Source organism: Carcharhinus amblyrhynchos, chromosome 13 (assembly GCF_965287045.1).
Source record: "Carcharhinus amblyrhynchos chromosome 13, sCarAmb.v2.hapA, whole genome shotgun sequence".
Classification (NCBI taxonomy): domain Eukaryota; kingdom Metazoa; phylum Chordata; class Chondrichthyes; order Carcharhiniformes; family Carcharhinidae; genus Carcharhinus; species Carcharhinus amblyrhynchos.
In genome coordinates, this window is record NC_137336.1 from 55,481,883 (window position 1) to 55,626,061 (window position 144,179).

At 40.5% G+C, this 144,179-nt stretch overlaps 1 protein-coding gene across 1 annotated transcript; it reads right to left on the reverse strand.

Moving 5' to 3' along the window:
* Positions 1-3,469: 3,469 nt before the first annotated feature.
* LOC145351921 (fibroblast growth factor receptor 4-like) lies at positions 3,470-62,679 on the reverse strand. Its single transcript, XM_080201711.1, has 18 exons — positions 61,934-62,679; positions 50,838-51,114; positions 34,892-35,155; positions 33,286-33,375; positions 31,191-31,360; positions 28,731-28,854; positions 27,318-27,508; positions 26,888-27,026; positions 25,862-26,055; positions 23,413-23,558; positions 22,687-22,808; positions 20,568-20,678; positions 19,486-19,676; positions 18,742-18,864; positions 17,867-17,937; positions 16,190-16,327; positions 11,045-11,150; positions 3,470-7,934 (listed from the first exon to the last, which is right to left on the reverse strand). Exons 2-18 carry the CDS (start codon positions 50,941-50,943, stop codon positions 7,776-7,778), a joined length of 2,445 nt encoding a protein of 814 aa, XP_080057837.1. The 5' UTR covers positions 50,944-51,114; positions 61,934-62,679; the 3' UTR covers positions 3,470-7,775.
* Between the last annotated feature and the right edge of the window lie 81,500 nt (positions 62,680-144,179).

Consider the following 144,179-nt stretch of genomic DNA (forward strand, 5'->3'; position numbering starts at 1 on the left):
GTATTCGTCCGATATATCCTGTCGTTTCTACTCTGACTAGCATGTGGCATTGGTAGTAACCCTGAGATCACTACCTTTGAGGTATGATTTCTTAACTTTCTTCCTAGCTCCCTATATTCTGCTTTTAGGACCTCACCCCCTTTTTTTACCTATGTCATTTGTACCGATGTGTATCATGACAACTGGCTGTTCATCCTTCCCCTCCAGAATGTCCTTTACCCGCTCTGAGTCATTTTTGGCCCCAGCACCAGGGAGGCAATATAACATGCTGGAGTCTCGTTTGTGTCTACAGAAACACCCATCGATTCCCCTCACAATTGAATCCCCTATAAGTATTACACTAGCACACTTTTTACTCCTCCCCTCTGCAGCAGAACCAATTGTGGTGCAAAGAGTTTGGCTGCTGCCACTTTCCCCAGAGAGGTGAGAACAAACCCTTTCAGTCAGACAACAGTGGAGGGGCACTGGGGAAAGATGGTGTGGGCCCAACCATGTCAAAGGTTACAAACAGGTCAAGAAGAACATGGAAGGAAAGATTGTTTGTCATAGTTACAAAGAATGTCATTTGTCTCTTCGATTGACTCTGTTTCAGTACTGACTGAAACTTGACTGGAGAGATGTAGTAATGGGAAAGATTGAAATGGACCTGGAAGGAGATAACACATTGTCATGAACAATGCTATGACGGTGTCCCAACTTGAAACACCGGATCATGGTGGTGAGTGACTTTTTTTTGAATATTCTGAGAAGTCATGTAAAACCCCAGTGAAGGATCAGTCCAGTCATTATATAAAAAAAGTTAATAATATTTATTAACTTAAAAGAAGATACACAATGAAAAGGACAGACAGTACAGTGGCACAATGGTTAGCACTGCTACCTCAAATGTCAGGGACCCAGGTTCTTGGGTGGCCAGAATTGAATTTGCACATTTTCCTGTGCCTCTTTTAGGGCAAACCAAATAAACCAACTCAAATTAACTCAGGGACAAAGTAAAAGGGGCAGCTCCCTAAAAGAAGGAGGAACAGAAGTGCAAAGGAAACTTAAAACATCAAATCATAATGTGATAATCGGGGTCTATAACGCTCCCCAGCCCCTGCAGAAGTGTGCTCTTTCGGAGCCTTGGTGCAGGCTCAGTGAGCCAAATGGCCTCCTCCTGCACTGTACGGTTTCAATAGAATACTAAGACACAGGAATAACTGAACACATATACAGTTCATGTAGAAATGTTCCAAAATATATCCACAATCCATGAATTTGCTAAGACTTCCCTTTCCTAAAAAACACCCATTCAAATAAATCTATGTCACATCCAGCTTATAGTTACCACACAATACAAAGCTGATGATCATTTCTGGGAAACATCTTTTCTTCATCCAATAAAGATATTTAAACTGCCTTAAAGAAGGTTTCCTGCAATGCCCTTGGCTTTAAAACTTAGATGAAACACTTTGACATCTCTGAAAACTAAAAAAAAGTTACAGGACCCCTTCGCTATGAAATGGGTCATAGCCTCCTGGCTGTGAGGTATGGACTAGTTTCAGTACGGACTGTCAGCTTCTGAGTGGAATAATAGTTATAATATTTCCTCTTTTGTGATTTCAAACTCAAGAGTCGGTTATCTACATTTCTCAAATTCTTTTCTTTTGTGGAATTTAGCATTTCTATAGCCCTGAATCGCCAGTTATTTAGGTAACCCGTTTCTGCTTGGGGAAACATAACATTTCTGTAACAGTCATTAACTAATCTGTTTCTATTCCCAGAGCAATTCACACCTGATCATCTTTAGATGTTCCTCATACTTTTGGAATGCCCTGATCACATTTGGAGGCTTGCCTGCCCCAGGAAATGTTGGCTGTCATTGTTGCTAGGCAGATTTCCACTTTTCAGGCCCTTTTAAATTACTTTACTGTTGCTGCGATGCAAATCCTTGACAACATTCAAGGACTTTGTATAGGAAAGTTGAAGGGACTGAATATATGGTTGCTAAATTTGCCAATAACATAAAGACAGGTGAGAAAGTAAATTGTGAAGAGGACATAGATAAGTTAAAAGAACAGGCAAAAATTTGGCACTTGGAATATAATGTGGGGAAAATGTGAACTTGATCACTTTGGCAGGTAGATAAACAGCACATTATTTAAATGGAGAGTAATTGTAGAACTTGAGGTACAAAGGGATCTTAGAGTGCTGTACATGAATTACAGAAGGTTAGTATGCAACTACAGCAATTGATTAGGAAAGCATATGGAATGTTGTTGTTGTCATCAGAGGAATGGAATGTAAAAATAAGGATTTTTGCCACAGTTGCACAGGGTGTTGGTGGGACCACATGTGGAGTACTGTGTACAGGTTTCTTCTCCTTATTTAAGAAGATTCATTCAACTGGTTGCAGGGAGGTATTATTTAACGAGGAGAGGTTGGCCAGGCTGGGCCTGCATCCATTTAACTTTAGAAGAATGAAAAATGATCTTATCGAAACATAAAAGGGGGTTTTGGGTGGATGCTAAAAGGATGTTTCCCCTTGTAGGAAACACTAGAATTAGGGGGTAACACAGTTTAAAAATAAAGGATTGCTCATTTGCGATGAAGAAACATTTTATCTCAGAAGGTTCAAAATCTTTGGAACTCTCTTCTCTAGTGACCAGTAAAGGCAAGGTCATTGAATATTTTCAAAGCAGAGATAGATATATTGTTGATTAACAAGGGAGTAAAAGGTTACTGGGGATAGACAAAATATGAAGTTGAGGCCACAATCAGATCAGCCATAATCTTATTGAATGCTGGAGCAAGCTTGAGAAGGCAAATAGCTTTATCCTGCTCCTATTTTGTATGTTGTCTGTTTCCTACCACCCTCCGTTTGAGGTTATCCAGTCGAGTTCTTTCCATGTCTCAAATACTGAAATAGTCCTAACACACGTCATGAGCATCATTCTCTTTGATAGGTGTATCTTAATCCCAATTGGCAGCCATGTTTTGTTTTTATTCCAATTCAATCCAATTAAGTCCAATTCAGAGTCTCAACAAGTTGAGACATTCCTGATCCAAGCTGACAAGACAGGGCTCTCACCTCCTGTCTTGGGCTTGATCTACATGGTCCAAGCTGATTGGAGTAGGCACAGCTCCTCCTCCAAGGCTTGATTCATTTGCATCTTAGTCAAAAGGCCAAGATACAGCTTTAAAAATTTGCTTCAAATTAAGCTAAAATGTAACTTAATGATTTCAAGCACAGCATGTCAATACTACACTTGATCTTAGCCTATTTTAAACTTCTTCCCTAAATCACTTAACCCTGCCTTCTTTGAGATTAAGCTGATAATACCACTTCCCCCAACCTTTTCTGTTCAACCTCCATTTAATTCTTATCTCACTGTGAAGTGTCTTGAGATGTGGTAATCTGGGATTGCTTCTGCATAGGAAAAGACAGACATCACGAAGCTGATATCATCTTAAAATGTCTTTATTTGGCCCTAAAACCGGACAGTTTATTATTCAATGGATACATACACAGACAGGGTCACAAGGTCAGTCTGGTTCAATCACCTCTTACATACAACAGGACAGACTCGGAAATTGTTCTGCTGATTAAATCAAAGTTGAAAAAGTTAATTGGCTCTAATTGATTTCAATTATCTATGTGACTCTGAAAATACAGCAAGTGACAGGTTGCTGCTGTGAGGCAGGCCATCAAATCTCTTCAAAAACAACTTCAGGGAAGATAAAACCTTCAAACATTTCAACAAGGATATATAATTTCTTTCATAAAAATCAATAAATTAAATGTAATTCTGTGAATTACAAAGACATTTTAATTTTACAAGTTGATTGAAGTGTTACTAATTATCTGGAATGTTTCCATCAATGAATTATCTCACTGACTTTCAGCTGAAATGTTCTAGTTGGGACAAATTCCCATTTCTGTATTTTTAATCAAATTGTGGCTGAACAATCAGCCTCCTTCACTCTGCCCCTGATGGGATATCCTCGCACAATATTCTGATATTGGCTGATTTGGATATCTCAAGGACTGTTCTGGCTTTGCAACAGGGAGATTCAAATGATAGTTAACCTGGGACTCAAGCTAAACAACACAGTTTGGGAACAACTGTTGAAACTGCTGTAATGAAGGAATAATACTGTCCCTTTTGTTGTACCTAATGTATGTGCACACATACTGCACAGAGATTGTGTTTGTAAGAGCATATGCGTATGATAAAGGAACAGTGTTGTTGTATACAAAAGTTTGTTGCCATGGATGTGTGTGTCAGAGCTTTAATATTGAATATATTGGTATTTGTGAGACAAGAAAATTGGATCCGTATGTATTTGTGACATGGGATTATATGGTATGTACAGGAAATATGTTGTTTTCTATACATAGATATCACATACATTCACAATTTGACATCAGAATTCACAATTTTAAGGCCAGTCATTCTGAATGATTCTTCACAATGTTCTGTGACAGAAGACGACCCAGACATAAAACCCTGCTGTGTGCTTTCAAAAATGTACAGATACTCAAAAAGAAATTGTTGAAGTATTTTTCTGTACAAATCACTTACAATATAATTGATTAATATTTAAACATTACTGATAAAATTAATCTAATATATGGGTTGTTATTTTAATGCAATAATCAGCCTGCAATTCTATTCAAGGTAGTACAAAAATATAGGCTCATTAATGGCATTATTTCTTTAACTGCTGATTCCTTCCTCCCAATATACCTTGCCATCATTTCCGAAATGTTGTTGGCATTTTCACAACATATTTACCCTGTACTGTCCTGAGACAAGAAAAAAATCTTAATTTAGGACAACAAAATCATGAATCTTCTATTGACTGGAAAAAAGACTCTAAACTGAATCTATCTAATCAGTAACTGAGAGCTTTAGATCATGTTCAAGTGAAGCAGAGGATCAGCCATGAACTTATTGAATGGTGGAGTAGGTTTGCGAGGCCATATGCCAATGTCCTGCTCCTATTTCTTATGTTTTATTCATTAGTTGAACCAATTTCAATGGAATGAATGGGGAGAGAAATTAGCTAGGTAAAAAAAACTAAAGATTTTACGTGGTTGAAAGATGATTTGAACAAATTGACTTCGATGAATCATGGAGAGATGTAAGCAGCCATTCTTCTTTGTGCCAATCCAGACTCTAGATCACAGCTGCCTTTTTTTTTAAGTTCAATTCTTTCACTAAGATGACATACAGCCCCACTAGTTCAGGGTGGAACATGTAAACTAGCAGTCATGCTTCCTCTGGTGAGGACTGCAGTTCTGCCAACTCAAGGGAGAAAACATGAACAGATCTGGTGTTTTACCTGTCTGATATTGTTTTATCTCAGTGCTGACTTTAAGTATTGTTCTAGCTTCTTACCATTTCACTTGAACTAATGTATCAGTCCACAGCAAGTTTAGAGGCAACAAACATCTCCAAAAGGCAGAAAAAAAAGGGAAAGAGCAGGAAAGAACCAGCATTCATTGTAACAAAGTGTTGTTGGTGCTGAAGACATCAAATGTCCATGAGGAACATGAGCAACAAAATGGACAATAGGGGAGAAGCTTTCAGTCTTATGCTTTAGCCTCTTTTGTCCATTGGTAAAACTGTGCATAATAAAATGCATAATTGTAAATCTCCTACCTTGCCAACTGTATATCTCAGAACTCTTCAGTTTATTGTTGACGAAAAGCACCTTCATTGAAGTACCATTTTATGAAAAAAATAATTTATAAAAAAGGCAACAATTTGTTTGCAATAAACATGCCAATATAAGACACTCTGTACAGCTACAGACGATTTAATCTTATTTACAAAAATGCAAATGATAGAAGGGCAGCACAATCCAGGCAGTGTGGATAACTCTGTTGGTCACATGGTGTGAGGTCCTGAGGTCATATTTTTACCCATAATGCTAAAGTCTCTTTCTTTTCTGCTTGAAGGCACTCTATTTACAAATACTGCAGCAGTTAACTTCTCATCAGCACTGAGTTTTGGCACATCAATAACTGACTTTAAAATAGCGTATGCATTTGACAAACAGCAGCAGCTTAGCATCCTAACAGTAGCATTTTTATGTGATCTCTATTTTGACAATAGCCACTGTAGTGTCAATGCTCCCTGAAGAGACAGTATACCTGATACAAGCAAGTTGTCAACATTCCTGCATCCTACTGTCTCCAAGAATGCCAAGGAAACAAAACTTTACAGCTGAAGTATATTGGTTCTTTGAACCCCGAAACAGTGGAATATGGATTCATTCCTGCAATTTCTCTCCGCCTCTGCTCCTTCCCCCAAATTACCAATCTCAGCTAAGTGTGTGTGGTGCGAAGTTTCCACAGCAGGTGAAAAATAAAATTGGAATGAAAGCTACTTTTATGCGCTTGAATCTGACTGTTCTTTTGCCTCTAGGCAACTGTGTATGGAGTAAGGAAATCGGCAAATAACGAAAAAAGGGAGTCGTACAAGAAAATAAAATAGAAAATCCAAATGTTCTTTTCCGCAGATGTCTCCAATAGCTACTGTAAATAATTCTGGACCACAAAAATATTGAAATTAATAACCAGAAAAGGAAGTATGACTGCCAATAAGTTTGGATATGCTACTTAAAGAAAAATTTCAGATACAAATATTTTTCTATTTTACAGCTTTCTTCAGGGTTTAAAGTAGTAAACTGATGATTAACTGGATAAATGGTGTGCAAACAGCTGGATCAGGCTGTTCTATTCACACAGAAAAAAAGTTAAATTTTCCACAAAGAAGAGTTGCTATGGTTATAGACCTTGCAAGACCTGTGTTTGAGGTGAAGGTGAATACAATGAAACAGTTGAATAAATGATCATTAAATTATACCACCAATCATGTCTGGAGCTTCAAATCTTAAATAAAACATTTAAAAAAAACAAGTAAATTTGAGTTGAACACACAATTCTTCTCATGGACATTTTGTGGTGAATTCTATCACTGGATCTTCAGAGCAGACTGTTCCAGGAAAAGAGCCAGCCCGGATGTAATACCGTTTCATTGGGGTTGAGTGTACTGGGCAGTACTATAATGTTATTTGAGTTGATCTTTTTTATTGGGAATGTTAGTCCAGGAATTTCGTGTGAACCCACTTTCACTTGATCTGTTCCAATCATTGAAGTTTGTGATGAATCACAAAAGTCGAAGCACGTGGTTAAATTTTGGCACAGCAAATGAACCTTTTTTCACTGGTTGATTCTTTGCAAATGGACAATCCTGGATCTTAATTGTTTTTCAAATTCTTCTTCTACTCTATGTGTATTTCCTATTCCAGGTAAAATCTCTACATGTCTCTGATGTAGCAAGGTTTATGCTTCTTCACTGAAACAGGTCACCGTGCTGTGATGCAGCAAGTCTTTTGTTGGTGTCTTGAAGCAAAGCTCAAAATCAAGATGATTACCATAAAGGGTAAAGCACAGAACTCCATTGATAGGGAATTCTACTGTTGCCCATGTATGAATACATAGAGATTCTCTTCATTCAAATGTGGCTTTCATTGTCAAAATTATCAACCTCAAGTGGCAAGAATTTTAAGTCAGAATCAATAATGATCTTAATAGTTTTACATAACCATGCTGAATGAGAGGATTTTCTTCTTCAAAAAGATATTTCATTTCTTTCAGGATGAAGCAGATCTTAAGGAAATTCTGTTTCTATCCAATTTTGAACCACCCCCATCGTACCAGTTTGGTAAATTACAGGGGAAAGTAACATTATCGAGTCACAAGTTACAGAATAACATATTTCTCAAGTCCTGATTCTAGTGTTACAGTCATGGTAGTTAAGTAAGCAAGGGTCATCAGACAAAGGCTCATGAGCAAAGACAGAGTCATTGGAAGAGCATGTACTGTTGCTGTCTTCACACAGGGGAGAATACTGCTCAAATGGAGTGGAGAGGTCCAAATACTGTTGAGTGAGAAAATTCAGACACTTACTTCACATCACAATAATTTACAAAGTACAGAACATGTGAACAAAGTTATCATTGGACTTTTACATAACTAACTAATGACTTTTTTGTCTGTGATAGGGAATTGGAACATGCAGTTGGTTATTACATTGACTTTTACATTTCAGACTCCATCAGGTTCAATCCAGTTTTGAACAACATTGATTCTGAACACAAAACTACCATAATTAAGCAAAATTTTACACTAAAATCTCACTACAGGGTGCTGAAGCAGGTGGTGCAGGAAATGGCAATATTTATATTGGTGCAGGACAAGTGCTCTTCTGAGGCTTTGGGGGTGGGGTGGACAAAAAAATGTTTGTATTACACATAATGAGCATCTTACATCTTGTTGGGTACTTAGAATCACCAAAATAAAATTACTTTTCTTTTACTTCTTTGGGGATGTCACAATTTCAAATAGATTATCTCAATGTTCTTATATTCAACTACATGGAGTGCTAATGGGTGGAATTTTCTGCTTCATTCAACAATGGGACAATAACAGGTCCTTAATTTGGAAGGAGGCAAATAATTTATTTCATGGCGCAGAACAAATTGTTGGAATTTTGCTCTTCCATCCTTCCAGGTGGATTAAAGTCGAATCGAGGCCCTTGACAAACAATATTGAGAACCCTATTTGCATGCATGTGCATGTCATACATGCTCATTAAAAGGTCATCTTGTCAGAGTTAAGATTGCCTTCTAAATTATGTTCTATATTTAGCAAAGATTTAGAACACTCAGTTTTATGACTGTATTTAAGTGTCATGCACCTGTGAGTTTCACCTTTTCCATGACTTTGAGGTCCATAGATGGGGAAAAGGGGGGAGAATGTCTGCTAAAGGGGGGAATGCTGAGGGAAGGAACAGAGATGGAATGCCTTCAGGTACAGAGTCAGTAGTATCATTGTTGGGGTCCTGGGAAGAGGGGTCAGGAAACTGTCACCATCAGAGGGAGAAGTAAGTTGGATCTGTATAGTGTGCAAGGAACAATGCTTTTCACTGTATACCAATACATGTGGCAGTAATAAATCAAATCAAAAGTCAGGTCCAGGGTGAGAATCTGATAGGTGAAGATCTCATTGGGTGGGTAATAGAGGGGGACAAGAGAGGTGGATCAAATAACAGAAGGGGGCAGGGTGAGAGTGGGTATGGGTATGGGGACAGGTGTTTTATGGAAGTGGATCATGGTAGGATCCAGAGTAACAGGGGGAGGTTCAAGAGTGTCAGAGGGGAGAGGAATGGTGATATTGGGTGGGTATATGCTGATAGAGAAAATTTGGTAGGTGACAAGGACAGGAGCGAGTTTGAAAATTGATCTAATGTTTCAAAACTCATCTTAAGCACCTAGTTAATTAGTCAGAGGCCCCTTTAGGTGTTAGGAGGGTCTTTTGGGGTTGATGGAGTTCAAGGTCAGCACAAGTGACTGACTAAAGGGACACTTTAATAAATATGAGACAACTGGATGTCAAAGTGTTTTCTTGTGTTCCCTATAGTGCAGTAGATTTGCTCCCCATTCACAGATCTCACAACATCAAGATCCCAGCAAGGTGTTCATTTGTTGCCATTTGACAATAGTTGCAATCAGCAGCAGGGATGAAGGTGAAATGCCTCCAAGGGACACGGCTGGTGGAGGATAGCCAACTCACAACAGCAAACCCCCATCCTTCTGGGTGAATGGTCATGGCTGACAAAAGATTATGCATTTAGCCTTTCTATACTGCCATGGCAATGATCTCTCAATGGAGTTTTGAGGGTAATGGAAACAAGCAGATATCTTGGAGAGAGGTTTTTTTTCATCAGCCTGGTCATACAGCAATGACTCCATACACATCTATGGAGGCTTCAATGATGTAAGCTACAGACAACTATGCTTTGGGAATGGCTCTCATCCAGATGAGGAAAAGGAGGGCCCAATGCCAATCAGGACAGAGCCATGAGGAGCAAAGGCCTGAGTAGTAGGGCCTTGAGGCTGACGAGCAGGGTCGACTGCAACAGTGAATATTGTCCCAATGGGTAGTGGTGCTCTTATCTAGAGATGCCCTTGAATGTTCCAGGATGTGGTTGTTCACATCTGAGAGCTTCCCCAATATGAACTGCAGCAGCAAGATTTCTGGTGGAGAAGTGCAGTGCTCCTGGCCTGCAGTAAGTGAATGTCTATCCAGGTGCTGTTTACATGTGGTGCCAGGACCTTCGAACACATAGGTAACAGTGGGGTAGATGACTTCCATCTGCCCTGCCACAAAATTTGCCAAGCTCCTTGTGAATCCACAATTAATGAGTTCAAAGGTGGATGGTCAGGCATATTCACCCACGCTGCCACCCAGCAGGAATCACACCGACTGTCTCACCCATGACTCGAAAATGTAAAATTCTCCGTCATCTATCTTGAAGAGAATCAGATAAAAGTTGCTTTTTGGATGGTTATCTGGCACTTCAGGGATTATTTGCTCTACTGCAAACAAGGCCATCAATAATATTCATTATCAATGGGATAACATCATTCCTAGCTAAAGATGCGAGGGTTAGGTTGATTGGCCATGCTAAAATTGCCCCTTAGTGTCCTAAGATGCGTAGGTTAGAGGGATTAGCAGACAAACATATAGGGATAGGGGGGTAGGGCCTGGGTAGGATTGTGGTTGGTGCAGCCTTGATGGGCCAAATGGCCTCTTTCTGCATTGTAGCTTTTCTGTGATTCTATATCTGTTAGTTGAATGAGACAGTTGGGGAAAGATAAGGTTTATGTAGCAGCCTTTCTTCTTCCATTTGCTCATAGGAATTACTGGCAAGGACAGCAATTTTTTGCTGATCCCTATTTGCCATTGAGAAGGTGCTACTTTTTGAGCCACTTCAGTTTGCAGGTACATCCATAGTACAGTACTGTTAGGTAGGGCATTCCAGAACTTTGAGGCAGAGACAATGAAGGAACAGTGATCTATTGACAAGTCAGGATGGTGTATGACTTGGAGTCACATTTTGGTACTGCTTTGGTACAGCAAGATGCACAGGGGAAAAATACTGCCCAGGAGAGAAATCATAGTGTATATACTATAAAATACACTAACCTCATCTGATATTGAAGTCAATACTTTGTCAAGTTCTGCCACCAGCTGTTTGAATGTTGGTCTCTGAGAAGACACTGCATGCCAGCACTCCCTCATCAGCAAATATCTAAAGGAGAGAAACACAATTTTTAGGATCCAATAACAATAGTTTTATAAAAATCGCATATTGGGTGGAACTTACTCCAGTCCACCACAATGCCAGCTGATCCCTATTAATTGCAGGAGAAGTCTTGTGTCAGTCTGCCAGTGGCAAATTAATCTCCTGTGTTTTAGTTGAGAAATGGCTTGCATGTGATGGGATGTCAATTTGGCTCATTAATGAGACAATTAACAACTATCCTGAGGCCACTGGAATTTGTTGGTGGCTCAGGGATTAACTGGGAGTCTCATGGTTTTCCTGTGACTACCAAAAACGGCACAGCAAATGCTGTCAGGTTTGCCAGTGGTCGATCAGCTGCATCCCTATTTGCAAAAAGTGCAAATGGAATTCCTTGATCCCAATCCTCAGGATAATCTTTATTATAGGCCCTCAACATGGTCTTTAAAGTTTGATGCCACCGTTCTAACGTTCCCAGTGACTCTGGATGGTACGCAGTTGATCTAAATTGCTTTGCTCCTGAACTATCCATAATTTCTCTAAATAACGTTGACATAAAATGTGATCCATGATCTGATTGTATTTCTGTGGGCACTCCATATCTAGTTAAAAAAATTAAGTAACTCCTCTACAATTCTTTTAGCTGTAATTATTACTTAATAAAATGACCTTTGGAACTCTAGTCGACGCATCCAATATAGTCAACAAATATTGATTTCATAGAACAGTACAGCACAGTACAGGCCCTTCAGCACTTAATGTTGTGCCGAGCTATGTCCAAACCCAAGATCAAGCTATCCCACTCCCTATCATTCTAGTGTGCTCCATGTGCCTATCCAATAACCACGTGAAAGTTCCTAAAGTGTCTGATCCGCTATCATAGCAGGCAGTGCATTCCACAGCCCAACCACTCTCTGAGTAAAGAATCTACCTCGGACATCCCTCCAATATCTCCCACCATGAACATTATAGTTATGCCCCCAAGTGACAACTACATCCACCCAAGGAAATAGTCTCTGCCTGTCCATTCTATCTATCCCCTTCATTATCTTATAAATCCCTATTAAGTCACCTCTCATCCTCCTCTGCTCTAAAGAGAAAAGCCCTAGCTCCCTTAACCTTTCCACCTAAGACCTACCCTCCAAACCAGGCAGCATCCTGGTAAATCTCCTCTGCACTCTCTCCAATGCTTCCACATCCTTCTTATAGTGAGGTGACCAGAACTGAACACAATATTCCAAATGTGGTCTCACCAACGTCCGTTATAGTTGCAGCATAACCCCATGGCTCTTAAACTCAAACCTCTTTGTTAATAAACACTAACACACTATGTGCCTTCTTCATGGCTCTATCCACCTGTGTGGCAACCTTCAGAGATCTGTGAATGTGAACCCCAAGATCTCTCTGTTCCTCCACATTCCTCAGAAAGTTCAACTTTTTGTTTTCGGGAGGGGTCCCACATAATTAATTAGGAACCTCGTAAAAGGTTCCTCGAATGCCAGAATGGGTACTAAGGGTACTGATTTCATTACTGCTTGAGATTTTCCTATTACCTGACATGTGTCACTTGTACTGCAAAATTCTGCTGCATCTTTATGTGGTTCAGGCCAATAAGAATATTTTTGTATTTTTGCTTGCATTTATGAACCTCTGTCCATTTTTCATCTGCTTGAATATGTAAAGATCTCCACTTCCCCATCAAGACATCACTTTTGATGTAATAACACTCCAGCATACATTCAGATTCTTCTTTGGTGTATGCTTCTTCAGTGCACATAACAAAAAGATGTAGAGATAAAGCGGTTATAATTCTGCCAAAGTAAAAATATTTGCTTCATCCTCCACCTGTTCTTATTCTTTCTCAACCATCTGATCAAAATGGTTTTTGCTAACTTCAGTGTCCTTATCTTTATTCTTTAATTTCTCCTATCTCAACCTGTGTCTTTGTGACCTTATTAGTCAGGAAAAATCCCAGGATATTCTTTTCCACTGGCTTTTCAATCACATTAGACATCACACCCATCAGTGATCCAGCTATATTGCCATCCAAGATAACTTGTATTCCTGGATAAGATAATTTCTCTATTACTCCTTTTACAACCGGACTCTCCAACCTCACCTTATATAATGGAACACTAATCTTTTCACCACTAATTTCACATATTTCCATCTTTTCTGGCAATACTCCTTCTGAACTACATATCTCCTCATCTCTCACCATTAAAGATTGATTCACTCCCGTATCTCTTAAAATCATAACTTCTTTATCTACCACTCCCAGTACACGAGTAAGCTTCAACCACACAAATAAATTCTTTGAAGAGGTGTGGCACTTGCTTCTCAACCAACCCTTGGCCAGGTTGTACATTCTTTTGTACCTCTTTACCTTCAATTATGGTTGCCTTTACCACTTTAAAGGCACTTTAACCCCCATTGGCTTATCCTGTTTCACCACATCTGTCTTCCCAGTGCTTTTCTTAAGCTGCCAACGCTGCGACTTCATGTCTAACATTATTATAATGAAAATATATGTGTATTTTTATTTCTCTTTCACCTTCAAATATATCCTTTTTAATCTATCTTTACTACGTGATCTTCTTTGCCTTTATCACTTTAAGATTTCCCTGTTACCTAGATTCTATCCCTCACAGATTGAAATTCTTGTCGCAAACCAAACCTTGATTCACCAATGCAAAACCATCTGCCTTTTTGCTGTTGCTCTCTCAAACCCAAGCTGCTCCTTGCAGATCCAAGCCGAAAGCTGCCTGCTTGTCTTTTTAAACATAGCTCCTCCTATTAACACATGACTCAGCCTCTATCAATCCAACTAATCAAACCCTACTCTGAAACCCCAGCAGAACACAATAAACAAAACTTCATTCGCTCAGATTAAAACAAACATCCCAATATCTAGGATCAATTATTCTTCTGCATTCTCAGCACGTGGGCTATCTGTAATAGACACAGTGGCACTATAAATTTTAAACATAGCTTTCAGAAGAACCATGGCACAAATACATTTTTAAAGGCACAGTATCATCACAGAAGGCAATTATACAAAGGTGGAAATGAGATAAGAAATAATGTTTCCACAGGGGCCAGATGGCCATCAAGACATAACCTGAATGAACAAAGACCCAGGGGTCAATTTCCAGGGTTTGGCATCAAGAACCTGGCAGCAGTGCCTCAAGAGTTCAATGATCTCATATCGGTGGTCAAGGTCAGTGAATGTATTTCCCAAGGGCATTTCTTCACTCTGCTCCACCAATCTCTCACATTCCTTAATGAACCATATGCTCATCACTCACCCATCAGAATCAGAACTCATGCCTAACATTCAGATGCTCCATCTGATCCTCATCCCTGTACTATTACTGCCAGCCTCACATCCAACTCTCACTGTCTCCAAACCTCTTCAGTTATTCATCCATGTCATATCACCTCAACACATTGCAGCACAAATACTGACATTGTTCTCTTTCTCTTGCACTAAAACGTAGCCTGTAACAGGAATGAGCAGAGAAGGACAGACATGCTTGCATCAACTAGGCCTTTTGGAGAAGATGGTGCTCCATATCATAGGGATGTCAGTGATATTTGAATGCTAAAAATATTCAGGATGGTGTTACGTCCCTACCTCATGAACTTTCTTAAGACTTCACCAACCCCTCCACACCACCCCCTGCCCCATCCCCAAAACCCAACCCCACAACTGATCAACTGATGACTGGCATGACATTCAAGTTGCAGATGGTGTGAACAGGAACTTCTTGATGGCCAGCCCACCCTGCTTTCCTGACCCCAACTCTCCCCTTCTACACATATTTTCAGAAGAACTCCTACTGGCCTGCCAACGCAGCATTATTATGAAGCGCAAGAACGACACTAGACCATATACAAAGAAACACCATTACTTGATCTGACAATCACAGCCACCGGCTCAGATATTGGCACTGTATATGACTTTGAGGGTAATATAGATTGGGACCTTCATGTTGCATGCCACTGGGCAAAGGTGGGGTGTAGCTAGTCTGTCATCCCACACAGCCATAAACATGTTCTGCTGGATAGAACTCAGATGATTGGGTGTTACTGGAGAACATTGATGAGCATACAGATCGAGATGCTTGGTGTTTCAGTAGGCCTGCCATGAAACCTGTAGTCATTGACAAGGGGCATGGAGGAATCTGGCTCCAACTTTGCACAGGGCATTGTGAAGAGCTTGGAGCCCATCCTATCTGGTGTGGTGGTGGTGGCCAGCTCCACTACAACACTTGTGGATTCACATGTGATGCAGTGTCTGATATCTCCTGCCTCAGCTTCAATTGCAGCAGAGATAGAAGGTACCCAATGTCTCAGTACTACTGTGAATGCTTGAACAATGCTAATGAAATCCATGTTTACTGTCAGATTGCTGCCAATGTAGCTGTGTATCTCAGTGATCAAAGGGTCATGTAGGTTCTCACTGTCCAGCAGCCTACTGGACTATGAAGATTGCTGAGACACTGCCCCGATGTGTGGCAGTTACTTTGTGGTCAACGGACCTTCTGCACTCTCTCTCAGGATACTGGCATTATTGCTAGCACCACTGTCACATTGTCAGTGTCCCAGCCAGTCAAGACTGCTGCTGTCCACACCATGGTACTGCACGGCAAAGCTAAGACATCAAGTCTGAGAGCTGCTCTAGGTCACTAGCAAGGCTTTCTGCAGTTTTATCCAGTGACAATGAGGAGCCTTCTACCAGCCATGCTACAGCCATTGGGGCAGCACTGCGTAGGAGAACTAGAAGTGGCAAAGGAACATGGAAAACAACACTTAGGGAATGCAATCTAGTTGTTCTAGGTCCCTTAGCAATGTTACTAAGGATATATTATGAACACTCATAACCTAAGTTTTTCCCACTTTTTTTTGTCATTAACAGTCAATTTCACAATCCCAGAGGAGCAGAGAATGCTGGATTGCAGAATCTGCATTAAAAAATTAGCTGAAAGAGGTAAGTTTAGAATGCTTATGTATAAAACCAAATAAAATACTGTAGGGTTACTTACAGCTCATGTGTACAGTTGGATGGTTTGTCCATTCTATGGCCCTCTTTGAGAAGTTTGAAGAGCTCCTCGACAGGGATTCCAGGATAAGGAGACCCACCAAGTGTGAAGATCTCCCACATCAAGACTCCAAATGACCATCTGCATTGGGAATAACCAAGCATTCACTCTGTTATCTAATTACTTGAAAACATTCAAGGGAATCGTCCTTACTGGAGCAATTCTCTCAGCTCAACTGTGGCTGACAGAATTTGCAATCAACGCACAATATGTTTTCACGAAATGTTGAGAATGGCATAATGTGCAATTTTACTTCCATACAGAAAGTCTATTTGTAATTCAGTGCACATTAAAGTAAAACTCATTTATTTCAAGGAATGGCAAAGTAATTACTGATGATGAAAGAAGCCATCTGTATTCATCCCAACATTCACCCCTTTAGAACATAAGAACATAAGAAATAGGAGCAGGAGTAGGCCATCCAGCCCTTCAAGCCTGCCCCGCCATTCAATAAGATCATGGCTGATCTGTCGTGTCTCAGTTCCACATTCCCGCCCCCTCCCCATAACCCTTAATCCCCTCGCTTATCAAAAACCCATCAACCCGCGTCTTAAAAATATTTAGCGAGGCAGCCTCCACCACCTCAACGGGCAGAGAATTCCAGAGATTCACCACCCTTTGAGTGAAGAAGTTCCTCCTCAACTCCGTTCTAAACCGCCCCCCCTTTATCTTGAGGCTGTGCCCCCTAGTCCTACTGTCCTTTCTGAGCGGGAAGAGCCTCTCCACCTCTATCCTATCCATCCCATTCATCATCTTATACGTCTCAATGAGATCTCCCCTCATTCTTCTAAACTCTAACAAGTACAAGCCTAGTTTATTCAGCCTCTCCTCATAGCTCAACCCCCTCAAATTCTTGCCTTATAATTAAAAATACCTTCCTGTGGATGGAAGCTGTGTCCCCTAGCTCTCATGCCATAGATTAATTTAAAATAATAATCTGAGTTAACTCTTTCTATATCCTTAACATGTTCCATAACATTATCTCTTCTGTACTGCCTCTAGCACTCTACACCACCTTTCTTGTTTCTTGCTGTTAGGCACAGGCATGGCTTCTACAATCAATAATGAGTGACTCAGATCTCTTCACCTTCCTAGCTGCCTATGTGATAGAGAGCATGTAGTCTGAATCGCCTCTTTTTTTCCCTATAGGATAAAACATGATAGATATTAGATGATTCAAACTATCCCAGGTTGCCTGCTGAATGATAGATGGCAAGTGGTGCACATCATCCTGCGTCCTCTAGATGAATGCATGTAGTAAACAAACAGCAGTCTGCCTGCCCAGCCCTTCCCATTTAGAAACACTTACAACACGATTAACACTCACACCTACACAATATAGTATCTTGCAATTCAATTGCAAAATGTTCCGCAAAGTTTTATCACATCCTGAATAAATCAGATCCAAAGTTAAATAGAAGCCTCCATCAGTAAAATGTATTACTATTTTGACAGAATATTTAACTTGTTAATCCATTCTGTGCACAGTGTGATAGCACAGCACTGGCAGGCTCCTGTCAGTCACGCAAGACTAACTTTCTTACATTCAGTACAGCCTGTCCAGACTGAGCGAGGGGGAAATACAATACTTAAGAGCACTTAAACATGATCAGTACTTACACATCACTTTGGTGTGTGTACACTCTGTCAAACAAGGCCTCTGGCGCCATCCACTTTACTGGCAAGCGACCCTGGAATGAAACATCAAAGTCACCATCAGTCAGCTTAATATCCTCTTTGGACAAACTCAATGTACTTTCACATCAGCATCTATGACAAACTGTCAGCCATGGTATCATCCATCAAGGTTTCAAATATTACAATGAACTATTTGCAAAGAAATTGCCCTATAATATAATCATTTATATTTGCTCCTTTCTTCCTTTCTAATGTGGATGTGATTTTATTAGTGCTCCATCAGTTTTCCCAAAGTTATGGGGACTGTATTAAATAAATAGAATTAAAGCAAGGTTTACATATTTAGGAGGTACTGGAGTGGGCATGATGAGTGTTATCCCAGCTGGACTGCAGGGCAGCATAACCTGGGGTGACTGTGCTTTCATGACATTTTGAAGTTTACTTGAACATTAATAAGTTTACTTACTACATTTCATGTCACTGGTGGTTGTAAAATTGATTCTGTTTAACTGAGTCTATCCAATATCCTGCAGTTGGTGGATAAGTTTTTTCTGTTTCTACCTCACTTGAAGTTGGTTATTTCTGTACTCAAATTAAGGTTTCGAGTCAGGATGACTCTGCCATTCTGACGAGAGGTCATCTAGACTCAATGTTGGCTCTATTCTCTCCCCACAGATGCTGTCAGACCTGCTGAGATTTTCCAGCATTTTCTGTTTTTGTCTCATTTTGGTCCTTGATGGATTCATCTTTCTGAAGAATGAGTTCAACAAAGATAGGTTTATGCTTGTAGATTCCTAGGAGATTAGGCTTAACTAGTTTCAAGAAATTGCAGCCCTCTGTGCTTGTCAGATACTTACATTGGTAGTTTTCTTGTAGTAATCAATGTTGTTCATACCACGTGCTAGACCAAAGTCTGCAATTTTCATGACGTTGTCTTCAGTTACCAACACATTCCTGGCTGCCAGGTCACGATGGATACACTGCAAAAGGTATTAAGATATGTATTTAGTGTATTCACATCACTGTGCCACTGCACAAGCTTCCAAGCGATGAAAAGTAAAGAGATAGCACAGGAAAAATATGACACTATGTGGTGTTACAAAGTATATACAAAAATATACTGCCTATTTGAGAGAACGCTCTTTGACTTAGCACATTGCTGCCCAATATGTAGCTTACTGAACAGATTTAACAATGGCGTTATTTCCAGCCCAAGATATCAGTCCAGTAGCTCTCCTTCATTAAGCAGTCAGATGTAAATCATGCTGGACAGCTAACTGAGAAGCTGGAAAATCTAATGCCCTCCCTTCATGGCTGCTCTTGTTAAGTCACTGTAATGTGAGCTGTGTTCCTCTTTGCTTATGAGGGGTGGATGTTGTTTTTCAACCATCATTTTACTTGTAGAACATGAGAAAAGTGAGACAGTGCCCTTCCCACATTGTTTAGTTCACACGACCTTTCACCTATCCCAAGGGGGCCAAGACACATATCCAAACTCCCCGAGTTAAATGAGCAATCCACCTGGCCTCATCTAAACAAGATGCTCAAAAAGCCTCTGTCCAATTACATCACATGGAAAGCTAGATTAGTTATTGATTTACCTTTTTAGATGCCAAATATTCCATGCCCCTTGCCACTTGGTAGGCACTGGACACCAGATCTTTAAATGTTAACTGTTCTTCAGGCACCTTTGAGATATGAAAGTTGTAATCCATACCAGGTGGCCGCCTGGCTCTGAGGTATTCCCGCAAGTTACCTTTTGCTGCATACTCCACTATTACATACAACAAGCCTAGGTACAAACAGCAGATTTAAACAGTGAACTCTCAACAGATAGAATTTGACATTAGTAATAAAGATTGCTTGTTTATCCTTTTGAACTTTGTACCCATCATGATATAAAATTAGTGTTCTCAGAATTAGTTGCCTTGATATAAATTTTACATCCACTGTGTTGCCAAAAATAGAATGTATATCCATATTGCATTCAATGAGTGCTGCCCCTCCTGTTCTTACATATAACTGTGTAATATTATATCCTAGTACTGTGATTATTTTCTGTTCCCTCCTTTTTTTAAGGCATTGGATTTCATGGTTGGTACAGTTATATTAGTACCTGCAAAACCAGATTGTCTCATCAAATTGACCATTCTTCACCTACAAGCTTAAGACTAAATTTTAGCAAGCTATTTGAACATGGAAGGTAACACAGCCTAGTTCTGGATGCGCCACAAGCTGAGATGGAGCTTGTGTTTTCAATACTGGTGAAAGTTTTCAGTCCATCATGTTAACATGACATGCATAACATACCAGCAATTGTACCTGGAAAATCTCCCTTCATAGCCAGACACTGGAATCCAGTGTAATACTAGTACTGGTGAGCATAATGTATATGAGTGTCATATTGTATCAGGGCAATATGTCATTTTTGGTGTAATATTGCAATGTGTGATGCTACAGTATATGTCACTGTATTTTTACAATCTTGTATTATGTATGCAATGCAGCCATGGCACTCATGTACGCTTAATTTTTACACCTTTGCGTATATTCCACAAAATGTATTTTGTATATTTTGGAACATACAACACAGCACTTCTTGTTTCTTAACACTTGTTAATGTACTGACAGTGTTACAAAATTTCTTTTTATTCTTGGGTTTCTGCATCCACCATAGACTCACCATCCTGTGTGCAGGCACCCAGCAAGTTAATGATATTTTTATGCTTGTCCATCATCTTCATCATTTCCATCTCAGAGATAAGATCTGCCAAGTCTTTTTCTGTAGCATCATCTAGGAGATGAGTGTTTAAAATGTTATATTTTCATAGTTTCCTTCAAATTTATTTTAGCATGTGAGAAAAATTACTACATTTTTTCTTTATTGTTTCATGGGCCGCAGGTATTGCTGGCAAGGCTAGCATTTGTTGCCCATCCCTAGTTGAGTTGAGTGATTGGCTAGGCTTGTTAAGAGGGTAATTAAGAATCAACATAACATTGCTGTGGGTCATGTGTAGACCAGACTGGGTAAGGATGGGATTTTCCCTTCCCTAAAATAAATTAGTGAAACAGATTGCCAACTATGCTCACCCATCATGGAGACTAGCTTTAATTTTCAAATGTATTAATTGAATCCAAATTTCACCACTTCCTATGGTGGGATTTGAATTCATGTCCCCAGAGCATTAACCTGGGTCTCTAGGTTATGAATCCAGTGACATTACCACTATTTGTCTAATTTTCCAACTGAGATCAGTCAGAGAATAGTTAACTGGAGTTGTTTGGAATATTCTATTTGTAACAGGGTGAATTATTAATTCTCCTACTGGGGTCAACTGAGAGAGGTTTTCACCAGATATGGGCATCACTGGCCAGCGTTTATTGCCCATTCCTAATTGCCCTTGAGAAATTGTTGATGATCTGCCTTTTTGGATTGCTGCAGTCCATGTAGTGTATGAATGCTGTTAAGAAGGGAGTTTCAGAACTTTAACCAAGATCTGTGAGGAACAGAGATATAGTTCTAAGTCAGGATAGTACAAAGCTTAAAGGGAGATTCCTATGTACCTGTTGTCTTTGCCCTTCTTTGTATTAGAGGTCATGGATTTGGAAGATGCTGTTGAAGAAGCTGGGGTGTTGTACACAGTACTGCTGCCAGATGTCAGTAGTGGAGGGATTGAATGCTGAAGGTGGTAGTTGGAGCGCCAATCAAGTGGGCTGCACTATTCCGGATGATGTGGAGTTTCTTGACTGTTGTTGGAGCTGCACTCATCTAGGCAACTGGGCAGAATCCCATCATGCTCATGACTTATGCCTTCCATATGATTGACAGGCTTTGACGGGTCACCAGGCAAGTTGCTTGCTGCAGAATTCCCAGTCTCTGACCTGCTCTTGTAACCATTGTATTTATATGCTTGGCTTGGTTCAGTTTCTGGTCAATGGTAACCACCTGGATTTAGTAGTAAATCCACTTAATGTCAAGGGGGAAATTCAAGGTAGGATTTTCTCTACTGTAAGATGGTAATTTCTTGGCAGTTGTGTGCATGAACATAACTTGTTTATCAGCCCAAGCCTCAATGTTGTCCAGGTCTCGCTGCATATGGACACAGAGTGCTCCAGTATCTGAGGAGTCACAAATGATGCTCAACAGCCCCACTTCTGATATTATGATGGAGGAAAGGTCATTGATGAAGCAGCTGAAGATGGTTGGGCCTAGGACACTACCTTGAGGAACTTCTGCAGTGATATCCTGGGACTGAGATGATTGACCTCAAATAAGCACAACCATTCTCCTTTGTGGAAACCAATGGAGCATTTTCCTCCTGATTCCCATTCACTCCAGTTTTGCTAGGGCTCCTTGATAGTCAAATGATGCCTTGATGTCAAGAGCAGTTGCTCTCAGCTTACCTCATGATTTCAGTTCTTTTGTCCACGTTTGGAACAAGGTTGTAATGAGGCCAGGCGTGGCTCTGGCAAAATCCAAGCGGTATCAGTGAGAAGGTTATTTCTGAGTAAATACTGCTAGATGGCACTGTTAGTGACCCCTTCCATCACTTTACTGATGATCAAAAATAGACTGGTGGAGAAGTAGTGGCTGGGTTGGATTTGTCCTGTTTTTAGCATACAGGATAGTCTGGGCAATTTTCCCTATCGTCTGGTAGATGTTGGTGGTGTTGCTGTATCTGAACATCTTGGCTCAGGCCAGGTCTCCAGTAGATTGGACTATTAATATTTTCTAGTGAACCCAACAAAGGAACAATCTAAGTTACAAGGTTTGGCATACTGTTTTACAATCTCTTGCTTACCTTTCAGTGATTTCACTGCCACAGTAACTGGTTTATCTGGATTGTCCTTATCAATTCCATAGGCTTCTGCTTTAACCACCTGTCCAAAACAACCTTCTCCAAGAGGTTTCCCCAGTATGAGTCTGGAAAAGGAACAGCAATTTCAGAGTTATACGCAAAGCATGGTTGTGTATTTTCTAATTAACCAACTGAATTCTTTCAGCACTATTTTCCAAACGATAAATCTTCTAAATAAAAGAAATACAGAAACACAATTGTTACAGTGCAATGGGATGCCACTTGGCCCTTTGTATCTGCATAGGTTCTCTAAACGAGCATCATGACTGCCTTTTCCCTGTATCCTTGTACATTTGATCTGAATAGAAACAATCATTATCTAATGCCGTTGGAATGCCTCAATTGAACCTGCCTCTACCACCTCTCCAGACAGTGCATTCCAGACCCAAACCACTCACTATGTGAAAAAGTTGTTTCTCATAACAGATGCGCAATGGGAGCAGTCATTATGAGATAAAATACTAAACTCACAACACTGACCATTTAACAGATGATTTTATCATCCCTTGAACTGCTCTTTTAGCACAAGATTATATGGAAGATTGTTTGGTTCATGTCTTATTTAGGCTCATCTGTGCTTGAGCCACCTGCCCTCTGCCCAGATTACAAGGTTTGATGTTAAACATTCTGTCTGCAGCCCATTCTATCTCTTCTCCCCATCACACTTACTTATCTCGCTGGAATTCCCATTTTGGATCCATTGGTAACTCAAACTCCACAACACCTGCCAACATGAGTGTGCCACTGGAAGATAACCTTGCCACCCTCACCAGAGAGGCGTTTGATTTCATTGAAGAGTTTGATTCTCGAGAAAACTGAAAATGCAATAAAGTGCGTCATTAGACTTGTATATAAAACAATGCTTCAAACCCACTTATCTCCAGCAAGTCCTAACTTGTGGTTATGTAGATTGTTTTGTATTTTGGTGGTGTGTTTTGGTTGCTTCCTATTATGGTGGTGATACAGGTTGTTAGTAGTATATTGTTAGTACAGGTTGACTGTAATGTGGTATCACTGGTGCATATTGATAATACTGTGATATTGTTAGTGCAATTTTGCTATATCAGACAATATTGGTGCAAGTTAATATATAATGATATTGGTGTAGCTTGGCTTTAATTTGATGTTGTTGGTGCAGATTGATAGTATTGTGGTATTGATATAGGTTGGCTGTAATTTGAGTGCAGGTGCAGATCTGGTAGTATTGTGATAGTGTTGGTGCAGTTTTGTTACATCCTGTGTTGGTGAAGGTTGACTGCTCTGCAATAATCTTCAAGGAGATTATGGGGTGAAGGGCCTCTTTATGTGTTGAATGATTATGACCAATAGTTTTAATACCATTCAAGATAATAAATCACTATTGATGATGTTGCCATATAACCACAAGATTTTTGTCAATTTCTTCATTGTGGAGCTTTTAACCTTCAATAAAATATTAACATATCAAATATTTACACAATAACATTACCAACTATGATTTCAGACCACGGAATGTGTTTTGGGTGTGTGCGTCTGTACAAAAAAATTTAGATTGTGGTAAGTTAGCCAGCCTTAGTCACAGTGCTCATAGGTGGCAGGTCTCAGCATCCTTTGATTTGAGGAGAGATTCAGCCAGAATTGCTTTCCCAATTGGTATTTAGTGACCGCTTATTGTTATTAATAATGTTGGGTGAGAGCAGGATCAGGCTTTGATATGATACCTTCCGTCAACAGGACAGAACAGCCTGTCACATAAGAAGAATTATTATTTGGGCAAGATAGGGGAGGGCCGTCGATGTCCATGCAGCCAACAAGAATCTCCAGAGCTGAAGAAGAGGGAAAAAGAGGAATGGGGAGCAAGAAGTAAGTTGCTATGTCAGATATAAAACATAAGAAATAGGAGCAGGAGTAGGCCATCTAGCCCTTCGCGCCTGCCCCGCCATTCAATAAGATCATGGCTGATCTGTCGTGGCTCAGTTCCACATTCCCGCCCTCTCCCCATAACCCTTAATCCCCTCGCTTATCAAAAACCCATCAACCCGTGTCTTAAAAATATTTAGCGAGGCAGCCTCCACCACTTCAACGGGCAAAGAATTCCAGAGATTCACCACCCTTTGAGTGAAGAAGTTCCTCCTCAACTCCGTTCTGAACCGCCCCCCCTTTATCTTGAGGCTGTGCCCCCTAGTCCTACTGTCTTTTTTGAGCGGGAAGAGTCTTTCCACCTCTATCCTATCCATCCCATTCATCATCTTATACGTCTCAATGAGATCTCCCCTCATTCTTCTAAACTCTAACGAGTACAAGCCTAGTTTATTCAGCCTCTCCTCATAGCTCAACCCCCTCAACTCCGGTATCAGCCTAGTAAACCTCCTCTGCACTCCCCCCAAGGCCAAAATATCCTTGCATAAGTACGGCGACCAAAACTGCACACAGTACTCCAGCTGCGGCCTCACCAATGCCCTATACAGCTGCAGCAAGACCTCCCTACTTTTATATTCAATCCCCCTCGCTATGAAGGCCAGCATCCCATTAGCCTTCCTGACCACCTGCTGCACCTGCAGGCTGGGTTTTTGCGACTCATGTACAAGGACCCCGAGGTCCCTCTGCACCGTCGCCTGCTGCAGTTTTTCGCCACGTAAGTAATAGTCCTTCCTACCATTATTCCTACCAAAGTGGACCACCTCACACTTGCCAACATTAAATTCCATTTGCCAGTTCCTGGCCCATTCGCCCAGCCTATCTAGATCCTTCTGCAGACTCTCCACACCCTCCGCGCAATTTGCCGTTCCACCAATCTTGGTGTCATCAGCAAATTTCGACACCATACACTCGGTTCCCTCCTCCAGATCCATAAAAGAGGAATTGACACTCAATAGTTGTGTTTTTGCACTTTAGGAGTTGCTTATTTTCAGGCATTATTCAAGTTGTTGACTGATGCGTTGTCTAATACTCAAGATTCAGGACAATGATAAATTAATAAAATGATAATAAATGCACAATTGTATTATTAATATATAATACACACAATTATATTATTCAAAAACCAAGAAGATACTCTTAGTTATCTCCCATTAAGAAAATACAATAGCAGTTTTTGTTAATGTCTTTTACCATAAATTATTGCTTGGAGTTTAATTACCTGTCTTTTGAAAGGGAACTTGGAAAGTTTCTGCACAGGAAGTGGGTCAAAAGCTCTCTTGGCGGACCTTGCCTGCATCCTGCACAATATAACAATGACCACTGACAAGATGATGGCCAGAGAGGTAGCAGCATAAATCAAGATGTCTGTGTATTTAGCCCCAGAGGAGTCAGGTGTTTTCAGGGATTCTTCTTCTACAAAAACGACATAGAATAACTCTCATGAATATTCCTTTCAGCTTACATTTATAACAAGAGAGATTATTGAGCCAGCATTGAAGATATGTCAAACAGCAAAAACCATGTGCCATTGGTTCCTAACTTAGTCTATCACTATCTAGATAGCATCAAAGATAATAAGCAGATCAGCTGTCAGCATTTTCTTGTACATAAAACTACATTGTCTTCAAACAAAAGTCCATTTTGGAATGGTGCAGGTGGACAGATTAGATTGCTGGGGTCATTGTGCCATGTTTCCTCTCCTCAGAATCAGCATGGGAGGACTTTTGAAAACATGGTCTGATGATGTAATCAGCATCACAACACCATTTTAACTAAAACTGGAGAGGCATGGTTAGGCCAAACTTGGCGGTGGGATGTGGCAGGAATTAATGGAGAAGCCAAAAGAGGTCATTTACTTTTACTGCAGATTACTTGTGCTCCCCAAGAAATCCTCCAGTTTCCCAAGCCCCAGTTTTATCACTCACACATATTACTAACAGCATCTGTGAACTCCCTCACTGCATGAACATTGTGTTAACCATCATTTGTTTGTGTGCATGTGTTCTTGGGTTCATGTCTCATTTTCTGTTTTGGCCACTATGCTAATATCCCACCTCCTCCCCCTGCGCCGCGCCACCCCCCACTCCATCCCAACTTGCCAGAGTTTCCATCTCATTTCCTCCCCACCATTCTACCCAAGTCAAAATTGATCCTACAATTCTTTCAGCACACACGTAATTTACCTCCTGTTTCAACTGGTTCATATTGGTCCCATTTAATAGGTAGAGATAGGTAGAGTACGTACCTGGTAAAACTGTCAGCCATGCTGAATGGTAAGAGATCCCAATAGAATTGCCTGCCAAGCAGGTGTACTCTCCTGCATCCTCAAATGTGACATTATGCAAGTAGAGGACTTCAATTTCAGTACTGTTAATATCAGCAGTCTGTGAAGAGAGGAAAAATAAATGGACTGGCTTAGGAATAATATTCAACTGAGGGCAACATGTGTAAACTTTGTTCTGCAGGTGCACAATATTGAATTACAGGGAGATGAAACAAGAAATAACTTAGCTCTCATAGCATTGTTTGTGCCAAAATAACAATAATAGCATGCAACTGTAAAGATTATTTAAGAACCAGCTTCTCCACAAAGTGTAGAGTAATTGATTGATTAAAAACAGTTTTAGAATGTTTACAGTACCTAAAATGATTAATTTGTTGACCCACACACCTACCTTTAAAACCTGGACATAAGGAACCTCATCTGGTCCATATTTACTGCCATTCACCTCCACATGTTTCAGCCACTGGATGTGAGGCTGGGCATCACTGAAAACTCTGCAGTGAAATTCTACATTGCTTCCCACCACCACAGATTTGTTAGCTGGCAACCCAACCTGCAGGATAGGTCGATGAGGAGATCTTTCTGTGGATAGAAGAAGTTATTGTACATATAAATATGCACACAAATACAGTTTAGAACTACTAATACTTAAGCCCCTATTTATTTTTGACTCCACATTTGTTTAGCTGATTGTCCTCAGTCTTCCTCAGGCTACTCTTAACAGGAAGAAAATGGTACTATTGCAGCATTCGCAATTTCTTGCCCACTGTTTACTTGTATTGCAAATCATAACGGAACCTGGCTGGCTCCTTCCATTCTTCAAATAATTTACAGGCAGAAATTGTCAACATTAATTCCCTGTGGTAGATAGATATGGTGGACAGATAAACAAGCAATGTAATAGAGGATCAGAACAGCTCATAATGGGTTTCATTATTCCAGTTAACAGCATTGTGACCTTTCATGTTCCTTTGAAGATTTGTTGTGCACAGAGATCATGGTCAAACCCTACACTAATTCTAATTGCACCACTAATAACATCTTAGGTCAACCAGAAACATCATATCGGCTCAGATCCAACGTCAACCACAACCAAGTCCAACAAAAACACCTGGCTTTCACAGAAATTTTCCAATCAGTTGTAGACTTTTATTTCTGTTTGATTCTTATCAGCATTTAGAAACTAGATATAATGGAGCCAATATTCCACAAGCAAAAATCTGCCATTATCAGCATAACCAGTGGTGCCTTTTTGCCCATAATTGCCTGACTCTAATTTGAAGATTATTTTTCATGTAGTTGTGTTCATTTCATTTTGGTGGAACAATGCTTAGTTTGAACATAATGAATGAAACAAATGCACCGAAAATGGCTTTGTTATACATACTGGCTTGAATTTTCAGCTCACAATTTTAAGATTATGAAATATCATGAACTTGGGAGCACAAAAGGTGCAAATATTTCCTGCTGGTGTTTGTGAAAAAGTTGAAAATCCAAACCATTACATGTACAACATTCCCCAGAAGATCAAAGCATAGAAATTACTGTTGCTGATACTAATGGAGAAATGTTTATTTAGTCTGTAAAATTGGAATTCCTCTCTTTATAACAGAAATATATAATATTTATTTTAGAGCAACACAACACAAATATTCAGAGTAACTTCTGATTGCAGAATATTTCAAAATAATTATCAGTATTCACAGAATTAAAAAGCAATGTTCATTAGATATTTGACTCAACATTTTATCATCTCTCCCAAATCCCATATCAGCTGCTTCTCCCTGAATCACTCCAGCCTTACCCAACACCTCCAGTTGGTAACTGTGATTGATGCTGCCATACTTGTTCTCCACCACACAGGTATAGTTGCCACGGTCAGATGGCACAACGCTTTCCATCACCAAGCTCCAACGCTGATGGCGTAGCTGATAGGATAAATTAAATTAAAAATTTGGAAAAACTAAAATTAGTTTTGTGAAATACACTAAAAAAGTTCAGACAAGAAAATAAACTAAGACTTTCTAGGCTGTATTGCTTGCCTACATGTTTACTTTATCATTCAGTTTGGATTAGAGTCAATTGATCAAGAAGGATTACTGTACACATGTAAATGCTGTAGCTGTCTAGTGAGTATTTGTTGGGTTTCTGCCAAGGAAACTTTGCTTAACATTTAAACTCTCATATTTGATTTGGCAATGCTTTGGGGTAATGTATAACCATGTTTATCATGATGACATCATGTGTAAGTGATGTGATCATATGTTTTCAGTTGATATAAACAAGGTTTGCTAAACAAATTTTCCTGAAGACAATGTTCCTTTAGCTTCAACAGTATTGCTAAGGCAACATATGACTGTTAGCAATCTCATAAAAGGCAAAGGTTGACAGAGTCAGGCAGACAGTTGAAGTCTCCCAATTTTCATTCTGAACTGAAAAGCTGAGGGAGTTTGCCCTCAGCCTCATTCACCTCTACTCCTCCAAACCTGCCCGATTCCTGATCTGGATTAAGATTTGGGCTAAAGAGGCTGAATCTGTCATTCTGTATTACAGCATTCATTGTTTGGCCTTGTTCTCACCAAATAAATAAAATTAATTTACATTATCTTGTCCTTGGGGCATTCAAAGTGTCTTGCAACCAAGAAATTAATTTCTGTAAAGTAAGCAAACACAACAGCCAATTTGTATACACTAAGATTTTAGAAACAGCTGTGAATTAGGAAAATGATCAGTTATCTTGTTTTTGGTGATTTTGAGTGGAAAACTCCCTGCTCTTCTCCAAATAGTGTTATTGGATCTTTTACTTATCTGAAAAGGAAAACAGACTTTGTTGATAAATATTGGCCGAATTCTCCCAAAAAAGTTCTAAGTGTCGAACTTGCATGAAAACAGGAGTAATTCACGCTGTTTTCTCCGCTGGGAATTTAGAGAAGAATCTTCACGCTCTGCACTGCAGAGGTCGCAAGCGTGTATATCATGAGAGGCCAGCAGCTTAGCGCTGAACTGGCCACTGCGCATGCGCTGATCTGTCAGTGCTGAGATTGGCACATGCACAGTGGCCCTGCACTGCCAGCCACTAGATTACCGGCCAGCTTGATAATTGACGATCCCCATACTGCCTGCTCTCCAAGCCCTTCCATGGACTGGCTGCTGCCTTTCTCCTTGACCATTATCAACCCCCTCCCCCAATCTCCAGCCCCACCCCATCCACCCACACCTGACCCCCCCACCTGCAACCCCGCACCAACAGCAGGCTGACACCTTCCCCCTACTACAAAGAACAAGAACAAAGAACAATACAGCAGAGGAACAGGCCCTTCGGCCCTCCGAGCCTGCGCCGCTCATGCACCCAACTAGACCATTCGTTTGTAACCCTCTATTCCCAGTCTGTTCATGTGGCTATCTAGATAAGTCTTAAATGATCCCAGCGTGTCCACCTCAACCACCTTGCTTGGCAGCGCATTCCAGGCCCCCACCACCCTCTGTGTAAAATATGTCACCCTGACATCTGTGTTGAACCTTGCCCCCTTAACCTTGAACTTGTGACCCCTTGTGTTCGTCATCTCCGACCTGGGAAAAAGCTTCCCACTGTTCACCCTTCATAATCTTATACACCTCTAATAAGTCATTTCTCAACCTCCATCTTTCCAGGGAGAACAACCACAGCTTGCCCAATATCTCCCCCCCAGCCTACCTTTCCCCCAGCCCCCCTCTCGATCACTGGCCTCCCAGCGCCAAATTTCTGATGGCAGGAATGTATGCACAAACCCCACATCAGCTGATGTGAGAATCTCAAAGCCCACTGCACTAATTTTTTTAGAACAAAAGGGTGGGAGAATCATAGCCATTCTTTCTAGATCATGAGAGGCCGAGACAGACTGCCAGGAATTTGACATATATGCATCACAATTATGCCAATCATAAGCTTTGCTTATAAATCATTAAATCAATCATAGAATCCCTACAGTGTAAGAGGCCATTTGGCCCACAGAGCCTGCACCAACAACAATATCCTCTAGGCCCTATCCCTGTAACTCCATACATTTACCCTAAAACTCCCCCCGACTCTAAGGGACAACTTACCATGGCCAATCCACACAGACACAGGAAGAACGTGCAAACTCCACACAGACAGACAATCACCCAAGGCCAGAATCAAACCCGGTCACTGACGCAGTTCTGTATTTAAATTCAGAACTTGAATTGTGATCATTCTGAGCCCTTAACTCCAATTATGTTGTGCGTTGGTGAAAATGAGCTATACCTTAATGCCTCCAATCCGCTGTTCTCCCCTGAATTCCCTGCCATTCTTCAACCAGCGTATGGTGGGAATGGGATTTCCGGCAGCGGGGCAACGAAATTTCACTGTATTTGCAGCTGGAACCACATGCAGGTGCTTTTCCATACGCTCAAAATGTGTCCAGTAAGGGGTTCCTGTGTTTGAGATGGGTGGGGGGGAAAGCAGGAAGGGAAGGTCTTCAGTTAGAAATAAGTTATTAATTAGAGAATAATAGACTTGTGTGTATTCTGACAGTGAGAAATACAGCTCAAATTGAAATTATAATTATGTGGAGCACAACTACTGTTAGGTATGAAACTGAAGAGCTGGATCAGTGTCTCTAAAAAAAATTATGGACAAGAGGGAAAACTGATCCTGTACTCCTGGTGAGTGCTCTACTTGAAATGAATATAGGTTGGAGAATTGACATAAAGTGTTAAAAGCATCCCTGACCTGCACTCACTTTGAACAAGACTCCACTCTGGTAGCATAGATCAGTGAATTTAGCTTATATGATAGGAAAAACATTTTAATGTTTACTTAATCAATTCATTCTTTCATTCAAGGTGGTTTGAAATGGTCAAAATCCTTTTATTAATAGTAGAAGAAATGATCTTGCTACAGTATGTATTTGTAACACATGTTCAAAGAAAGCACACAAACCCACCATGCAAAAAAAAAAGAAAAGTACCTATTTTGAATCCTTCACGTCCACGGGACATCCCGTAGCATTTCACACCCAATGTACCACATTTGAAATTAAGCAATTTGTTATGTGGGTAAAAATGGAAGCCAATTTACATACAGAAAGCTCACACAAACGGTTATAAAGTAAATGACAAATTAATCTGTTACTTGAGGCTTTGATTGAGGATTAAATGTTGGCCAGTATAATGGGAGAACTCACCTGCTCACCAAGATCCAGGCGAACTTTTTTTGCTATCTTTCAAGAAGTATCATGGGATCTTTTATCTTCAGCTAACAATGCACTCAGGGCCTTGATTAAACATTTAATCCAAAAGATGTTACCCCCAAGAACCCTCTCACTGTAGACTAACTGCAATCCTCTTTGAAAGGGCTGACACAGACTCAGAAGGCTGAGTGGCCTCCCTCTGCGCTCTATATTTTCTTAGTCTATGATTCTAATTCCAGCGTGAACTTCAGTCAACATTTTATCATTGCAGAATGTTTTCACGTAAAATCAGTCAGATGGCAATGAATGCATCTGGGAAGGTGGGAATAGGGGTAAGGTACTTGGGGTAAACACCTGAATTACTCCAGAATCACTGTCAATCTGATATATTGGCCAATATGAGTCATTTTTTTTAACTTGAATTTTTGAGCTCTGTATAAGTGAAACATAACAGTAACATCAAACACTAACCATTTGAAACTCATTCCAAAGTGATTGCGCATTCCTACCTAATCAGCTGTACAGTAATTGACCCAATTAGCTGGACTGGGAACTCCTGTGGCAATTAGGCTACACATTTAGCTGTAGACTGATCCTCAGAGACTGAACAATTATAGCTAAGACAAATTGTCGCCCAAAAATACTCAGAGATGTTTAATTGGAGAGCTCACTGGTTGGCTCTAGGGTCACCCATTTGCTTTTCCTAAGTTAGAGACACGTTTATGCTTTGAATGAGTCCAACAGTCCTGGGAATGCAGTTAATACTTACAAAGGGGGCAATAAGAGGTTGTAAGATTTGTGGTTGAAAAATCATGTTGTCTCACTGTTATAATAAACTGTTCATCCCACATTCAGCTATTAATCAATACGCAATCCAAAACCAAGTTGTTCCAATGCAGTTTAGCATTATTATCCACTTGATGACGTGGATGGTTACCCAGATGTGTCTTATTTACAAAAAGTAGGTGAATCTAACCGAGCTAATTACAGCCCTCTCCCAATCATCAGTAAAGTGATGGAATAAATCATCAAATGATATCAAGCAACAGTTAATTGGCCACAAAAACCTGTTCACTGATGCTCAACTATTTTTCCTTTGTGACTCAACGTGCGATTATGTGCGCGTGTGTGCAAGTGTATGAAAAGGAACGGGTCTGAATCACTGACCTTTCTGAGAATAAGCATGACCATCATTGGATTCTGGAGCTGAATCTTCAGATCCACCGTCTTCATCATCATCACCAGAGGACAATGAATCTGTAATGATTATTGGAGGGGACATTAGGCCCCATGAAAACCTGGAATTTCATACTACACTCATGCCAGTCTAGATTTTATGGAACGCACTGTAGTAATCGCAGTAAAGGAGCCATGTTGATTATATTTATTGACTATGCAATAGATTTAATTTCTTCCTCCAAACAGGGATCGGTTACTGGTGCAGAGCTGAATTCCCTCTTCCAGTTATGGACAACTGCTAAGGAAATGGAGCCAGGCACAAGGTAAATAGCTTTTCCAAGTGACCATTCTTCATGCAAATTTAGGATGAGTGCTGTTTGAATGTGATGCATATCACAGCTCAATGATTCACCCTGTCCTCACCATAATTGCACATACATGCACTTCACAGAAGGAACTGCTTTCTGCATGCTTTGTATCCTGTATCAATTATACTGCATCAAATATGCAATCAGATTCTTTGAAAGATTGATATCAGCTGGCATTTTTGTGAAAACCTGTGAACTGAATTTGAAGTTTGCAATCTGAATACTGCTTAATTTTCCAGAATGCATTAGCACTCGATAGTGAAATCAAATAATTTTCCTCAGCTTCTAGCAGTTTGCATTCAGTTTGATTGACTATATAATTACAGTGCTATACAATGTACACTCAATGTATTGCACATGTGTTTAAATGATCCAACACCATGTATATATTATTAAAATTGGCACATCTGTTGCATCGTCCAATAAAAGTATTAATTAAATAATTTCCCATGAGGCTTACCATTCCAAAAAGTATAGATCTATGGTGACAGGTTATGTCTTATTTATTAAGTTTTAACATTGCAAATGTCAAATCCTACCAATAATAAATTATGGTTCATTTATTTTTTAACAGAAGAGCCAATTCCTAAACAAACAGAATATTCAATCTTGGATCCTAAATTCTATTAAATAGCCGAAGGCTGCACTTTGAGCCCTGTCGAATAAACATATACAGTGTACATGATGAACATGCTGTTGTACTTTCACATCCGAATTCCATTTGGATAAATCAGACTGCCTGGCATAAAAATTAAGAAAGAGAATTTTATTTCAGATTGGAGAATCTTGTATTTCAAAAACATAAAGGAGATTTTAAATATATTCTCCAGTATTTATATTGAATTGTTGTCCACTCAGCGATGGAGAAATGAACCCGTCAATGATTCAGGCCCATGAAAATTGGAGCGGTTAACAATAATTCAATGGTACTCTCTCATGTTCAGTGCTAACAAAATCTCAAACCATTCTTAGCATTGTGCTGCATTGTTTTTTTAAATTTATGAACTCAAACCATAGTCAAGATCTAAAGGGCAGACGCCATCAAGTCTGAAAAACATTAGAAACTAACTTAGATAAAGTATTAATCAAATGCAGTGCTTAAAGTCATACAAAGAATATGATGCTACATTCTGTGCAGTACAAACACATTTTTTATTTGAAAAAATATTTATTTGCATCTAGACTTAGATATCAGAGACTTTACTGAATAGAATTAAGAGTTGTACCTGCAACTGTCACTGTGAAATTCCTTAGAATCTCGCCTGTTCCACGTACTACACAAAGGTATAGGCCAGAATCATCATATGTCATCTCTACAATTTCCAGAACCTTCCTGCCTACACGGACTCTGTCATCAGACAGGATTTGCTTGTCTTCTTTGTACCAGTTGATGTTCACAGATCGATTGGTGTCACATGTTAATTTGAGTCCATCACCATTATTTAGGAGGATATGATCCTGGGGTTCTGCAGTTTCACTGCCAAACAACCCTATAGAGATGGAAAATTGACATTTTAAATATGACATGATTCATGACAAATTGATTCAAATTCTCTCTCTCTTCTCTATCAATCCAAATCTCATTATAAATCAATACTTCTGGCCTAAAGGAAAAGCTATCTTTTAGAAGTCACATTTTTCTAAAATACTTTTGTGTCAACTTTTTACATTATAAATTATAGGTCTCCTTTTACAATAGCAAACTTGCCACACTGTAATTGTTTGGATATATTGGGTAGAATTTTCCCATTTTTCATTTAGAGCGGAAGGGAAAAGAGCTATTGAAAGTGCTAGCCCCAGTGGTGGCTTTCTCTGCCTAATTGCTTGGAACTTAATTTTTAAAACTTGAAGGGTGGGTCCCACGCCATCATGCTAGTAGCCTTGCATCTTAGATTTTTAAAGATCAGGGCACATTTTTAAAGGCCATCCTGGTTCACAAAGATTAGGATGGAACCCCCGTAACCAATCACTCAAATGCTACATTGTTCCCAGGCATTTCCTCTGGTCTGAGGGTAGTGCTGTGTGCAGTGCCATCTGGGTACTAACTGGTCATGACATTCTCTCCCCTGAGTGATGCATAGATTGGCAATGAGGATATGAGTGGCCATGGGGATAAGTGGGAGTCATGAGGTAAGATGGGTTGGCATGGATGTGACATGGAGAATGAGTGGGGTGTGAGGATGTGTGAGAGGTGAGGGCTGGAGGGCAGTATTTTGTTTTATTTTGCTTTTTTCTTCAGCTGGAAAAGTCCCAGATCACCAAGACTGACTCTAATCCCAACTTGGGAGTGAAAAAAAACAGCCCCTGATATTCAGTGACAACTCTTAGAAAGTCACAAATCAACATGGCCAGATGTAATATTACATCCTCATCTCCATTCATTGCTTTCTAGGTCAAACCTTTTCCCTCCTCTCACTGTTGATAAACATCAGGAATCTACCAGTGAGCCAAACTCCAAATTTGACCCCAGGTGTGGCAAATCACAGCCTTGCCTTAGAGTTAGATAAACCATCATTTCCTCCTATATAGTGCTACCAGGTGAACTCTTCATATTGCCAAACTCCCATTGTCTCACTGTAACTCTGTCAACTTCAACAGCCTAATTTCTGTCCTGCCATGCCCTACAAACATTCCTAATTATACTAAAGTCCAGAACTAACCCTAAAGTGCAGCTAAATGACATCACATATCTATCTATAACTGTTGTACTATGTGCACCATATATATAGAACCCTGTTTAGACAACACCTGGAATACTACAAGCAGTGCTTAGGATAGATTGGCCTTGGCGGAGGTACAACATAGATTTGCTAGAATGACGCCCAGACTCCAAGGGTTAAGCTATGAGGAGAGATTAAACAAACCAGGCTTGCATTCCCTGTGTGATAATCCCCATGAAACTCATGGGAAATTTCTAACTGATCTCCCTTTGGGGCTCACTTAATAAGTTCCATTGGTAACAGGCAATGGCCTACCCAAATGGAACACATTACCTGAGCCTTTTATAAGGCAGACATTGGGAAAGGTCTGAAAAACTGTTGTTCTGGTTAGGACTTGCGTATGTTATGGAGTAGTGGCATTATTTTGTGTTTAACAATAAATACCTTCCCTTTCCAGTTCAGCTTCCTAGTTATTACCATCTGGAATTTAGAAAGCTACTGAGGTTTTCAAGATATTAAAGGGAACAGATGGGTTAAGGTTGGAAGAAATTGTTTCCACCAGTTGAAGCATGGACTACAGGTTAGAACCAGATCTTGGGAAATTGGGAAAATTGGGTGGGTGGGTAGGATGGGGTGGTTGGAACTCCCTTTCACAAACGGAAATTGATGCTGGATCAATTATTACCTTTAAACTGAGATAGATATTTAATAATCAGAGGTATTAAGGAACATGGGGCAAAGGCAGGTATAGACTTCAAATCAGCCATGATCTCGCTGCACATACCTTTTAACATTGTACAGTGCAATCCCACCAGAATTAATTTATTAATTTGTGCTCTGTCTTCCTCACTCAGAGGACAAGGCGTCGGGTCCCAATTACATCTACCTCGGTCAGTACAGGAATCAAACCCATACTACTGACATTATTCTGAAGCACATGCTAGCAATTTGGCCAACTGAGGTATCCAGCCCCTTGATTCTATAAATTGCAGCATGGACCATGGGAACCTGTTCAATATTAGGCAGAATGATAGCTTGAACTTATAAAACACCAGATGGGTTATTAGGAATAGTTGACATAGCATAACACCAGCCTGAGTGCAGAGAATGCCTGAGTTGATACGTCCTCTGAAAGAAGGAAGATTTGACTAAAAAGCCTTGCCCTGTGTCACTGATCCCTGTTATCAAGGATTAATTGCAGTAACAAAATCAGTGTTCTCTGCACCAGGGTCAGTAATGAGGTTGAGGAATAATGAGGCATCAGCCAAATCCAACAACAATTTCTATTCTTTGTGGGATCATTCCACCCAAACAGGTGACACTAATTCCGAAGGGAAATTCTTAGGATTTTTTTTGAAGTCATTCTTCTCTTAAGTATCAAACACAGAACAGCAAGTATGTAATGTTGGCTGGGCTGTGAGACAGGCTGGAAGCTGTAGCACTATTTTACAGCTGCATTGGATTAGCCAAAACGGGACAGATGGGAGATTGTGAGAAGACTTGGCTCTCTCGAGAATGTGAAATCATCAAATCTGAGTTAATTCCAAGCTGATTCTAGTTCATATCCTGTAAATGGTAAAATATGGAGAGTTGCTTCTCTTCCCCAACCCGACATTATCATTATGCAAAAATAATGCCAATTTTGTCCTGTGTTGAGTTCCCTGTGTTTCACTATCAGCCTAAGAAGGGCAATGGTGATTGTCCTTCTGACGTAAAGACTGATTTTTCAATATAGAAACAACGCTCTCCTTACTCATTGCTAGCCTTGTATCCCACAAAAAAATCAAGAATTGCCTTGCATTCCTTCATAACCTAGGGGTAGAATTTAATGCACTCTCCATGGCATGTTTGGTTGTGAGGTATTTAATCAAAGGGGAGGATGGTGGTTGGCGACCCTGCTGTCTTCCCACTTGTATCTCATTGGCATGGAAGGTGGGAAGATCCTATGATATCTGCCTACCTGACTCCCTGCCAATCGAAGCCCTTAAGTTGTCAATTAGTGGCCTCTTAAGGGCCATAACCTGCTGCTACTGGTATTAACCCACTGCAGATGAGGGGGTTTGCCACCTGGGTAATATGACAAACAACCCTGTGCAGAGTTGTTTGTGGGCTCCCAGATGAATCCCTCATTCAAAAGCACTCAGTGGCTGATTTGAGTGGCAGGGGCTGCTGACACCCTGCCGGCAATCCTATTTTTCACCACCCCCCACCCGACAACCTCTCTTTCCCAACATTCACCAGTGGCCTGAGATCCAGCAACAATCCTAGACCTTGGGTGGGTGTATGACAAGGAGCTGTCAAACATCCCTAGTGGCACTGCTGTTTAAGGGGAGAGAATTCTGCCCTTTGGGTCCTTGATCTGTTAAATGCCTGAGTGGCACTTAATGTGATAACATTTCCTAAAAGGGATGGTGCAGAGCGAGACTTAGGGTTGCCTGCCTGTGGCTGGCCATATTCCGGGAAACATTGGTGAAAGTGACATTACCAAAAGTGACAAAATTGATGAAATGGAAAGACAACAGTGAGGCATAAATGGGTGAAACTAGAGACAAGTTCTGTGACACTAAGTAAGAGGGAACCTTTCTCCATTAAATTCCATTGCTGAGTCTGAATAATTCCTTCCCCTGCCAGGGGATAAAAATCTGCAATGCGCTGCAGTCCATCCAATCACCACCAACATGATCTGATACTAATTACTAATACTGACACTAATTTGTCACTATACCAGCATCAGGCCAGTCTCAGCCGAGCCTAACTTTGACTCATAATCAGCACACTTTCATCCTGCTCTGCACCCTGCGTGTGCATTGCCTCAACTGATTGGAGCACAAATAATGTGGTTGATTGTTTGGATATTTCCATGAGGTGGCTTTTATTGATGCCTAGATGGGGGTGAGGGGGTAGATTCCTGCCAGACGGAAGGTCAGCTGGTACCTGAATGCACACTGGCTGGTGAATGGTCCTGGCCGCCATTGGCAGGAACTGAAATGTTCCCAGAATGCTTTGTTTTGCCCCCAGGAAATTAAGGGAACTCTTAGCCATTCTGGGAAGGTTGGTAACCCGAATAAGAACCCTTTTGCCTCCAAGAATCAAGTCCTATATATCTAAATTTATGAGCCAGCTCTTTCTCAAGCAATATCATTTAAAGTTTAAACATTCTTGCAAATCAGTTATTTTTAAAGGTTTACATCTTCAGGACAAAACTAAATTTCTCCCTTGCTTCAGTTGCTTCAATGCATACTCTTTGATTGTTAGCTCCAATTAATAATGAAATAACCCAGTTTTGTACTGAACAAAAGCTAAAACAAGGATGCCAAAGGGCATTTGAATGTGAGCACAACAGACCTGCGACACAATCACAGCCCTTATCGATCCTGCCCAGAATTCCTGAGATAACACTGACCTTCAAAGTACAAACACTTCAAGGTGCACTAAACTCTGTTGAGGGCTTTACTCTGATCATTCGACTTTTCTCAGCTGGGATTGGTTCGGAGGCTATGGGATGACACTAGCCTGATTTCATTTTAGTTACAGAACAGTAGTCATGGTCACTTACTGTCATTACATCAGAGCGAGATAAAAAAATTTTTGGACACAGACATTGGCCAAGATTTTCTGTTTTGCCCGCAATTGGCAATGCAGGTGCAAATTGCACTCAAAATTGCACTAGTTTTCCAAAGTACAGTCGTGGTTCAATTTACTACTCACAGTCATTGGCATTGTTGCAAACATAAAATCTTCCATAGGCAGTTGTTCAGAACATAAACGGTATTTTCTTTCCTTGCATTAAAACATATTCCTTGATATATTTAACAGTGACATCCTGGTGCAGTTTCATTAAATGAATTGATCACATAAAATAAGCATCTAATAATAAGGGTGTCTTCTGGTCTTTTTTTTATTTATTCGTAGGACATGGGCATAACTAGCTGGCCAGCACTATTGCCTATTCCTAGTTGCCCTTGAAACTGAGTGGCTTGCTAGGCCATTTCAGAGGGCGCTTGAGAGTCAACCACAATGATGTGGCTCTGGAGTCACATAGGCCAGACGATGTAAGGCTGGCTGATTTCCTTCATTAAGGGACATAAATGAACCAGATGGGTTTTTCCGATAATCAACTACAGTTTCAAGGTCATCATCATTAGATTTTCAATTCCAGGTTTTTAAATTTAATTCAAATCCCACCATCGGCCATTGTGGGGTTTGAACATTAACTGAGTTTCTGGATTAATAGTCTATCAATAATATCACTTGGCCATCATCTCCCTACTGCCTGTAAAGAACCTGATATTTAATAGCTGGACATGCCTTTAAGTGCAAAATCATTTACTAGTTGAATTCATGTACAGTCATCAGTCCCTTAGTAAATGATACACATTTTAATATTTCAAAGCTTTAGACGCCTGTTTGATTTTTTATACCAAAGAAAAACTTCACTTTAACAGCTTCCATGAAGGTGCGCAAGTAGACACAATGTGCATGGTGATTAAATTGAAAGTATGGCCTTTTTTGTGGACAGGGCCAACTTATTTTTAAAACCAGTGCAAAAAATTGTGGAAACTCAATCTGCACTTGAAATTCTTCAATCTTTTGTGCTGCTTTGGCTGATTTTTGAGGCATATTACATTACAAGAACCTCCGCAACCTGTCAGAAACTTTACCCCATTGATAGTCTGGGGAGGCATTGGTTCCAGACTATCGGAACATCAGCAAATTTTCTTCATGCTGGACTCAGAGATAATTACACAGGAGTTAGGTACTATGTTATAAAGAGGGCCTTGAGAATTCAAACCTTTTAACAGAATTGAGAAGGCGTGACCTAGAACCATAGGATGATACAGCCAAGAGTGCTTGTGCCTGATCTTTGAAAGGAGTGTCCAACTAGTCCCATGTCTCTTACCTTTCCTCATAGTCCTGCAAGTGTTTCTACATTTATAAGAGGTCCTTAATATTATGAAGGATTATGATCTTGTTGCCAATGAGCTGGTAACAGGATGGTAACAAATAGTTGCAAAAATAATAAAAAAGGAACATTAGAAAAAGGTTTATTTGAAGGGGGTGATTAGAATATGTAATTCCACATTTTTCTGTTGAAGCAGAGTACAGACTAGAGAAAAGGAGGATATATGCTTGAATGGCCTGTCTTAACATTCTTTTATAACTTTATTCCTCGAGAAGAATGCCTCTTTCTTCTAATTATGCCAGCACAAATATGTGATAGACTTTCATTTAAATGAAACAGATTTGACTGCACCAAGAAGTGATGGGGGACACAAAGATGTCAGTGCCCCACCAATGTACTCAAACATACAACCTGCAGTGAGAAAGAGATGCTAGAAATAAAATGAGATGTTCTTACTCTGATATTTAATGTTTTTGCTTAAAGAGATAGGACGTTCTAACGCAACAGTAGCTATGACTCTATTGTTTTACATTGGACATTCAATTGAGTTATTGACCAGAGAAAGCTCAAGCATTTCAATATGTATGTGTTACAGCAATGTTTTTTGTTGAAAATCAATGTCTTTCTCATCATCAAACTCCCCACCCTCCCCCAAAGGGTCACGACCCAGTACCTGACATGGGAAGACAAGAAGGAATGATTTGCTGCATGCTGAGGCATGACCTTTCAACCTTAACCAACAACTCCACAGTGACAAGGACAAAAGTATGTTACTCTATAGGATGGGGTGCAGTCAGAGGCTGAGACTCCATGGGTGTCTTGGAGGGGGAGAGGTCACTCACTAGGAAACCTGACAACTCCATTGACAAACACGTCAACCTCTGACAGAGCTTAAAGTCAAAGCCTTTGGGTGGAATACTTGAGGGTGTGGCTTCAAAGTGACTGAAAATCACTTCTCGGCCACATTCTGAGAAAAATAGCAAAGTGTTCAAACTGCAGGGCAAAAGCAACAATTGGGAACAGAAATGATAGCAAAAGAAGCATCATTGCTGCTCTTGATTCTTGTCAAGAAGCTAACATTTAAAGAGATACCCCATCTTTTGTGGTAACTGATTGTTCACAGTATTCTTTCTGTTGTTTTTATTGACTTGGTTTCTATCAGGCATACAACCATCACAAAAGTGCATTTAAATGTGTACCAGAGAGATTAGTTGCTAAAAATATTACACTTTTAATATTTAACCTAATGATTAGTGAAATAATGTTTAGATGTTTTGCTGCAGCAATACCACACAAGTTGTATTGTTTAAAAAGTACTAAATATGAATGGACCCTTCAGCCCCATTGTTCGGCACTTCCTGTGCTCACTGAGAAATATATTAATAGAAAACAAATGGCATGTTAAGGAGACATGCTATTATTGTGAAAGTTGCTTAGTGGCTTTGGTAGATCAAGAGGTACGCCAAGACTTGCAAATCACCAAAACTTGTTGGTCAACTTATGCCATTTGCTTTGTTGGCCTCCTCATTATCTTCAGATAATTTACTAGATTTTCACAGTATCTGCTCTTTAAACCAGTTGTGAAAAGTTGGATCTGAAATTTAACAGCATAAATATTTATTAATGACCTGACTATCAATATGCCAATCGAAACACTGTGTCTCAGATGAGGGACAACTTAATCTGTTCAATCTCATTCCTGCATGTGTTAGCAATGTTAGAAATGTATATTTTATAATTTTCATTTAATCTTGCTTATCTTTTTATCTTTCCTAATCTAATCTCCCATCTTACTCTTTCTACATCTGATTTCACTTTCATTCACTCCTCTTTTTGTTGGTTAAGGAGATAGTATTGCTCTTGTCATTCACTAAGGACCCAGATGGCCTATTGTTCTCACCATGTCATTATAAATTCACACTTCCACCAAGTTACAGCACAACAGAGTTTGAGCTGAAGGATGGAAGGAGATGCTTGGATATGCCAAGACACATCTAGCCAATGTGTTTCTTTACTAAAATGTTGCAGAGTGAAGGAAAGTTCCATTTATTTATGAACTAAGTTATCCCTGTACACTGAATGCATCCCTGATAATATAGAAATTTAATATAAAAATGATATCGGAGAAATGGCGGCATTGTGGTAATTTCACTGGACTAATGATCTGGGGACATGGATTCAAATCCCACCAGGGCAGCTAGTGAAATTCAAATTCAATGAATAAATCTGGAATTATAAAACCAATCTCAGTTATCATTGTTACATAAAGACCCATCTAGCTCATTAAAGCTCTTTAGAGAAGGAGGTCTGCTGCCTTAACTCAGTGAGTTCTATATGTGCCTCCAGACCCACAGAAATGTGGGTGACTCTTAACTGCCCTCTGAAATGTTCAGTTCAAGGGATTGGCCAGTGAATGCAAAATCCAAGCCAATGCACCATAATTTTCTGATAAGATGCCTGTGTCAAAGTCCAACTAATCTCAAAGGTTTTCCCATAATGAAATAAAAGCTACTCAGATCCTAATTTAACTTTATGACAAGGTCAGGTTGTGATTGAATTGATTAGATCCACAATTTTACTGTTGGAGCTATTTCAGTGTTGAGCTATACTGGTGGAGCACATTTGAGGACGATCATTTCAATGTTGAGTTAGTAAATATACTGCATCACATAGTGTTAATCCATGCCTATTTATTCTGGATTGTGCAATCTGAGTCAAGGTAAAGACTAGGATTCTTGAACAAGACAGGCGTACAGGATTTCCATTTGTGATCAATGCCCAGTTACTACTGATGTAATGACAGAAGTTGACTCTCACCATCTAATAGCTTTCTAATACCATTTGTCTGGGTTTAACCATGAGGAATCTTTCTGGGAGAGGAGCGGGAAAATTAGCATCCACAGACGCATTAAGGTAAAAAAAAACACTTTGTTGTACCTACTCATGGGTTTATGGGATCATACAATCATAGAATTCCCCCTGTGCAGGAGGCCATTAAGTCTATCGAGTCTGCACCGACCACAATCCCACCCAGATCCTATTCCCGTATTCCCACATATTTACCCTGCTAATCTCCTGACACTAGGATCAATTTGCACAATCCTGATCCACAACTTCCCATTTGTTAAACTTTAATAAATGTAAATTTGCAAGCTGGGATTGTGCAATATTAGCTGTCAGTGGGAGCAGTGCAATTTTCGTCATATTTTTTGTAAGAGTCAAGTTGACCCAATGGTTTAAAGCTGAATCACGTAGACCAACAATGTCCCAAATTCAATTTTTCGCTATATCAATGGTAGCGGCACTATCATTAACCTTTAACTATGCCCCAGCATTAATTCTCCACAACATTACATAGTGTTTCAATGATTCCTGTTTTAAAAAAAAATCAATATGAGGATGCTTGGGGAAGACAGAAATAGACTGTGCTGATATATCCTTTACAGTAAGAAGTCTCACAACACAGGTTAAAATCCAACAGGTTTATTTAAATAAACCTGTTGGATTACTGTGCTTACACCAGTCCAACGCCGGCATCTCCACATCACATCCTTTACAATCAGATAACGTGCTGTCACTCACTGCCAAGGTTCCCAAATGAATTATGGCAACTTTGGTGAGGTATGCCCATGAGTGAGCCAATACTTTTGGGAGTTAAAGGTTGAATTTTTTTTGAGGGAAAAGAAATTGATTCATTGTTGACACTTTTGCATAAAAAAGTTTTCATAAATGGGCCGTGTCTTGTAATTAGGGAACTTCTTTTGTATTCCCAACTGCCTCTTTATCTCTTCCATATTCTGAGCTTTCACATGGATACTGTCTTTTTCAAAATGGATTGAAATGTGACTCCCTTTCTCTGATTTCCAGCTTGTTACTCTCCAAGCTACCAGTCAGAAGCTGCTTTCCCTTGGATCCCGCCTGTATCTTGATACTTGGAGATAATGTTAGTCTCAGGTTTTATATTTCCAGGATCCGTTGCCTTTTCCTTATTTGCTGTCGCAGCTGGCAGCAAACACAGGCCACTCTTGGGTCACTGAGTGTTAATCCTCGCCCTCTGGGAGCATGGCAACAACAAACACAAGATTCAAAGCCAGCCTGCCTTTCTCCATAGGCACTAGCCTGGAATTCCCTGATTCCTTCTTAAAATGACAGAGAGATTGAGTCCCATACTGGGAAGCAGACAAAGCTACCTCTTCTTCGGAACCTGACACATGAAGAAGTTTATTAAGATGTCATTTATCTCCAGCTGTGTTAAAGAGATGCGGACTGAATAAAATGCAATCTGCTCATGATGTCTTTTAACTTGCCCAAAAGAAAACAAACCTTGTTCTAAAATGCTAGACTTCCTGGGCTGATGGAATCACTGTCGTACTAATCGGGAGAAGCATAGGGAGAATGTGGGACTGATACTGCTTTCAGCAATAGACCCACAGTTCTTGAGACTGAAACTGATATCTACTTTGCAATATGCTAATAGCATCCCTGTTTCAAGTTGGGGACTCAAAGTTGGTTACTAAAATCTCAGAACCTTTCTAGAAAACACAAATAAGAGCTATGAAACTAAGAAAGAAACTTAAAAATGCAGAAAGCACAGCTTCTTTCAGATTTGATAGCTTCCTAACACTTTACCCATGATATAAGTAATGAACAGCATTATCATGTGAGGGTCATGGTAAGAACATAAGAACATAAGAAATAGGAGCAGGAGTAGGCCATCTAGCCCTTCGAGCCTGCCCCGCCATTCAATAAGATCATGGCTGATCTGTCATGGCTCAGTTCCACATTCCCGATGACTTTGTGGTCTCCAATTCTATCTGTCATCACAAAGTATGGTTCCAGTGATAGTTTTAGCAAATCATACCACTTTTAAAGAATCATACCACTTTGCTGTATCCAAATAATGAGGCATCTAACATTGGCATTGCAATGAAACTTTCACAACCGCTATTTCCAGTTATTCCTGAGGTAATGACATCCCTTCATTAATGTTGCTTTGCACCAAAGTGTATACCACCTATTCTAATGTTCTACTTAGCACTTTGACTCCATTCTGCCAGGGTACAGACCTGCTCTGTGGTTATATCTAATGGCTTAGCTTCTTTATCACTGTAAAGTCATATGCACTCATATGTATTTCTTTATTTTGGAGAAATGATACATGCATTTTTTTCATTACAAGCCCTGTACAGTTATTTAATGCAACTCTGCTTCAACTGAGTATTCTACAAAGTGAGAATCCTGATTAAGGATTGCCAAAATTAATTCTGGCACTCATCATTAAGATATGTAAATCTGATGAACTCAGATTCAAACCCAAATCTGATGAGTTAGCTGAACTTGGATAAGTACTTCAAGTTTTCCAATTGGCCTCAGCTCCCCAAACTAATAAAGGGGACAAGATTCAGAGTACTTCCTGCTAGCAAGCAGGCTGGTGTGTTAGCGCAGCATGGGATTGTGTTGGTCCAAGAGCCTGGTTTAAACTCATAGTTTAAAGGCACATAAGGATAAAGACTTGTGTCATCTCCCAGCAAAAACTCAGCTCAAGCAGATTGCCATTGTAAAGATGCTGTCAAAGTAAACAGCAAAAGAAAACTTCACAACATGTGCATAACCCATTACTGTACTGTTTTTCTGGGCATCAGGTATAGCAGGGTAGACCTAGAAGTTCACCCTTATTCACCAGAAGGTGATCTTTTCAACAGTTCAGAATGCAGAGTGGCGAGCGCTGAAAATCATGTTTAACCCCACAACAACCTTTTTTTAATGAATTAAAATGACAAAGTTAAGCTACCTTCCCCTACTGTGTTGCAGTTAAATAATGTTGCATTAGTCCATCCTCTCATCACCTCATGCTGCTGTCTGTCCAAACCGCTTTTAAATCTTCACACACCGCCTGCTTAGACAAGGCCTACCATCAGCCTCCTCAACCTGTTCACAGCTCAATCCCCTTTTAGTTTTGTCCCTGCCCTTCCATTCTAATGGCCTTGTATCTATAAGGTTTTTATTTCAGGTGACAGCAGCAATATGCACTCTGACCAGCCTGTTGAATCCATTACCATCGTTTTGTCTCAAAATTATTATGGGCACAGTACGAATACCACTTACGCACCTGATGCTACTCATAATACCGTAATCTAAACTCTTGAATTCTATCCCTAAGCCTTAAACTCCACCCCATGCCCTCACTCTCTCCAATAAGACATTTCTTCAAACTTTCCTCACCTGTCCTAATAGGTCCATATGTGGCTCAGTGTCACAGTTTTCTTCATAACATTTCTGTGAAGCACCTTGCGAGGTTACATTAAAGGTTGTATATAGTCTTTCTTGTTGCAAAGCACTTTGAACCATTCTTGGATTTTGAAAAGCAACCAACATAGAAATAGAAATATTTTTTCCCTTCTCTTACATGCCAATATTAATATGGGACAATTGTATGGGTTAACATCAATTCTGTACTCTCATATCGACATGGATACAAGTTTATTATCAGTTATGCACTCCTGCAACTTAATACATTTTTGTCAGTGAATTACAGCCTCCCAGACTGACTTAGCTATGGATGTGGTATCAGCTAAGTACAAGTCCTTCATAGGTATGGGCATGAATCTAGTTACACGTTAGCACAGATCCAGATCTGAGGTGCACTTTTTCTCCCCACTGACACAGGGATTGTCACTCAGTGTGTCGCACTTGTCTGGGTAGGTGACAATAACTGAAGACCTGGCTGCTCAGCTGGTCACTGACCGACACATTCAGCAAGCAAGGGAACAATATAAATAGGTAAGCAATAGTCACCGGTGAGCTGTGTGGGTCTTCTTATGTGGAGGATAAACTGCAAATGAAAAAATTCTACTTGTACGATAAGAACATAGAGGTTTTCCATTCTGGTTTAAGTGTTAGCCATAGTTTTGTGGTACTTTTACTAATTAGGTCACAATGTGCAATTGACGTAATTGTGGTATAAATTAGTTTAATCCAACGCAATCTGCATAACAAAATGGCTAGACGGTTGACTACTATTTATGAGGTAAAAAGCTTTGAGATGAAAGCATATTTAGATGGTGCATTGTGAAAAATCCCACTGATATGAAGAAATTGAACTTTAGGTTGAGTTTTATACAATTCAAAAAAAAGAATCCAGTACCTAAGTGTGAGAGGGTGGTTGGAAAGGAGACTTCTGCAACCAAAATCCTGCTATTCATTAAACAAGCAACCCTTAATTGGCTTCCAGGTCTGCAACAATTAAATATTCCTGAAAATTAGCCAAGTTCCTTCACTCTCTATTCAAGAGGAGCAGAGCAGAGTTGCTTGCAGGCCGTGTGAACTCCACGCCTCATCTTAGCTGCTATGTGTGAGACGTTCACTCCATTCATAATAAACTGACAGCTTCTGTTTCTGGTGCCACAGACTGTAGTAGGGAGGAGGGAGGTTGGGGGTGGGGGTTGGATTGTGTTTTCCAGAATGGCAGGGCAGCTTCTTTTCCCCGCTCCCCCTCCCCCCTGGGCCAGCCACCCCCTTACTTCATAGGTTTTGGCCTGGGGCCACCAATCTCACATTAAAGCCCAGAACATTGAAGGATAGAGTGACACACAGAATCGAGCCTGAGCGGGTGCTCTTTATACACAAATGTACACAATTCCCAGGGACAATAACTGGGCCACCACTCAAAAGCAGGCTAGATTACAGTGCGCATTTCTGTGGACAAAGGCCTCTCTCTGGGTCGAGACTTTGGGGGCAGCATGTGAGACAGGCTAATGAGATCTCACACAGCAAATCCCTCAGTAACCGCACTACGTCCTGATAACCCTCCTTTAACTCTTTGCGCACCAAGAAAGATTTACATGTTACAAACCATAGAGTGCTCCCTTAGCAACCTTAAAATCTCTCCTATAACCAATTTACCATTTAGGTCTTACAGCATCGAAGTATTTTATTGTATTTTCTTCTGTGTTCCTATTAATACACCTGATTAAGGCTGTAAATTGCTACCAATAGAGTAGGAGAAGCATAGAACAGGAGTCTTATCAGCAGATTCAAGAAAGACATGCTGGTTTGGTGCACTGGTCCGAACAGGCATTGGCGTGTGGCAATTAGGGGATTTTCACAGTAACTTCATTGCCGTGTTAATGTAAGCCTTACTTGTGACTAATAAATAAACTTTTCTATTCTAAACAAAATTCTTAAATTTACCTTTTAATACTTGAGGCTTGATCCATGATCTGTTCTGGGTTCAATGATTTAAATGGGAGAAGTGATAGTGCTACAATCATAGTTATGGAGGTGAAACTGTGTCCCTATAGACTGCAAGCCAGAAACTGATTGGAAATGACTATGTGCAGAAGACAAGCGAGACCAGAATAATGCCAGTTGTGGTGCTTCCCGTGGACAAATAGGTCACTAGTACTTGTTGTTCATTGATCGCGTGTAAAGCTTGGCCACTGGGCAAAATTATCAAAGGTGACTGCTACCATGAAGCCATGACCCAGCAAAGAATCAATGCGTTTAGGAAAGCAGATGTGGATGCGAGACAATTGTGGGGGAAGGGAAAAGAGAGAAAAAAATATATTGTTGATCGAATCTGGGTGCAGTGTCTCAATATACTCATAGCCAGTAGAACTGTTTGATCATTTATGGGGAGGCAGAGGTGTGGTGATACTGTCACTGCATTAGTATTCCATCTGATTCACTAAGGTCCTTTTGGGGAGGAAATCTACTGCCCTTGTATGAACTGGCCTACATGTGATTCCAGATCCTCAGCAATGTGGTTGACTCTTAAGCGCCCCCTTAAAGGCAATTAGGGATGAGCAATAAATGCAGGCCCATCCATATCCCATGAACGAATTAAACAACATTAAAACTCTGTAATGAGCAGTTAACGTTTCACAGATCAGTTTATTTCTCTTGTCCTTGTTCTTGAGGCAATGATATGGCTTCACTGACAAAAGCAACTTCACATCTCCTCAGCCAAGTGACCATTGTCCAGCAGCCTTTGGAGTAACAATGATGATGAGCAGTAACAGACGTAAGGCAAAGAAGCCCCTTGTGGTCAGCTATAACACAGTCCAACAATTGAATTGTCTTGAAACTTCCAGGCAAAAGGCAGTGGGAGAGCAAAAACTGGTTCAAGAACCAACATGGGAATGAATGTGACATGCAATTAGAGGCAGAAATGGACAAACGTCAGCCAAGAGTCAGTAGAGGAATGGAATCCAGTTTACCTGCCAATACAGGTGTACTTTTTGATCCAGTACTACTCAAGTCAGTCTTAAGGGTTGATTCTTTCCAGTCTAGGCTTATTTATTCAAGAGTCTTTGCAAGAATGCTGATAGAGAATTAGTCTATTCTAATTGCCGTCTCATATTAATTATATAGAATCCCTACGGTGCAGAAGGAGTCCATTTGGCCCATCAAATCTGCACTGACCACAATCCCACTCAGGCCTTACTCCCATAACCCCATATTTAGCCTGCTAATCCCCTGACACTAAGGTCAATTTAGCATGGCCAATCCACCTAACCTGCACATTTTTGGCCTGTGGGAGGAAACTGGAGCATCCAGAGGAAACCCACACAGACACAAGGAGAAAAATTAGTGTCATATTAGTCTTACCTGGTTGAGTGGTCTTCTCTTCCAATTGTGCTTTAGCAGGCCTCAACACAGTAAACGTAGTGAGGATGAATATGCAGAAACACAGTTTATGCAACATGTGGCTCATTCCTCTTCTTTTAAGTGAAAAATCAAAGGAATTATAAACCTTTGAATTTTTGTAACTCAGCTGCTCAGGGCACTCATTGGTGACATTGGGCGATGGCTGGGCCCCCAACACGTTGTATCTCAGTTGTTCTGTCCACTCATTGGCAGAAGTTTGTGAACAGCTGACAGTCTTCTGGAAAAGAAAAGAAAATGTTCAGCTTAAAATGATCAGCTCCCTCTGTGAAAATGATACTTCCACTAAGTCTCTTGACAGCGAATGCAGCCACAAAGACTGAAACAGTTGAGGCTCTTATCTACCAATGAATTTGTTCCTGGTAGGCTTCCAATGTGTTTACATTCAAGATGCCTGGTTTCCAGTGAAGAAGAGGGGAGGGTGAGTATGGTGGCTGGAGGAATGAGGAGGAAAAAGAAAGAGAAGGAAACTATTTATGTTATTTTGTTGCCCCTGTCTATTTCAATGGGATGAGACTTTGACTATGAGTGAAAGACCTGAGAAGATATGAGGATTTCTCAAATCTGTTCCCTTCTCTTTTACGACAGATTTCTCCTCGAGATTGTCCTTACAAGTCTAAACAGGAGAAATTATCACTAAGCAAGTCTGACGATTTTGTTATGAGCCGTCCCTTATCTTACAAAGATGTATTCATCTCCAGCACAGCGTGTACAAAACAAAATGAAACCTCAATTACTGACCATGAGAGGTAATGTCACCTTAATTTCCCTGAGTGATAATGTGGCAAGCCAACTGTCCACTCTTTAAAGAATATTCAATTGAAATCAATGGAATGAAGATTATAGAGTTGGCAGGTGGGGTGGGGAAATTTCAGCAACGGTCTGGGCTCCACCCTGCCAGATGACTGTTCAGACGAGAAAACTGAAATTCAACTCCTTAATTTCTCTCAGCTCCTGCCTTGCTTTTAGTCAGGGTTTTGATCATATGACAATTCATGTCATCGTTATTACACATTTAACATACTTTGACCTCAAGAGTAAGGATGTTTGCACATTGTAACTCATGTCCTGCCCTATTGTGCACAGGTGTAACCTCTGAACATGGATAAAGAAGAATATTTGATCCATCCATTTAGCAATGATGTTCTTCTCATCAAATCACCAGATTATGTCTTTAAGATTCTGACTGCTTTGCTTCCAGTAACTTATCTAAAAGCCATTCTAGAGATTGGACTCCTGTGGATATAAAATGGTGCAGTGATAATGTCACTGGACTAGTCATCCTAAGGCCCAGGTTAATGCTCTAGAGTATATGTTCAAATGCTACCAGAGCAGCCAGTGGAACTTGAATTCAATTAATTATGTGATGACGATCATGAAACTATTTTGATTGTCGTTAAAAATTCATAGTTCACTAATGCCTTTTAGGGAAGGAAATCTGCTATCCTTTACCTGATCTGGCCTACATGTGCTTCCACAGAAACGGGTTGGCTCTTAACTCCCCTCTGCAATATCCTAGTAAACCCCTCCCTCCCCCTCCCACTCCCACTTATTACGGACCCAGATCAAGTGCAGCTATTCAAGAGATGCCTCACCATCACTTTCTCTAGTGCAATTAAGAATGGGCAACAACTGCTGCTGGTCTTGACTGCAAAGTCATTCTCCCATGAATTTTGTTCTAAAAGCCAACAACATTGAAATGAGCAAAATCAGCTTGTATCACTTGGAGAATTGCTTTATTGCTGTTCAGTGAGGTTGGAACTTGCTGATCAGAGTCCCCTAATTCACCTGTGAATCCTGGCATCGAAAGAAGTCTGCAACATCCGATGAATCATACCTGCATGCAATCTTCAAATCCCAAGGTGTGCCTGTGCCCTTGCATTTAGCAAACATTCATGGAGTATAGTTTGCATACTGTGACTCTAATCTTGTGGACTAACTTGGAGAATTGATTATTGCATTCAGTCAGAATATCTGGTGTCTTGTATATTAACACCACACTGTTCAATTTTACAGGTGATGGTAAAAGCCCCATTCTCACCTACACAGAGAAATAATTTGTTTTTCAACGTTTTAAATGCACACTCCTATTGATAACAGGGCACTCTTAGCCCCCTTCTGGTTTAGTGGGAAAGTACATTGCCCAATGTGACATTCAGCCACATGCACAGAGATCCCCATTTCACTGCAGGCTCTATATTCAGTTAATTCATTTCTGCGTGGGCAGCTAAAGCTAGTCCTTGGCTTTGCAGAGGAAAAATCAACCTGGATTTCCATGTCTCACCACAATCCAGCAATACTTTCTTTCAAGTCCATTCAGGTTGAATAAAGAAAGATTTTGGTTTGGCTGTGATGCTCCCCTCAGTTGAATAGCTCGCTGGAATTTATTACACTGACAAATGGGATCCAATGGATCACATGACATTGCATCATCAGAAAATGTGGAAGGAAACTGGGAAAAAAGAAATGCTGTTGGAAAGTAAGGACTGAACAGGTGCCTAAGCTAATGCAGCTTATTAAATTACACTAATTCCTCTTATCAACAAGGCTCTATATCATGCACAATGTTCACTCACTGAACATGGAAGTAGTTTCATGGAGGTAGTCCTAATTTAGAAAGGGACCATCCTCTAAATCCGCCACCCCATCCCACCAACTCAAGATCAGAGAAAAAGATGCAGTATGCTTGATTAGTTTCTTTAACTTGGGAGTACAACAGCAAACAGTTGTGAAAGCAGCCTGACTTGACTAACAGCGGGCCCTCTGTCCACTGAAAAGAGCATGTCCGTCTTCCTCTCACTCTCTCTTCCTGTTGTTTTAAAGTCAGGATCCGAAAGAGCTTTGCTCAAGACAGGGGAGTAATTCTTCTATCGTCCGCTCTCACTTGTCTGAGACATCAAGGGCCATCTGTTCATTCTGCTGTTAGCACACTATTGACAAAGAACCCTCTTACTTTCCAACATGGTTTAAAGCACAATCTCTCCATCTACCTCCTCCCCCTCCCCCTGTCCCGTTCCCCATACACCCATTCACTAACTACAACCAACGCTTCCTGAAATCCTGAAGCTTTGGTTCTGATACGTCAACACTCGTTGTTTATCTCTTACATTTGTCATTTGTCTAGCATTTGTTAAGTGGACTAAGGCAGAACTCTTTTTGTCAACTTAATTGTGAAGGCTGTTCTCTTCACAATTAGACATAAAATTCACAGACCATTCTGACTCAGTTCCTTGTCATAACTGCCAGTCCCCTGTTCTGTACTCCCCTTTGTCCCTATTACAGTGATGTGTAGTTTAATTAGTAATCAGTGAATTTATTTGTAGGCTTTCCTGATAGTTTAGTAAACTTATTCGGAGAATAACACAGATCTAAAAGGTCCCACAATTCATTTTCAACTGGGCGGAATTTTACAACCTCTTTGCGCCCATTTTGCAGCAGGAAAATGTCATAAAATCAGGCGTAAAGCAGCTAGCAGGAACGGCACCCATTTTTGCACCTGTTGCGATTTTACAACACCCGGATTTCCGATGCAGTCAGCCTCTCACCAGAAATTGGCGAGAGGCTGATTAATTTATTGAAATGTATGCAAATGCTGTTTCGTATCTGCTTAGCGAGCCTGGTGCTCAATCGTCCGGGCTCATTTGCCTTCGTGGCCTTGCCAGGAGACGTTCTCTCCAGCGAGGAAAACACCTGCTCCCCCTGAACGAGGAACAGATGTGTTCACCTCATCGGTGGAACTTAAGGCCATTGGGGCCTCACGAGAGGCTGACTACAAGGTGGGCTGCTCCTTGGCCAGTGTCAGACCGGCACCTGGACAATGCCCACCGAGCACTTTGCACTGTCCACCAGACAGTGCCAAAAAGTGGGGCCAATGGGGGGGTTGTGGACTCTGGGGGTGGGCCAGTTGTGGGTGGGGAACCCCACTGCCACTCTGCCCGCGATCAGAGGAGGAGGGAATGGGAACCGCGATCGCTCCGCATGGCGGAGGCTGCATCTCAGGCCACGGGCCCCTGTGATTGTGGGGGTGGGGTTGTTGGTTGAGGCTGCCTGCAGTAGCAGGGGCCTGACAGCTGTCTCTGTCTGTCTGTCTCTCTCTCTGTCTGTCAGACCTGTGCTAAAGTGCTTGTGCAGCATCAGAGATCTGCATATGTGCGACACCTTCCTCTATAGGCTGGCTGACAAATTAAGCCCCACCCATAGCCTCTCCAGCTAGAAACTGTCTAGCCCATCTTTTCAGAGTGCATAAGATTGGGTGTGAAACTTTGTCTGAAAAACAGAGCTGGAACGCTCCCATTTTCAGATGAGCTGGACACTTCTCATAAAAAATCTCAAAATTCTGCCCCATATGTCCGAGTGATGGAAAGAAAATTTTGACCAATATCAGGATTGCATCTCAGGTGAAGTTAAAGATCGTGTTGTCTGTGATATTAATGAATTGGTACTTTCCCTCAACAAAACCAAAGAATGTCAATGCGGGGATATGAGTTTGCCCTTGCATAATGTTCTTCTTCCCATCCAACATAAATAACATTATCCCTAACTGGCAGATTTAGTAAGTGACAAGAGATCAAACTGGTGCAGAGTGAGCAGCAGACAGACTTGGCTTGCACAGAAAGAAGATGGAACATACAGAACAAGGCTGGCACACAAACTGAGGGAGGTAGACACAGCCTTGACTCCTACACAGTGAGAAAGGCAGATTGGTCTCATGTTAGTGAGCTGCACAGATATAGGCAGACTGGCACTCTTAACAGAATCTTATCATCCCTGATTGCGATTGGGTGTTCCAACCCCACATGGCTCAGAGGTATGACCAATGTTACAATTTTACCAGAAGTTGCCAATTAACAATCAGCCTCCATGCTGCAGTCCAATTAAGAACAGTTGGCAGGACATGGACACAAGGGGGGCTGAATTCAGTAGCCCAGTGGGAGGGCCTGCTGGACGTGATGGCTATCAGAAGGAGATGGCTACTGCTAAAGGAGAGCTTGAGGATGCCTCAAAATAGAAGTCCTCAAAATGAATGAAATACCCCTCTAAGGGTTTACTGAAGTAAATGTCCAGAGCATTCATGGCCATCAGCTTGTGGGAAAACCCCTGCACAAGAATGATTTTGACTGTGGTTGTGAACACTTCAGCCTTGCAGTACTGTTATAGTGGCATGGACAGAAGCCTTAATGTCCCTCTGGCCTCCTGCTGTGAGGTCATCTCTGATACCCTGATGGACTCCTGACACTGATTTCCTGAAGGCAGGAACACATCAGGGAGCCGAATCAATGTATGGTGTTCCAAATTTCTTCATCCCACCCCCTCCCCTCCTCAGGGCCGATAAGATTCCAGTCATGGAGTAAGAAAACAGTTCTGACAGGTACACAGAAGGTACACAGGTGGACTATAACTAACTCCAGAGAGAGTTAGACTCCAGCACTGATAGTGAACAAAAGAGATAGAATTCCAGCTCATACACAAATGAAAAAGCTGCCTTGGGCTCAGGTTAGCAGTGCAGTAATATAGGTTTTACCATGAGGATCAGCACATAAATGTAAATATACTGCTTAATACTTCTACCAAGTATTTGCAGGGAAGATATGAGTAAAGCTTTCTCCAAAGAAGACCATTGCAGGAAAGATAATCCAGAATATTACTTTAAATTTATTGAAGGATTAGTACTAGAGGATACAGCTTTAAACTAGTAAAAGGGAATTTTAGGATTAAAATCAGGAAATTCTTCTTCACACAAGAAATGATTAAAATGTGCCATAAATGTCTTAAAGAGAACGGAGGCAAAAATGCAGGAATATGTAGGAAACAATTGGATGTTGCAATGAGTTAATGTTAGAGTTTCTCCGGATGAATGAATTAATATGAGGAAATTATCTTCCTCATCTGTATTATTTTACGACCATTGACAACATCACATGTAACTATATGGAAACCATCAACATCAAGCATTCGATCCACTAACTTGGTTGGCTGGTGGTGAGAACATAAGAACATAAGAAATAGGAGCAGGAGTAGGCCATCTAGCCCTTCGAGCCTGCCCCGCCATTCAATAAGATCATGGCTGATCTGTCGTGGCTCAGTTCCACATTCCCGCCCTCTCCCCATAACCCTTAATCCCCTCTCTTATCAGAAACCCATCAACCCGCGTCTTAAAAATATTTAGCGAGGTAGCCTCCACCACTTCAACGGGCAGAGAATTCCAGAGATTCACCACCCTTTGAGTGAAGAAGTTCCTCCTCAACTCCGTTCTAAACCGCCCCCCCTTTATCTTGAGGCTGTGCCCCCTAGTCCTACTGGCCTTTCTGAGCGGGAAGAGTCTTTCCACCTCTATCCTATCCATCCCATTCATCATCTTATACGTCTCAATGAGATCTCCCCTCATTCTTCTAAACTCTAACAAGTACAAGCCTAGTTTATTCAGCCTCTCCTCATAGCTCAATCCCCTCAACTCCGGCATCAGCCTAGTAAACCTCCTCTGCACTCCCTCCAAGGCCAAAATATCCTTGCGTAAGTACGGCGACCAAAACTGCACACAGTACTCCAGCTGCAGCCTCACCAATGCCCTATATAGCCGCAGCAAGACCTCCCTACTTTTATATTCAATCCCCCTTGCTATGAAAGCCAGCATCCCATTCGCCTTCCTGACCACCTGCTGCACCTGCAAGCTGGGTTTTTGCGACTCATGCACAAGGATCCCGAGGTCCCTCTGCACCGTCGCCTGCTGCAGTTTTTCTCCACGTAAGTAATAATCCTTCCTACCATTATTCCTACCAAAGTGGACCACCTTGCACTTGCCAACATTAAATTCCATTTGCCAGTTCCTGGCCCATTCGCCCAGCCTATCTAGATCCTTCTGCAGACTCTCCACACCCTCCGCACAATTTGCCGTTCCTCCAATCTTGGTGTCATCAGCATATTTCGACACCATACATTCAGTTCCCTCCTCCAGATCATCTATATAAATGGTAAATAGCTGAGGCCCCAGCACCGACCCCTGAGGCACTCCACTAGTCACCAATCGCCAATCCGAATAGCACCCATTGACCCCCACTCTCTGCCTCCTATTTGACAACCAATCCTCTATCCATGCTAACACCCTACCCCCAACTCCATGCCCCCTTACCTTCTGCAATAACCTCTTGTGAGATACCTTGTCAAACTCCTTCTGAAAATCAAGAAAGACCACATCCACCGGCTCTCCTCTATCCACCGCCCTAGACACATCCTCATAGAACTCCAGTAAATTTGTCAGACACGACTTCCCCTTAACGAAACCGTGCTGCGTCTGCTCTATCAAGCAATTCCCCTCAAGATGCTTCGCTATTTCCTCCTTGATGACGGATTCTAACATTTTACCTACAACAGACGTTAAACTAACCGGCCTATAGAAGCAGCCATGGAACTAAAGGAACACCAGGTTCCTCAGAAAATGGCTCAAGAAGATACATCTGTTGTATTACAAGTACCCATTCATCTTTTAGGACTAGGATTTCTCTCTGTTATCACTCCTGCCACATTGCTCCGTTGTAAAGGGATCATTCATGCAACGTAAAACAAACTAGTATGTGCCTGCCTTTTGAGCTGGATTAAAAGTCCACCAGTGTGGGTGCAAATACCAAGGTTACATGCAACCTTTAAAAACATTTAAGGAGCAGTAAGCATCAATTTTTAATCCATAGAATCAAACTTTGGTAAAATTTTGATAATTCCAAGATATTTATAATACATTTCATAATAAACAGCAAGAGAAAAGAGTCAGCACTGATTTGTTCCCCACAGTTAGCACAATATTGCATCTCGTGTTTCTTTTTGAAGTGCTAACGAATAAACAGCTTTTTTCTGCAAACTTCCTACCTCCCCTACTGAATATTTTCCTGAGCTGTTCTGTAGGTATGGATTAATCTCCAGTACTCAAAGTTTCCCATATCCACAAATGTACTGTACATGTCTACCTGAGGTCAGGAGATACATAAGAACTAGGAGCAGGAGTAGGCTGCTCTGCCACTCATGACTGATTTTTGTCGTGGACTCAGCTTTACTTACCCGCTCTGCTCACCGTAACCCTTCATTCCTCTACTGTTCAAAAATCTATCTATCTTTACCTTAAAAACATTCACCAGGTGGCCTCAACTGCTTTACTGGGCAGGGAATTCCACAGATTCACAATTCTTTGTGTGAAGAAGTTCCTCCTCAACTCAGTCCTAAATCTGTTCGCCCTTATTTTGAGGCAATGCCCCCTAGTTCTAGTTTCACCCGCCAATGGAAACAATCTCCTTGCTTCTATCTTATCTATTGCCTTCATAATTTTATATGTTTTTATAAGATTTCCCCCCCCCCCCGCACCTCATTCTTCTAAATTCCAATGAATATAGTCCCAATCTGAATCTCTCCTCATAAGACAACCCTCTCAACTCTGGAATCAACCTAGTGAATCTTCTCTGCATTCCCTCTAGTGTCAGTATATCCTTCCTCAAGTAAGGAGGCCAGAACTGTACACAGTACTCCAGGTGCTGGAGTAATTTACAGCAGGAACTCTAAGATTTTCCTTTTCTTAATCCAGGGATGCTGAAGATAAATGCTATCTATTGGCCTATCGGAGATAAGGAATCAAAACTGTAACATTCCTAGTGTGCATGTACACTACATTAATGAACTGAGCCACTGACAGAGCCCCTTCAATTATTTTAAGTGAAAGTATTCTAGGTTTGGGCATGGAGATTGTAATTCGTGGTTTGCACAAACCTCATGATGTGAGGGAATGCACCAGTTTTTAACAGTGCACTCCTAATCTTCTGACCTTCTACAAAATTGTTTATCCAACATATTGGCCAATTTTGTTTAGTACTTTGAGATCTAATCAGTTACATAGGCTTGCAGAATTTCTGTTACACTTCAGAACAGCAGGTCAGTGAGTTTGGATACATTTTTTAGTAAATTTTGTGCTTTCTTGTAAAACCATGAATTCATAATACCTCTGCTTTGATTATTTATGATGTGGATGTGCCGGCGTTGGACTGGGGTAAACACAGTAAAAAGTCTGACAACACCAGGTTTTAGTCCAACTGATTTATTTGATAGTAAACGCACAAGCTTTCGGGTTAGTCCCTTCGTCAGGTGAATGATGAAGGGACTAACCCGAAAGCTTGTGCATTTACTATCAAATAAATCAGTTGGACTAAAACCTGGTGTTGTCAGACTTTTTACTTGATTATTTACTACAGTGGATTAATTTAGGAACAGTGTAAAATAACCTTGCAAGGAACAACACCTCCTATTACGATCACTTATGTACACATTGATAAGAGGCTCTACTATTCTTTCCTCTCCACTGGAGGCGTCTTTAAATAGTAATTAATATGCATTGAAAAAAACATCATTCATGCTTTCAGCACGTACTGGCTGGTGCCTACTGGGATCTGATGAGGACTATCTATTTCCTCTAAGGAAGCTACTTTTCTCTAAGTAGTCTGAATGAGGGGTTGACCCTTTTGATTTATAACATTTCCTCAGTGAATTCGAAAAGATCAAATCTCATTAAATTAATTCTGACCGTATGTATTTCCTTATCAGTGCAAGGCAATGACTTCTAGAAAACTATTGCAGGAGATCCTGAGCATGGGAGTAAGACTCAATCTGAGAACGCATTTAAAACTCTCCAGCAGAAAACAGCATACTTTGTTCTCACTATAACAGTGAGTCATCTAAAAGAGTGAGACTTGTCTTTTTGAGTTGGTGTTTGAATGGGTAAGACAATAAATGTATATGCAAGCTGGTGATTGTTAGCCTGTGTATATGCTTGTAGAGGAGGTTTCATGCAGGTGATAGGTGTATATAACAATATCCCTGTTTTTAATAATGAGACCCATTCGGAAATGGGTTAGAAGAACTTACAATATGATAAAAATTAACCAGGTGATATCTGTAGACAGGAATCTGCCTCCAGGAAGTGTTAAATGTGTAAAATTATAATAAAGGCACATAAGTCTAGCTTTCCCCCACCCTGGAAAGTGTCTGTGAATTATATCTTTCTGATACAAGCCCTAACAACAGCAGCAGCCTGGCTTAGAATGTGTCGTTTCACATCAAAACCCTTCAAGCAAAAGGACTGGATTGGAACTAATTTTACAGTGTAAAACATTGCAAGTTCATCTCAGTTAACATTGTGTAGTAGAACGAATCAATGAAAAGGTCTGGTAGAAAAATTACAAATAAATTCTTACAGCTGATTACACTCTTCTTGAAAGATTAATTTTGATGACAGTCAGGTGAGCGATTTTGTTCTGTTTGGAGGGGCTTTTAGTTATATCATATTTAATTCCCAAGGATGATTTGACAAATTGTTCCACAGAATCAAATGTAATTCAATGTAAAATGTCACAGCAGCCAGAATCCTGAGTGCGGCATCTCTTCAGGATTCTAATTATTATTTTTGTTTCTTAATTTGTTCTATACCATTCACTAACTATAATGAAGGAAAACAGTGTGTCTCACCACATTCATTATTTTGATCTTGAATCTTCAGTGACAATAAGTAATGAATAAAACACTTGCTACATATAGAGGAAGGAATTAAGCAGACTTCTCAGGTGTGAACCTACCACTTCAATATTTGTATGACTGTCCCAAACCAGATAATGCTGACATAATATTAATAAATATACCCCATGCAGCAGCTTAATACAAAGAAGAATTAATTAACAGAATGGCCTGCCTTCCCTGAAATGAGAATTTAAAAGAAATTAACAGGAAAAGTCGGGGGGGGGGTGGTGGGGGGTGAAATTATAGGGTTATTGAATCACTCACTGAAGCACACGGGGAAATCTTTTGATTTCCCATATGGCCAGTCCACCCGTGAGGATTATATACCCTCAGCACAGTTGGCTGGTCACAATCTGTTGCAGAAGAATGTACATTCTGGTGTTTATCACAAGCAATCAGAAGGCTTCTGTCCACACACATTTATATACATTAAACACACACAAGACCCACATACGTGTCTACCATCACCATTGCTTGTTTACTGCTAAGAGACTTACCTCTTTGCAAATCTTCAGAGCATCCCAGGTAAATTAGTAACCGTACGAGTCGTAACTCAGATGTTGGTTAGAGCAATCGGTCGATCCATACAAGTCCCAAGAAGAAGCTGATGATACGGGAATTAAGTAAACTCCACTAATTGTCCGTCCACTCAATACACGCCGAAAAGAAAAAAAGCTGCAAGAAGTTATTCTACTGTTTGTACAGAGTCTGAGTCAAAGTCACAAACGCATCAAAAGGGAGACTGGTGCCACCGTTGCACAGTGAGGAAGATGGACACAGAGGCACTAAACTTCCAATAATAGTATTCAATCCTTGTCTCCAACTCTCCAGGAAAAGTTCCTTCAAATGCAAACTGGTGAATCCTAGGAAAGTTCACGTCTCTGGTTGTCCCAGCAAATCCCGTGAAATACAATTGCTACAAGATGAATTCTCTTACAACTTGTGAACCTTTGGCACAGCCAGGAGTCGACTTTACCTGTGTGTAGCACCCTCTTTACTGTCTTCGGACTTCATACTCTGGCAGTCACAAATGTGCTACACATTTAAATCCAAAGTAAACAAAACAAAGTTCTAGGCGGGAAGAGGACTGTTTACACACTTGGATCACTGAAAAAAACGTTTTTTAAGTTTCACTGTATAACACAGAGCCGTTCTCTTCTGGTAATGGGACTGCTATTCCCAGAGAGAAGTGTCCCAGTTTGTACTCTCACTGTACATAGGAGGTAGCTGCAGAGCTCTGGGCTCTATTGCCTGTTCTCGCAGCTCGCTCTCTGCACACTGTCTGACTGAGACAGTATTGCCAAAGCCTGTGCCCTGAAGGGGTCAGCAGCATTAGAAATCTCAATTAGCAGCTCTCGCGTTACACCCACTGTTTGCTGGAAGGTTCTATCTCTCACTCACTCTGAGGTAACAATAGCTCTTAAAGGGAGCTGAAAGAGAGGAGGTGGCTCCAGTCGCCTGGTACCTCCCCCCTACCCCCCCAGCTCTGCACCAAAATCCTTTCACACACTGGAAGGAGAAAAGGTAGCGTTTGTCCTATCTGTGGAGAATAGGATTAACCCTTTTCAATGCAGGCTCCTCGCTGCAACAATGACAACCTGCTTTCTGCTACAGTACCTAGTTATTTAGAAAACACTGCTGCCCTCCAAAAGAGATTGACAAAGAGGGAATTCTTCACATATCTTCAGCATTCAAGGGGAACTGAGTGAAAGTTGACATTTGAAAACATATAAATATTCTTTATTGTAATTTTTCTCACACATATTTGCCAAGAATTTGGTCTGAACGATGTGAAAATACTTCCACTGCCCCATCCCTCCTTGAGGCCAGCCCCCTCTTTCCGAAAAAAAATGGTTCCTAATCTTCACAGAAGCTTTATCACAGGTATTGATTTGACAATTTGTATTTTTAATTTTTTTTTGCCTTCAATTTTCCTCCCCCCACACCCCCTCCCTTCCCTCCCCCTTCTTGTAGGTGCTAGTTCTTTGCTGGCTACCCTCCAATACCTCCCAGAAGTTACTGAATCATTTAGATTACTGTTACAAGTCGCCCTGCAATGCCTCTCCCAAAATGCCTATTCTTCAGCCATGAGCTGAGACAGCAAGCGTCAACAAGCTGTATGATTATCGGGTGCCAGGTTTTCATCTAGGATGGAGCCCTTCTGATTTTTCCTTTCCCAAAGCCCAAAGGCACCAAGACTATTATTGCTATGCTTAGGCCACCCTAGTTGTGATCAACTAACGCAAAATTCTTCTCACATACATAGCTCAGTGCACACTGATCAAACAAAGCTATCATAACTTGTTGGCAATTATTTTCTTTCTGGCACATAAGTCAGTAAAGAGGTATGTACAAAGCAAAACAACATCAACTTGCATTTGCAATTTCAAAGTACTAAGATGCCCCATTGCTTCATATGAACATTATCAAGATGTTTTTAAAAAATCAGGCCTTTGGCACACTGTGAGATACTATACACCAAAGTACATCTCAGAATTGGATGCCATTTATTCATTATTAACCTTCATTTTCCACGGAGATTTTTACCCTTCATCTAAAAGGCTTTACTCCCTTGGCCTATTTCTTGAACAGGTCATTAATTTTAGGATAGCTTCTGAATAAAAGTCTACTTTTTCACTTTTTCTGGATCTTCCAAAACCTAAATGAGTGGGATGGCTGTCTTCTACTCTCAAATCAGTGGCTGAGAGAAATGCCAGATACTTATTCATTCTCTTTTACTTTTTAAGGTGGAAGTGTTGTCTAGCCAATGTTTCACATCTCATGGTGGTGTGGCTGAAATCAAAATATGAACGAACATGGATATAAACCCTTCACAGCCTCCAATTTATAATGTCTTGTTCCTAAGTAAACACACAATGCAAATTCTCCCTAATTAAAAAAATAATCTATCATTGTGCACCTCTAGCACTTAAAGTATCTGCAAAGTAGTAGTTTGGGCACATTATAATTTGAATGAAATACAAAAATCTTATTGTTTTATTACAATATTTCCCTCCCTTTTTTAACATCAGTGTTGGATTAGAAAATAGAATGATTGACAGAATTTTGGGAGCAATGTTACTCCTCCTTAGCTCTTCTTCCAAATGAGTGTAATACTGCAATATAGCATCAGAATTTTTAAACTGTCAGCCAGAACCATAGACAATCCAAGAAAACAAATTGGGACTTGAATTTAACTGTGATTTCTGGGCAGAGCAAAATTGAAAACTAAAGAGGAAAATGTGAGAGACAGTTACCAGTTCAGGCAGTATCTGTCAAGGAGTACAGTTCAGGCAATATCTGCCAAGGAGTGCAGTTCAGGCAGTATCTGCCGAGGATCACAGCTCATGCAGAATCATGGTATACAGGTAAGATGGTACCTGCCAGAGAGCGCGGGTCAGGCGGCATCTGCTGGGGGGCGTGGGTCAGGCAGCATCCGCCGGGAGGGCACGGGTCAGGCAGCATCTGCCAGAGAACACGGGTCAAGTGGTATCTGTCGAGCAACATGGCTCTGGCAATATCTGCCGCGGAACATGGGTCAGGCAGCATCTGTCGAGCAACACAGCTCTGGCAATACTTGCTGAGGAACACGGGTCAGACAGTATCTGCCCGGGAACACGGGTCAGACAGTATCTGCCTGGGAACACGGGTCAGGTAGTATGCCGAGGATCACAGGTCGGACATTCTCTGTCATGGGAAAACAGGTTAGACAATATGTGTCATGGGAACACATGTTCTGTCATGGGAATCTGTCATGGGAACAAAATCATTTTCAGCACAAAATTGGAAATAAGTTAACCGAGAACTTCCACATTGGTTTTGGCATAATTTCAGTGTTTAATCCTTTTTTTGGCAGCAAAGTGGGAGCGGAAGCTGTTTACACTGGTTTGCCGCCACAAAATCTGTCTCCCTGAATTGCCTCAGGCTTTTTGGCTCCTCTAACAAGGAGGAATCCCATTTGAGATCAGTTACCTACACTCTTAACACAAGAGCCCATGGTTCACATGTTTGTGTCTACTCCATTTGCAGAACACTTAAGGGGCGGGGCAGGGCAGGTTGGGCTCAAAATTCAAAGAAATTGTCAGGAAAAGCTGAGACAGGTGACAGTGAGATATTTCTAAGTCAGAAGAAAAGTTTTGGCACTGATTCTTGCAACTATTGTCTTTTGGATTCCGCCTCCAGCGATCTGGACTTGCTTCTCACTGCTTCTGACAGCCTTGAAACCATTGAGGGGTTTCCTACCCCCCTCCACCTCCCCATACCCCAGCCCCCCCCTCTCCCTACTCCCTACACCACCCACCACCCCCCCACCACCCTCCACCTCCCCCCAACAAAAAAAAATCAGGGCATCTTAGGAACAGGTATGGCATTTCCCGTGGGCAAACCATTGTACAGCATGGAGAAGGAGCAGCAGCAGTGGCAGCAAAATGGTGCAAAGGAAAGTCAGGCAGCATTTAAGGAGGCTGAACCCACTTAATTCAACTTTCTATTTTAAAGAATATATAGACAATACGCTTCAATATACAGATTGTACTAGTAACTTAAAGAGGAGATGTGTAGTCCTGTTGCCATCTATGTTAGGACCTTGGATCTACACTGGTCTATCTACAGTGATTTCCCTGTGGTCTTGAAGATGGTAAGAAGTCTCTCAACACCAGGTTAAAGTCCAACCAGTTTATTTAATAGTAAACCCACAAGCTTTCGGGGTTTGCCCCTTCGTCAGGTGAGTGGAGAGTTCTGGTCTCACCTGACGAAGGGGCAAACCCCGAAAGCTTGAGAGTTTACTATCAAATAAACTGGTTGGACTTTAACCTGGTGTTGAGAGAATTCTTACTGTGTTTACCCCAGTCCAACGCTGGCATCTCCACGTCTTGAAGATGAATATCAGCCTCAACCTTAATGGCACAGGTTCAATTCAAACAGCAACCTTTGTAGCCAGGTTTCATTATAGGAATGCTTTGACTCAAACATGATATCACAGCAAGGCAGCAGTGAGACAGGGTTACCTAGTTTTATGGGATTGCTTGCTTTCCAAAGGGACAGCGTAGAATAAATAGCACATGCATTGCTTCGTGACAAAGAGCATGTTTATTGTAGAACATTCCAATAGTGAAAACAAGCCCTACTTAATCTGACCTTGATGCTTTCTCTGGGCGCTTATATAGAAGCCTTTCTTTCACCTTTTCTGGTGCCCCTCAGGCTGAGGGTCAATATTGCAACAGATGGCTAGCTGCTCATATTCAACAAAAGGGTCATGAAGCAGATATTGTCTTACCATCATGGTAGAGCTGCTGCTGCAGCTTTGGAGCTAATTTCTAGGAAACCAATGTCATCTTTTTTCTTCCACTGATAGTGTTCTAGAGCGTTGGGCTGGTGAAGGAGGCAGTTAAGTGGAGGCTGGGGAGAGGTTGGCCTGAGGTCTGATGCGTGCTGTGGCTTGAGAATTGTAGATGCATTCTAACCACCATTATTCATTGGTATAGGAACTGTGTCTTCACTGATCAGCAGGACGGCTGATCTAATGCTGAGAACCCTGAGAAACAGTAACATGCATTCAGGCTGCCACGGCATGGAAGCAAGTTTTCCGATTGTTGTCTATTCTGCCCCTATTGCCACAGAATTTCTGTATTGCTGTGGAATATATGCATGGACTGGTCACAAGGCATTTTCTGAATATGGAAATGATGCTAGCACATGCTCCAGTGACGTCATCAATGAAGAAGAAACTTCCTGTTGTTACCCTAAATGAAAACTGTAGCCTCAAGAGTCATATTTGTCAGTTGCCATAAGTAGTTGGAGATGATCCTCAGAGACTACACATACATCTAACTGCCTTCTTTTCAAGTGAATATCCATAAGCTCCGGATCCGATGATTCCAAATCCAATGGTAGCTTCAGTCTTCACTGGGAAGTTGGTATACATTCACCATTTTTCTCATGCTGTATGATTCACCTGGTATCCTCACTATCGCTATCTAATTCCCCTGCATGCCTCTCTCACTGTCACAATAGCATCTGAACTAATCAATTGGAATGCAAAGCATCAATGAAGATTTTGGGATGGAGGATCAATAAGCTTGACACCATCCAGAACAAGGCAACCCGCCTGATCGGCACGCCAAATTTCTTTAGTCTTCTGAGAAAGTAGAGACACTGGTGAACTTTCTTAAATATAGCATCGACATGGAGGGACCAGGACAGGTGATCTGGAAACCTAAAAACTTGAAGCTTTCGACCATTTCTACTCATCCCCATTGATATAGACAGGGGCATGTCCTCCACTATACTTCATGAAGTCGATGACTATCTCCTTAATTTTCTAGTACCATCTAGAAAGACATGAGCAGTAGACATATAGAAGTATAGAAACATAGAAAATAGGAGCAGAGGGCTGCCATTTGGCCCTTTGAGCCTGCTCTGCCATTCATCACGATCATGGTGGATTGTCCAACTCAATAGCCTAGTCATGCTTTCTCCCCATAATCTTTGATCCCATTTGCCTCAACCATTAGCCACCTCTTCAATGTTTTGGCATCAACTATTTCCTGTGGCACTGAATTTCACAGGTTCACCACATTTTTGGTGAAGAAATGTCTTCTCATCTCCATCTTAAATAGTCTACCTTGTATCCTCAGAATGTGACCCCTAGTTCTGGACACTCCCATCATTGGGAACATCCTGCCTGCATCTACATTGGAACACCACAACCCTAAAGTTCTCTTTCAAGCCACTCACCATCCTTACATGGAAGTATATCACCATTCCTTCACTGTAGCATGGTCAAATTCCTGGAACTCCTACCTCTAATAGCATTGTGGATGTACCTACACTACATGGACTGTGACAGTTCAAGAAAGAAGTCACCACTGCCTTCTCAAGGGCAATTAAGGATAGGCAGTAAATGCTGGCCTGGCCAGCGGCTCCCACATGCCATGAATGAATTAAAAACAGTTCCAGAACCCCAGTGTGGTCTACTCTTAATCATCATCATCACAGTTAATGAAGAGTAAATTTATTTCCATCTTCACCTTCAATTTTTTTATCTTTTTTTGTCCTTATTTCTTGAATGCAGACTTTTAAGAACATTCTAGATTCACTCGTTGCACTTCACAAGCAGTTCTGCAATAGGAGTAACTGTGATCAAGGATGCCTGTTAGGAATGTATGTATTGTTACCAAATGACATTTTTGAGAAATGGGCCTGTAAGGAATTTGTAAATGAATCACATGGTTTTCTTAATCTGCTGGGTCAACCTGAAGTTCAAAGGTCTCTTGTATTGCTTTTTAATGAAGACTCCCTTAGCCATTCTTAAGAAAATGCTGGTGGCCAATGTAATATTTAAGAGTTCATGGGTGGCACGATGGCACAGTGGTTAGCACTGCTGCTTCACAGTGCCGGGGACCTGGGTTCAATTCAGCCTGTATCATTGTGCAGAGTCTGCAGGTTCTCTCTGTGTCTGCATGGGTTTCCTCCGGGTACTCCAGTTTCCTCCCATAGTGTGAAAGACGTGCTAGTTAGGGACATTGACTGTATTAAATTCTCCTGGACAGGTGGTAACTAGGAGATTTTCACAGTAACTTAATTGCAGTGTTAATGTAAACCTACCCATGACAAATAAATAAACTTAATATTCCTTTCTAATATATACGTAAAATGGTCTTTAAGCTTGACTAGGACTGTGTGGTGATTGTCCGTTTAAAGATTCAGAGTAAAGGTCACATGACCCAGGGAACCAACTGGAGAACAGGGGTGCGGGAATCACCCTAGTGAACTAGGGTTTCTGTTCCAAAACCTTCTCAGGAGCTGACTGCAGCCACAAAACTAAAAGCCTCTGTATAGTTTTAGCCTGTAAATAAATGAGTTGTACTTTCCTTAAACCAGTAAACAAAAACTATTACAGACTGTTGACAGGATGTAAAGTAAATAGAATAGAGAAAAGATAGACTTGTACCTTCCACAATCTCAGGACCTCCCAAAGCATCTTGTAATAAATGAAGTACATTTGAACGGCCATTAGTGTGGAAAACACAACAGTCATTATGCAAACAAAAAGCTTTCTCCATAAACAATGTTATAATCACCAGATAATCTGATTTTATGATATTGTTTGAAGATTAATTATTGACAGAACTGGAGAGAGCTCTCCTGCGCTTCAAAATAGTAGTCTTTTGTGTCCCGCTGAGATAACAGACTTTAATATTGCAGATGAAAGATGGCACTGTAAATATTGTAACATTCTCACAATGTGCCACTCTTCACTGTTTACTCTCCTTCCTTAGTCTCCCTAATTCCCATTGACTTCAATTTTCATAGGGCTCCTTGATGTCATATTCGAACAAATGCTGCCTTGATATCAAGGGCTGTCACTCTCACCTGACTTCTGGAATTCAGCTTTTTCATCTATGTTTGGGCTAAGGCTATGCTGAGGTCTGGAGCTAAGTGGTACTGGTGGAATCCAAACTGAGCACCAGTGAACAAGTTACTGGCTTGATTGGACTGTCAGTGACAGCTCCCAGCATTTTGCTGATCATTGAAGGTCAAATTATGGTGCAATACTAGACTAGTCGGGATTTGTCCTTTATTTTGTGGACAGAACAAACCTGGAAAATTTTCCACTGTATTGGATTGATACCAGTGTTGTTGTTCTGGAGCAGCTTGACCAGGGCTGTAGTTAGATCTGGAGTTGTCAGAGCCTTTGTTGTATCCACTGAGCTCCATGTTTCTTGATAATATCTGGAGTGAATGGAACTGGCTGAATACTGGCATCAAGGATGTCAGGGACATCAGGAGGAGGAAAACATGGGTCATTAATTTGACAATTTTGATTAAAGATGGCTATAAATGCTTCAACTATGTAGTTTGCACTAAGAACGTTAACCTTGTGCTCCCCCACCATTCAGTCTGAGGAAGCTTCTGGAACATCCTCCTTCCATCATTTGTTGAATGATCCATCACATTCATGACTTGGTGTGGCAAGACTGAAGGGTTTTGGTTTGATCTTTTGGTTGTGGATTTGCTTAGTTTTGTCTATAAAAATTTGCTTCTGCTATTTATTATATAATCCTGTTTTGTAACTTCACTAGTTTGGCACCACATTTTTAGATATGACTGGTTCTGTTCTTGGAATGGCCCCCTATACTCCTCATTGAACCAGGGTTGTTCAGCTAGTTTGATGGTAATGTTGGAGTGGGGGATATGCCATGCCATGAAGTTACAGATGGCAGTAGAGGACAACTCTGTTGCTGTTGATGGCCTGTAGGTGCAGTTTGACAGAAAGCTCCTTTAGAACTCAGCCAGCTGAATCAGTAGGTGCTTGTGAATAACTCTTGGTGATGAGCACTGAAGTCATCATCCAGCGTATATTCTGTGTCCTTGCTGCCATTAGTGGGTCTTCCGACGTTTGTTCAGCATGGGGAGAATGTTGATTAGTGAATTTGGGTGGAGTGGTACATGGTAATTAGTGGGAGGTTTCCTTGTGCATGTTTGACCAAGTGCCATAAAACTTCATAGAGACCAGAATCAATGTTGAAGACTCTTGGTGTCTTTGATTATATACCACCATGCCACACTTCTAGTGGATTTGTCTTGCTAATGAAACATGATGAGGCCAGGGATGATGATGGTGGTGTCTGGGACATGCTCTGTAAAGTAGGATCCAATAAGTATAATGAGTATGTCAGACTGTTGCTTCATACATTTGAGGAACAGTTTTCCCGATTTTGGAACAAGTCCCCAGATATTTGTGAGGAGGGCTTTGCAGGCTGTTCTGGGAAAGTCTTTGAAATTTATGGTGTTAAGGTCAATACTGGGTTACCCGTTTTATTTCTATTCAACGTTTTTGCGATAGTTTGATTAAAAAAAGAGTGGCTTGATTGGCCATTTCAGTTTGCACTTAAGAGTCCGGTAAGGACAGCAAATTTCCTTCACCAAAGGACATTAGCAATCCATATGGAACCAAATCGTTCCATGATCACTAACTGTTGCTAAATCCTTTGATTCCAGATTTATTGAATTTAAGTTCCCCAGCTGCCGTTGCAGGAATTGATCTCATGCTTACAGACCATTACTCCATTTAGATTACGAATCCAGTAACACAGCTGCAGTGTCATTGTTTCCACTGCCATTTCTAACAAATCTGTCACATCTATCATCCCATTAGTTTTAATTTCAATTGGCGACTCAATGGCGTGGCCACCATTTACGTTTTTGAAGGAGGGGGGCCTGTCTCCAAGCATAGTATTCAGATTGCCATTTAAAAATTGGCAGCCCGGACTTGGAAAAGTGGGCCGGCAGGTTGTCTGTTATGAATAAATTAGCATCTATCTGCTGGGCACTTAACCCCAGTTTGGCAGAACTGCAGCCAACGGGTCGAATTTTCCAGTCCTGAGACCAGAAATTCCTGCCTAAGGTCAATGAATCTTTCAATGATCCATCCAGTTGCTTGTCCTGTCCACGATGAGACCCGCGGCAGGCGGGACTCAAAACATTTACCCCTATTTAGAATCCATACAGTGCAGAAGAAGGCCATTCAGCTCATCAAGTCTGCGCTGATTCTCTGACAGAGCATCCTACTCTGTTCCTACCCCCTGTAACCCCACGTATTTACCCTGCTAATAGACAGAAGGGCAATTTACCATCGGCAATCCACCTAACCTGCACATCTTTGGAGTGTGGGAGGAAACTGGAGCAGCCAAAGGAAATCCATGCAGACACAGGGAGAACGTGCAAACTCTATACAGATGGTCACCTAAGGCCGAAATTGAACCTGGGTTCCTGGTGCTGTGAGGCAGCACTGCTAACCATTATGCCACCGTGCTGCCCTGTATATCTAACACTAAATGCCACTGCAGAAATGTTTTTTTAAGGAAACAAGTATGCAAAATAGCTTAGCTTTTCTTAAGCATTATGTACTCTTGTATATATTTTCAAGCCTGATTAAAATAGCTATAGAAAAGAAAGTAAGGAAGGATCAATTAGAGCTTTTCACAATGTCAGGATGTTCGAAAGCACTTTACAGGTAATTAAGCATTTCAAAATGTAGTTACTAATCAAATATAGGAAATGAGTTAGCCACAGCACAGTAAGCTTCCATTAGTAGCCATGTGACAATGAGCAGATAATTTGCTTCCGTGTTGTTGATCAATGGGTAAACCCCAGGGTAACTCTGCTGCTCTCCTTTTGTGCCCTGGGATCTTTTACATTCAAGCAAGAGTGGGAAACGAACCCACAGCTGTCCAACAGAGGGACAAGAATGCTACCACTGAGCCGTACCTGACCAAAATCATTTGCCACACCATCTCTGAGAAACTACTTTTTGAACTTATTTCCGAAATTTTTCTGAGCATATGTATTCATCTCCTCATTTCTATAACTCTGCAACTCTGGCTGTTGCAACAGCATGACACCTGACCTTCTTAGAGTAATGTGACAGTTTATTTATTAATGTTACAAGTAGGCTTACATTAACACTGCAATTAAGTTACTATGAAAATCCCTGAGTCACCACAGTCCAGCACCTGTTTGGGTACACTGAGGGAGAATTTAGCACGGCCAATACATCTGACCTGCATAACTTATGGACTGTGGGAAGAAACCGGAACACCTGGAGGAAACTCACACAGACACAGGGAGAACTTGCAGACTCTGTACAGACAATGACCCAGCCAGAAATCAAACCCAGGTCCCTGGCACTGTAAAGCAGCAATGCTAACCACTGTGCCATCCAAGAGATCTGTTAGCAAACTAAAAAATTCTGTCAATTGTAGGATTATCAGGTACACGTAGTCAATGGAACTCTGTCAATGTAAAACTCCTATACTGCAATATAACTAATGGCTTAAGAAGCTGTGGAATATGAAAAGAACATTAGGATCATTCATTCTTGTTCTTTAGAGCTGAAACTCACAATCTTGGCCCTGGCTATTGATCTAGATTAGGCTGATACTTCCTTCACAAAATACCGTTTCTCATAGTTGGCCTGCAAAACATTTTTAATTTGAACAATTAATATCAGACACTTTACTGTGAAGATTCTTCATAAAATAGGAACAGGAGGAATCTATATTGTGATTGAAAGAATTTTAAAAATGTTTGTCAGACAGTGCAGTGATAAACTGACAACAGCTTGTATTTATATACTGCCTTTAGTGCAGTATAACTTCGAAGCACTTCTTGGAAGCACTAAGACAGAGATCAGCATTCCTCATGCAGGGCAATTGCCTGAGACAAATTTGATTCCCTGATTCCTCTTTTTGAATTATTTTTCTAGATTTACTCTCATGAGTTGCAAAGGCAGCCAAGTGACGTTTCTCAGAGTGACACTATATCACCAGGTATCTTTCCACATGACTTCCACTAGCAACCCTGACCCTGACATTTCACTTTGGAAATTTCAGTTTGGGCAATTGACTGAGCTCCAGTTAGCATCTTCTTTCAGCTGAAATTAAGAACTCAGACCTATATGTGAAATATGTGAATGGAATCCCTTCAGTTTATCAATGGGCATGATGCTACTACAGAAAACCAATATCCCTAAAGAAGCTCCCATTGATAAACTCATTCATTGAAGCTGCTGAGTGGCTGGCAGGGAGACATGGTAAAAAAAGATGCAAAATAGAAATGATTTTCTGTGGTTGGGGCTGTACAGTACATTGCTGAGAAAAAGTGGAAGTTGAACATTTTCTCTGCTTCCAGTTGCTGACAAAGGATTACTTAAATGGGAGAGTTTCAATTCTTACCATCATAATCCCTCATCTTTATGACACAAAAACAAAGAATTCAGCTTATGAAGGATTGCAAGTGCCAGCTGCTTCCTGCTTTTTTTTGGCCTGGTTTAACAGGACACCAAATGGCTAACTCCTAATATCTATGTATAAACATGAAGAACAGCATCAATCATTTTGCTTGTAGTGGAAGGAAACTTATAGATCCTACCATTCAGCCAGAGGGAGAATTGGTTGGTCACAGATACTAGCATTCAACTACTAAAACTCCCGATTAAGTTCTCTGTGAACAGAAGACCTATTTAAACAGGAGATCCTGCCTGTAATCTCCAAGCCCTGCATTCCAGCCAGAGCCCTCTGAAACACAACTGTGGGCTAATGTACACACAGAACACTGCTACTGCCTTACATTTGAAGGGAAAAAAAATTCCATGGCCTCTTGTTGTTGCCCCCCATACATATGAATATGCTCTTAAAGCCCATTCTTCTCTGTCCCTTTGTTCTCCTAAAATTACCTTCTCCCAAAGCTATCTCAGTCTGTGTGTGCACCAAGAGATAAGTACGTTCAGATAAGCAATGTAGTTAAATCGTGCTTTACGCCAATTTGAGGGATTTAGTCAGCTAGCTGATTTATTTGTTTTATTACTAACTATTAATCTGAAACACTGCTATCACTTCATGCTTTATACCCTTTGGGGCAGATACTTTTTTATATGCAAGAGTGCAGTCAATAGGAGACTATTGTTTGCATCTCCCTCTGTTGACTGCATTTCATCATATGAATGGCCTGATAGTTGGGTGATCAATGGCATTTTATACCCATGGAAATAAAATCGTATGAATATCCAGGGAGATCAAAACATAAAAAATGCCAGTTGTGTGTTTTGCATCAAGCGCCAGATTAAATAAATAATCAATTTCTACAAGCTACTAATGAGGTCACATTGAGTGTACTCTTTTGCATGCTCCATCATTGAGTGGAATGTATGGGCAGCACAGTGGCACAATGGACAGCAGTGGTAGAGCGGTTAGTACTGCTGCCTCACAGCACTGGGGACTCCAGTTCGATTCCAGCCTCAGGTGACTGTGTGGAGTTTGCACGTTCTCCCTGTGTCTGCGTGGGTGTGGGTTTCCTTCAGTTGCTTCGGTTTTCTCCCATTGTCCAAAGATGTGCAGGTTAGATGGTTTGGCCTTGCTAAATAGAACATAGAAAAACTACAGCATAAACAGGCCCTTCGGCCCACAAGTTGCACCGATGATATCCATACTGACTAGGCTTACCTATAACCCTCTACTAAGTTCCATGTACTCATCCAGAAGTCTCTTGAGAGTCCCTATCGAATTTACCTCCACCACCACCAACAGCAGCCAATCCCACTCACCCACCACCCTCTGAGTGAAAAACTTACCCCTGATATCTCCTTAAAAATATCTCCTTAAAAATATCTCCTTAAAAATGCTAAATTGCTCCTAAGTTTCCTAAGATGTTAGGTTTGAAGGTTTAGCCATGCTAAATATGAAAATAGGGTGGGGGAGAGAACCAAGGTAAGACACTGTCAGAGATCAGTGTAGACTCGATAGGTCAAATGGCCTTCTTCTGCACTGTAGGGATTTTATGATTCCATGTAAAGTTCTGCACAAGTTACAGCATACGTTCATCAAAGAAATTCCATGGATAAAAAAATTATACTTATGAGCTAAAACTGGAGCTACTGGGGCTATTTCCATTGAAGCTGAGAAGCTTGGAGGAGATCCAATAGAAGTCTGTAAAATTACAAATAGTTTAAATAGGATGAATAGGGCAAGATACTTTCCTCTTGTTACAAAGTCAGTGATAAACAGTGATCAATTTAAAAGCATCACGAACAGACTGAGGTCAGGAGATTTTTTTGTACAAAAATTAATTGGAACATGGTATAGTTGAGACAGGGATCATTGCATCTTGGAAGGAAAAGTGGCTACATATTCCAAAAAAGGAATATACAGAGAACAGACTGTGGGACTGCCCTGTCAAAGAACACATATATACTCAATGAACTATTCTATACACATTTAATGATGTGGTTCTATGCTGTTGAATCCACGGAGCCAGATTTAGTAAACATGAGGTGGTGGTCCCTTAACTTCTCACTGATATAGCAATTGGGACCTGACATTTTACAGAGAGTCTGGCACCAATTTAAGAGTTAGAGGGAAAGAGTAACACACCTGAACTTTCACGGGCAGATGAGGGGCAGAGAGTCAGGATATTTCCCAGCAACAAGGACTCAAAAATTGGGACCCCTGTCCATGTTGGGTGTTGGGCCAGGTGACATCGGAATAATTGTGGAGACTGTTGAGTGTGGAGGTGGGCTGGGTGGAAAGCCTGCCACAGTGCATCGGCACTAAATTAAAAGTTAACAAAAAACAGCCCTCCGGCCAGCACCCCTCACAACTCTTTACTCCCCCATACACTCCCCATGCCTCATCCATATCCTCCATGCCAACCGAGATCAAGAGTGAGAGTTCAATTTTTTTCAGCTCTTTCCACCATTTTCACAATGACAGAAAGACTCTCTATCATTGCAAAATATCTGTCCACTACTTTTATTCTCACTAGAGATGGGAGATATGAGCAAGCAGCATAAAATAACAGCTATAACTAGTACATTTAACGTAGCAAAACATCCAAAGTACTTCAGAAGAGAATAGCAATTAGAGAAATTTGATACAGAGCCAAAGGAGATGTTTGAGATGCAGAGATTTAGGGAAGTCCAGAATTTAAGGACTAGACAGCTGAAGGCACAACACTAGTGGCGGGCCAAGGCAAGTGGGGAATGCACAGGAGATCAGAATTGGAGGTTTCTAAATTTTCCAAAGGGATGCACAGTTGCAGGAGGTTACAGAGATGATAGGAAGTCAGCAGAGGGTTTGAAAATGAGTGTGAGATTTTTAAAATGAGGTGTTGACAGATCAGGAAATGATTTAGGTCAGTTAGTACAGAAGGGAGCATAAGGAATCTATTCAGCAGTGGATCATATAAGGCCCCCTCAAATAATGATGGGTGAATTAAACTTTGACAATGGCAGTGTTTTGCATGAAAAATATCAATTGTCAACGTTAGCAGTCATTAGAAATTTACATGGTGGAGAATAAGTTGAGGATCTTAAAAATCACACAGAGGAGGGATGTGGACTGTAAGAAAGAGTGGGATTGAAATAGCAATAGGAATGACTCAGTTGTGAGTCTGTACACAATTTGTTTTTCAATTTGTTCCAATGTGGGCACATGAACAGGTAGGCGGAGGGCCAAAGTACATCCTACCAATAAGGCCGCTTTCAGTAAACTTACAAAATGACTATTATAGATGATAATGTGGTTCTGTGTCCATATCATCCCAATTGCATTTAAAAACAGAACAGTAGAGGGTCCAAAATAGTTCATGCAATGGATGGAACAAAGTTTGGGTAGATCTCAAAATAGTTAGCTGTAATGCCCACCAATGAATGATAGGAACATTATCAACCTATAGGCATGAGAAATAGCGGCAGAAATAGACCATACAAGTCTTCGAGCCTGCTCCACCATTCAATATGATCATTGCCGAACATCAACCTTAATTTTACTTTCCCACTCACTATTCCTTTGTTTCCTGAGAGATCAAAATTCTGTCCATTTCAGTCTAATATATATTTGATGATGTAGCATGCATATTCCTCTGGGATAGAGAATGCCAAAGATTCACAAACCTCTGAGCAAAGAAATCTCTTCTCATCTCAGTCCTAAATGATTAGCCCCCAAGAATGTGCCCCTAGGATTCCATAGCCAAGGGCAGCGATCTCACAGTGTCTATCTTGTCAGTTCCCTTCAAAATCTTGTATGTTTCATCCTTCTAAATAACTCAGCTTCTCATGGGGTCAAATTGCTTAATTACAATCTCTGGCACCAATTAACAGCTATTTACACATTGCTACCAGCAGTTCCTGTTCCTGCCCACCAAGCATGATTGATACAAATTGGAAGTTAGGATTTCTCGGTAATAGTAAGGGAGCACTGCGTGCAGGTTTGGCACACATTTGTATAACATTCACTTGTGGGATTTGAGCCTTAAAGACTTCCACGTTTAATGTTCTTGCTGTTGTTGGTTATCCATGAATGTTGCCTACTGCTGTAAAGTGCTGCTTCCTGTCACTCCTGATGCTTCCGCCCCACCCCTTTAATTTACTGCTGCAGGCCTTTCAAATTTGGCTGCTCAGCCTCCAAATTGGCAAACTGCCTATTGGATAGTGTATAGTTTGGATTCACACTAATCTCTCTCTGTGTGTACCCAGCCATCACCTGCCTCATTTATGCTCCACATGAAATCACCCTAAATGTGTCGTAAAGAAAGTAATAAAGTGAGAAGTGTGTTATAAGAGAGTTTAGTAATATAGTGTAATAGAGTGCACATTGTATAGTTTCTTTAATAGGGAAAGAGGAATGAAACCATCAGGCAGTGGGTAGAGGCAGTTCTGTGTTTGTAGACTGTTCTGAGGAAAGATGACTTTGAGTGTTTTAAATGGGGTGCATTGTAGGAAGTGTTATAGCCTTGATGGGTAAACTCAGCTAGTGACTAGACCGCATGAATGGCAAAATTGAAATTGAACTTGTTCATTAAATATGACCCCGTGAATAAGATTGGATACATTTAATACACACTGAATCTTTTGTAACAAGATATGGAAAATGCTTAATCATTTATATATTAATAGAACTTTTATCAACTTTGAATGGAATTACAACAAAATAACAATTTATGTTTTGGATACAAAGCGAGCACAAGGCCCTCACAGTCAATGTTGTGTGCAATCAGCATTCACCTTATCTCACTTGCTGTTGTTTTACATGCGTATCACTTCAGTCATACGGTACCAGTCGCAAAAACAACTATCGCGGATGGAAATCAGCAGAATGTGGCTACCCTGAGCACAAATCGTGGTCAACAAAATATCTTGTGGGCTGCACTCAGAACCCAGATGGGCTGCATGTGGCCCCCGGGCCACAGTTTGCCCTCTACTGTATTACAGAGATTGTTATAGTGAGAGTATTACAGAAGGGTGCATTCATCAGAATGTTGTTGAAACCTATCGAGTTGTATTAATATATGTTATGGAAGAAAAAATGCATTTTTGAGAATGTTATAGAGAAGGTTGGATTACCAGGAGAATGATGTGTTATTATGAGTGTTGTAGAGAGGGATTTGTTCAAAATAGAGTTAGTAATTATTGGTATGTAGTATTAATGAGAGGTTAAAGGCATGCTTAAAAGAGCATATTGCTGAAAAGAATGAAATGTTATCAAAGCCTTTTCAAAATAGCTCAAAAGTATAACTCCCCACTTACTTCTCATGGCAATGTGACTTGCTAACCATTCAGGACCCTTTTCTCCTGCGGTATAAATTGCGGTGGTCATTTGCAATTTGGTAATGCATTTAACCTGATGAGTAAAAAGAAAAGCTTCAGAAATGTTCAATCTCTATACTACCAAGCAACAGTTTAACAGAGAATGTAGCAGATGAGGGAAGAATTGGTGAGACAGTTACAGACAGATTGTATTATGCAAAAAATGATGCATTACTGAAAATATTACAAGGAGAACTGTCTTACAAACAGTGTATCAAAGCAAGCATCACGGGAAAGTTGAGTTTCTCCCCTTTATTATACTGAAGTATAATTGATATAGACATATATTCTGAAAGGCTTGCCAAAGAGAACATTGCTTCAGGACAAAGTGATAACTTTGGCAGATCGTTTGGAGAGCTTACAGTAGAACTCAATCTTCTACTCATCTGAGAATTTTTTTACTCATTCATGGGATGTGTGTGTCACTGGCCGGGTCAGCATTTATTGCCCATCCCAAGGGCATTCTGAAGTCAACAACATTGTTGTGGATTTGGAGACACATGTGGGCCAGACTGGATTAGGATGCCAGATTTCCTTCCCTAAAGGACATTAGTGAACTAGATGAATTTTTATGACAATCGACAATGGTTTCATAGTTATCATTAGACTTTTAATTCCAAATTTTTATTTAATTCAGATTTCACCATTTGCCATGGGTTTCCAGAGAATTACCCTGGGCCTCTGGATTACTAGAACAGCGACAAAACCACTACATCATCTCCTCTCCTCATAGCCACAGTTTACCATTAGGTCGTGATTAGGTCTGGCAACAGTGGTTGATTTTCCCTCTCTTTGGGATATTGAGGCCCACTGTCATCCTCATCTATATAGGATAACATAGCCCAGGACTGGAATCTTCACGGTGAACATAGTCTGTCGGCACATATCGTGTTGCATTTACCCACATGTAAGCACCTTATAATGAGCATTATATGCAGTTAGTATGGGAGACTTAATTAATGCATTATCAATAACTTGTGTTCTATAACAGTTTTGAAATCCAGCTCTGAATAAATGAGTTCTGAGGCAATGCAGGAAAAATGGTACATACTCAATGTGGTTTTACTTGTCACAGATCTCAACACTGCTGACTTAGTGCATTGGTTTCCTTGTGAATATATACAACAGACTCAGTGTGGCACTAGCCAATGTGTGCAAAGCTAAGAATATTGGCTAGAATTTATTTTATGTTTTGCAACGTATCCATAACCCAGTAAAAGGGCTCTGCTTTCACATGCGATCAACACACATCATTTCAAATGCTTGGGGGAGGGGAGGAGCACATAGGGCTCAGGTTGAGGCACTTTAAAGGTTAATCCAGCAGAAAACTATACTGCAATCACTGAAAGAACTTATCTACTTAAGAGCCTTACATTACAAAATATACTGGACCATCACAGTGTCACACCATAGTTTTCCCACAAAGTGTATTTTTGTAAGTCATACGATCCAGAATTTTGGTTTGTCAGGAGATTTGAGGGACAGTGTGGATTTGTTGACTTGCACAGTCCGTTACAGTTTCTGGCTGACAAGAATTCATTCACAATTCATGGGATATTGGCATTATTCCTAAGAGTTCCCTATTTAGTTATTTCAATGGTGGCAGCCAATAGTGCTGTTGGAATTAATAGTATATAATGGTTTGAACAATTATTATGGCATTTGGAGCTTATATTTAAAATCATTCACATTTACAGTTAATGGTCAAGTCAGAACCAACTTCATCTGGCTTTTAATGAAAGGGGCAGCAGTTACAACCCGCATATATGGATGGAAAATGAATTCTACCAGATGTGACACTGAGCCATTTACACAGGGAGGTCTGGGTAGTATAGGGCCTGGAGCACTGAGACCAGCTAACACAGATTGGGCATTGAATCTAGGACCTTCTGGTCCGAATGTCTGAGCATCACATCATGGTTCTCGTGGGGCATTTACTCACTAAACCATGAGGGATGTTTCAAAGAAAAACTATTCACGTTAAGAAAAGGCCATTTATGGTGACCAAGGTAGAAGTATAGCAGATTACTGTCCAGGTGACATTGTACAGATCAGTATGGGTTCTGTACTCGATCTATGCCGGAGAATGTACAGTTTGAACTGTACACAGGGCAATGTGTGGATCAGTGCACTTTGACTACACTAGACTCAAAGAAACCCACTGGTCAGTCCAATCTCTGAACTGAGCTGTTTCCACGTTGTGGTGGGCAATTGGAAATCCAGTGCATGCAATAACAAAATAATGTATTTATACGGTCCCTTCAATCTAGTAAAACATGCCAGGATCTTCAGGTTTAGGTTTAAAATTATCTTTAGGTTTTAAAATGGCCTTAAAGGAGGACAGAAAGAGGCAATTTAGAATAGAATTCCTGGACGCAGGATCTAAGCAGCCAAAGGCATGACCACTGGTGAACAATTAAAATCAGGGATGTGCAAGAGGTGAGAATTGAAGGGGAGAGGCCACAGAGAGATCCAAAAACAAGGAAGAGGATTTTAAAATTGAAACATTGCTGTACAGTAAGCACGGAGGTGACAGGGTGAACTGGTGTCTTGGTGCAGGTTAAGGCCAAGATGGGTGGGGGAGGGAAGGTACGTGTGCAGCCAAGTGAGTCAAACCTCAATGTACCAAACTCACAGAATATTATCTAAAGTAATGTGCATCCTACTGAATTATAACAGTGTGCACAGCCTAACAACACGCTGCAGAGGCTAAAGTATAAGGAGTTTATAAGAGTAGAAAAGGGCTGTGGGGTGGTCAAGAAGATCAGCCGTCAACCTGAAGGCAGCTTTAACAAAATCCTTTCAGCTGCAGCTAAAACTCAAGAGATCAAAGCCAGAAAAAAGGCTTTAATTAACAGTGAGATTAATGAGTTCAATTTACTCCGCCCAGCCCTTCAAGATCCATATCCCAATGGGGTGCCTGAAGCCTCACTTTCTACTCCATCACTGCGAAAGGACTCATCTGAGGAATTCTAAGCCCAACCTCTGCCAAGGAAAAGCCAGGTCCCATTTCAACATGAAAATAGCACCACATTGAAGTGAGCAGATTTGAATTGAGTGTTTATAGAGATACTTTTGCATTGACAGTGTGCTATTAGCACTAGGAGTATGGTTTTCTTGGTGCCGATTCACACACTATACTATAAACAAATGAATTCCACTCTTCTGACAGCATGGTACAAATCTCTTTTGGCCAGAGTTGTAGAAAACAAGCAGCTCTTTCTTTTGTTCCTTCCAAAGTAGAGGCACAAATTGGGGGTAAAAGGAAGAAAACACTGAATGGAAGTCATGACTCTTCATATACGTGTCATTCTCCCAGAGTCTAGCAAACAATTTTTTGAAAAGGTTTCAAGTCTTTACATTCTGTCAATAATGAAGACATGTTGCAGACACCATCAACAATTTGAAATGTCTGCTGCCTCATCAAATAACCAGGGTTTTCCATATTCACAGGTAACTCTGCAGTCTGGAATGTTCTGCCCATTATAACAAATGAGTAGAAAATTGCAGGCTGGTAAGCACAGAGGCGGTAAAGCAAATATGCATAACTATTCATGCATGAGACTGGGGACATTGTTAGAAAAATTCAACATCAGGGAATTCTACCTCCAACTGCTGGAGATGGTGGTGGAAGCAGATTCTAATAACAACGTTCAAGAGGCATCTGGATAAACACATGAATAGGCAGGGAATAGAGGGATATGGACCACAGAGAGGCAAAAAAACATTTGATTAGAGAGGTATCTGTGTCAGCACAGACTTGGTGGGCTGAAGGGCCTATTCCTGTACTGTACTGTTCTTTGACACCCACAAATGCACTTGTAGCAGGACTGATTTTGGATCAGAAATGTAAGCCTAGATTTGTGTTCATAAAATGATCCCACATCGAGAATACTGTTGCTTCAGAAGATAAGTTTGAGGGTGACAAGATGGTGAGGTGAAGTAAAGGTGGAGCAAAGTAGCAAAAAGAAACAAATTCTATTTGTGTATAGCAATACAGCCTGAAGCTATACTGATGTGACAAAATCAGTTCAAAGAAGAAATGCCAGCAAGTGATGAAATCAAATCACTTGGTCAGTTTCTGGAACTATCCCTCACTAATAAAATTCCAATCATTACCCAGTTCTCATAGCATCCCAATAAAACACAGCTGCAAGATGTATTCACCGGTTGGATTATTTTCCTATGCCTGATTCCCACATTTATCACCATGACTCAGGCACATTCAAAATCTCGAAGGTTCTCAACCTTCACATCTTACTCCCTGTCACCCACACACACAAAAACATACATACATCAAAGCCCCCTCCTTATCAGTGCAAGGGGCAGGAACCCTGCTTGCAAGCATGCTGACTATATCGTAACAACCTTGGAAAGTCTGCTGCAAGAAGCAAAAGGCAAGCAGCAAACAACAAACTGCCCAGTAACACAAAATGCTGCCTCTTCTTATCAGCGTAACACAAACACAACACAAAAGGATCTCATTCAGCTCTAATCTTACTCCCTCAGTTTTAGCATCAAACACAAGTCTAATTGATAACTGACCAATGTACACTAAGGACCAATGTATCTATTGTGCTATATAACAGAGAAAATGCCAGTACAAGAAATGCTGGAACCTGAAACAAGGAATGCTGGAAAACCTTAGGTTTGGCTGCATTTGCTGAGTTTTTCCAGCATTCTCAGTGTCTTTAAAATTCTAGTATATACTGAAGATGTGATTGATGCAGCCAGACTACTTGAACACTATTGTTCCGGGGAATAAAGCAATAAACGGCGCAGTACAGAATTCCATGGAAGAGACGTTTAATAAGATCTCATTATTTAATAATACGATAAACAATAATCTTTTGCTAAAGTTATACTGCAGCATATTTCATCTAGTTTGATTTAATCTAGTTTTTGTATAGTTGTTTCCTCTGGCAGGTCTATTTAAAAACAATTCCAGCAAGACCTTAATTCTCATCCTCGCAGATAATTATCTCCCCCAAATGCGCTTCAGACTAGCAGAAGGCTCTAAAAGTCTATTGGTCATTTATTTGCATATGTAGGGTGGATGGTGGAATGGTACCAGAACAGCCCAATCATGCGCCTATGCTTCCAGCAGGATCCAGTGGAGACTAGAACCCCACTACCCCTCCATCTTCAGCATCCCTGCCCCATCCATCACTGCCCCCACCAACTTCTCTCAACACTATTTTTCCCTTTCCTCCTTAATACAGGAACATAAAGGTTATTTGTTGCAGTCAAAGTCAAGCTAACATCAACCAAGTAGGGGGCTTCTACAATGCTCAGTGACACCCATGCAATGTGTAGGTCCTTTAAATTTGGGTCCCTGATTACAACTTTTTATTTTGCTTCACATATCATCACATATGGGTTACATGACTATAAAACCAGAAACCACAGTATCAAAGCTTACGAACTTTATAAATACCACCCAAACAATAGTGTGAGATTAAAAGCAAACATCTATGGATGCCAGAAATCTGGAATAAAAAAGAGCAAATGCTGAAAAAACTAGCAGCATCTATGAAGAGACGTTAATATTCCAAGTCCATTTCAGACATTGGTGTTGCCAGACCTGCTGAATTTTTCCAGCATTTTCTGTTTTTATTAATATGAGATTACCCATTGACATTCAGTGGGAGCCTGATTCATGGAGCAAGAATAACCACAATTTGATTGCAGGCTGATGGTGGATCCATCAATTAATTTACCTTACCGCATAATGCAAACTTTTAAAAATTAACATCTGAACATTTTAATATTTTGAACAATGCCCATTAACAGTAAGGCTGCTCTAAAAAGCTCAAGCTACATTGATTGAAATGTACTACCATCCAAAAATACACTTTTAGAAACAATGCCTCCTGAATGTGCTCTACAATGCTGCAAGTTAATGGGTAACCTGCTTTGAAGCACTTTTTTGTTTCACTATTGACTTGTGACTGACCTATAACCAATTACAAACATCAAAATCAGCAAGGGCACAAATCCAGGGGAGTCAGACAGCAGCAATACCAGAGTCTAGAGTCTCTGAAGATACCCAATACCTCAAAACCGAATCCAAAGTGCATCCTGTAGTTAGATGTTGCAGGTGAATATGGTTTCCATGCAGTTAATGAACGAATGTAGAAAACTCAGTGCAGATTGACATTATACCATCCCTTAGATTCTCCACAGATGTTACCAAATCCACTGAGATTTTCCAGCACTTTATCTGTTTTTATTTCAGATTTCCAGCATTTTCAGTATGTTTCTTTTCTACAAAGGCATGTTTATTTCAGATGCAAAACTAAATGTCAGTACAAAGTGACTTTCCAAATCTGCTTTTTATTGTAGCCAATAAACAAAGAATAAAAACATTGAATTATTTCTGAATAATGCACTTTGTCTTTTAATATCCTGCAGGAAAACGTTGGGTTGCTGCTGTTCCGAATTTACCCCACTTAGATTGTAGAGTAGATTCAGAGCAATACTAGCAACTCTGATGAAAGCAAAATACTGCTGATGCTGGAGATCTGAAATAAAAACAAAAGAGGCTGGATAAACTCAGCAGGTCTGGTAGCATCAGTCAAGAGGGAAACAGAATTAACATTTTGAGTCCTTGTTCTACAAAACCCTTCTATGCTGTTCCACATCGGGAACCTCATTGTAAAATATCAGCATTTCAATACTGGGCCTATGCACTACAATCATGTATCAAATAATGCATCCGTGGCAGTGTGATTTCAGAATGACACGATGTATAACTGGTATCAGAAAGCATGTGCCTGGTGAGCAGAACTCTGAGGGCAGCTGACACACTGGTCATGAAGTGGCTCCATGTCTTTGCAGGGGGGAACAGCGATGAGCCAGGGAGACGGGGTGAGTCAAGGGTGAGAGTGAATGAGTGGGTCGACAGGGGATGAATTTACGTGCAGGATGTTCCCTGGATCTGGCAGCCATGACTTCCTAACAAACTCTGAAGTGTGCTAGCTACGTGCTAGGGCGTCCTTTAAATGAGTAGCTGGGATCATTGAACTGCTGAGGCGATGGCAGGTGGTCGTATCAGAGGCTGTCCACCAGCAAAATGGCATGGAACTTGCCAATTTCTTTCTCTATCTCCTGCACAATACATCAGAAAAAGCCACCATTGCTGTTGCCAGTCTCAACGCCACTCTTCTGATCTGAGATTGGACTTTTCCTATATCTGAGACAACTCAACCTGGTGTTTCCAGCAGCACCTAACGTAACAACCAATTGCCATTTAGAGTTGGCTCTATTTTTCTCTTGGTTCTGGAGGAAGAACATGAAGCTAGCTGTTACTGTCTGGCTCTGGAGGGCAGAGATGTGGAAACCTTTGGTGCTTTATTCTAGTACTCATTGTGGAAATGCATCAACACAATGGGAGACAAAGCGTAAGTTTGTAAAGAGTATAACTCTTGGCATAAAGTTTCTGGTCTGGAGTGATAATTGGGACCATGATGACTGTTGATTATTAGGTAGTTACAGTATGGAGTTTGAATTAGTCACTTTCTTGGTTATGAAGGTTATATAGCAGAATAAATTTATATCACTGACTGCTCAATTTGGTGCTCATGAGCTGATTTCCTCAAGTCAGCTAAACATTAATTAAAAATAGCCACCTTTACTGCTGAATGCAGCATTCACATGGAAACTTATTACCAAGCACTTCTCTGGGTTCCTTATTGCCCACACACCTCTGGTTCCTGTTAGAGGGCTAATAGAACCAGGTGTTGATTTTGCGTTTACCTCTGACCTCCACTTTCAGATTCCAAGGAAAAATTGGGTCCCAGATATTATTGAAGGTGAAAAGTTCATTTACTTTATTGTACAGTGCGCATTTCACAGGGGATTAATGCATCCCAGTTGTTAATGAATGCTATAAAATTTGTATTTACTTCCATCCCAGTGCAGCCTCTGTCTACATATCTGTTAATTAAAACAACATTTTTTTGAAATATTTATTAATCCAGGAATGCAGTAAGCATGATGCTAACTGGACATCTTACTTCGAGGCATTCAGAGGCTGTCTTTGTTCCTTTGGATTCTCAATCCCTTTTGTCCATGTTTTGAAGCCAGTACTGGAGCCTAATGGAGACATCAGACAGACAGCCAACTCCCCTGAAATAACTTCCTTTGTTCCCCAGAGTGGACACAATAAGCGGTCCCACCCTGTCATCTCCATCTCAATACCCATGCAGGACCAAGCCCACAAGAGCACACACTGACAACAGTGAAAACAGTGTGTGTAGACAATAGCAAAGGCTGCTATTCAGCATAGGCGGGAATACTGAAGCGAGACAAATGTAATGTATTCTATACAAAGCAAGGATATGCCATAGGCTAGGTCAAGGAGCCAAACAAACCCCATCCTGGCCCTGGGCACCTGGATACAGAAGGCTCTGTCATCTGCTGGCAAGAGGCCCACTTACAGCAGGGCTCAACCAGCATGAAGTGTCTCCACTTCTGCTGTTTGCGAGGCCCAGTTTCCTGCCTCAATAAAATCACCTTGACAATGAAACACAACTATCATGCAATTTTGATATTTGAGGTAATTAAATCATATTGGAGAGTTTTATTGGCACTTAACCCACTCATTCCAGCAAAATTGATATTGTAACGGAGATTGCCTATAATACATATAATCCCAGTATATTTATACTTGGCAAGCACAATACCAAATTCAGTCAAATTCAGCACCAACAGAAAAATAATGTGGGAGGACAAGAATGACTAATAGAACATTGGGCAAAACTGTGCAAACACCGCAAGGAAGTGAGGCAGCCCACGCAGCTTATATTGTTTTGGAATGCTTTCCCTATCCCTCAAAATCTCCCTCAAATTTACCTTCTTGCCTTTGTAATTGTTTGTTGTCTGTTTTCACTTACGTGTAAAGTGCTTTATTATTATGTTTTACTGCAATTGACACAATATAACTGTCAGTTAATTGTGGTGTTATCCCAAAGTTCATGTTCATTTTCATGAAAGGAGCATAGCTATCAGCTCCCAAGTCGTCATTTGTCATGGATGAATCTCAATTGTGAATGATGGTCGCATATTTGAAACTGGATAACTCCATTTATGTTCTCCCACTAATACACACATACATTCTCAAACAGGAATTGCTGGAAAACAAGAAGAATCTTTGTATTTGACCAATAATGTGTTTTGTTCCTTTGCTGAATACATTGGACATCAAGGTTGATTGTAGCACCTGGGATTAGCACCGCCATTGAGATCAGCTAAATCACCACAGTCCTGGGATGTCCTTTTGGCTTATTACCATGTCCCACAAAGCATTTGTTCATAGAGCTATTGGGCAGCATTCTTTTCAGTGGAATCTTTGCTTGTAACTGCAACTAACCAACCACCCAGCAGAATCCAGGTGACAAAGCATTTAAAATTGCCTCTGTCATTTACCTACGGAGCTGCCATGGGTTGACCCATTGTGTTTCTGCTGAACAGGCAACAGGGAGACATACCCAAAGTTAGCTGGAGTGATTTTTACATGTGTCTGTCAAGTCTTGATGGTGTTATACAGACATCAATTTTAATTTTTTAGTTTAAGCAACCAACAGTAGTTTTCCACCAGGACAACCTGACTGGGAAAGAAACTGTACCAGAAGGAACTCAAACATTTTCTTAACTTTCCTTTCCTTTTGGGGCTCAGGCATGTTCATCCAGAAAGCTTAGGTCTCCCCAGGCACAGACTGGTACCCCATTCTTGAGCAAGGGACGCCTGTGGGCTGACCCTGACAGCCACTGCTGCCATCTAAACACATTGCCTAATTGGGCTGTGCTATTTCCATAGTCTCCCTCCCATTTCCCAGCTTGAGTGAATGAGAAATCAGACCCCAGCAGAATTTAAATGTGGTTTGGGAGTTGATATATCAATGGGCTTCATATTCTGGAACTGGAACTGGTCCAGAGTTGAGATCAGCCTGCTGACTGCCTAGAAGACACAAAGTCCTCTGATAACTTTATAAAAATCATTGGCCTTGAAAAGCTTTGATAACACAGTCACGATATGATTAGAACATTATCGCTTTCTTTTTAAAGAATAACTAATGTCAATATCAGTGTTTAGCGTGGCGTGAAGTCCCTCCTATAATTCCACCATATGCTGCTCCATGTGCCTCTAAAATGCAAATTATACCAGAAACAGATGTTGACTCATTGCCAAAAAGCATTTGCATGCAACTTTGTTTGGTTTTAGCAGTGATATTCATGCACAGCACTCTTTTACATTTGGTCTGGGGAGATGTTCTCCACAGACACATTGGCCTTCGCACAGCAAATGTGTGCAAATAACACTCCCTTTATGCCAGGAACTGTTGACTCATATTTTCCTTGTCCGTGATACCAGCCGGACAGGGAAGTTAGCTTTTCACGCATACAGCAGAAGCCAATAGTTGAGGGGGTGATTTGGATCTGCCCCAGTTGACTGCAACCATACTAGGTAAGAACCTATAAATAAACAGAGATACACATAAATACACAAATAGAAGCCATCCACCTCGACTGAATTTTGAGCTAAGCTTCATTTTCATCATGGTGATTTGCACTGTTACAATAGCAAGACATTGTGCATCAATAAACTCTTAGAATAATGCCTCAATTTCTTTTGGTGGTATTCCCTTTATAATTGAAGCAATACGTTTTAAACACCAACACCCTTATCAATCTTTCTTTGCTGATTCTCTCCATCTTTTCCTAAAGTAGTGAATTTTTACAAGGGTATAGTTCCACAGATTATGGGTCCTCAAGTATCTACTATGTGGACAGCCATATTCAATTGGAACAATTACCTAATGTATTAATTGAAGCTTCTGCAACTATTGTGGCCACCATATTGTTTCTGGAATCATCACTGCACATGCAATGAATGGAATTTATATACAGGTATTAAAAAGCCAAGCCTAATGTGATTGACAACACTGGTCTAGGCAATAAAAGATGAAGTACTGCATTTGGGGCTCTTTTCGATCTGTTTAATACACATGGGGGGGATTGGAGGAGCTTATTAGTAATTTATTTTGTTAGATACCACAGCAGTATGTTATAAACTAGGCCCTGACTAGGCCCCGACATTTTAAAAAAAGTTTTGGCATTAATGCGAGGATAAAGTGTTTCACTCCAGATGTGATTCTATTGACAGGCTTTTATCAAAACAAAATTTAATAATACAGTTTAATTATAACAAATTAATTAGCTTAACTTTTACCAATTGGAATACTTAAACATGACAAGATACAAATTTTAACTGTTAACCTATCTCTGTTAGTTCAATTCAAGCAATATTCCTCTTATAGACTTAGAACACCTCTTCAGAATCAGTTAACAAGCCCCCAGACTTATGTCCTTCTACTTGTTAACAGTCCTAGAGCCTTTGAACACCTCTGGAGAGAGAGACAGAGAGAGACCGAGAGCCACCTGTCTTCTGACAGTCCCAATCAACAGCCCCCAGAGTGTGAGAGAGAGAGACAGAAAGACACCTCTTGTTTCTTTCAGGGCTATGCAGAAACTGACTGCTTCTTCCATGTAACCTTAGCTCCACTCTTAACACATGACCATCTCTGTCAATCAACCTTATCAAAGCAGTACTCAAACTCCAGGGGAAATACCAAAATAAACAAAAATGCATTAACTCAGATTAAAACAAATAGCCCCAGCTAAAATCAATAATTAGCCTGCATTCTAAGCATGTGAACTGACTAGTGCAGGCAAATTGGCATCGTGGAAAACAGACCTGAATTTTAAACATACCCCTTACAAGAAACATGATAAAAATACATCTGACACAGTGTTATCACATTTCAAGGGAAACTAAAGGAATTAGGACAAAGGGACAAATCAAAGCGTCCACCGAAGGACTCCAACAATTACATTCCATTTAACAATCACTGACTCTAAATTTTATCTTGTTTTAAGTTTTACAATACTGACTGACTCTGAGAATCACGAGGCACATTCAGGGAACTGGCCATAAAACTTGCCGTTTCTTTCGGAATTCCTCCCTTTCCTTCCTGAAAGTGATGTGCTTTAATAGTGATTATTTGTTTCACACTTATTCATAAGATGTGGTTGTTGCTGACTAGGCCAACGTTCATTGCCCATACCGAATTGCCCTTGAAAAGGTGATAGTGAGTTGCGTTCTTGTACCACTGTAATCCAATAGGTACACCAGTGCTGTCAGGAAGGGAGTTCCAGTATTTTGGCCCAGTAACATTGAAGGAACAGTGATATAGTTCCAAGTTGAAAGTTAGTGGCTTAGAGGGGAACTTCCAGGCGGTGGTATTCCTATGTCTCTGCTCCCCTTGACCTTCTAGATGGTAATAGTTGTGTGTTTGGAAGGTGATGTCTAGGGTGAGTTCTAGCACTGCATCTTTTAGATGGTACACATGGCTTCCACTCTTCATTGGTGATGGAGGGAGTGAACGTTTGTGGATGGGATGCTAATCAAGTGAGCTGCTTTGGCTCGAATAGTGTTGAGCTTCTTGAAAGTCGTTGAAACTGCACTCATCCTGGCAAAGGGAGAGTATTCCATCACTCTCGTGACGTGCCTTGTAGATTGTAGACAGGCTTTGGGGAGTCAGGAGGTGAGCCATTCGCTACATGATTCCTAACCTCTGACCTGCTTTGTAGACACAATATTTATATAGCTAGTCCAGTTGAGTTTCTGGTCAATGATAACTCCCCAGGATGTTGAAAGTGGGGGAATTGAGTGACGATGATGTCATTGAATGACAGGGGCAATGGTTAGATTTGAGGAGGAACTTCTTCACTCAAAGGGTGGTGAATCTCTGGAATTCTCTGCCCGTTGAGGTGGTGGAGGCTGCCTCGCTAAATATTTTTAAGACGCGGGTTGATGGGTTTTTGATAAGCGAGGGGATTAAGGGTTATGGGGAGAGGGCGGGAATGTGGAACTGAGCCACGACAGATCAGCCATGATCTTATTGAATGGCGGGGCAGGCTTGAAGGGCTAGATGGCCTACTCCTGCTCCTATTTCTTATGTTCTTATGTTCTTATGAGTTCCCGTGAGCAAGTAATTGCTATGCAAATACCACTTGATAGCACTGTTGATGACCCTGTCCATCGCTTTACAGATGATCGAAATTAAACTAATGAGACAGTAATTGGCCAGGCTGGATTTGTCTTACTTTGTGATAGTTAAGCAATTTTCCACATTGTTGGCTGATATTGTAGCTGTACTGGAACAGTTTGGCTAGGGGTGCAGCAAGTTCTGGAGCACAAGTCCGCAGTGCCATTGCTGGAATATTGTGAGAACCCATAACCTCTGCAATATCCAGTGCCTTCAGCCATTTCTTAATACCTCATGGAGTAAATGGAATTGTCTGAAGATTGACATTCTTTATGCCAGGACCTTCGGAGGAAGTCGAGATGGATCATCCACTCGGACCTTTTAGCTGAAGATTGTAGTTAATGCCTCAGCTTTATCTTTTGCACTGATGTGCTGAGCTCCCCCATCATTGAGGATGGAGATATTTACGGAGCCTCTTCCTCCAGTAGTTGTTAAATTGTCTACCATCATTCCTGGCTGAATGTGGCAGGACTGCAGAGCTTAGATCTGATCCTTTGCTTGTGGGATTTCTTAGCATAAGCAGCAAGTGATAGACAGAGCTATGTTGCAGGATCACCTGTTTAAAACTCATTTTTACTTATGTCTGTTGTTTCTTCTTCACTCTTCATTGAGCCAGAGTTGGTGGGAATGGCAGAGTGGAGGATATGCTGGGAAGTTACGAATTGTGGTTGAATACAATTGTGCTGCTGCTCTTGGCTGTGTCTCATGAATGCCCAGTCTTGAGTTGCTAGATCTGATCAAATTGTAGCAGAGTGGCAATGCCACACAACACGATGGAAGGTATCTTCAGCGTGAAGTCAGAACTTTATCTCCATAAGGACTGTGTAGTGGTCACCTCTATTGACAGATGTGGCAAGAGGATGAGGTCAAGTATGTTTTTGCCTCTTGTTGGTTCCCTCACCATCTGCCGCAGACCCAGTCTAGAAACTATCTCTTTCAGGGCTCAACCAGCTCAGTCAGTAGTCAGTACTGTTGAGCCACACTTAGCGATGAACACTGAAGTTTCCCCACCCCAAATACATTCTGTGTCCTTGCCACTCTCAGTTCTTCCTTAACATGGAGGAATACTGATTCATCAGCTGAGTGAGGAGGAACTGTAGCTGGTAATTAGCTGGAGGTTCTCTTGCACACGTTTGACCTGATGCCATGAAAATTGATGGGATCGTTGAGGACTTCCAGGGCAACTCCCTCTGAACTGTATACCACTGTACTGCCATCTCTGGTGATGATGGTGTCTGTGACAGTGTTTGTCAGCTATGATTCTGTGAGTATGACTATGTCAGGTTGTTGATTGACTAGTCTGTGAGGCAGCTCTCTAATTTTGATACAAGGTCCAAAAAGTTAGTAAGGAAGACTTTACAGAGTCTACAGAACTGAGTTTGCCTTTGTTGTTTCCAGACAGTTGGTCCAGTTTCATCCCTTTATGTAGGTTTTGTAGTAGATGGATACAGCTAAGTAGTTTGTTGGGCCATTTCAGAGGACATTTAAGAGTCTACCATATTGCTCTGGGTCTGGAGTCACGTAGACCAGATCAGGTAAGGATGCAGGTTTCCTTCCCTAAAAGACATTAGTGAAACAGATGGGTTTTTACAACAATGGTCATCATTAGAATTTTTTAAATTCAAATTCCACCATATACCATTCGAACCTAGCTTCCTAGAGCTTTACCGTGGGTCTGGGGATTACTAGTCCAGTGATAGTACCACTACATCACCACTTCCTTATAAGCACAGTATGCTGCAAGTCTATTTAACTAAGCCCAATTCTTTACCCCTTTCAAATTCAGATGTACATTTTCCAGCTGAAATAATTCAAAACCAATTAGATCACAGATGCTGCATTTATTCCCGATAGCAGACATGGTATTGATACCAAAAGCTACCTTCCTCTTAATTGATATTTAGATCAATATTAGGTGTGAATTAAAATAAGGAAAAACATATATTCGTTAACCATCTTTCACAAACATCAGGCTTCTCAAAACACATTACAGCCAACAAAGTATATTTGAAAACAGTGGCCACTGTTCTAATGTAGGAAAACTTGTTTATAACCAGCAAAACTGAGGTGTGATATGCAAATTTGTTATGCTTTAGATTGCCTGTTACACTGATTGTGGCATTTTTTATATTGAAATTGTTCATGATGGTATGAGTTATTAAGTGTCAGCAATAGAATGATTATTTTTCCTTATACATCACTTAAAATTTACTTATTTTTGCAGTTTAAGATAAGGATACATTGTAAAACTCAGTAGTACAGTACTTTCCATTAAAAGCTCAGAAGTAAATCAGAGACACTAAATACCTCCCTCTCTCTCCTTAGAATATAGGCACTGTAAAATATATCAATTTAAATATTTACATTTATAGATATTCTCTTCTCAACTGAGGGTGGCACAGTTGCACAGTGGTTAGCACTGCTGCTTCACAGCGCCAGGGACCTGGGTTTGAATCCAACCTTGGGTGACTGTATGGAGTTTGTATGTTCTCCCTGTGCCTGCATGGGTTTCCTCCTGGCACTCCAGTTTCGTCCCATATTCAAAGGTATGGTAGATAGATTGGCCATGCTAAATTGCCCCTTAGTGTCCCAAGATGTGTAGGCTAAGGCCATTAGTGAGGTAAATGAGTGAGGTTATGGAGATAGGGCAGGATTTGGCCTGGATAGGATGCTGTCAGAGAGCCGGCGCAGACTCAATGGGTTGAATGACGTCCTGCACTGTAGGAATTGTATCTTTCTAATTCTATGTAATAATATGTGCAATTTGAGTGTGATAATTTAGAGATACAGTAGATTCCAGCAGTTTTGCATCAAAGTCACAGTCTGACCTGGAGAAAGGACTTAAAAAGCAAAATGTATTTTGTAAGCTAGCAGTGAGCTGCTGAATGCAATGTTGTTTTCAACAATCATAAAATAAGTTAAGAGAAACAGAAAATGCGGGTAATACTCAATGTTTCTTGTCATCAGCCTGAAACTTTAATTCTGTTTCATTCTCTCTGCTGGCTGACCTGTTGAATATTTCTAGCATTTTTGATTAATTTCAGATTTCCAATATCCCCAGTATTTTGCTTTGATGAAATGACTTAACATCATTTAATATTGACTTTAGAAAAATAACTTACATTCATATAGCATCTTGGACATTCTTGGGATGCCCCCACATCATAAATAATTGTGAATTGTAAGTTACTGTTGTGGCAGCCTACAAAAAATAACAAATGAATGAACAGATATGTTTAGTTTGAAATATGATACCCCAAGCACCAGGATAAATAGTTCTATTAGTACCATGAGACTTTCTTTTACATCCAGCTGGTTCAACATCTAATCGTAAGACACTTTCAACACAATAACATTCCCTCAGTACTGCACTGAGATGTCAGTCTGGATCATTTACTTATTTAAGTCTAAAAGACGTGCTGGTTAGGCACATTGGCCATGCTAAATTCTCCCTCAGTGTACCCGAACAGGAGCTGGAGTGTGGTGACTGGGGAGTTTCACAGTAACATCATGAGGTGTTGATATAAGCCTACTTGTGACAATAATAAATAAAATGAAAATAAGGAATGGGTCTGAATGCAAAACCTATTGCTTTAGAACTCATTGTGCTACTACTGAGCAAAGCTGACACTTATTAGCAATCCTATTGTTAGCAAGCCTAACAGTACAATTGAAAAACACACGTGCATGGTGAAGCTTTCGAAACAAAATCATGTATTCACAGGTACAGGTGGAAATAAGTAACGATATTTAAACTACTTTTAATAATTATGTCATTGTTGCTAAAAAGTAATGATCAGATAATTTAATCAATTTTGGAAGTAAAACTAATAGGCTGTATAACTAGTGTGACCTTTTCTGAATCAGTCTAAGTACAAGACATGTCTCTTTTTTTTGTTTTCTGACTGGTTTGTTTGAGAGGAAGATTTACATTCCCTTGAAGTGCAGCTGGGAGAGAGAGAGCGACTCTGACCTGCCCAAAGAGCTGTAGGCTGCTGGACAAATGATTTTATACACCCTGTTAAAATTTAACTTTCTCATGGGAAAGCAAAACTGACATGGAGGTTTCTCACACATCATTGATTTGATGTTTCCTGAGGACTTGGATGTTTGAGGAAGACAGCATTTCCCTAATCTTTCAAAATGAAAAATCTCCCCTTGTTAGTGCACCAGCCAATGTAGCAGAAATATTGGAATTAGCCTTTTCACTGAGCTGTCTCCATTCTAAGGACAGTTATATCAAGTAGACAAATGTGGATCTCCAAAAGAAAGGAAAATGCTACGTATTGATTAGTCTATTCCTCTTAATTCAAAAGCACTCAATTCAAATGATCCAAAAACTCAATTCTTTTAAAGCGATAATTCCAATTTCTAGACCTATTTGTTGCATAGTTCATAGTATTTTATAATTCAATTTTTTAATTCTAAACACAACTTTGAATGATTAGAAATATTGCAATTGCAAATAATTTTTTTGCAATATGAGAAAGCCAGGTCAGAATGAACCCTGAAATATTTGCGGTGAATTCTACCTCATATGCTTTAAGAGCACAAAAGTGTACATGAACAGAAAGGTATTTATATCCATGACACAGAGGGGAGATGAGGAGAATTCCTTTCACTTAGAGATTTGTCAGGATCCGAAAAAATCCATCTGAAAGAGTGCCTAAGTCAATTCCATACATAACAAGGGTTTCAAGCACACAGACAGCACGAAGGTTATAAAACATGAACATTTTATTCCACTGGCATTAATGGAAAAGCTTATTATGCAAGAATTTGCAATGGATATTCAAGACTGGTACTCCACATCCACCAGGAGACCATTGAGACCTTAACTCGTGAGGGGAGTTTTCCCGTTCCACCCATCATTGGAATCGTGGGGTATGGAGGACAGACCATGCAAAGGTCCATTGAAATCAGGTGGGATTTTCCTCATCTGGGGTGAACATGGCTGGAAATTCCCACCCCTGATCTCTAACAGTCAGGTAGTAGAGTTCCATTGGTGGAACTTCAATGGTTAATTTCCTGTGACCACGTGAACTAGATTATCTTGTTTCCCAGACACGAAGGGAACCTTCCTTTTCTTATATTCAGGGGTGCTACCCAGTCATTCAACTAGGCCTCCAGCAGCAGTATGCCTACACCACTTCTGCTTCTCTAGCTACTGCCAGAGGCTTCGAGCAGCCCTATCTGTGGCCTTGGCTCTTGCCATGATGCAACTTTCAACTCCTGGACATCTGCAGCTTGCTGCTCTCTCCCTTCCCTCAGCCTGCTAAAAGCACTGCTCCCTAGACAGAGGGGTCCACAGGGGCCAGCCTGTTTCCTTGCTCAGCACTCTCCCCCCACAATCTGTTAGACAAATACAATTACAAAAATGAGTTGTGCAGGTAGTTGATATAAGGAAGTCACAAGATTACAGAGAAAATATAGGCTATTTGACCTCAAATGTAAAGTGTAAATCCTTTAGTCCAACATATTTGAACATTCACTTTCCTGAAAATTGTTCGGGAATGAGCTTCACACTTTTCTCTCCACCCCACCCAACCCTGAACTGCTAAAGCCAATTGCAACAGGAAGAATAAAGAGAGAAACAGATGTAACTGAAGAGACACAAAGAAACAACGAGAGAAAGAAAACTGAATAGGAGTGCAGGGAAAGACAGATGTGTAAAATAGAGCAAGAGGAACAGAAGCAAAAAAAAGATAACAATATAGACTTTGTGAGCAATTTTGAATGTTTGCTCTTACCCATTTATAAAGCTAGTGTAGCACAAGCTATGAGAATTTATTTGGAAAACTCAGCCCAAAAAATATTTGTTTTTTATTTACAGGAGAGGGTCACAAGGATATGGTACCAGAGAGCTGCCAGGACCAATGGGACTATACCCCAGTAGCAGCAGATATAATTCAGAAAGCAAGGGAATCAATACATTTTCACAGCATGTTAACACTTAAGCTGCTCCTTTACAAAACAAAACCCAGTTAGGATATTTACAAGCAGAAGTCCTGAATAGTTAAAATTTCAGCTATCATTGTTTCTTCAGATGATTGATGGAGCCCCTGAAAAAAAACTACGAAAGTAGATCAGGAGCATCCCACAGAAACACTTCTTTAAATCCAGCTGCTGGGATCCTGTCACTTTAAATGATGAAGCACTCTTGTCTAATCAAGAAGAAAGTGAAGCAAAGCAGCTAATTTGGATCAACCTCACTGGTATTTTCCCTTGATTCCCCATGTAAAGGGGATTTGTGACCCTTTCTAATGGGGCCACTTTTTGTTCTGAATTCAAAAGAAACAGCCGAACTTAGCATGGGAAGAATTTACATAAAATTAATTTTTAACTAATTCAATACCACTAGAGCTGTGCTAATCAAACAACCTGCTTTTCACCAACATTTCTGACTAGATGCATATCAATACTGACTTTTAGGTGTAGATCAAATCCCTAGATACTGCAAACCATCCCATGAGTAAACATGCATCATTCATCAGGTGGACACATAGCAGAATTAATAACCATCAGCCTTGAGGGATCAATAACTCTATAACAGAACCTGCTTGTAATCTGACACCCTTTCTAACCTATGCTGACCTGGAAGGGTAACTCCTTCCAAGTTGCTCTGCACATGTAACCCTTTCCAAACACAAACGCAGGTTTCCCCTTCTTAATGTAGAGCACCTACCACCACAGAGTGATAATAGTTAGTATAATACCAGATCAACCAAACATGAATGTTTTAATAAGAGATGCCTTGCACAAGGACGTGAAATTTTGTTACACTTATTCTGCACGCAAAATTTAGCAGATTGTTGCTTGTTCACGCAGAGTGCAGATTAGTGTAACAAAAATTCACACTCCTGTGCAGGGCATCTCTTATTAAAAGATGAATGTTTGGTTTAATCCGGTACTGTACTAATTGATATCACTCAATGTGGTGGTAGTGCCATTAACTTCAGATGCCCTGCATAAATTTGCGTTTGTGTTTCCAATTCCCAATTCAGCAATCCCAGCTGGAAGTGAGCATATTTGGAAATTCTATCCTAGAGAAGCAACAGGTTCTCTAGGAGAAGGGAGCATATTGTCTATTTTTCTGACTAGAGAGAAGAGGCTAGAAGGAGGAGTGTGTACATGGCTTTTCCAGGATAATAGGCTACTACTTGACGTAAGGTATCGTCAATTGCATACATGTAGTTTTGCGGACATTGCATCTAAATGCTGAGATAACCCTTAATCAGAAGTGTCACCATTCCACTTATTGTTGTGTGCATTGATGCTCAGCACAAGGTGCTGGCAAATGCCCACTATCCTGATAGCAGTCATGGTGCATTCATTCTGCACCAGTCCACTCTCTGTTCTCTCAGCATTTAAACCACCACATCAAACCAGAGGGTAGCTCATGATTCTGCTCTGCAAACCAATCTAGCATGCATGCAATATGAGAATGCTGTCACACACAGCAAAGGAACAGACAGAGGAGAATTTGGCCCTTCAAGCTTGGTCTGCCATTCAAGTAGGTCATGGCTGATCATCTAACTCAATGCCATTTTCTTACATTATCCCTGTATCCTTTTGTGTCAATAGCATCTAGAAATCCATCGATTACCATCTTGAACATACTTAATAATTGATCTTCAATGATCCTCTGCAGTAGATAATTCCTAAGATTCACTCACCTCTGAATGAAGAAGTTACTCCTCATCTCAGTCCTAAATGGCTTGCTCCTTATTCTGAGGTTGTGTCCCCTGTCGCAAGACCCTCAGCCAGGAGAAACAACTTTTCTGCATGTATCCTACCTAGCTCCTTAAGAATTCCATATGTTTCAATGAGATCACCTCTCATTCTTCTAACTTCTAGAGAATACAGGCCCAGATTCCTCAATTTCTTTCCAATAGACAATCCTGCCATCTCAGGAATTAGTCTGGTGAACCTTTGCTGCATTCCCCTTATGTCCAGAATGAGGGAGCCAAAACTGTACACAATATTCCAGGTGTAATCTCACCAGGGTTCTATGCAATTGAAGCAAGACATCTTTACTCCTGTACCCAAATTCTCTTGTAATAAAGGCCAACATACTATTTGCCTTCCTAATTGCTTGTTGCAGCTACACGTTAGCTTTCAGTTATTAATGAGCAAGGACATCCTGTCCCTTTGGATATCAAAACTTCCCAATCTCTCACCATTTAAGAAATACTCTGCACCTCATTCCATCTGCCATGTTTTTGCCCATTCACTAAGCCTGTTCAAATCACTTTTGTATTCTCCTCACAATTTACATTCCTATCTAGTTTTGTGTCATCTGCAAACTTGGAAATATTACATTTGGTCCCCACATCCAAATCACTGTGAACAGCTGAGTCAGAAGTACTGATTTTTGCGGTATCCACTAGACACAGCCAACCTGAGAATGACCTGTGTATTATTCATTAATCAATCCTAATCCATGCCAGTCTATCAGTGCCTATCCCATGTACTCCGATTTTGTTTTATGATGTCCTGTTGGGGACCTTGTTGAAAGCCTTCTGAAAATCCGAGTGCACCACATCCACTGGTCCCCCTTATTTATTCTGCTCGTAACATCGTTAAAAAATGCCAAAAGATTTGGCAATTGTGATTTCTCTTCATAAATCCAATCTGTTGAATCTGCCCAATCAAATAATTATTTTCTAAATATCCAGTTATCACATCCTGTATAATGGATTTTATTTTTTTCCATATTACTGACATCAGGCTAACATATCTGTAGTTCCCTGTTTTCTATCTCCTTCCTTTCTTAAAACTTCTAAAGTGCAGACTTCAATTCAGAGTCTTTAGAATTTTGAAGGATGACCACCAATGCATGTATTCTTTCGTTAGCCATTTGTTTCAACACTGAGATGTAAATCTTTGGTCCCGGGAATCAATCAACTTTCAGTCCATTAACTTCTCCAATGCTAATACTAATTTCCTTCAATTCCTCATTCTCCCTAGTCCCTTGGTTTTCTAGTATTTCTAGAAAGACAATGTCTTCTATCTTCCTCCATGAGGACAGACGCAAAGAAATTCAATTGAATCCATAGAATCCCTATAGTGCAGAAAGATGTCATTTGGCCCATCGAATCTGTGCCAAATTGTGAAAGAGCATTTTACCCAGATCCACCCTCCATTCTGAGCAGGAATCATGCTAACTTTCCCACCTGCCACCTCACTTGTCTCCAGAGTGGAACATTTTGCGCATCTTTACCTGTGTCTTTTTGATCTTTCACCTGATTCTGTTCTACCGCTGGGGAAACAGAGGCAAATTCAACTTTAGCAGAGGCACCAAGCATCAGTGTTGCATGAACTTGGATGTATTCCATTGATTACAGAAGATTGAGAGGTGACCTAATCAAGGAGTTTGAAATAATAAAGGGATTTCATAGGGTAGTTACTGAGGAACTGTTTTCACCATCATGGAGAAATGCAAAATAAGCACATATAATCTTAAAATTGGAGTTAGGTCATTCAGGAATGAAAGTAGGATGTCACAAGTGCTGGTGGAAATCTGGAATTCTCTCCTTCAGAAGACTGTGCAAATTGGCTCATTTAAAATTTGAAGTTTTGTAATTCATAATTGACCGACAACTCAGCTGTATTTATATGCTTTCTCTGCTTGGTGTTACCAGACAAAAATACTGCTAAAGGGGAAACATTTTTTACCCTCTTCTCATGCAGTGATTCAGGCTGCAGTTGATTTTCTTAAGCACAATTGTTCTCCAGCATCACGTGACATCTCTTCATCTCTAACCCGTCCAGCTCAGACCTGCCTTTCTCTGAAAGATTCACATGAATGGTTTCCATTAGAAGTCAATGATAGCCAAGAATGCAAATCCTAGCTCATTGCAGTGCCTGCGTCTAAGGAATGTGAAATCAGTTGTAGCATCCCTAGTAGAGTCCTAGCTGAGAGCGGTTGAATCCATGACTGTCCTAACCTATAGGAGATCAACAGCAACTTCCACTTACATAGCATCTTTACCATAGAAAAATGCCCTAGAGTATTTCACAGAGGTGCAAACACAAACAGATGTTGAGGCAAGGAAAGATTTTGATGGGTTGATGAGGTGGTGTTTTCAAATATATTTTAGAGTATGGAGAAGGTGGAGCGGTTTGGGAACTTTCAGAGCATTAAGTATTGTGGTTAACAGTATGTCCATCAATTAGTGGTATGAAGGGAGTAGTAGATATATAAAGAGTTGGAGTCAGAGGAATAGAAAGTTTTGGGTGGAGTTTGCAGAACCGAAGGAAGTTATAGAGATATGAAGAGGCATTGAAATACAAGAGAAAATTTTGATTTTGAGATGTTGGGGGAAATGGGAACAAATGTAAATCATTCAGGACAGAGGCAATAACATGCTGGATCTGGTGAATCATAGGATAAGGCAATATCATTTTAGATGATGTGTTTAATATTTCATTGCAGTGTGCTTGCCAAAAGCAGTTATATGTCAGATTATAGTTTACATCTCTTAATTTAAAAGCTACTTGATTAAATCAAACTATTGGATAATTTAAATTATCTAATAGTTCAAATTATTGGCTCATCCCTATCTCTTGGCTTACCACCCTCTTAGAACTCTACATTCCTCCAATTCTGACCTCCTACACATGCCATACTCCTGTCGCCGTACCACTTGCAGCTATGCATTCTGCTGTCTCGATCTGAAGCTCTGAAATTCACACTCCAAAAGCTCTGTCTCTCCACCTCTGTAACTCCCTTTACTCCTTAGAAGATGCTTCTCGAAGCCTCGCTCATTCGACCACGATTTTATTCATCCTTTCTAATATCTTCCTCTTTGGCTCAGTGTCAATTTGTCAAATCTGATTATGTTGCAGTGAGGTGGCTTGGGAGATTTTCCTACTTTAAAATTGTGATTGAAATGCAACTGTTGTTACAGTTCAATTCTTTTAAGCAAACAAAATAACTTTGAATTACCAGCGAGTAAACAATATTTTAACATGATTCACACTGACCACTATGTGCTTCCGAGGCAGTTACTGAAGCACACAAGAGCAGCCTTTCATTCTGAATTTTCACTTCTTCCTCCTCAAGTAGTATTAAACTTTCAAGGACAAAAAAAAACCTGTGTCCTGTGCCATCCTTTATTCAAAGAAAACCTGAGTCAATTTTATGAATGCCATTCAGGGGGGTTTGTCTCTGCTGAGGAATAGAATACTTTTGTGGAGTTAGGGAGCATGTCCTGTTTAGTGTTGTTGATCTGGTGCAAACTTGCATCGAGGATATTTAAAATCGTACATAAATTGAGTACAAGTGACATTGTTAATATATGTAGTCATCAGTATTAAATTCTGAACTGTTATGTGCTGTGGACTCACATTCATTGAATCCCTGAGTTGCAACTGCCCTGAAGGAGAAGAAAACTTCATCCTGTCTGTGGATTCAAGCTCATTACAGACTAAAGATCTACAATATGCAACACAGGACCTTATTGCTACCTAAAGTTACTTCCTTATCCTTACTGCAGAATTACAGAGCCCAAATTGTGAAGGGCCTATTGCAAGTCAATGTGTTCCTTTGGCCTTTTCTCTGGTTGGTGCTCTTTAACAAAATATTTTTTAGGAGGCATGATTTATTGAGAAATTACTGAGCTGTCAAGAAGCCTTCACAAATATCTGTAGTTAAAAGGGAGAATTGATTACAGTGCTCAACCATAAATACAGTCAAGTCTTTATGTAAGTCAATGTTGTGTGATAATCACTAGGGATCAGCAAACCTAAACAGTGATAACAGACAAAATAAAACACTGTAGTTTGTAGGTATGTTTGAAAGGAGAGAAAGAACAGTGGCAGGAATTTGCGTTGATTATTTTCACTGCCTAATGTAAGAACACCAATGTCAATCGTAGCACATTTACTGCCACTTTATCTGACAACCCTGACAACAGACAACTCAGCACGGACCAGACATTAAACCAGGGAACTTTCTGCACTGTATTACTCAGAATCATACTGATTGGTACATTTACCTTTAGTCACCAGAGGAACTTTTCTCTTCCTCATTCCCCAATAATTTTCAATTATTGTATTACAGTAAAAGTACCAGATTCCCAAAAACTTGGGCTAATTCATTTTCTTGAAATTAAGTATTTAATTATGTCATAGGCATGCTACAATTTGTATTTTCCAGATCATGCAGATAGCTTATTGCTTCAATTGCATTGTTACAATCCTGGATTCTCTTTAACCACTTGACACCATTTCACCATATTTGCACCAATATGCTCATTCCAGAGCCGCAGAGCCAAATGAATTAATCATTTAAGGTATCGTCAGCGTTGTTACGGAGGCAAACAGCAGCCGTTTTGTGCAAAGTGAAGCCCCATATACAACAAATGAGAGAAATTAGCATTCTAGCTTTTTGAATTCTAATTGAAGAATGAGTGCTAAAGTAGAGATTGTGTGAACTCCCTGCTTTTCTTAGCCGAGATCAACTTCCAGCCAAAGAGGCTCATCTGGAAGTCTGCACCTCTGACAATGCCACTATCCTTCAATAATTGAACTGAAATGTCGGTCGACATGCTCAAATCCTGGGCTGGGGGTTAAATCCAAAACTTCTGACTTAAAGGAGTAGCATTGAGCCAATCTGACAATCCCAAATTCAAATTTCCAATGTATTGTAAAAGGTTAACTTCATTATATCAAAAGTTAGTGGATGATTGTTTCTTCATTCTGGGATTAAGCATTATTTCTAAATGTTGTGGAGTTTAACATTTTTTGAGAAATTCTGATTCATAGGATGTAAGATATTAAAGCATTAATACACCAGGCCCATCTATTGCTTATCAACGTTGCTTTCCTCAGGGGCTGTTCACTGAATCAGCCACAATTAGGATTTTCATTTGCAAAGTGGTTTGAAGATATGGAGAGCCGAAAGACTGTTGAAGACAACGTGGCAACCAGACATGCAATAAAACCAGGGAAATTAATTGAATAGCATCAGCTCTTTAGCATAATGACCTCCAGAGACGATTGTTGCTTTGGTGATATATTAATAGTACCAATCAAATGTAAAACATTTCCAAACAGGCCTTAGGCACATTATCTAATCAGCAATCTGATTGCATTTTTACAAATATCCTGACTTTGAAATTCTGTAAGGAGGTTAATTATAAGAATCATGGCATAAGAACATAGATCTTTTGGGGACAGGAAATGAATGCACCACAGAAGCCTATACTTTCTGATTGATCACAACTCCACCCACCATTATCATAATTTATGTAAGGAAAAAGAACTTCCAAGGTTACGCCCAAAATTGCTAGTTACAATTTATTTTTTCTTGGCTACAGGAAGCTGTCACTGTGTGAGAGTACCAATCAGATAGCCTATTTATCAGCTACCAATATCACAATCTATGGTAAAAGGAGTATGTAGCAGCACACACTCCAGATTTTAAACTTAATTACAGATACAGAATGATATCTTTAAACCAAAAAAACTCATTATTTGGAATATATGCTTCTCAGCTTTTTGGCTAAAATCAAGTGTAGTTTTTGACTCTGCACCCAGTCTAAGCAAACGAAGTTACACTGAGGTTTTACTTGAAGAAATTTTTAAAAAACCGTCTCAGCCTTTTGGCTAAGTTGAAGCTCAGATCAAGCGAGATGAGGTGTAATGCCTCACCCTGTCAACTTGGATCTTGTCTAATCGAGCCCAAAACAGGAGGAATGGCCTTTCTTGTCAGTTTGGATGTGTTTTGTCTGTCTTGTGGGGACTCTAATTGGGCCAAATTGGATTTTTAATTGGGAATAAAGTGCCAAAAAGGCACAAAAAGCAAACTTTGGAACATACAGAGAAATGTCCCCAAATATTGAGAATACCTTGCTGATGCAGAAGTCTGAACATCTCTTTCACAACCAGGTTTAAGAAGATTCTGGATTATGGCCTGCTTCCTGAAGGGCATTTAAGTTCCAAAGGCTCTGATTTCTTAACAACAATTAAACTTTGTGACCTTTAAGGGATACAATTACATGTCAGCAACAGAATAATACCTGTGCATGACATGGTATAACACTCCTACCATTATAAAAGAGCGTATTATCTGGCTTATCATCATCAACACACCATTGAGTTTTACAGCTGTAAATCAGACAGGTAGCCTGATAACATATACATAAAATATGATGACATTGGCTTGCCAATCCAATGTCATCATACCAGTCCATGATAATACAGAAGGCAAGCTGGTGTGGAAATCAAAAGCCCCCCGACATATTTAAATAACCAGTTAACAATCTATTGAGCTTGTTTAAGACCCAACTATATGTATTTTCCATTGCCCACTGCATTTTTCAGGCAACAGACAGGTTTAAAGTGCTTTGCACCAGATATGAAGACAGTACAAAGATGGAAGAAATGGTCAGCCAACGAGACTATAGCTACAATAACAGCCAAATCTGCAGATAAAGGTGACAGGGACTACATGTTTTTTGATTTCATTCATTCACTATTTTAAGTCTGCCATAAGAAATTGAAAGGGGAGGAGGGCTTTAATTTGATAGCCATGAACAACTTCCTGTCAATGGCCTAATCTCTCTCCTACTGGACATCACAACTTAAACTCCAGATTGGATAATGAATCCCCTCTTTGCACTGCTAACTGGTTACCTTCCTGCTGGCCAGCTGCTAATTAGTCATCTGAAATTTGATTTGCTTTACTGAGGGTGTGGGTAGTCAGGATCTGACCAATACCCTCTCACCTGACATAAAATCCAACCCACAGTTTTTTGTCTCACAAATCATTCATACCCAATGTGTATTGTGTTAAATATCAATTAATAAAATAGAAACTCATGCATGAACAATCTTAGTTCTCCTCAACAATTTTGTCTTGAATTGACTTCAGAATGTTTCAGATTGATAACACACTGCTAATTTAGAGGAAAACTTCCTTCTTTGACAATATTGCCTATTGACGTCAACGTATGTCGACTAAGAAAATGTCTCCATAGGTCATATAGAAGTGAGTCATGTAGAACAACTCTCTTTACTCTGAGCAATTTAAGGGAAGCAGTCACCTATGACAGTTGGCAGCTCTTTTGCCTCTGACTCAGAAGGCCATGGTTCAAGTTCCACTTCAAGGCTTGGGCACAAAAGAAACCCAAAGCTGACTCTTCAGTGTGAGACTGAGAGGATTCTGCATTGACAAAGATTCTATCCTTTGGGTAAGCCACTATCATAAAAATCCCATGGCACTATTACAAAAAAAAACTAGGGGAATTATCCCTGGTGTCAATCTTTTTGGCTTAACCAAGCAAACTAAATCAAATTAACTGAGGGACACACTAAAAGGGGCAGCTCCCAAAAGGAACCACCTGAAACAAAAGACAAGGTGGAAAGGAGCTTAAAACATTAAACTAAAATCTGGCCAATATTTATTCTTCAATCACAAAACAAATGATCTGGTCACTATCACAATGCTAACTACGTACAAATTGACTGCCATGTTCCCTACATTACAACAGTGACAACGCGTCAAAAGTATTTAATTGGCTGTAAAGCACTTTGGGATGTCCGTTAGTCAACTTAAAGTGCTAAATAAATGCAAGTCATTTTTCTTTTTTCATTCCCTTTCTATGGAACAGAATAGGACTGTGAGGATATAAACACTTTCCTCAATTCATTGTAATACCTTGCGCAATATATGATCTAATTCATCCTTATATGATCCTATATACACAATAAAGATTTTTCTTCTATGGTATGGGGAAGAACAAAGGAATATCACTTGTTGGCAGCTGTTTCAAAGAGTTAGAAAAACTGCGATCAACCAAATAGCCTCCTTCTACAATACAGCATATGTAACTATCATTCTAAAGTTTAAAAGTTTATTTATTAGTCACAAGTAAGGCTTCCATTAACACTGCACCTGTTTGGGTCAATGCATCTCACCAGCATGTCTTTCAGATTGTGGGAGGAAACCAGAGCACCCAGAGGAAACCCACACAGACACAGGGAGAACATACAAACCCCACACAGACAATGACCCAAGCCAGGAATTGAATTCAGTGCTGTGAGGCATCAGTGCTAACCATTGTGCCACCCACATAATAATATGTGGTTTTAATCATAGGCACAGCAAGTTTTCTAAATGGCACTTCTCAATTTACAAAGTGTCCTGATTTTAGCTGCCACTCAGGTGTTATTTTATCATAAGAACAAAATATGTTTGGAGTGGTCAAAGGATATCTGATTAAAAAAAAACTGATCAGCCACAAGTTCAAGTGCTCCATATCTAAAACAAAGTCACAAAAAGAATTGCTTCTCCTGAAAGCTTTGTGGACAATAGCAGGTTTGAATATAAAACAGCTCAAACAAAGAGAGCTTTTGTTGCCACAGATAAACTCAGGCCTTACTGAAAGGCCCAACTCCTTATCACTCCATCAATGATCAGCCTTCTCTGCTCACTCAAAGCCTGGCAGCAGGTGACAATTATTAACCCTCTCTCTGCCACTGACACAATTGAAGCTCATTAACAAAAGAATGCGGCTTTAGTCATTAAGGGATTAGCATGCATCAGGAAAGATTGCCACCACATGCCACAACAAGGCCAAGAAAGAAAACACAGCCTCATCCAAAGCCTGCAGCTAGCAGTGCTAAGCAAGCTGTTTTAACATTTTACACACATATACTTACTCTTAGTATTACCTCATTGTCGCAAACAGGCATTCAGCAATTTTTAAATGACATGTAATTACCCTGATAAGAATCTCAATGCCAGGGATAAGAGAGGAACAGGTCAGGCTGTAGTTAATTAATATATTGGAAAACCATTTATAATCCACTCCATTTAAAAAAAAATCAGGACTCAATTCAGTCTTTAAAAATTGAACTTTAAGGTGATGTCATGTACTTAGTAGTGAGTGCAGGTAAAATGAAGGAAACTAGGTGGCAATGGTTAGCTCCAGGGACCAGGGTTCAATTCCACACTTGGGTGACTATGTGGAGTTTGCACATTCTCCCTGTGTCTGCATGGGTTTCCTCCCACAGTCCAAAGATGTGTAGGTTAATTGGATTAGCCCTGCTAAATGTATGGGGCTACAGGGATAGGGCAGTAGAGGGCGCCTGGGTCAGATACTCTGTTGGAGAGATGGTGTAGATTCAATGGGCCAAATGGCCTCTCTGCACTATAGGGATTCTATGATTGTATAGATAAGTATGAATTTGGAGGGGCTGTAAGAACTGGGTTCAAGATTTTTTGAACTTGGAGTTGTGTTGGTAAGAGTGCGTCTCTTGTACTTTGAATCATTGAATCACAGAATGATTATAATGCAGAAGGAAGTCACTCAGTCCATCATGTCTGTGCCAGTTCTGTAAAAGCAACAAGCTCTATCTCCAACCCTTTCACCGTGGCTCCTCAATGGTTTTTCACTATCCAACAGGCACACATGCTGTTACACTGCAGAGACTACAGAAAAGATTTACCAGGATGTTGCCCGGTACCAAGGACATTAGCTATGAGGAGAGATTAAATAAACTGGGATAGTTCTCCCTGGAAAGACGGAAGCTGAGGAGTGACCTGATAGAAGTTTATAAAATTATGAGGGGCGTTGATTAGGTTTTTCCCCAGGGCAGAAATAACAATTACAAGGGGGCACACTTCAAGGTAAGAGGGGAAAATCAGTAGAAATATGTGGGAGAAGGTTTTTACACAGAGGGTGGTGGGGGCTTGGAATGCACTGCCAAGTGAGGTGGTTGAGGCAGATAAGTTAACGACATTTAAGACTTATCTGGATAGATACATGAACAGATGGGGAATAGAGGGATATAGAAGGTTGGTCTAGATAGGAGAACATGATTGGTGCAGGTTTGGTGGGCTGAAGAGCCTGTTCCTGTGCTGTACAGTTTTTTCTTCTTTGTTTAAGTAAAGGGGAATTCTGGAATATATTTTTGAAAAATTCCAGGAGATGTAAGGAGGCCGACTCTGGTCCCAGAAGGAGATGCCGAGGTATCAAGCAGTGAGGCTAATCATACAGTTTCTAGAAACATGACTGATCTAGACTCCTACGTGGCTAACTCATCTCAAAACATCGGTTACTGAAAGTGCCAATTTGGAAGTGGGCTGAGAAGGTCATCTGGAGCAAATTCTGCATATCATCCCAACACATACCTATGCACAGATTGGCAATGCACAATCATTTCTCCCTCCATTCCTGAAGGTGCTAACTTAAGTTGCTTGTTGCTGTATGGTGGTATTGGTGTCCATGATGTGGAGATGCTGGCATTGGACTGGGGGTAAACACAGTAAGAAGTCTCACAACACCAGGTTAAAGTCCAATAGGTTTATTTGGTAGCACAAGCCACAAGTTTTCGAAGCGCTGCCCCTTCATCAGGTGAGTGGGAGTTCCGTTCACCATCAGGGCATATAAAGACACAAACTCAATTTACAAAATGATGGTTGGAATATGAGTCTTTACAGATAACCAAGTCTTAAAGGTACAGACAACGTGAGTGGAGAGAGGGTTAAGCACAGATTAAAGAGATGTGTATTGTCTTCAGCCAGGACAGTTTGTGATGGTTAGTGACAGTTTAGGACAGAGACTGATAGCCAAGTTCTGTTCGCATGAGGACAGCCTCAACCAGGATCTTGGGTTCATGTCATACTATCTGTAACCCCCACGACTTGCCTGGACTTGCAAAATTTCACTTGCTCTAGAGGGTTTACATACCCCTCCGAGACACCATCAATCAATGTGTCCCTCACAAAGATGTGAGTATCGATGCAAAGTACTTATTAAGACTTCCTTTAGTTCTACGCATAATTTCCCTCCTTTGTCCTTGAGTGGACAAACTCTTTCTCTAGCTACCCTCTTATTCCTAATATATGTTTAAAATTCCTTGGGGTTCTCCATAATCCTGTCTGCCAAGGACATTTTGTGATCCCTTTTTGCTCTTCTAATTCCCTGGTCTGAATTCTTTTCTACTTCCCCTGTATTCTTCAATTGCTTTTGTTTAAGCTGCCTAGACCTTATATATGCATCCTTTTCCTTTTCGACTAGACTTGCAATTTTCCAGGTCATCCACAGTGCCCAAATCCTGCCTTTCCAGTCCTTCCTTTTCATAAGCACATGCCTATTCTGCACTCTGACCAACTGCTTCTTCAAAGACTCCCACACGTCAGATGTGGATTTACCCTCAAACAGCCTCTCTCAAGCAACAGCCTCCAACTCCTGCCTAATCCAGTTGTAGTTAGTCATTTCCCAATTTAGCACCTTAACCCTAGGAACCTTGTTTTTTCCCATGAGTATCCAAAAGCTTACAGAATTCTGGTCACTGTTCCCCCACTGCAACTTTGATGACCTGGCTGGGCTCATTCCCTAGTATCGGGTCCAGTTTAGCTCCGCTTCTCTAGGCGGAGTGTCTAGACATTGTTCCAAAAAATCATCCTGCACACATTATCTGACTTCGCTTCACGCAGGCCACCACTGGTTGTTTCAGGTTCCGCTATGATGTTAAGTGGGCTTCTTGGCCCCATATCACTTTCAAAACTTTTGGCATTCCTCAGAGAATAGTCTTCTGAGGTTGCTCCAGGTTCAACATCATAGTTTTGACCACCGGTGTTATACTGTATCCCTGCTTTGGCCAAAGTACATCTCTCAGCGTTCTGGCAGTAACTGGCAATATCGACAGCCATTCCTGGTCAGTAACACCAGCCTTTTGTAAGTGCGGCAGTCTTCTCTGACACTTGGAGTTCCACATGATCATGAACTACAGTCAATACTTCAGACTGCTAGTTTTATGAAAGGAAAATCATGTTTGACAAACTTGCTTGAGTTCTTTAAACACATAACCAGCAAGGTGAATAGTGGGGAGCATATGGATGTAGTACATCTAGACTTCCAGATGATGTTTGACAAGGTCCTGCATAGAAGACTGATCCAGGAAGTGAGATCGCAGGGGATTGGGGGTAGAGTACTTGATTGGGTTGAGGATTGGCTGACTGATAGAAAGCAGAGGGTTGGGATAAATGGCTCTTTCTCTGGCTGGCAAAATGAAGCTAATGGGATGTCACAGGTATCAGTTCTCGGACCTCAATTGTTTACAATTTATATAAATGATCTGTTAGCGGGGACAGAGTGTAACACAGCAAAATTTGCGGTTGATACTAGAATAGGTGGGAAAGCAGGAAGTGAGAAGTATATAAAGATTCTACAGGCTAAGGGAATGGACTAAAATTTGGCAGATGGAGTTTAAAGTGGCTAAGTGTGAGGTTATCCATTTTGGCAGAAAAAATAGAAAGGCAAATTATTACCTAAATGGAAAGCAGATTCAAAATGCATCCAGGCAGAAAGATCTGAGTGTCTGTGTTCATGAATCGCAGAAAGCTGGTATGCAGGTGCAGCACATAATAAAAAAGGCAAATGGGATGTTGACATTTGCAAAAGGACTGGAGCATAAAAGTAGAGAAGTGCTGTTGCAATTGTATAGGATGTTGTTGAGACCACATCTGGAGTATTGTGTCCAGTTTTGGTCCCCTTATTTGAGGAAGGATGTGGTGTCATTGGAGGCAGTTCAGAGGAGGTTCACCAGATTGATTCCAGGAATGAAGGGGTTGATATATGAGGAGAGATTAAACAGTTTGGCCTTGTACTTGCTGGAGTTTAGAAGGGTGAAGGGGAATCTGATCGAGGTATATAAATTTTTAAGAGGGACTGATAAAGTAAATGTAGACCAAATGTTTGTTTCACGGGGCAATCTAGAACAAGAGATCTCAGGTCTAAGTTGCAAGGCGGGAGATTTAAAACTGAGATGAGGAGGAACTACTTCTTGCAGAGAGTGGTGAATTTGTGGAACTCGCTGCCCCATAGCATAGTGGAGTCTGAATCATGAATAGTTTCAAGAAGGAGATAGATATATTTCTAATAAAAAAAAGGGAAAGAGGGATATGGGGAACAGGCAGGGTGGTGGATTAGCCATGATCTAATTGAATGGCAGAGCAGGCTCTATGGCTTGAAGGGCTGAACTTGCCTACTTCTGTCTTAATTCATATGTTCCCATGTTCTTATAGGATGAGTTTCTTCATCTTTTTCCTGTTGTCATGAACCAGATGATAGAGAACTGCACCTTCCACCATGATCCTCTTCCTCAGCAGTTTATGTGTCCATTTAGATTCCTTCATTAGGCAGTTGGGTTGGTGAATATTTAGTCTTCCAGTAGAAATGAACTCTACCAATGTTTTTATTGACCAGTTGGAGTTGCCTGAGATGAATGGAAAACATGGCTCTACCACTCTGAATCAGGTTTGGATCGCTCTGATGGACACATTGGTGACACTTTGATGACTTCCTGTCCACATTCTACAGAGGATTGGGGTGAGAATGTTGCTCTTTGCTAGAGGAATGGTATGGCATCAGCTGTAATTCTCTCTAAACTGTCAAAAGTGGGCATCGTTCGCATAGTTTTGATGCCTTTGTTGTATAATCCATGACACCAAGACCTCCTCCCCCCTGCTGCCGAGGCCCTGTAATACTAACGTTACTGTTGCAACAACATTCTACAGGTCAGAATGCAAGAAATATTGAGCGTGAGTCCCACTAACTGCATGTAACATCATCTTAAGTGAAACATTATTAAATTGTTCCAGCATGATTGGTTTTTCTATATTATCTCTAATAGTTATGCAATACTGGAGGTCTGTGCGGTTAGAAGATAACTCATTCAGTATCCCGCCTGCTGTGGAACTTTTTGTTTAACTGCTGTTAAACTGTGCTCCCTATGCATGAGAAGAGAATAAAAAAACATTAACTTTCAGGCTGAAGGTCAGTGTACCAACTAAGGTCCCAGGTAAGGATTGCATAGCAATTGCTTGGGAAGCTCAAACTTTTGATGGGCAATTGCCCTGCACTAGGAACCACCCAAAAGAGCAATTTAAATTGCAAACTTTGGATGGTTTCATCTGTCTTACAGTAATAGTTACCCAGAAAAGGTTAGAAGAATTAAGACAAATTCTAACTTCTGGGTAACTATTGTAAAGATCTATCCTGGCCCCCAGATGGGAACCCTGAATACTGCCCTGCTACATCCCCTTCCCCAAACTCGCACGGGACCTGTAACCACCCCCAACTCCCCAGAGGACTCCCGCATATCCCCAACCATCCCTATCCACATACCTTACAAGCCTACTGCTCCCTGTCTTGAAAGTAACCAGATGGTGCCATCCGTGTAGCCTTCTTGAGCCTGACTCTACAGCCTTTGACTGTAGGACATAGGAGTGCACTCCCTACACTGTTCTCACCTGGCCTGAGATGGAAGGTCAGGTGAGAAAGGATTGCCTAGATTTTGAGATAGGAAAGTAGGAGTGGAGTGGCTAACTGACTGACTGTTTGCCATTCTGTGGATGTTCAGGCCCAACATATTAATTTCACTTCCCAAGACACCTGCACCTGTAATCAAGTTTGTCCAAAGGTTCCAGCAGGTAGTAAATGTTAACTGAAGCTCTCATCTAATCAATCTTTTTGACCAACCAAATCAACTAATTCAAACAAACTAAGGGACAAATTAAAAGACGCAGCTCCCAAAAGGAGAGGACTCGCCCGAGACAAAGGACGAAGTAGAAAGGAAACTTAAAACATTAAAATGTGATTAAAAGGGTCAATAATGCACCCCAGCCCCTGCTGTGTCCAATGGGCATGGAAGGTAATAATAGTGTTATCGGACATCGCATGCTCCCTTTCCAGGCTGAGAAGATAGTCGCGTTAGAGGGGTAGACAGTTGGGTCGGACAACAACTTTGGTCGACCGCTGCCTGGACCTATAGCGTATTTTGCCAGGCTCAGGAACAGGTTCATGAGGAGGTCCTCCACCATCCCCGCCCCCTCTGCACTGGGGGCCCATAGATCAGGAGCGTGGGACTGAAGTGCAAGCAAAACATAACTAAAAGATTTTTGAGAAAATAAAAAAGGTTGTGCAGTCTGTAACATGAGATGAGCTCTCATCTAATCAATGAATCAAATTAATGGTTACCTAGAGAACTATCTAATCACTAAGCCAAAACAAGGGGAAGGCAGCTAACCCAAACACAAGAATATTAAAGACAATTCATGTATGAGACTTTGAAAGTGCAATTTAGATCCATTCAATTCAGCCTCTGCTTTAATAACATGTACACCTCAAATGTGTATCATTTAATTGTGCATTTGACAAGGTCGTGTGACAGATCGCTTTGCAGCAGCTTAGTGAAGATCAGCTCTTTAAGGTGCTGTCAGTTAAATTTCCTGGCTAAAGTCACTAACTTGGAGGTAGCAAGTTTTAAAGAAATAAATGAAGCTGCGTTTATATTTACAAAATAAAGATTTGCAGCCATATCGTGTTTTCCATGACCACCAGACCTCTCAAAGCACTTCCAATTAATTACTTCTGAAATGTAATCACAGTTGTAAAATGTGGCAGCCAATTTACACAAGCAAACTCCCAAAACAGCAATGTAAAAAAAAAGCAGATAACCTTTATTTTTAATGATGTTGATTGAGGTCAATATTAGCCAGGACACCAGAGGTAACTCCCTGTTCGTCATTGAAATAGTCTCGTGAGATCTTTTATATCCATCTGAAATGGCAAACGGGGCCTCAGTTTAACATCTCAAAGACAGGGACTGAAAGTGTTCCCTCGATACTGCACTGGAGTGTTGGTTTTGGCTTTGATTTTTGTGCTCAAGCCCTGGTGTGGAATTTGAACCAGAATCTTGTAATTCAGAGGTGAGTAGGCTACCAATGAAGCGATGGCTGATAAGCAAAGGGAGGGTATGCTAAAGACAGTTCTGGTCACTGCATTATAGGAAGGGAGTCATTGCACTCAAGAGGGTACAGAGGAAATTTACATAGACGTTGCCAAGAATAGAGAATTTCAGCTATGAAGAAAGATTAGATAGGTTAGGTTTGTTTTCTTTAGAACAGAGAAAGCTGGCGGGTGACTTAGTTGATATGTATAAAATTATGAGGGACCTAGATAGAGTGGATAGGAAGGACTTATTTCTGTTAGCAGAGAATCCCAGGGCCTAGTCTTTTCCTATCTCTGTAATTTCCTTCAGCCTCACAATCTTACAAGACTTCTGCATAAATTTAATTGTAGATTCTCCAATTTTAATCCTTTATCATTGGCAGCCATACCTTCAGTTTGCTAGGCGCTACAGTCTGAAATTTCCTACACCTTTCTGCTTCTCGTCCTTACTTTCTCCTTTAAGGTACTTCATAAAACTTACCTCTTTGACCAGGTTTTTGATCATCTGACTTACTATCACCTTATCTTGCTCAGTGTCATTTTCTGCCAAATAATGGTTCTGTGAAGCACCTTGGGATATTAAAGTGCTATATAAATATAAGTAGTTGCTGTTAGAAGGTCAATAACAAGAGGGCAATAGATATAAAGTAGCTGGTAGAACAATTAGAGGGGAATTGAACAATTTGTTCATCCAGGAGGTGGTAGGAACCATAGACCAACAGCTGGAAGGTGAGATTAGACTGAACAGTTCTTTTTTGGCTAACACAGAGAAGAAGGACCAAATCGCCTCCTTTTGTGCTGCAAATCTTTTTCTGTTTCTATGTGCTTCTACATTAAAATTTGCAAGTCTCACTTCAAATTAATAAAAGTTGAAAGTATGTTCAGTATCATTACTTCCAGAGATACAGATGGTAAAATGTTGCCTCCTCTGTGTAGGAAAGCAAATAAACTGAGGTGATTGGAAACTAGAAATTCAAAAGACAATGGGCAGGATCCACTAACCTACCAGCCATGTGTTTCTCGGTGCAGCCCACCGGTGGTGGGATCACCTGGTCCCATCGCTGTCAATGGGATTCCCCATTGATTCCACCCCAAGCTGCCGGGAAACCTTTTGGGGTGGGGTGTGCCATCAGCAGGACTAGAAAATCCAGCCAGTGTGAATGGCTGGAGAAATCCAGCCTGTGTATTTATTTCTTACATACACATATGAATGCCCGAAATGAAGGCCAGGAAAAGACCCTCTGGTCTGTCAAGCCAGTCCAATTTAGATATTAAATAGCTACTTACTACAGCAACCTGCATTTATACACCTTTGACTTTGTAAAACCTTCCTCCACTCTCAGAAGGAATTGTGGAAATAGAACAGTGCCCTGAATACCTACTTTAGCATGACTAGATTCATATGTAATTAGTTGAACCAACAAGTCGTGAGCTGCAGGACTCATGGAGTCAGATAGTATAGCAGTGTCTTCTGGAGTGTGCTTTGTACCATAAAGTCAACTGTAGGAATAATGTGCAGATCGGGTGGGCATGTATACACTGGGGTGACATGGACACATGACAGGAGTATAGGAGTTGTCCCCAAGCACAGGCAACCACACAGCATGTAAGAGCTGTTAAAATTATGCTTGTTAGTCTTGTGCTTGTTCGTCCCTTATTGCCCGTCTATACAACCCAGCAACTTCTACAATATGGTCTAAACTAGATCTGGAGCAAATAAAACAAATCACATGATTGAAGAATGCAGTGAAATTCCACTGCACATATGTGGGAGGTATTCAGCCATAAATTGAAATGAAATCAAAAGAAAATAATGAAGGAAGTAAATTGTCACAGGGTGAGACACTTTGGTTTAAAAATATTAGCTCTTTTGATGTATCTCACAATAAACGTTTGATTATGATTTTTTTCATAAGATCTCACTCCAAGCATTCCTTCAAATGTTGAGAGCCCTGAGGTACAAATGGATAGAAAATAAGAGAGTCGCTTTGGTTTATCATAAAGAGACAAGACACTGGCACCAAAAGAAGACAATTGCACTCAGACAAAAGGAGATATTAATAGTGAAATCTAAGTAAAACTACAAAGATTCACGTTGGAATCTGACTGCCATCAGATTGGATCCTAACTGGAGTAATATTGGAATTTATTTGCAGTCATATGGAGATATACTGAAGTTAAATTGGAGTCACATTGGGATTTAACTAGAGCCACTCAGAAAAAAGTTTTCTTTTTACCCACAAAAGTTGTCGCAGTTTCAGGAGAGAAATCACCACATCTGGCAGTCTTTCCCAGTCTTGTGAGGTGTTGGGTCCTGCCATTCTGTTAGAGTCTAATGTAAAATTCATCAGACTTGACAAGAGTTTCATTTGCACCAATTGCAAAAATCTTAACTTTTATGTTTAGAAATGTTTGCCAACTTCATCCTGCACTCTCTTTATGTTGAGATAGATACTGCCTGCCAGAGATTCGGTACACCTTTTCTGAGAGAAATATAAGGCACAATAGGCATTCTGTAATCCTTGAAAAAATTGACTTTTTTAACATTGAAGTTCCAAAATGTGCTGAGTCAGTGGCCTGCACCTTGGCTGGAATTTTCCAGCGATTCACTCTAATGAGACTCTCTGGTCCTGCTGTAGTGAATGGAGATCTGGCTGAGAACCAAGTTCTACGGCATTGCAGCAACAACAGGGCATGAATGGTCATAAGGTTCCACTCGTTGTGTTTAGTTTTCTGAAACCAGAAACCTTTAATTTGATGGTGGATTCACAGAGACATTCTCATTGATACGGAAAGACCTGTAGAATCATAGAATGATGCAACTGAGAAAAAGGCCTTTTGGCCCATTCTGCCTCTTTGAAAGAGCTATTCAATTAGTTCCACATTTCTGTTTTTCTCTTTCATTCTCTGCCGTTTGGCCATTCGCACCTTTGTTCTCTCTGTGGACAACCATTAATAGTCTTTTCCCTGGGTTTCTGTGACTTGTCTATGACTCATCTTTCATTCCCCCACCCTGTAGCATATATAGCCCCCACTTTCTATGCCTCTTAACTTTGACAAAAGGTTATCTGGACTCAAAATGTCAACTCTTTTCTCTCCCTGCAGATGCTGCCAGACCTGCTAAGATTTTCCAGCACTTTCTCTTTTGGTTTCAGATTCCAGCATCTGCAGTAATTTGCTTTTGTCTGTTTTTTTCCCGTAGTGCTATATTTTTTCCTTCAAAAATTTATCCAATTCCCTTTTGAATATTACTAATTTAGCTTCTAGCAGCCTTTCAAGTAGTGCATTCCAGAGCTGGTTCCTTTCTCGTTGAACTTGAAGCATACTAATCAAGAAAATTGTCATTTCAGGAATTTCGTCAATTCTTTGTTACTATCTCAACCTTTCTTAGGATAATTGAAGTACCTGATTATCACTACTCTAGAGTTCCTGCACCTTTCTGTAATTTGCTCCTCTATTTGGTATCTATAGTATGCACCAATGTTATTCGATAGGAATTTGATGCTCGCCAAACTCATGGCAATCAGGTCACTGTATTTGCTGTGTGACAAAATATATATGCAAACAATAGAGTGAATCTTGTAGCAATCTTCCAGAGATCCTGCCTGTTTCTCTGGAATAAAACCCATCTGTTTTCACTCAGATCCTGACACTTCTGGTAAGATTCCGCTCTGTGGATTCAACCTCCACAGAGCCTACCAGACCTGCTGAGCTTTTCCAGCATTTTCTGTTTTTAACCCCAGATGATGAACATGGTCATCTCTGCGCCTCAAAGAAAGAGCGAAAGAAAGTGTGGATGTGAGAAAGAAAGACTTTTATAAAGACACTTCTCATGACCACTGGGTGTCTCAGTGCGCATTATAGCCGATGAAGTACTTTTTGAAGTGTAATCAAAGTTGTAATGTAGAAAACAAGAGGAAGAGTCAGGACAGAGAGGGGACATACGGGTGAGGTTGTTGGAGGAGGTAACATCTAGAGAACTACCAATTTACTACAAGATTTTGTTGGCACAATCTAAATTATTATTCGCCTGAGATGAGTTTAAGAGAGCATCGATCCTGCGTACAAATAGCTTACATTCGGAGTGCAGATTTTGGCTGATTCCACATTGGGTCTGGGATGCAGAGATACAGAGGAACATGATAATTGTCAAAAACAATCTTTTAGCTTAGCATACAATCAATGTTCTTCAATGAATGATGTTATCTTATATTCCTGGAGGGTGGATCAAGTGGTGTTTCACATCAGAGAGGATTGAATAATGAAGGAGGAAAAGAAAAAGAAATGGGATGAGCACAAGTGATGTGACACTGTACAGGTGTTTAGGGCTCCCTTGTTCCTGATGTATCAATAACAACACAAATATATCGACCCTCATATCTACTGAAACTAGAGACGAGTGCAGTAAAATCCCAACATAAGATTCACAATTCAGTTCAGGCCCAGACAAGTTTCTGCATTGACCCAGCAGGTGTTAGTGAGAATACCAGCATATGCCTGTCAACTGATGTTAGTGAGAGGAATTCTAATACTTCAATGATTTCGACACCCAGCAATTCAGCACTGACACCCACCTGTATGTGTCTACTGTTAGTCGCTCAGCTGTATCCTCTTGGAATTTGGCCCAAATCTGAGCTTCCAGCACATCAGCTGAGGTTTTGCCCTGTCCCTAGCATTCTGTAGCTGTATTTGTCACTATGGAGACAATAAACTGTTAAGGAATTGTAAAGTTCACATCTGTGTAGCCAAATAAGGATTTGAATTTGGCTGTTTCATAAACAGCCAATGTTATTAAATGATAGATCAATATTCGATTCTTCACATCTTTATGAATGAAGACCCAAGTCACACAGTTTCAGCTATTTTGGTTCAGGAATAAATACGTATCAATCAGTATTTGGGATAAAGAAATTATTGGATGTTGCTCTGTAAAAGATAATATGGTCCTGAATTGCTTCTTTGAGGACAAGTTGATCTTAGCCAAAGTAATAATGGGATCTCTATAACTGACCTCAATGTTCCCAGGCTAAGGGGAGGAAGAAGTCTGGAATCTTCCTCGCAATTGTTATCCAATACTGGTAAGCATATTCCCTGTGGACATTGGATGTGGATGGGATTAGATTTGGTTGGGGGTCTTACACACAATGAATAGATTACTGATACTCACTGCACACACACACACAACTCCCAGCCACCTGACGAAGGGACAGGTTGTCCTGAAAGCTTGCAGTTTTTGCTACAAATAAACCTGTTTGGACTTTAAACTGGTGTTGTGGGATTTCTTTCTGTTTCACACGCAAGAACAACAGCTTACATTAATATAGTGCATTTAATGTAGTAAAACATCCCAAACACTTCACAGCACCATTATTATACAAAATTTGACATTGAACTATGTAGAGAGATATTAGCACAACTGCCCAAAATCTTGATCAGAGGAGTAGATTTTAAGGAGCAAGTTAAAGGAGACAAAGTAGAAAGGCAGTGTGATTTAGGGAGGGAATTTCAGAGCTGAAAGTCCACAATTGTCAATGGTGCAGCAATGAAAACGAAGAGTGCACAAAAGGGTAGCTTGTTCAAAGAGTTGGCACAGTTATGATAGACTCAATGGCCTCCTTCTTCACTGTCTGATTCATTGAACTTTAAAACACTGCACTCCCAGCTGTCCTTTTGTGTTGGAGGCACAGTGTTAACTCTTTTAACTGTAATCTGCCAATTGATCAGGCAGGTACATTAACAGAGTGCCATTTAGTTGAGTTAGATGATGTGCTGACAGGTATTTATCCTAGTTAGTGATATAAAGGTGTCTGTTTGGTCATTGAGAGATAATTTACTACTGACACTTCAGGAAGGTGTTCAGGAATGCTTTATTGCTATTCAGCAGCTTGTGTGAACCCAGCCTGAGGCTCATATTAGCAGTACCCATCTCTCAATCACAATGTTAGAACAATGATAACCAAACCACCAGTAATGAAGCTCCAGGAGCTTTTTACATGTTCATAATAAAGAGTTAAAGAAATATTTCAGTATGAAAGAAGTGTCAACAATAATTCCACCTCCTGTTCAACCTATACTGATTCTTACAGGTTGTTTCTTTCCATCACACTGCTGCTCCCTGATTTCCTTCCATTCTTCTCATTTATTTTGTAGCACCTTAAATTCTTTCTCAATCTTTCTTTGCGATATCTCGGTTCCTGGTACGAACTAAGCTTGAAATATGAAAATTGCACAAAAGAATTTAGAAGAGGCAAAATGTTAGCGAGAGAGAGGAGTGCGGGGGGAGAGAGTATAATCAACCGAGCAAGTACTCCTGAGGAGAACACCACCTTTAAGAGATGGAATATATTTAGGAGACAAACAAGTTTCAGTGTAAAAGTGAAGCCAAAAATACTGATTTCTTCAGTAATGCAAAGGATAGGCTATTTCCTCACACATGTAGCTTTGCTGAGATAGTTTTGATTTGATTTATTATTGTCACATATGTTGGTTTTCAGTGAAAAGTATTCTTTATGCTATATAGAAAATGATACTGTTCATAGAAAAGATATAGGGAGGATGGAAAAGAGAAGGTGCAGAATGGGGTGTTACTGCCATAGCAGGGGTGCAGAGGTAGATCAACTTAATGCGAGGTAGGTCCATTCAGAAGTCTGATGGCAGGAGGAAAGAAGGTTGGTATGTGATCTCAGACTTTTGTATCTTTTTCCCGACAGAACAAGGTGGAAGAGAGTATGTCAGGATGCATTGATTGTGCTTGTTGCTTTTCCAAGGCAGTGGGAAGTGTAGACAGAGTCAATGGATGGGAGACTGGTTTGCATGATGGATTGGGCTATGTTCATAACCCTTTATATCCTTGCGGTCTTGAACAGAGAAGGAGACATACCAAATTGCAATACAGGAGGAAAAAGTGCTTTCTATGACATGCCTTTAGCAGACATGCCAAATTTCCTTAGCTCCTGAGAAAGTAGAGGCATTGGTGGGCTTTCTTAACTATAGCATTGGCATGGAGGAACAAGGACAGGTTGCTGGTGATCTGGACATTCAGAAACTTGAAGCTCTTGACCATTTCCACTTTATCCCTGTTGATATAGACTATAGTTCTCCACTATGCTTTGTTTTACTGAAATGGAGGGAGAATTATTTCGTCACACCAATTCACCAGATGTATCCATCACCATGTTTTCTGGTATCCACACTGCAACTGAATCGCTCATCTATCCAGAATTTATTGCATTTAGTGCATTTGGCACCAAATTAGACATTCTCCATGAAACTCTGCCATGCACAAATACATGAAGTGGATATGCCGGCGTTGGACTGGGGTAAACACAGTAAAAAGCCTGACAACACTAGGTTTAAGTCCAACCAATTTATTTGATAGTAAACTCACTAACTTTCGAGGTTTCCCTGGTTGGACTTAAACCTGGTGTTGTCAGACTTTTTAATGCACAAATACAGACAGCAACTCCATAACCTTTACAATAGGTACAATACAATGTGGACTACAGTGTCTCTAAGCACAAATAAACTTCTTCTGACAAGCCCACTCATGCACATGAATGCTAACCTATTGCCTTCAAACTTTAGGTGATAATTTGGAAGGAATATTGGTAACCAGCTTTCAAAAGAGATTCAGAATGTCAGCTCTGAGGGTCAGCAGGATCTGACTGAAACTATGAGGTCTTTTGTTCCACAGACCATGGAGCACCTAGGTTCGGGACCAAGCACAGTATCATAGCTAGAGTTCAGTTTCATGAGAAAATCCTCTTTCCTAATGACAGTTCATGTTATCTTTCTGACTTCATATGATTGTTCACATGAATATTAGGCTGCAAGACTGCTGCTTATGCTGCTGCATTGGTGACACAGGCTGCTGAAGGATCGTCCCGGAACATCCAAACTCTGAGATCAGGTTCACTTGGTCAGAAGAGCCTCACAGTACCATAAACAGTCTAAGTGCCTTTACCCCACAGTTTTCCCTTAGTAAAGCATTAGGATCATTTTAAGCACAGCACTGAGAGGCACCAGATGTAAGCACAGTGATAATAAGAAGCACTTGTTGTTCAGGTACATGGATACAATAAAACCACTTTGCAATACAATAGCCCAGTGTTCAGAACAGCATTTTTTTGTATTTGAGAAAATGTCAGTTTGTAATGGGAGAGACAACTGCTATATACTTCCTTACTGAACAGTTACCTCCTTAGACAGACCTCTTCTAAGATATCACTGAGGAAGAAGTAAGCAGTCCGTATTTCTTGATGGAAAGTTATCTCCGAGTTGTTTTTTTTGCTGTAGTCTTATCCTGCATCATCAGGACCAATGTGGGAATACGCATTCTATATCCAATGGTAAGAGTTTATGGCTCAGCGGTGGCGCTCTTGCCTCTGAGTCAGAATGCTTGTGGATTCCAATCTCAGTCTAGAGACTGGAACATAAAAATGAGGTTGAAAGTCCAATGCTGTACTGTTAAAGCACTTCCCTTAGGATATCTTTAACGAGGCATTAAATTAAGGTCCTGACTGCTTCTCAGGTGGATGCAAAAGATCCTATTTGAGGAGTCATGATCTGGAGATGCCAGCGTTGGACTTGGGTAAAAACAGAAAGAAGTCTCACAACACCAGCTTAAAGTCCAACAGATTTATTTGTAGCAAACGCCACAAGTTTTTGGAACACGCTGTTCCTTCATCAGGTGGGTGGGAGTTCTGATCACAAACAGGGCACAAAGACACAAACTCAACTTACATGCATAATGATTGGAATGTGAGTCTTTACAGCTAATCAAGTCCTAAAGGTACAGACAATGTGAGTGGAAAGAGCTTCAAGTATAGGTCAAAAGGATGTGCACTGCCTCTAGATAGGAAAGCCAGTGAGACCCTGCAAGTCCAGGCAAGCCGAGGGGGCCACAGACAGCGCGACATGAACACAAGATCCTGGCCGAGGCCATCCCCATGTGTTTGGAACCTGGCCACCTGTCTCTGCTCAGCAACTCCACGCTGCCGTGTGTCATGAAGGCTGCCCCGAAGAACACCTTGGCTGGGATCTTGGGTACAAGCCTACTCGGTCCAACTTTTCCTCACAAGACATTGTTTCTACTATTATTTTGGTACTGTCTTATTTGAAATGTGTTGGGTTGTTTTATTTTAAAGGCACTACAAAAAATGTGAATTGTTGTTAAACAGCAAAATAAACAGTATGCTGCTAAGTCAACCACTATGAAAGATACAGAGATGTGATTACAAATGTACAGAATCTGATTACCATACCAAGTTTCTGAAATATCCTTCACAGGCCATTTATGATTCAGAAATCCCAGTTTAAACAAAAGTTCTACTTTGTTTCAACTAATATTCATACCTCAAATATCATAGGAGTTAAAGTGAGTAAACCTAATTTGCCAGATACTGTTTGTATCATAAAATAGTTTCTCATGTATACCCTGCCCCAATGAGGGTCCAAATAGCAAATTAGATTTTGTGACATGTACAAAGATATCATGTAGACTTATAGTGCTGAATTTTACAGTCTCACTCGTACCAAAACCGTAAAATCCCACCCAAGATCAACAGAGCTTTCCATGGTCTGTCCCTCGCCTGCTCGGATTCCTGTAGCGAGCGAGATGGAAACATTCCACCATAATCTATTTAGCATTCATGACATTTATTATCTAATTAGGGAGGATATAATAATAAGGGAAATCAGTCACTGCCAGGCCTACTAAACTGATATAGAATAAGAGTTCTCACCATGGCACCATTTTCTGTGTTTTACCCAAGTGAAGTGAATCCAAGTGTAAAGAAAACCATAAAACTCAATCAGTTATCAATGACAGAAGTTGGAATAGCAAAAATAACAGGACTTCCTGTTGACAGTCATCATGAATTTGTCTGGAAACTCAAACAGCTCCTCATAACAATCCTGTGTTATGACAATTCTTCAGTTCCCTATAGAAGCTACAATCTACTACACACCTTCTCTTTTTTGGTACCTGCATGTAGTTTGTGATAGACTTCTTGCAACTATTACGACTGCACCTACCTCAGCCCAGACAGACAGCTAGAATTTCAAAGTGCTGAAAGTTGGAGCAGCACAGATGTCAGTCCAACGATAGCTTTCTTTAACATTTCTAAAGCCTGATGTACCTATCTGCACTGCATAATCAAGCCTGTATGCTTGTAAACCTTTTTCTTTTCATAATATGCATGTAAACCTACTGGTTGTTCACAATCATACTATGTTGTGGAATTGGGTATCTCACTATGTTAATGTGAACATTAATGGTGGCAGGAAATATTCCCCTCGGAGTAACCTTATACTATGTCACGGAGTTTGTGTGTTTTCTTACTGGCCAACCAAGAGGTTTGTATTAGCAGAGGTGTGTGCTCCAATTAAATTATTTCGGCAGAAAACTTTTGTGGATTAAAAAAAAGGTTATTTATTCCCACCTACCATGAATTATTGCAACGTTACCCACTTAGATACAGGTGAGGGTAGTGTACTTTTTCAGATTATAGGTACCTCCATCTCTGGCTATCCTGGATGGTTTTGATGCTTTAAAGCATATAAAAGGAGAACCTTGTAAAGCAAAGATTCACAGCAAGTTGTGAGGTTTATTGCAGTTAAACAGCTCAAAGGTTGGTTCTCAGGTGAACACTAAACGGGAACAGCTTGTGGGGAAATCTTTTTCTCTGTTACTGTGGCTGTTTAATGACTTGCAGCTAGACTGGCCTTCTGACCAACTGAAAATTGCTAACTAATCGCAAATAAGTCTTAGCTGATTTTAAAAAGCAGACAAAAATGTAGCAGTCCCATGAGGTTTCTCACAAGTTCACATCCTTTTCCAAGTAAGGTTTATATTGATTGCATGTCCTCTTTTATGGTTTAGCATCTCTGAGGATTTGAGACAATCTTCAGGATACATGGGATGTTGATGGGGCCATTCATTTCCATCTGCCACCAGCTGACTTTCAATCTTTCCTGTTATCTAGTATGAGACAGTTAGGGAGACAGTCTGGTAGCTCCATAGTCTTTTATATTGGCCCATACTTAAATAAAGGGATTGTGTGAATTCTCCAGATGGGTGTAGATGTCCATATTTAATCAGATAATTAGGTATGCAACCATAACTTTGCTACTGTTCGTAATGCCAAAGGTAACATAATTTGTTTGTGTCAAGTATGTTTTATACATACTTGACTGAAAGGTCATAACATATAGTAAAATGTGTGAATAATGACATCTACAAAACAATGCAAGTGTATATCTGCTGCTTGTTGAACAGGGATGACAGAATGAGGCTATCCTATCTATAATACTTTACGAAATTTACAATTTAATCCAGTCATTGTGAATGTGGCTGCACAGATTTCATGTATATCAATCCTGAGGTATAGCGAATATTTTTTTTGTCAGTGAGTCTGAAGTGATGGTAGGAGTTGAAGTGATTGTGGACAGGATTTTATCTGGCCAATGGTGATCTCACCCATGGTTGGAAAATCAGTGTGAAACCTGCTTTACTCCTGTGGAGGAAGGCTCAACAAAATCGAGTTCATATCAGGCTCTTATCCGGTTAGAGTCAGGCCTTCCCTATGAATAGAAATCTGTCCCTCTCTGAGAGTGCCAACCGATCCAAATCTGGCAGGTCTCCACTGCCAGCAGTGCCACTGGGAGTGATGGCTGTTGGCAATAATGCTCTAAAAACTTCACCAGTGATTGTTGCTGGATGCCAGGATGCAGAACTGTGGGATAAGATGGGGATCAAGAGGACCTGAGGACTGGAGGACAGGGCAAGAGAGATCAGAGGCAAGGGCAGGGGAGCCATTTTCAGCAGCTCTCCTCTTCCTGATGCTATGTCCCTCGTTCGGGCACTGACTGTTCATATAACTCCCATATAACATTTGTGCCACACAAGTACCAAACAATCTCCAGTAAGAGAATCTAACCCCCTGACTTTCATTGGCATTGTTATCATGGAATCACCCACTATCAACATGCTGGGAGTTTTGACAAGAAATATAAATATTATACTACAAGAGCAACTCAGAGGGCGGGAATTCTGCTGTGAGTAACTCATCTTCGGACTCTCCAAAGTTTGTCCATTATCTACAAGGTACAAGTCAGGAATCTAGGATATAGGAACATAGAACACAGAACATTACAGCGCAGTACAGGCTCTTCGATGTTGCGCTGACCTGTGAAGTCAATCTAAAGCCCATCTAATCTATATTATTACAATATCATCCATATGTTTATCCAATGACCATTTAAATGCCCTTAAAGTTAGCGAGTCCACTGCTGTTGTAGGAAGGGCATTCCAGCTCTTACTACTCTGAGTAAAGAACCTACCTCTGACATCTGTCCTATATCTATCACGCCCCAATTTAAAGCTACGTCCCCTCGTGCTAGCCATCACCATCCGAGGAAAAAGGCTCTCACTGTCCACCCTATCTAATCCTCTGGTCATCTTGTATGCCTCTATTAAGTCACCTCTTATGATATGATAGAATGCTGTCCACTTGCCTGGATGACTAGCTCCATTAATGCTCGAGAAAGTCAACATAATCAAGTTCAAAACAGCATGTTTGATCAGACCCCATCCAATACCTTAAGCATTCACTCCTACCATCTTTGGTGTACATTAGCAACTTAAAATGTACTGCAGCAACCGAAGTCTCTTTGATAGCAACTTCCACGACTTCTACCACCTGGAAGGACAATGACAATTGATACATGGAAACACCATCACCTGCATATTAACTCTCCAAATCACACACTATCCTGACTTGAATTATATCACTGTTCCTTAAACCTTGTTGAGTCAAAAGCCTAAACTTACTCCCAAACAGTACTGTGGTTATGTCTGCACACATGGACTGAGTGGTACAAGCAGGTAGCTCACTACTCACTTCTCGAGGACAGTTAGAGATGGGCAATAAATGCCCTGATTTATGATGCTTACATGTCATGAACAGATAAAAAATATATTTGTGATATGGAATGACATAGGTCATGCGGTATGTCATGACTGAATGTTACGAGGCATATTCAACTGTTAGGGACATGATGCAATCAGTCCTGTTTTCATGCAGTTCAGATCCTACCATTATAAAAGATGTTGAGCAAAAGCCTCGGAGTGCAAACTGACAGTAAAAGACTTCCACAAGATCCTATTTTGTTCTAAGGAAATAAATGGCATGCTTCGGTTACAATATTCGTTTCTAATTCAGAATATCAGTTATAAGACTACGTCTTGCATCTGTCAATAATGAAGCTTTGCATTGAAACAATTTATTTACATTTAAAGAAATTGGAATTCCTAAACTTCATTACATAATTCACTTTTTGATGCTCCATGAAACTCTTACAATACTGTATGCTTGTACTGTAACAGCTGCTGGCTGCCCCATTCATTCTATGAAACACACTGCCAGTAGATTGCAGTTCATTGGTTTCTATCCATCAGCACCTCAAAGAAAGAAAAATAAAACAACTTTATCGACGAGAATGCATTCAGCAATCATTCGCTTTGGGTGTGCCTATCCACATTTGTCACCAGACTGCTTAAGAGTCTAAGTCTACAGGGTCTTAATTATAGAACCATCTGTGCAATGGAATGTGAAATTAGTTCAAATTTAATATTATAGTAAAGTAGCATTCACTTCCAGCCAAATACATGAGCCAAAGCGGAAGCATTTGGCATCCTGTACTTATTCTGACAACATCCATGCCCTAAGGTGCACTATTAATTGCTTTCCATAAGCAATTTTTCTGTCAGTGTGGACTTTTTAAATCGGAACTTCTTAATGACAGTTCCCAAGCTTTTGGTTTGCATTTTACATGTAACAAATTAATGTAACTAATAAACATTATTTCCATCCTTTTTTGTCAAGGCAATGTTCAAAGAAATAAGTGTTTAAAACACCAAATTTATTTATTGTTTAACTCCTGAATTTATGTGTTCAGGAATTAAATTTCAATGTGATGGCAGATTTTTTTGCAGTACCAGAATTGCATTAGTTTGAAGTTACACAAAGCAAAATTGTCAGTATAACTGTACCACAATGTAGTTCTTATAATTAAAAATGGCTATGAAGGCACTCTGAATGTTCACTGGATAAATCGGCTATATAAACTCAAGAGGTTTCAGATTTGATGCTTGATCAGGTTGGCATTAGGAAAGCTGGTTTGGTTTTAGTCTTAACCAATAAAATTCACAGCAAAACGCCCCTGATTAAGGATAGCCTTAAAGTCAAATGTGTCACTACATATGGTCAAGTAACTTGCTGCAATTCACTATATCAGGAAATGAATAGAAAAATAGAAACATAGGAGCAGGAGGAGGCCATTCAGGCCTACTCTGCCATTCATTATGATCATGGCTGATCATCCAGCTCAATAGCCTAATCTTGCTTTTTCCCCATAACCTTTGATCCCATTCGCCCCAAGTGCTATATCTAGGCACCTCTTGAATAAATTCAATGTTTTGGCATCACCAATTCCTGTGGTAATGAATTCCACAGGCTCACCATTCTTTGGGTGAAGAAATGTCTCCTTGCCTCTGTCCTAAATGGTCTAACCTGAACTGTCAGACTGTGACCCCTGGTTCTGGACTTCCCCACCATTGGGAATATCCTCCCTGCATCTACCCTGTCTTGTTCTGTTAGAATTTTATAAGTCTCTGAGATCCCCCCTCATTCATCTGAACTCCAGCGAAAACAATCCTAACCTAGTCAATCTCTCTTCATACATCAGTCCAGCCATCCCTGGAATCAGCCTGGTAAACCTTCACTGCACTCCCTCATATAAGAACATAAGAACATAAGAAATAGGAGCAGGAGTAGGCCATTCAGCCCTTCGAGCCTGCCCCGCCATTCCATAAGATCATGGCTGATCTGTCGCTGCTCAGTTCCACTTTCCCGCCCTCTCCCCATAACCCTTAATCCCCTCTCCTATCAAAAACCCATCAACCCGCGTCTTAAAAATATTTAGCGAGGCAGCCTCCACCACTTCAACGGGCAGAGAATTCCAGAGATTCACCACCCTTTGAGTGAAGAAGTTCCTCCTCAACTCCGTTCTAAACCGCCCCCCTTTTATCTTGAGGCTGTGCCCCCTAGTCCTACTGTCCTCGAGAGCAAGAACATCCTTCTTCAGAAAGGGGACCAAAGCTGCACACAATACTCTAGGTGTGACCTCACCAAGGCCCTGTATAATTGCAACAACACATCCCTGCTCTTGTACTCGAAGCACCAAAGACTGATCAGCAACCATACAACTGCACCATTATATGTGAAAACACAAGAATGTTGGGTTAGCCACAATTCAGTGACCAGATGTTCTGAAAACATTGCAGGAAGAAGTGAGTCCAAACTGTATGATGTGATCATTTGAAGCCATGAGCAGGCCATCTGCATATTTCAACACTTTGGACATCTTGAAAGTTTCTGACAGCTGGTATAACACATTTTTCCAAAGAAGCTATTATGAAGTAGTTTTTTTATTAAAGGGTTTCTATTAATGTGATATGAATGTCTATTAGTTACCACTCAAATAGCTCCATATATATTTTTTTAATAGCTCTATCTAGGATTCTATCATTCAAAATTATCCCTTTTTTTGCTGATGGTTCACTCATTCTTCAGACTCACACTCTGTAACTTCATTCACCACAATGTTTCAGGTTGATGTTTTACTACCTTAAAGGTGCCCTATCAATGCAAATTGAAATTGTCATTGGTATTATTGGAATTCCCAAAATAGAATTCCCATCTTCAGCAGCTAAATAAAGAAGGAAAGTTTTGGCAAGAAAATGCATAAACAGTGCGTGAGGGGAGCCACAATGCTTATCTTGATCGGCATTTTGAAATAATTTGGAAAATGTATAAGAAAATGGGAGTTGTAACACCCAGCAGAACTAAATCACAGAATGATAAAGTTTAAGGTGATCTGGGTAGTCTTCAAGACTGGGAGCCAGGCACACAATTTTAAAAGGTCTAAACTCATTGAAATAAGGGATCAACTTAAACTTTAAAAACTGTTTTTTCAACAGCATTGCTGCAGCAGTCTTGTGGACCATTTTCAAAAGTACTTTGCTATGCCAGCAAAACAACTACATTCCCAAAGCCAGCAAGCTCCAACAAAGCAAATATGAACCTAAGTGGATTAGCAAACAAATTAAAAGCGATATTAAAAAGGAAAAAATGGTAAAGCAGATGTCTGGGATAAATAAAAGAAAATTAAGAAACTTGTTAAAATGATGATGAAAAGGCCAAATGAGAGATCCGGCAAAGATCCAACAGCTGAAGCTAAGAGTAGAACTTATTCACTACCATAAAGGCAAGCAGGCTTTTAGGGAAAAGTTGAACACTGTAGAAAATATAAATGCCTTTGACAAACAGAAGGTGAGAATAAAAATCAGGCAAATCCTATAACAAGGAGGGAATTTGTTCTATCAAGTAATGGCTCAGACAGTGAAGATGAAGATCTGCTTCATAAAGTCCTGCTGTGCCATCATTTGGAGAACTTTCAAGCCTCTAGAGAGGCTTTACCATGCTGTTACTTCTTCACAACTTGGAAAAAACTTCAGTGCAAAATATATTCCAATTCGTAGGCTCAGATTTAGCCTGGCCCTCAGTGAGACTGCAGTATCTGTATAGATACTTATTAAACTAAATCTCAAACTGATAGTCTAAAGTGAATGAGTACAGCTATCATCTATCATTCTCCACAGGATTGTGTGAGGCTGTAACTCTAGAGTTGCTGGTGGTTTGCCTTTCCCTTTTTTATCACAATAAAACCATCACTCTCTATACAGGGTGTGGCACAACCGGTCTCATCTTTTAACACATGTCAGCAGAGAATGTCAACTCGTTTGTATCTCAGTTATTTTCCAATAAATCTCCCTGACAGACAGTTAAAAAGGATGTTAACCTACTGATTTTATCAGGGATTCCTCAGGCAGCAGGAGGAAGAGTTTAACAACATACCTTTCAGTGGGACTGGAAAGAAAACAACACATTTATGTTCATTGTACACAAGGAAATATTTCAGCTAAATATTTAGACAACTGAGCTAACATGTTGGAGTGTGCAGGTGCACATTAGGATTGGCACTTTGCACAGAGATTGATTATGCAGTACAGAGAGCTGCCTTATCTGTAGCTCAGTGCCAACTTCAACACACATACAAAACGCAGCAGGTAGAATGGAATGACTGGCATTACACATTGCACCTACTGCTCAGTGTTTTACATGAACATAGGAACATATGAGAAGGAGTAGGCCATTTGGCCTATCAAGCCTGAATAATATATCTCATACATGCTTAATTTTCTGTGGCTTATCTTTGTCTCACTGGCATTTTTTTTCCTTCTTTCATGGTACATGGGCTTTGTCCATCCATTATTGTCTATTAAAAGGTGATGGGGAGCCACCTTCATGAACAGTTACAGTCCATTTGGTGCAGATAAGCCAAAAGTGCTATTGGGCAGGGAAATTCAAGATTTTCACCCAGCAATATTGAAAGAAAGGACATATATTTTTAATCATTGATTTGATTTGATTTATTATTGTCACAGTGAAAAGTATTGTTTCTTGCATGCTATACAGACAAAGCATACCATTCATAGGGAAGAAAATGAGAGAGTGCAGAATGTAGTGTTACAGTCATAGTTAGGGTGAAGAGAAAGATCAACTTAATGCAAGGTAGGTCCATTCAAAAGTCTGATGGAAGCAGGGAAGAAGCTGTTCTTGGGTCAGTTGGTACGTGACCTTAAACTTTTGTATCTTTTTCCCGATGGAAGAAGGTGAAAGAGAGTATGTCTGGGGTGCATGGGGTCCTTAATTATGCTGACTGCTTTGCTGAGGTAGCGGGAAGTGTATACAGTCAATGGATGGGAGGCTGGCTTGTGTGATGGATTGGGCTACATTCACAACCTTTTGTAATTTCTTCTGGTCTTGGGCAGAGCAGGAGTCATACCAAGTTGTGATACAAACAGAAAGAATGCTTTCAATGGTGCATCTGTAAAAGTTGGTGAGAGTTGTAGCTGACAAGGCAAATTTTCTTAGTCTTTTGAGAAAGTAGAGGCGTTGGTGGGCTTTCTTAACTATAGTGTCGGCATAGGGGGACCACAGGTTGTTGGTGATCTGGATACTTAAAAACTTGAAGCTCTTGATCCTTTCTACTTCGCCCCTGTTGATATAGACAAGGGCATGTTCTCCTCTACTCTTCCTGAAGTCGATGACAATCTCCTTCATGTTGTTGACATTAAGGAAGAGATTATTGTCGCTGCACCAGTTCATCAGATTCTACATCTCATTCTTGTACTCTGTCTCATCATTGTTTGAGATCCGACCCACTATGGTTGTGTTGCCAGCAGACTTGAAGATAGAATTGGATGGGAATTTGGCTGCACAGATCAAGGTGTATAATGGGTATAGTAGCGGCTAAGAACACAGCCTTGTGGGGCACTGGTGTTGAGGATGACCATGGAGGAGATGTTATTGCCTATCCTTAATGATTGTGGTCTGTGGGTTAGAAAATTCAGGATCTAGTCGCTGAGGGAGGGGCTGGGGCCCAGGCCATGGAGTTTGGAGATGAGTTTCACAGGAATAATGGTGTTGAAGGCTGAGCTGTAGTCAATAAATAGGTCTCTGACATAGGTGTCCTTGTTCTCTAGGTGTCCAAGATTGAGTGCAGGGCCAGAGAGACGGTGTCTGCTGTGGACCTGTTACGGTGGTAGACAAATTGTAGTGGATCCGGGAGACTGGAATTGATTCATGCTATGACTATCCTTTCAAAGCACTTCATAATGATGGATGTCAGAGCCACCAGATGATAGTCATTAAGGCAGGCTGCTTGGGCTTTTCTTTGGCACTGGGATGATAGTTGTCTTCTTGAAGTGGCTAGAGACCTCAGATTGTTGTAAAGAGAGGTTGAAGATGTCTGTGAATACCCCCGAGAGCTGATCCGTGCAGGATCTGATATTCATCCCGGTACCCCATATGGACCAGTCGCTTTCCGTGGGTTGACCTTTGAAAAAGCTGCTCTGACATCTGCAATGGTGACCCCAGATACAGGTTCATCCACAGCTTCCAAGGTGCAGGGACAGGGTAAGATCTGACTTGGAGTGAAATTTGCAGGTGATGGTATTCCCATTTTGTCTTTGTCCTTCTAGGCAGTTGGTGTTGTAGGTTTGGGAGACGCTGCCAAACAAGGTTCGGTGATTTGGTACAGTGTGCCTTGTAGATGGTACATACTGTAACTGTAGACTGGTGGTAGATGAAGTGAAGTGATGATTGGGATACTGATCATGTAGGCTGCTTTGTCCTGAATGTTGTTGGAGCTCCATTCATGCAGTCAAACAGAAAGTATTCCATCACACTCCTCACTTGTGCTTTGTCGCTACTGGACAGGATTTGGACAGTCAGGAGGTGAATTACTTGCTGCAGGATTCCCAGTCTCAATCTTGCTCCTGTGGCCACAGTATTTACGTGGCTGGCCCAGTTACACTTCCAATCAATGGTGACCCCCGATGTTGATAATGAGGAAGTTGGTAATGGTAATAATGTTGAATGGTAAAGGGGAGATGGTCAGCTCCTGGCACTTGTTTGGCATTAATGTTCCTTATCAGCCCAAAATATGCTAAAGTATGCAGAGAAAATACTGAATATTTTTCTATGGCTAAAACATGAGGCCCTTTTACAAAGCTGAGCAATTTGCAGACCAAAGTAAAATGAACACTATGTACATAACGACACTATGTACGTAATGACATCACACACTCTCAATGGCTCTGTGATATCCAGTGAGCAGCTGAGCACTACAGACTAATAGGTCCCAGGTTTGATCATCCAGGAGAGAAACCAAGTCTTATTAATGTAACAGAAAAATATTTAAGATATCCATCAATATTTAAAGTGGTATTAACCTTAAATCCCTGCACAGAAAGCTACCGAGTGTCACAAGATACCTACATCCGAATCGAAGGGAGAGCTATCATCACTGCACTGAAGCAGTTACACTTTTATAGTCAACAAATCTAGAAATCTTACTGTCTGGTTCTGATGTACCATAAAAAGACTAAACCAGCAGGAAGCATGTTGATCAGTCATGCTGGACAACATCCTTTGCTTTTGTCAACATTCTTCATTTTAGTCAACATCCTTCAAACAAATAGTATACTGAGAGGTGTAAATACTGGTCACTGCACTCAGTTTCCGGAATTTAGTTGAGAAATTTATTAGTTTCATTCTCAAGACTATGCATTGTTTGATTGTGATATCTTACGAATTATTAATGCATTACTGAGGCTATGTAGGTGCCAGTTCCTGTTTTTTTATTGTCTTGTGTTAGAGACAATCTAACATGTTCTGAGCGACAGGATGTTGATGACCTTGAGCACAGAATTATGCCCAGATATGTTTATAAACTTTTAAATCTTTATCCAGCAGTGAACTCTGCTTTTAGTTTTAATCCCTACTTCATAGGAAAATCACTCTTTTTTAATCTTAAAGTATTTATATCTGGATTTTCTTGTAGCTGTGTCTAATGACATTCGTTCACAAGTGGCACTAAAGTGTTTCATTTGACCTCAACGCACTTGAAAGAAAATTGTGCACTGAAATTGTTCCATTAGCCACTGTGCCAAAGTCCTAATCTCTAGAATTCCTTCTCAAAACTTCTCATTGCACTAACTCTCTCTTCTTTAAAACATTCATTAAAACCTTTGAGCAAGCTATTGGGCACCTGTCCTTAAAAAATATCATCAGAATAGCATCACAGTCATGTGTGATATTTACCCCTAAGTACTGTTTGGCAGCAGGTAACCTTGCATGCCAATAGTACATATTGAGAAATTAGGGACAGAACTCATCACCAATGCTAACTCAGAAAAGTATCACCATAGTTTTACCATTGTGGAAGCATAGTCTCACTGTTCATGCAGTAGAATAATATTCGTCTCTTTTTTTTTAGCAGCAATTGACTAAGATCTTTGACAATATCTCACCTTCTGTCTTTGGTGTTTGGTTGTGACTCAGTGTCAAATTTTTGTCTTATGACTTCTCTGTGAAGAGCCGTTGGACATTTTATTTCATAAATACGAGTTGTTTTGGTAGCCTGTGTGTGATGCTGGAGAACTAACAAGTTGCGGAATACTTAGGAATGCCATTGGAAGGCTGCATTTGACACACATGGTGGATTGCTGAAGGTGCTGTCAATTAATCTGGAATGCCAACTTTTTGTATCAGAACAGATGATAGTTGAGAAATCAAATCCCAACAGATGCTGTTTCAAAAACAGACATTAAATTTAGTCATCTAAATTAAGTACTCTCACCCATCTACTGATACTCAGAAATAAAATTTCTCTGTTATCAGACCTAACACATACAGTAGTGTGTCTGTGTTTTAATTATGTTGTGTATTTTTGGATACCATGAAGTAGCAGTCACTTCACAAAATGACCACATCTATATGAAAAATCACTTCAAATTAAAATCATAAAATGCAGCAAGCGTCAACATTTTGAAGTTTGGGGAAGGTAGAAAGGATGTGGGGTAGTTCAAGGCCTCAAGGCCCTTAAATAATGAGCCTCACCCATAACCTATAGCTACTCTTCTCTGCATTTACCATTTGCCAACTGGTTAGGGAAGGGCAGGATCAAGCCTGCCTACAAAGCCTGTCTGCAATTGAATAGCCTACACATCTTTGTTGTCAAGCTTCAAAAACAAATGCATCTCACCTGACCAAGTAACCAGAAGATGAGTGTCACCAATAGATATACTTCTCAGCAATATGCAATTGTCCTGAAAAGGACAGAAAGGAATAAAACAGCTGAGACTTAGATTTAAAAAAAATACTCAGAATGATTCTGGTGATTAGCACCAGAAAAAACTACTCAGAATGATTCTGGGGCTTAGTCTCTCTATATTAGAGTCTGTGTGATTCTCAGACCCCAGTGCTCCATCTGTCTTCATTGAATGTATTGTATGTGATTTTTATTCAATTGAGGACAGCAGTGATTAATTCAATAAATATATTTCCTTCCTTTTACCAGCCTCTGCTGCAGACAGCTTTAATCCACATTCTTCCAGCACAAAGGACCATTCAGATGCAAATGAGGCGAATCGAGCAAGTAATGTATACACTGATTGAGGTGCAATAATCCGCAACTAATATCTGTGCGCACTGTCTGAGAGAGATCCGACAACTCAAGAACGTTCCTATACACCTCTGCAACAAAGACATCAACCTTTAGTCTGTCCCTCAAATGGGCTTCACTGCTCTCGCTCATTGAGATGTTACAGTCAATAACACCATTGTGTGGGACACAGTCCATTAGCCCGAGATGCACTGGAGAGCCGAGTAATGCCCTTCACAACCAAACACCAGGGACAGAAGGTGAGACATTGTCAAAAGATTTTAGTCGATTGCAACTAAAAAAATGAGACAAATATTATCCTACCACATGAACAGTGAGACTATGCTTCCACAACAGTAAAACTATGGGGATACTTTTCTGAGTTAGCATTGGTGATGAGTTCTGTTCTTAATTTTTCAATATGTACTATTGGCATACAAGGTTACCTGCTGCCAAACAGTACAGGGATAGATATCACAAATGACTGTGATGCTATTCTGATGATAATGACAGCCTGGGCTCATGAAGAGTGGTCACCTGGGAATATTACCTGAGGTTTTCTACATCCAAGGAATTTTACCCAGAATTAGTTAGTACTTTTAGGAAAGCAAAGGAAAGAACTCACTAAAGAAAAGTGAAAACACAGAATAGATGGCTGATAAATGACAAAATAAACATACAGGAGATTTTTAAAATGATCTGGAATGTATCTGACAGGATGCTAATAACTTTCAGAATAGAATTGGGTAAGTACTTGATGATACAAAATTTGTAGTGCTATGGGGAGAATGGAACTAATTTGATAATTATTTCAAAGAGATATGATGGGCTGAAGGGACTCCAGTATTGTATAATTCTATGATTCTAGTCCACGAGTCGGCTAAATGGCTTTTAGATGCAATGGAATGGTTTAGATGACAGAATAAGCAAGATGATTTACAATTATATGAAATCTTGACAATATGTAGTGGGGTTTAGCACAAATATTATTCCTCCCTGTAGACCTGAGTTGGTGACCAGGGTTATGTTATTTGATGCCAAGTGTTAAACAATTCAACCATTTACTTTCTCCCTTTTTCAGTTTCTAAATGGCACACACCATTTCCCAGTTTAGTGCAGGTGACCTGCTCCCAAGGCCCCTGCCTGCCCATGTCGTTCAACAGCAAACTGCAATTGCCTGGAAGTGGTCTGGCGTCTATGATTTTCTGTTTCCTTCCTGAGTTCAAGTAAGATCAGATTGAAAATGGGAGCATGTTGAAAGAAAGCCTAAAGAGAATAAAGGAAGAAATAGAAATTAACTTAGTTGGGCAGTCTAACAATGTTAATCTATTCCACATTTCTTTTTTGACAAAGGGATAATATGCTTACTTATTTCTATACTAAATTCAAACTAACAACTTTCTGGGGTAAAGGGCAAATATACCTTATACTCTGTATGGGTAAAGGGATAATATAATTTAATTCTCTGTTGTATTATTGATGAAAAAGGTGTAATATGTATCTTATTTGGTACTGTAACCAGAAGATCATCAATGCTAGATGCTTCAGTTTTCTTCAAAAGCTCCTTTATCGAGGCAAAATTATATGGACCCAAGCTCTCAATAAAAAGCTGGATCTCTGAATAAACAATCAATATTTCCCATTTTTAAATACAGTTATATTCCTTCATAACACGCCAGTCTTTGTTTCCAACCAAAAAATTCACAGTGACTCTATACAGACACACACCAATGTCAATCTGCAGACAATAAAACCACAAGGTCTCCTTTAACAAACCAGTATCCTCAGTATCCTTACAGCAGGACATGACTTTTAATCTGTAAGGCATTGCATGTGGGGGCACTGTTTCACTTTGCCATTGAGTGTACCTCCCAATACTCTGCTTCAACAAAAACGTGTACTTACATTAGGACCTTTAGCACAGTAAAATGGCCCAAGCTTCTTTATAGGAGTACAATCAAGCAAATATTGTCATTGAGTCAAAGAGTCAATAAGTCACATGACTAGAAACATGGTCAAACAGGTGCTTTTTAAGGAACATGTTAAAGGTATCAAGCAAAACTTACTCTGACTGAGAAGTGTACGTGTTAAAGTCCTACTCTAGATAATTGGTTACAAAATCTAGGCTGTATGTTGTACTGACAGAATTTTGCAGTGTTACTTCTCCTTTTGGCGGAAATCAAACGTAGGATAAAACGTGAGATCAGGTGTAATGCCTGTTCTCGTCAGCTTGGATCTTTTTTGTGGGAACTATGAATTGGATTCAGTCTGAATTTGAATTGTATTTTGGAGCAAGCAAGGACATGGAAGGCTTGACCTGTCCACTCTGTGCATTGGCTTTGTAATTCTGAGGAAGGAATAGCAATTTTTAAAAAAATGCTGCAGTGTCAGAGGTGCTGTCTTTCAAATGAGATGTTTAACCATCTGTCCTCTCGGGTGGATGTTAAAGATCCCATGGCACTATTTGAAGAAGTACGATGGGTTTTGTTCGGTGTCCTGGCCAATATTTATCTTGCAACAGACACATCAGAATGGCTTATCTTGTCATTATCAATTTTTGTTTGTTGGAGTTTGCTGTGTGCACAGTGGTTGCTGCATTTCCTGCATTGGAACTGTGACTACACTTCAAAAACAAAATACTTAATCTGCTGCAAAGCATTTTGGTACATGCTGAGCTTCTGAAAGATTTGGAAGTTCTTCCTTATTTTTTAAAAGGAGTAAGATGGAGAAGTGGAGAGGTTTAAGGAGGAAATTCAAAAGTTTATCAGGCCTAGACAGCTGAAGTCAAGATCACTAATAGTGGAATGAAGGAAGTGGGGGGTTACACAAGTGACCAAAGTTGCAGGAGCATTGTAGGACTTGAGGTGTGGCAACATTAAAGGTGCTTCTTTCGATTGAAGTGGCAAAGAAGGACCGTAAAGGAAACAATCTCATTATCAGAACAAAAGAGACAGTGAAGGTGAATATTGTCTGTTATTTAATATCTATTTCAAAAAATTTTGAGTTGGCTCTTTCTCTCAGATTTGGGGTCTTGTTATAAATTGAAGCTTTTCTTTCAATTAAATGCCTTAGTTACACATTCCTACAATTTCTGACAGGATTACTCGTTTCATTGTGCTTCCAGGCCAGATTATACCAGTACCATTCTGAGTGACCTCCCCATGTAACCTCCTCTGTGACCTCTCCATGTGACTAGCACATGAAGTAATCTTTAATCTTCATCACAATGCAGCAGGTCAATGAGTCCGATAACGGTACTGGGACAAGTTTGTTTCCTGAGTAATTTTCATTTGGGCATTACTTTTGTCAAAAAAAGAAAAAAAATTTGCCTACCAAAATACAAGACACTTCTGTCATCAATTAATAAAAATTAGTCACTAAATTGATTGCAACCTTGGTCATAGAAGAGATTTATCAATGGTTATTTACATGCTCATCAAGAGTCATGTATTAAACCAAAGTCACTAATGTGAAATTTGACAATGAAAGTGTGAACATCAAATGTATTTATTATATATATAGGTAAAGTTTATCATAGAGCAATTGTAAGAGTATTTATTATGCTTCGGATATTGTTGTACATGGAAACTGATAAAGATGAGAATATAATGGAGACTGGTAAAAACATTCTAGACTTGGAAATGACCTGACATGATTATGCAAATGAAGGTTTTAAAAGTTCGGACAGTATTATCAAATGGTGCAATTCCTAGAAGTGTTACATCTGATAGAACATTCAATATACCAATATCCAGGAATTTTCAGACACATAAATGCCAGGCAATAATCAGCTGCAACAAGGAAAGATCCAAATAATGACCAGAAACTCCATGTGAACGCCTTGGCTATAAAAGCAAGGCAGCCCTTAGACAAGACAAGTTGTCCTATCTCACTTCACAGAGCCTTTTGATCAGTGTTCCCTGTCATTTCTTTCATGAGTGTGGACAATTATTTATGTGTGCAACCCATTTAAATTTAAAAAAAAATGATTGCAAATATGCAGAAAATTGAAGGGACGTTCAGGTTTAAAGAGAACATTACTCTGCACCATCTACAATGCTCAAGTCAGGATTGTGAAGGCATACTCATCACTTGCTTGGGTGGGTGCAGCTGTAACAACACTCAAGAAGCTTGACAGCATCCAGGATAAAGCAGCTTGCATGAGCTACTAAACTCAGTATACACACCTTCATCACTGGTGAACTTATTTTTAAGACGCGGGTTGATGGGTTTTTGATAAGAGAGGAGATTAAGGGTTATGGGGAGAGGGCGGGAATGTGGAACTGAGCCACGACAGATCAGCCATGATCTTATTGAATGGCGGGGCAGGCTCGAAGGGCTAGATGGCCTACTCCTGCTCCTATTTCTTATGTTCTTATGTTCTTATGCATTGCAGCAACTTGCCAAAATTACTTTGACAGCACTCCCAATCCTACAATCTCTATGCAGACCAGGACAAGAGCATCAGGATCATTGGAACCCAATATCCTTCAAGTTTCCATTCAAGTCATTCATTGTCCACATTTGGAAGCTACCGTTGCTTCTTTGGTGCCAAAATGGGTCAAAATGCTGCAGTTCCATACTAACTCTATCGTGAGAACATCATTAATGCAAAAACTGCAGTTGTTTCAGGAAAAAACTGCATTATCAAATTTTCAGGGCAACTATAGGGATGGATAATTAATGCATTTTCCCCTAGCATTGTCCATATTTTAAAAAAACAAACATTTTACAGATTTGACCATTTTAATTCTAAGTGTTGGGCGGACTTGAAACCGGGAGTGTTTCAGATCTGCCTTTTAGACCCATTCTTAGGTGCTCCTATACGCACTCTGCTTGCAAAAATATCAGCGAGTCCAAATTGCACTGCACAAACCTGTGGGTGGGGTTAACACACCAAAATCTTGCAGCTCCGATTGGCACCTCCAACTGTGCGTGCGCAAAAAAAATGCAACTCCCTTGCCACCTCCGTCCCTGGGCTGGAGAATGCCCCCCCATTGCCCCCACAGACATTGCCCCACCCTCCAACATTACTGACTCCCTTATACCCCTACCTCCTCTGCTACCCAGACCAATCACTGGCCCCTCCCCCTTTCCTCCTCACTGATCTCAGGCAGAATGGCAACTGACCCCCCCCCTGCTTTCCCTGACTGATCTCAGGCAGAGTGGCGGCAGACCCTCCTTCCCCCCATGATCTCAGGCAGAGTGGCAGCTGACCCCCCTCCTTTCCGCCTACCAATCTCAAACAGAGAGCCATTGGACCCACCTCCCACACTGCCCCCCTCCTCACCCCCCCACCCTCTCCCCCACTGACCTCAAGCAGAGAGACATTGGACTCAACTTTCTCCTCTCCCTCCCACCAATCTCAACCAGAGACCCGTTGGATGCTTGGCACTTACCTCCTCACTAACTGGAGCGCCTGAATCGGACTTTTGTGGAGCATGTCTGTTTTGCACCAATTCTGGATGGGCGAATGCGATGGTAAAGGGGGAAGTGCCGGTAAGTTTGAGTGTGCAGCTCATTAAGTCAATTTAAATGCAAATGCAAATGCGCCCGAATGCGGCCATTTTCAGGCCTTGGTAAAGGGAGAACTGGTGCAGAGGTG

What these genes read in the sequence shown, in the direction of transcription:
- LOC145351921 (XM_080201711.1), bottom strand. Translation starts at nt 50,943, where the DNA reads ATGAGCCACATGTTGCATAAACTGTGTTTCTGCATATTCATCCTCACT. An exon ending in AGAGAAGACCACTCAACCAG is followed by an intron (nt 35,156 to 50,837) that starts GTAAGACTAATA and finishes CCATCTCTATAG; the next exon opens with GGTTGTTTGGCAGTGAAACT. An exon ending in ACTACAAGAAAACTACCAAT is followed by an intron (nt 17,938 to 18,741) that starts GTAAGTATCTGA and finishes GTTTCATTCCAG; the next exon opens with GGTCGCTTGCCAGTAAAGTG.